We start from the raw sequence: 141,118 nt of genomic DNA on the forward strand, positions 1-141,118 counted from the left end.
GGACTTGCCGATCAGAAGGTCGGCAGTTCGAATCCCCACGATGGGGTGAACTCCCATTGCTCGGTCCCTGCTCCTGCCCACCTAGCAGTTCAAAAGCACGTCAAAGTGCAAGTAGATAAATAGGTACCGCTCTGACGGGAAGGTAAATGGCGTTTCCGTGCACTGCTCTGGTTCTCCAGAAGCGCCTTAGTCATGCTGGCCACATGACCCGGAAGCTGTACGCCGGCTCCCTCGGCCAATAAAGTGAGATGAGCGCTGCAACCCCAGAGTCGGCCATGACTGGACCTAACGGTCAGGGGTCCCTTTACCTTTAATAGAGGGTTAGGCAAATTCATGGAGAAGAGAGCTATCCATGGCCATAAGCCAAGGAAGCAGCAAGGCTTCTGAATACCAGCTGCTGCAGATCACAGGAGGGGAGAGGGCTCTTGTGCACAGATCCTGCTTGCAGTTGCTGCTATCCCACGGGCCACTGTGAGAACAAGATGCTGTTCTTATGGAGGAGAGGAAATGAGCAACAGAGACACCTGCCGTATCTTTTTCCCCCCACGCTGGGAGTTTGGACACACTCCAGCTAAAAACATCTAATGATTTCTGTTTGTTTTCACTTCACAGGTGCCATTCCTGCTACTCCTCTGTCCTAATTGCCAAGGTCTCAAGGAGGGGGGTGGTGTTGGCAGCTTCAGATCAAACCATGCTCTGCCCTCACCTTCACCCTCACTTTGGCACTTCGTTCCTGGATGAAAGCGCTTAATTGTTCAACCTGCAGCAATACGTTTTCCTCCAAAGAAGAAAAATAATCACTCGGACGTCTTCTACATCAAAAAGGTAACCAAGGCATCTTAATTTGCTTGCGTTTCTTTGAAAGAGGGTTTGGGAAACTCAACAACTGACTGGGGTTGGGAACTGTCTAATTACTAGTAACTAGTGAAATTTGAAGACTGGGATTCTAGGCAGGAGCTGATTTTAGGCACAGATCCTGCAGGGTAAACAACCCAGTAACAACCCAGTGGAAAAGGCGTTGACGCTTACACAGTTAAATAAAAAAGCAGACTTCTGACTGTAAAGAAAACAAATCCCTTGTCTTATTAACGTACAAAACTTAATAGGATCATTAAATTATATTTGAGTGTACGGTGTAGAACTTATACATGTTATCTAGAAAATGGAATTCATGGAAATTAATACAAAATAAAATATTTGAAAGTAAGGCACCTTAAAAGGTAAAGGGACCCCTGACCATTAGGTCCAGTCGTGACTTACTCTGGGGTTCCAGCACTCATCTCGCTTTATTGGCCAAGGGAGCTGGCGTACAGCTTCCGGGTCATGTGGCCAGCATGGCTAAGCTGCTTCTGGCGAACCAGAGCAGCACACAAAAACGCCGTTTACCTTCCCACCGGAGCAGTACCTATTTATCTACTTGCACTTTGACATGCTTTCGAACTGCTAGGTTGGCAGGAGCAGGGACCGAGCAACGGGAGCTCACCCCGTCGCGGGGATTTGAACCGCCAACCTTCTGATCGGCAAGTCCTAGGCTCTGTGGTTTAACCCACAGTGTCACCCACGTCCCTCTAAGGCACCTTACACATGATTACATTCAAAGGCGATTTGGCATTTCTTCATGACATAGACTAGCAAAACCATCATTTTCAAGACACAAGCTTAGCAGATCTGGAACTAACCTGATGATCTGATAAAATCGAGAGTCTTTACTTGGACTTTGTTATTTTAACTCACGTGCAACTACTCATTCTACATGCCTATTTTTATAGTTGTTTTTTTCACCTTTTGAATTTCATCTGTTATAACTGTCCTCTCTGTTTGGGACTGAACCAGGGATCTTCTGCTCTGCCACTAAGCTACAAACCTTTCCCTAAAGGCAGAATTTAGTGCGGTGGCTGAAGCTCAAACGACAACATGATGCTCAGGCAATTGCCTTGCCCTCTGCAACATCCTTTTTTGTGTTTCCACTCCTAGGGATGGTGCCGTAAGGTTTCAGACCATCTTCCATTGCCATCTTGTGGCCAATAGGAATTAAAATAGGTGTTTGGGTGTTGTTTTGTTTAAAAAGAAGTACAGTGGTACCTTGGTTCTCAAACACCTTGGTACTCAAACAACTTGGAACCAAATCATTGCAAACCCGGAAGTAAGTGTTCCGGTTTGCGAACGTCCTTCAGAAACTGAATGAGCTCCGTTTTGAGTGGTACGCTTCTGTTTTGAGTGGTACGCTGAGGTCTGTCTGTTTTTGCTATTTATTTTACGTTTTTATTTTGGGGGCTCTTTTTGTTTTTGTTTTTGTGACTGTGTGGAACCCAGTTCACCTACTGATGCAATGATTGTGTGACTGCAGTACATTGTTTATTGCGTTCATTTTATGGATCGATGGTCTCGTTAGATAGTAAAATTCATGTTGAATCGCTGTTTTAGGGGGTTGTTTTTAAAAGTCTGGAACAGATTAATCCATTTTGCATTACTTTCTACGGGAAAGCACGCCTTGGTTTTGGAACACTTTAGTTTTGGAACGGACTTCCAGAATGGATTAAGTTTGAGAACCAAGGTACCACTGTATTCATTCCTTTTTGTAAATGGCTTTGGTATTTACCTTTAAGGTCAAGTGGTATATAAACTTTATAAACCTAATTACAGTGGTACCTCGGGTTACAGACGCTTCAGGTTACAGACTCCGCTAACCCAGAAGTAGTACCTCAGGTTAAGAACTTTGCTTCAGGATGAGGACAGAAATTGCGCGGCGGCAACAGGAGGCCCCATTAGCTAAAGTGGTACCTCAGGTTAAGAAAAGTTTCAGGTTAAGAACGGACCTCCGGAATGAATTAAGTACTTAACCTGAGGTAGAAGATAAAGGTAAAGGTCCAGTCGTGGCCGACTCATAGCGCTCATCTTGCTTTATTGGCTGAGGGAGCCGGCATACAGCTTCTGGGTCATGTGGCCAGCATGACTAAGCCGCTTCTGGCGAACCAGAGCAGCGCACGGAAACGCCGTTTACCTTCCCGCCGGAGTGGTACCTATTTATCTACTTGCACTTTGACGTGCTTTCGAACTGCTAGGTTGGCAGGAGCAGGGAGCGAGCAACGGGAGCTCACTCCGTCACGGGGATTCGAACCGCCGACCTTCTGATCGGCAAGTCTTAGGCTCTGTGGTTTAACCCACAGCGCCACCCGCGTCCCTCTTAACCCGAAGTACCACTGTAATAAAAATGGATATGCTTGGGGGGGGGGTCGGGGAGAGGAGATGCCTGGCCGAAACACCAAGCTTGCAGGTTGTCTGGTTAAAGAAATCTCTCTACTCTTAGCATTTGGAGCTGAATGTTGGCAGAAGCTGAACGGAAGCAGAATCCCTATTGGAGGAAAGCACTTGACCCTGGCTACAATCAGGAAAATAAGAGACCTAATATTTATTATTGGAAATACACGTGTGATAGGAAAGATTCTAGATCTGTCTGGCTAAGGTGGAGGTGCGATAAGCATATGTTTGGTCTTGCAACTCAGACAAAGTGTGCTCCCATTATGTATGGCATCATGGAGGAGGAAGGGAAGGAGGAAGGAGGTGAGAACACTGTGATTGTCGGTGTAACAACGAAGGCTTATCCACACTTACATTTCCTCTGCTCCTTCCAGGTATGGTCTGTGCTTTATAGCTCTGTGAGCGCTCTTTTTTTGCCCCAGAACATTCCCCTAAAAACCCGCTCTTTGGTGCTAATTCAGAGCAAATGTCACTCTGCAGAAAACCCAAACTGACGTTTGTGTAAGTTTAACCTGGTCACCCTTTACAATACAGTGGTACCTCAGGTTAAGCACTTAATTGGTTCCGGAGGTCCGTTCTTAACCTGAAACTGTTCTTAACCTGAAGCACCACTTTAGCTAATGGGGCCTCCTGCTGCTGCCGCGCCGCCGGAGCACGATTTCTGTTCTCATCCTGAAGCAAAGTTCTTAACCTGAAGCACTATTTCTGGGTTGGTGGAGTCTGTAACCTGAAGCGTGTGTAACCTGAAGCGTATGTAACCCGAGGTACCACTGTACAATGTCCCAGAAAGCCTTTGCAACTCAATGAAGCATCAGCTCTCTCCCAAACCAGTGCTGTGCCTCACCTGGGCAAGCACAGCTCCACTGTCGGGATGAGGACTCTGTGGGATGGTGGAAGTTGCGATATAGGCTTTCATGTGCATCTTGTCTCATCCCAACAGTAGCGATTTTGTAGGCTTTCCAGGAGAAGGAGGAAGATCAATGGCGCTTGAGAAAAAAGATCTGTACGGTAAATATAACTTCTTTGTTATGGCTATAAAGGACCCCTGACCATTAGGTCCAGTCATGGCCGACTCTGGGGTTGTGGCGCTCATCTCGCTTTATTGGCCGAGGGAGTCGGCGTACAGCTTCCGGGTCATGTGGCCAGCATGACTAAGCCACTTCTGGCGAATCAGAGCAGCGCACGGAAACGCCGTTTACCTTCCCGCTGGAGCGGTACCTATTTATCTACTTGCATTTTGACGTGCTTTCGAACTGCTAGGTTGGCAAGAACAGGGACCGAGCAACGGGAGCTCACCCTGTTGTGGGGATTCAAACCACCGACCTTCTGATTAGCAAGTCCTAGGCTCTGTGGTTTAACCCACAGCGCCACCTGCATCCCTTTGCTATGGCTATATATTAGGTGTGGGGAACGTTTGGCCCTCCAGATGTTGTTGGACTACAACTACCAACAGCCTCAGCAAGCATGGCCAGTCGCGAGGAACGATGGGAGTTGTATATCATAGTAGCAGAGAAAGCAGTTTTCACGAGAGCCTGTCCATACTTCTTGAGATGTTCTGGGAACAAGGCTTGCATGGTAAAAATTAGATGCACTGTACATTTAATGCCAAGGCCAGCCCTAATGTTAGACAGTGAGAGGGCCATCTCGGGCTTCGGATATTCCTGGGTCAGTGTGGTGTAGTGGTTAAGAGCGGTAGATTCGTAATCTGGGGAACCGGGTTCGCGTCTCCGCTCCTCCACATGCAGCTGCTGGGTGACCTTGGGCTAGTCACGCTTCTCTGAAGTCTCTCAGCCTCACTCACCTCACAGAGTGTTTGTTGTGGGGAAGGAAGGGAAAGGAGAATGTTAGCCGCTTTGAGACTCCTTCGGGTAGGGATAAAGCGGGATATCAAATCCAAACTCTTCTGGGTGGGTGGAGGGAAGAGAAAACACATCCCTGCATACTATTATGTTTGCTCTACATCCACTAGGTTAGCCTGTTGTCCTCAGGTATGGTAAAGGATTCTGTCCCATCACCACTGTTTGGTTTTTGCAAGTGGAATGGGGTTTCTGTATGTGGCATGTGGGTGGGTACATTTTATCCATCACCTGAAGCAGCCCTGTTTGTGTCACCATTATAGTTCCCGAAATGAACCTACAGTTAACGTCCCGGTGAATGAATACTGTAGATAGGTCTGAGAACAGATCAAAATCCACGTCTTCCATGTTTCTTCCTAGACTACCCTTGGGATGAATGCAATGAGAAATCGATAGAAATAGACTTGACGCAGTTTGAGGAACTCGATGCCTATGCACAGAAGGTATGCTGTCTCTTATTGTGATATATTTACAAGTGGAGTAATAGTCCTGCCTATTAGGGTTTTTTTAAACGTGGATTTGGATTCTAAGAGTACCTTCAAGTGTGCTCTCCTGAGAAGCGGCAACTTCTTATGTCCACATTGAAGGTCATAATGGGAAGCATCATGAGTCACAAGACTCTGTTTTGCACATGATTAACACAACAGAGGGACTGTTCATGTAGGTTGAAGACTAATAATAATAATAATAATAATAATAATAATAATAATAATATAAATGTATTATTTATATTCCGCCCACCTGGCTGGGTTTCCCCAGCCACTCTGCGTGGCTTCCAACAAAAGATTAAAAATACATTAAAACATCAGTCATTAAAAACCAGGGAACCAGGCACAGGGCCTTCTCGGTGGTGGCGCCTGCCCTTTGGAACACCCTCCCATCAGATGTCAAGGAAATAAGCAACTATCTGACTTTTAGAAGACATCTGAAGGCAACCTTGTTTTAATGTTTGATGTTTTATTTTTTAATTATTATTGTTCATATTCTGTTGGGAGCTGCCCAGAATGGCTGGGGAAACCCAGCCAGATGGATGGGGTATAAATTTATTATTATTATTATTATTATTATTATTATTACTACTACTACTACTACTATTATTAATAATAATAATCCAGGAGTACCCCCAACTATTACCTGGCTCCTTCAGGGGAAGTGCAACCACATCCAGAACCGGAAACCTGTCAATTTCTAGAACATGAGAACCACCCACCAAGATACTCCATTGCCCCAGGATTCAAACACAGTTTATTGTCCCCCATCCAGTCCACCACTGCATCCCGACACTGACCCATTCTAACTGCTACCAAATCTATTTACCTTTTGTGAAACAGGTGAATGTCAAGGATAGCGTGGAAAACCTGGTGAGCGTCTTGCTCCAAAAAGCCCACAGTGACCTGGAGAAAGTCCGAGCCATTTGGATGTGGATTTGCCATCATATAGGTGATTTGTCACACAATAAACTTTTGTTATTTCATTAATGGGGAAAAGATATATGTTCATTGAATTGATTGATCGCTCGCATCTTCTGAACGTTTGTAACCCACACGTGACTCTTGCAGACCCTCGTTCACTATGCATTTCATGCTTTGGGGTGATATTTCATAAATGTGTTTATTTCTCCAGAATATGATATGGAAGCCTTCTATGACGAAGCCAAGAGGACTTCAGAGGCAGCAGATGTCCTGCAGTCAGGAAAAGGAATTTGTACAGGATATTGTGGACTCTTTGAAGAAATGTGCAGGTGACTTTTCTCAGCCCCAGTTATCGGGTCAAGCAGTGGTTTCGTGGCAGGGATGATGGGAGCCACAGGTTCCCCAACCCTCCTCAATGGTTTGAATGTTCCTGAAGCAAATTTGCATATATAGGGTTGTGTTGAATTAAGCTTTGAGCAGATCCACTGAAATCAATGGACTGTTTCTTGGGGAGAGGGGGCGGGCAGGTGTGATGGACACCCTGGTCCTGAATGGGATAACTGGACCAGGTGCAAAGGACCGCCATGCTTATATAGCAGGCATGCAGAACCTTTGGCCCTCCAGACATCGCTCAGCTGCAACTCCCATCAGGCCAAGCAAGCTTAGCCAATGGCCAGAAATGATGGGAGTTGTACTTCAGCAACATCTGGATGGCCAAAGATTTCCTACATCTGTAATGTGAAACAAAACAAAATAAATAAAATAAAATAATTCCTTCCAGTAGCACCTTAGAGACCAACTAAGTTAGCTATTGGTATGAGCTTTCGTGTGCATGCACACTTCTTCAGATACCACACAAAAGTTCATACCAATAACTGACTTAAAGGTAAAGGTAAAGGGACCCCTGACCATTTGGTCCAGTTGTGACTGACTCTGGGGTTGCGGCACTCATCTCGCTTTATTGGCCGAGGGAGCTGGCGTACAGCTTCCGGGTCATGTGGCCAGCAGGACTAAGCTGCTTCTGGCGAACCACAGCAGCGCATGGAAACACCGTTTACCTTCCCGCTGGAGTGGTACCTATTTATCTACTTGCACTTTGACATGCTTTCGAACTGCTAGGTTGGCAGGAGCAGGGACCGAGCAACGGGAGCTCACCCCGTTGGGGGGATTCGAACCGCCGACCTTCTGATCAGCAAGTCCTAGGCTCTGTGCTTTAACCCACAGCGCCACCCGCGTCCCTAATAACTAACTTAGTTGGTCTCTAGGGTGCTACTGGAAGGAATTTTTTAATTTAATTTAATTTGTTTTGTTTGTTTCGACTACAGCAGACCAACACGTCTACCTACCTGTAACTTGTAATATGAAAGAAAGAAATGAGGCAGGCTGTTGCCACAGTCGGGTCTGTTAGCACTACTGAGCCATGGCTTTTCTGAAAAGTAAAGTAGTGGTCCCAGGTGACACTCAAAATAATTCTATTTTCTCCATCAAAATCCCACAATGCACATCCCTAACGAGGCAGACCGGACAGGACAAGAACAAGTGTGAAATGCAATGAGCTGGGAAGGCTGTTGTTTAGCTTCTGAAAAGAGCAATGTGAAGGAGGATCTTGTTCAAAAAGAAAATTGGCGAAAGCAGCCACGGTCACTTGATCACAATGGTGTTCCTCAATACCTTTCTTCCCTTCTCAGTATTGCAGGGATACAGTGCAAGACGTTGTCAGGCTACTGCATAGGGTATGGATACAAAGCAGAACAGCTCATTGAGGAATATAACCGTCATGTCTGGAGCACTGTTCATCTTGATGGAAGGTGGCACCTTTTGGACAGTACGTGGGGAAGTGGCTGCGTGGATGACAAGGGCAACTTCACTTTCAGGTATGTTGTTAGGCAGAAAGTCCAGCGATAGTGTGGGACACAACGAAGACATAGCTTAATTCTGTTGCTTCTAGAGAACTTTCCCCAGCCCCCTTGGACTACATCTCAGAGCTGGTGATTTGACAGCCACAGGGCTGACTATTATATTCCGGTGCAGCTAGAATTAAGCCATTGGCATGGTGTGTCACGGTGGCAGGGAGATTATGTAAACTCCTCCAACCATCCATTTATCCTCTTGAGTGGTTCTAGAGTGTTACATTTACCCTGGTGATCCTGGAAGCTGGATTGTTGCTTGTCAACCTAGTGCTGTGCTGGACTACAACTCCCACTGACCCTAGCTGGGTTTGATGGGATTTAGAGTTCGGCAACATCTAGAGCCTGTGGGTCGCCAGATGTTGTTGGACTGCAACTCCCATCATCCCTGAGTTCTGGCCTTGCTAGCTAGGGGTGATGGAAGTTGTAGTTCAACAACATCTGGGGACCCACAGGTTGAGAAAGGCTGATCTAGAGGGAATCAGATCAAGGAAGGGTCATACAGACCTTTAACTGTGGCTAATTTTAGCCATGGTTTGTTTAAACAAGCTAGCTAGATAAACGATAGTTCGAAGATGGCTTGTCAAACCATAGTTAACATAAAGCTGTGTTTGTCGGATTTGGGTGAGACAACAAACTTTGGTTAATCTAAACCAGGAGGTTGTTTCCAAACCCTTTGCAGGTGGGCAGGAATGGAGGGGGACGGGAAGAGTGTGAGCCTGAGGCCCGCTATGGCTCATTCTCAACATCAGTGGCGTAGCGTGGGGGGTGCCGGGGTGCCGGCCGCACCGGGCGCAACATCTGGGGGGGGGCGCGAGTCCAGAGGGAAGGGACAAGTTCCTTCCTCCGCCAGGCTCCCGCCGCCACCGCCAGCCTTGCGCCCTAGCGCGCGCCCCCCGCCGCCGCTGCGGCTGCGCTCCACTCACTGCTCGCAGGAGGAGCAGCCGCTGCAGCAGCGCCGCCGCCGCCACCGACGCCTGGCCGGGCATGGGCAGCCTCCGCACCCCGCCGCCGCCGCCGCCATCCCCTCGGCCCAGCCACAGGCGGCGGCTGCTTCTGCCGACTGGAAGGGAGGAGAGCTCTGAGGGGCCTTGACGCACCCTGCCCTCCCCAAAACCCTCCGAGACGAAGCCGGTGGGCGGGCGAGGGTCTCCCGGCGGAAGGGGGCGCTGCTGGCTCCGGCTCTCAGCGCAAGTCTCAGCCGCGGGGGGGGGGGCGAGGATGGAGCGCGGCTGGAAGCCCCTGGACCCGGCCGGGAGGAGGAGAGGCGCTCGCCAAGCCCGGATCTGGAGCGCCTCGGAGCGTGGGCTCCACCTACAGCCCAAGGAGAGGAGGGGGCGGGGAGGCGCCCGAGGGGAGGGGGCTTCGGCTGCCTTGGCCCGCGGGGGCTCCGCAAATAATAAATTTAATAAATTCCTGCTGAGCCTTTGGGGGGGGTCCTTGGCTCCTTCGCTCGCCCCCAGCCCCAGTGGCATAGCGTGGGGGGGTGCAGGGGGGGCCGGCCGCACCGGCCGCAACATCTGGGGGGGTGCGCTCGCACTTGAGTGCTAAAATCCACGGGTTAGGGGGCGCAAATTACTTGCCTTGCCCCGGGTGCTGACAACCCATGCTACGCCACTGCTCAACATGCTAAATTATAGTTCTACTTGCAATCTGAATTGGGTGTGTAAATATTCCACACTCATTCTTCAACAGCTTTGCCTGCTTCACCCTGGTTCTGATTTCAGAAACGTTATGAAAGACTGCATGATTCCGTGGTCTTCTTTTGCAGATACAGTGAGTTTTACTTCCTTACCCATCCTGCTCTGTTTATTGAGGATCACTTCCCAGACGACCCCAGGTGGCAGCTTCTGAAACAGACATTAAGGCTGGAGATGGACGGATGTGACGGCTAAAATATGCCTGAGTTTTATTCTGTAGGACTGACTGACTGGAAGAGACAATTGCGCTTATGAGACACCCACACACCCGCACAATTTATATACCGTATTTTTCACCCTATAAGACGCACCAGACCACAAGACGCACCTAGTTTTTGGAGGAGGAAAACAAGAAAAAAAATATTCTGAATCTCAGAAGCCAGAACAGCAAGAGAGATCGCTGCACAGTGAAAGCAGCAATCCCTCTTGCTGTTCTGGCTTCTGGGATAGCTGCGCAGCCTGCATTCGCTCCATAAGACGCACACAAATTTCCCCTTACTTTTTAGGAGGGAAAAATTGAGTCTTATAGAGCAAAAAATACGGTAATTGCGCTCTCTCTCTCTCTCTCTCTCTCTATATATATATCACCTCTATTTCTTTATTAGTAACCTTGATGTCAAACCAAAGTGACCTTAGCAGCCGCTTGCCAACTAGAACAGAATAATTACATTAGTGAACATGTTTTTATGTTGCTTAGAGAGGTCTAAGAAGCAATCAAGATGGCTTGCGGCAATTCACATTCACCGCTAATGTGGACTTTTGCTACTTGAATATGTGGAAACTTTGAGCCTGTGCAGGTGGTGGGTGTCCCCATATATGTGAAGAGGACAGTATTGAGGACAAACTTTGTTTTGGGACAACATTCTAAGATCCTGTGTGATAGATAGTCTCTCGGAAAAGATTAAAGATAAGCAAAAACAGGAATTCATTGGTAACTGGGAACCTCTAAGAGTTACTTTAAAAAATAAGTGTTGCAATCTGAATTTGGTAGCAGTCTTTGAATAAGCTCTGTAAATAAAGGTTAAATGGGTTAAAATAGATATATATACATAGATGCATATTAATATTTTATTATGATTTTGATGATAAATTTAGGTAATAGGTTTATTAGAGTGAAAAGATTTTGAGAAGGACGGGAAGTCAAATTTATGAAGATATATGCTTCTTCGTTGGAATTTTTATTTTGATGAGTTTGATTTACAGGCTATAAAATGTCTTTGATGTACGGATGTAACTACAGTTAAGAAAGCATCATCAACATCATCATATTTTAAAAAAAGATCCTGTGTGATAGAGCTTTATTTTTCATTCCATGTGTCGTATTAAGGCCCATTTTTGGAGAAGGAATTTGGGGAGAAGGAGGCAATTTGAAGGAGAAGGCCCATGGGAAGGGAAGACCAATTTGGAGAAGGATCGCACTGTGAAGCAATCCAGGGAAGACTTAAACAGCAGAAATCCTTCGCTAGGGCATCACCGTTCCCGATTTTTGCTTGTTATATTGTAAGGATCCTTAGCCCAGTTCTTTTGTGTGAGTTCACCCCCTGCCCCTAGTGTGTTTCGTGTGGATTGAGCAAAGTAGGGGAATTCTATCCCCCCTTTTCAGGGTTTCTCCCCACAAGGAAGAAAACATCCTAAGTTGTGTAACATTTGGTTAGGAAATAAAGATTTGAACTTTTGTTTTTTGTCTGCTTCTTATCCTGGTGTCCTGAAATCCACTTTGGGTACGGAAAATAGTATGCTGGCTCATTTGGGTCGCTTAGAAAAAACAGTGTTTGCGAAACAAAGCAGCGACTGGGTCCAGGATCCTTCTGGTTACTGGTAACTGGCAAGTTTTGTGGGCTGGGGTCCTAGGAAAGTTAGCTGGTAGAAGCTCGTTCTAGGAGGTAATCTTGCAGGAGGAGGTCACAGAATAACCATTCAGTGTACTTCTCTGCTTAATGAGTTCAGGGTGAGCAAGCGAATTGTTGGGGGCTAATAACTTGTAGGTTATTTGCAAAGCAACAGTGGGCCCTGAAGTATAGGTGGGTTCCCGTGAGGCAAGACACAGCGATAACAGCAAGAACCTTTACTGAACTAACAGAACTGGACAACAGGGTCAAAGCGACTGCTTATAGACATTTCTGAAGGCCTGGGCCACTCCCACTCCCAACGTGATTGGCTGTCTAAACTTCCAAGCTGCGAATCATGACTCAGAGTTTAAGGGCCAATGTCAGAAACCCAAATCATGAAATGTTCTGTGATTGGATATCATGTATCGAATCAGAACACAGGAGCTCGGAATCCTTAGTCCAGACTCAAGCTCAGGCAAACACAGACCACTGAATACATAACAGGCCCCATGGCATTTTCAAGAGACTGGCTGACTATTGATTTTATTAAGTTGTGGGTGGACATAGCAGTCGACACAGAGCTGAACTGCAAACAGCTCAGCCGGCCTGCTTTTATAGGCAGCCGGCTGTCAACATCGTAACAACAGCAACCCAGGGTTTCCTGCCTAAATTAACTTACGTGGACCTGAGTGAAAACTATATACACAATACCCCTGGTGGCCAGGGTGAGAACTTATCAGAGAATACATAACAGATTTGTAACCACAAAACTCAACAACTGTCCCACTTGCTGGAATTGAGCTGAGGGATCCCCTTGTACCCTTGGAGATATTTTGAAAAGCAAAGACACGTAGGATTTTGCCTTGATAAGAAAAGAAACAAAAATCAATGAGGGGGGGGGATTTGTTCTGGGGCTCAGCCCCTGCACTTCCTCCTACTGCTAGCACTCAGTCATGTGCTAAGTACAAAGATCATGCCCCTTTTCGACTTCCAAAGGAAGGAAAAACCCTGCATTCAAAGGGGTAAAGACACAGGACAACAATGGTATGGGGAGGATTTCATGCGGACGCCAATATATTACAGTCAGACCTCAGCTCCCGAATGCCTCTCTTTGAAGAAGAAGAAGAAGAGTTTGGATTTGATATCCCACTTTATCACTACCCTAAGGAGTCTCAAAGCGGCTAACATTCTCCTTTCCCTTCCTCCCCCACAACAAACACTCTGTGAGGTGAGTGGGGCTGAGAGACTTCAGAGAAGTGTGACTAGCCCAAGGTCACCCAGCAGCTGCAGGTGGAGGAGCGGAGACGCGAACCTGGTTCCCCAGATTACGAGACTACCGCTCTTAACCACTACACCACGCTGGCTCTCTTTGGAATGTTTCGGTTCCCGGACGTCGAAAACCCAGCACATTTCAAAACTATTGTGAGGCAAAGTAAGAGTCCATTAGTTCCTGAGGTGAAATTTTGGGGTGGGGAATGTCTGACTTCTGAGCACATCTTGCCCCCTCCACAAGTCTTCCCCCATTTGATCCATGAGGCCATTCTCACATGCAGGTAAGGGGTGAGGCGTGACTGATAGGACAGTCTTTCCAAAGCTGCTTTGCACAGCCCTCCGAGCATGGGGCTAGTTGTCAGGATCCTCTGAAGAAATGCAGAAACCAGGGACCCATTGCTAAGCAGGATGGCCACGCCCTTCGTATCAACGCAGAACATCCCGTTCAGTTGGGCTGAGCCATGGCACTCCTGGCAGAGAGCCTTTGGCGAGCCGAAACTCAGTACTAAGTAGAATTGCCCATCCCTTCAGGAGAGGGGGCGATCCTTCTGAGCACTAAAAAAGGAGGGAGAAGTTTCTTCCCTTCCCTGTGAAGCCCAAGCTTGCTGAGTTCTTAAAGAGAGAGGTGGGGGCTCCCAAAGGCTTCCCCTCTTCCTGTTAAGCCTGATCTCACTGCAGTCCTAAATAAACGGGGGAGACTCTCCAAGACCATAGCTGTCAACTTTTCCCTTTTCATGCGAGGAATCCTATTCGGAATAAGGGAATTTCCCTTAAAAAAGGGGGAAAGTTGACAGCTATGTTCAAGACTGTAGTGATATTAGGCTTTATAGTCCTCTTTCCCTCCTCACTTTTAAGCCTGGTGTCTCTTAGTTGGTAGTGAAAGGGATTTTGACAAGGGCAGCCCTGCCAAATGAGCGATCCAGTGATATTTTACGGAGCAGGCTAGCAGGCGGGGCCCATTACTTACATCATAGGAGCCTACACAATGCAAAACACTGTTGCTGTATGTAGGTTTTCTTTTATTTGTTTTTTATCTTATATTTTGGAAATGTACATCCAGTTTTTTCCCTTTAATTTTTTTTTGGGGCCCCAAGAGAGTGGGGCCCTAAGCTATAGCTTGTTTACCATATTTTTCACTCTATAAGATGCACCAGACCACAAGACGCACCTAGTTTTTGGAGGAGGAAAACAAGAAAAAAAATATTCTGAATCTCAGAAGTCAGAACAGCGCAGTGAAAGCAGCAATCCCTCTTGCTGTTCTGGCTTCTGGGATAGCTGCGCAGCCTGCATTCGCTCCATAAGACGCACACACATTTCCCTTTACTTTTTAGGAGGGAAAAAATGAGTCTTATAGAGCAAAAAATACAGTAGTTTATACGTAAATCTGGCACTGCTCCCGCCCCTTATAACACTAGGTTGAAGGAAGACAGAAGATAGTACTTTTCATGGAGCACATTGTTAAACTATGGAACATGTTCCCACAAGAGGCAGCGAAGGCCTCGAAACTTTGATGGCTTTAAAAGAGCATTAGGCAGGTCCTTGGAGGAAAGGGCTATCGATGGCTACTAGCAGCTGGAGGCAGAAATGCTTCAGTTGCTGGAAACCACAAGAGGGGAGGGGAACTGAGCAATGGGGACACCTTCTGTATCTGCACTTCCCCACGCAGGGAACTTTGACGCACTCCAGCGCTGGTTTGCTAAAACATGTTATGCTCTCCCTTTTGTTTTGACTTCATGGATGCTCTTCCAGCTCTTCTTATCCTAATGCCAAGGTCTCCAAGCAAGGGTTTGATAAACCCAGATCAAGCCACGCTCTTCCCTCACCCCTCCAGCTGGGCATTTCATTCCTGGCTCAAAGCAGGAGAGCCTCGCGAGAATTAGTCTCTACGGCAGCAGAACTTTTTCTCCAAAGCAGAAGAAAATAATCTCCTGGACGTCTCCGCTGAGCACCTGTGCCAAAAAAAGGTAACCAAAGCATCTTAATTTGCTTGCGTTTCTTAGAAAGAGGTTTATAGGAACTGTCTCATGAGTAACTGGTGAAGTTTTGCCGGCTGGAATTCTAGGAGAGTTTGCAGTCAAGATCTCATTCCATGAACTTTGCAGGTCAGAGTAACAATTTAGCACACTTCTCCGTTTCATGAGGTCAGTGTGAGGCTGCAAGTGGAAATGTTGTGGGCTAGTAACTTGTGGGCTTATTTGCTAAGTTACAGTAAGTTGCTAAGTTTGCTAAGTTACAGTGGCTTTAAACACAATATGCAAGAATTCTCCCAGTTGCTCAATTGAGCTGTGAGGAGGTTTTGTACCCCCCGAGGTCTCTCCAAAAGAAAAGACGTGTGTGGTTGCGTTGCTCTTTTATAAGAAAAAGAAACAAATTTTTTAAAAGAAAGAATATTTTGTTAATTATTGTCCCAAGTACGATGTGGGAATTTTGTTCTTGTGCCCTTCTTGCACTGGAACTCAGCCCTGTGCCAAGCACAAAGAAGCTTTTCCATTATGTCCATTTTGGACTTCCCACAGATAGAAAAACCCGGTATTTAAAGGGTGGAGGTCCAGGACAACACTGGGATGGGGAGGATATCATGTGGATGCCACTTTAGGCTGCAATCAGCGAAAGCAGAGAAAGCTATTTTAGGCTGCAACCCTAACCCCACTTGCCTGGGAGTAAGCAAAACCGAATTCAATGGGACTTATTTCTAAATAGACATAGTTAGGATTGCATCCTTAGAAGGTAGTCTCAACCTACATAGGGGGGGCTGTTCTCCATAGTAAAACTGTTGCGATTCCATTTAGTGGAACCGGATTTAGAGTGGTGCCAGTAGTTCCCCTGCATATGTATATATATGGACGCAGGTGGCGCTGTGGTCTAAACCACTGAGCCTCTTGGGCTTGCCGATTGGAAGGTTAGCAGTTTGAATCACCACAATGGAGTGAGCTCCCGTTGCTCTGTCCCAGCTCCTGCCAGCCTAGCAGTTCAAAAGCACACCAGTGCAAGAAGATAAACAGGTACCGCTGCGGTGGGGACGTAAACGGCATTTCTGTGCGCTCTGGCTTCCACCACAGTGTTCCATTTCACCAGAAGTGGTTTAGTCCTGCTGGCCACATGACCTGGAAAGCTGTCTTTGGACAAACGCCAGCTCCCTCTGCCTGAAATTGACATGAGCACCGCAACCCCAGAGTCGCCTTTGACTGGACTTAACCATCCAGGGTTCCTTTACCTTTACCTTTACAGTGGTACCTCGGGTTACATATGCTTCAGGTTACAGACTCCACTAACCCAGAAATAGTACCTCGGGTTAAGAACTTTGCTTCAGGATGAGAACAGAAATCGTGCTCCGGCGGCACGGCAGCAGCAGGAGGCCCCATTAGCTAAAGTGGTGCTTCAGGTTAAGAACAGTTTCAGGTTAACAACAGACCTCCAGAACGAATTAAGTACTTAACCTGAGGTACCACTGTATATATAAGTTGGTTGCTGATGGTTTAGTCACTGAATCACTTAGTAATTCTTTGAAGGAGACAAGATGCCAAACCACAATTCCCATGATTCACCAAGAAAGGATGGGGAACCTGAGGCCCCCCAGGAGTTGCTGGCCTGCATCTCCCATCATCCGACACCATTGGCTCCATTAAAAGGTAAAGGTAAAGGGACCCCTGGCCATTAGGTCCAGTCGTGGCCGACTGTGGGGTTGCGGCGCTCATCTCGCTTTATTGGCCAAGGGAGCCAGCATACAGCTTCTGGGTCATGTGGCCAGCATGACTAAGGCGCTTCTGGCAAACCAGAGCAGCGCACGGAAACACCGTTTACCTTCCGGTACCTATTTATCTACTTGCACTTTAACGTGCTTTTGAACTGCTAGGTTGGCAGGAGCAGGGACCGAACAACGGGAGCTCACCCCATCGCAGGGATTTGAACCGCCAACCTTCTGATCGGCAAGTCTTAGGCTCTGTGGTTTAACCCACAGCGCCACCCATGTCCCTCATATTGGCTCCATTAGCTGGGGCTGAATGGGGGTTGTGGATCTGGCTGCCTCTGAGAAGCCACAGGTTCTGTTGTTACATTTAAGGGCAGCTATGAAAGTCAGGCTGACATAAGGGCAACAGATTGGGGATGGGTTCTCTGGGGCGGTGCAGAGCTGTTTCCCACCAGTCCCAGCCAGCATGGCCGGTGATCAGGGACGATGGGAGTTGCAATATATGCTTTAATGCACATCTCGTCTCATCCCAACACAAACATTTTGTAGGCTTTCAAGATGGGAGGAGCACAAGCATCAATGCTGCCTCGGGAAGAAGATCTGTATGGTAAAGAGAAGTTCTTTCTTATACTTATGTACGGCTATTGATCTGGATCCTCTGTGTCAGCTGCAGGGAACCTTTGGCCCTCCAGATGTTGTTGGATGACAACACCTGTTAGTCCCAGCAAGCATGGCCAGGGATTATGGGAGTTGTAGTTCCCCAGCATCTGGCAGGCCAAAGATCTCCTACACCTGCTGTGTATATTAAAAGTACTTCTCTTAGTACTTAGCAGTGCTGCGTATCTTGTTGTTGTTGTTTAGTCGTGACCGACTCTTCATGACCCCATGGACCAGAGCACGCCAGGCACTCCTGTCTTCCACTGCCTCCCGCAGTTTGGTCAAACTCATGCTGGTAGCTTCGAGAACACTGTCCAACCATCTCGTCCTCTGTCGTCCCCTTCTCCTTGTGCCCTCCATCTTTCCCAGCATCAGGGTCTTTTCCAGGGAGTCTTCTCTCCTCATGAGGTGGCCAAAGTATTGGAGCCTCAGCTTCAGGATCTGTCCTTCCAGTGAGCACTCAGGGCTGAGTTCCTTCAGAATGGAGAGGTTTGATCTTCTTTCAGTCCAGGGGACTCTCAAGAGTCTCCTCCAGCACCATAATTCAAAAGCGCCAATTCTTTGGCGATCAGCCTTCTTGATGGTCCAGCTCTCACTTCCATACATCACTACTGGGCTGCGTATCTTAGGAAATCATTTTATGAGCACGTCACTCAAGCACCCGGTGGCGTAGCTAGCTGTTCAGGTGCCCAAGCCACCACGTCACTCCCAGGAGAGATGCGTGGCTCGGGCGCACTGCAGGCCCGGCGGGAAGTGCTGCTCCCTGCGGTGTGGCGCCCAGTGCCCCCCCCCAGCTACACCTCTGCACCCACCTCTTGAGATATCCCGGGAACAAGGCTTGAATGGTAAAAATTAAGTGCGCTCAGTGTTATTTTTCTAGACAAAGAGGTGCCAGAACTCACCACGAACGCTTCGCTTGTTCTTTTACAATGGCACCTACCCTGAGCAGTGGCGTAGCGTGGGTTGTCAGCACCCGGGGCAAGGCAAGTAATTTGCGCCCCCTAACCCGTGGATTTTAGCACTCGAGTGCGAGCACACCCCCCCCAGATGTTGCGGCCGGTGCGGCCGGCCCCCCCTGCACCCCCCCACGCTACGCCACTGGGGCTGGGGGCGAGCGAAGGAGCCAAGGACCCCCCCCAAAGGCTCAGCAGGAATTTATTAAATTTATTATTTGCGGAGCCCCCGCGGGCCGAGGCAGCCGAAGCCCCCTCCCCTTGGGCGCCTCCCCGCCCCCTCCTCTCCTTGGGCTGTAAGTGGAGCCCGCGCTCCTAGGCGCTCCAGATCCGGGCTTGGTGAGCGCCTCTCCTCCTCCCGGCCGGGTCCGGGGGCTTCCAGCCGCGCTCCGTCCTCGCCCCCCCCCCGCAGCTGAGACTTGCGCTGAGAGCCGGAGCCAGCGGCGCCCCCTTCCGCCAGGAGACCCTCGCCCGCCCGCCGGCTTCGTCTCGGAGGGTTTTGGGGAGGGCAGGGCGCGTCGAGGCCCCTCGGAGCTCTCCTCCCTTCCAGTCGGCAGAAGCAGCCGCCGCCTGTGGATGGGCCGAGGGGATGGCGGCGGCGGGGTGTGAGCAGTGAGTGGAGCGCAGCCGCAGCGGCGGCGGGGGGCGCGCACTAGGGCGCAAAGCTGGCGGTGGCGGCGGGAGCCCGGCGGAGGAAGGAACTTGTCCCTTCCCTCTGGACTCACGCCCCCCCCCAGATGTTGCGCCCGGTGCGGCTGGCACCCCTGGCACCCCCAACGCTACGCCACTGACCCTGAGAGGTGGCGGAACTCAGTTACAGTGAGTTCTGGCTGGGGGAATAGCTGCACTATATTTTTCCCCTCTAAGGCTGGAGCTACTGTTAGGCCAAGTGAGGTGGCTCAGATGCTCCAGGGGGGCAGGCGGCAGTGAAGTGTCAGAGAACAGATTGTTGCATCCTATGCAGTCTGCCCTTCACCCTCAAAGTAAGCCTGTTCTACTCAGGTGTGCTGGAGAAAATCTGTCCCATCACCTGTGTTTGGGTTTCTGTAAGTGGAACGGGGCTTCAGAATGTGGCATGTGGGTGGGTGGGTACATTTTCTCCCTCACCTCAAGCAGCCCTGTTTGTGTTACTGTTATGCTACTATTATAGTTCCTGAAATGAGCTTGCAGTTGACGTTCTGTTGAATGCATATTGCAGATGGATGCAGTGAAATTTGAAGCCGGGGGTCAAGGGGTGCCAGGCATTCCGACCAAAGCCAGATGTTTGGTGCGAAGAGGGCTTCTCTAAGGAGGTACCAGCTGTTCCAGTGGGAAGTGCAAACCATGCCATACAGCTTGTGTACTGTACTCAAAATGGTCTTGCAAGATCAGATCAAAATTCTACCTTTTAAATAGAGCAACGTTGGTCACAGCTGAAGTGCCTCTACTCCCTGCTGTTGTATTTCACTTGGGGAGAAACAGAAAAGGCTCCCTATCTCTATTCCCTGTTGGTTCCCTGTATTCCAACCCTTTAAATCACATTATAGGTCATCCTTTGCTCCCCCTCCCTTTCCCCACTGTTTCTAGAATGACTTTTCCATTTTTGTTCCTAGATTATCCATGGGATAAATCCAATGAGAAATCAATACAAATAGACTTGGCAAAGTTTAAGGAACTGGATGCCTATGCACAGAAGGTATGCTGTCTCTTATTGCGATATAGGCAGCGAGGAATTTGCTAGGGTGCTGAGGTTTTTATGTGCTTTTGGAATTTGAGAGTGTCCTCTCCTGATAGGAGGCAATTACTTCTGTTCAGATGGAAGGTCCGAACTGGGAACATCATGAGTCACAAGACCCTGCTCCTGTTTTTCAGAAAGCTAACACAGTGGAGCACCTATTCACATGGGCTGCACACACCATGCATTTAAAGAACACCAACTCCCCAAAAGAACTATGGGAGCTGTAGTTTTCCCCTCACAGAGCTACAAATCCTAGAACCCTTAACAAACTACAGGATTCTCTTTCTCTCTCTCTCTCTGTGTGTGAATTAAATGCATGTATATACATCCATAGGGACGTGGGTGGCGCTGTGGGTTAAACCACAGACCCTAAGGCTTGCTGATCAGAAGGTCTGCGGTTCGAATCCCCGCGACGGGGTGAGCTCCCATTGCTCGGTTCCAGCTCCTGCCAACCTAGCAGTTTGAAAGCACGTCAAAGTGCAAGTAGATAAATAGGTACCGCTCTGGCGGGAAGGTAAACGGCGTTTCTGTGCGCTGCTCTGGTTCGCCAGAAGCGGCTTAGTCATGCTGGCCACATGACCCGGAAGCTGTACACCAGCTCCCTCGGCCAATAAAGCAAGATGAGCGCCGCAACCCCAGAGTCTGCCACGACTGGACCTAATGGTCCAGTACCCCCTCCTCCATATTAACTGCTTCCATTTACCTTCTGTGAAACAGGTGGATTTCAGGAATAGTGTGAAAAGCCAGGTGAGAGTCTTGCTCAAAAAAGCCCACAGTGACCTGGAGAAAGTGCGAGCCATTTGGATTTGGATCTGCTATCATATAGGTAGGTGGGACTGCCAACTTCCTGCATACTTGAGTCCCCTTGCCTTTGACAACTTCCGGTATTAAAAGACCAGCCTTTGTCACTGCCCTGCGCCCATGAATCCAGCTCTGTAGCAGAGTTCTTTAGCAGACACCCAGTCCAGTGATTGCCGGCCAAGGAAGATGGACACATAGGGTCATATCAAACCAAGTTATATTCAGAGTAGACCGGCTGAAATCAATGGATGTAAGTAACTCATGGACATTAAATTCAGTGGGTCTATGGCTTATTTGCAGGTGACTTGGGCCTTTTCACCATTTCATAGCCAGTCACGTCAGTTCCATTTGCACAAAGGATTCTGGATTGTAACCTGTGTGGATCAGTGATTTGGTGTTTGGCTCTCGCAGAGCTTGTTTGGGATTTCTCTTCAGCCATGAAACTCAGAAGGGATCAGGAGGTGCTCACTGATAACAGAAATCACTGGGTTAAAGCTGGCTGAAAGTCCAGAGGTAGCATTATTATCAATTTATGATGGGGTGGAAGGTTCGCAGGCTATGAAGGACTTGCTCACAAATTTATTGACAGCTGAACGAATTATGATAGCTAGGAAGTGGAAGGGGCAAGCAGAATATAAAATGAGAAAATGGTATAAAGAGGTGTGGGATAAAGCTATTAATGATAAATTAACATGTGCCATTAAGGTAAGACGGGGAATATGCAGGAGAAATGATTTTGAGGAGATATGGAGGGTGTTTGTAGAATTTGTACTGTTAAAACGGAAAGGGGTCAAACCATCGCAAGAGGTGTTGAAATTTTGGGAGGTTGGATAGATACAATGGAATGGTCTTGGTGGTGGGATGCACATTTTTATTCTTATTTATTTATTCTTATTATTTTGTCAAAATAAAATAAAGGTCACAGCACGGGGTAGGGGGAGAGGAGGCTCTTGTCCAGGCCCCTGTCTCCAGACTCCTAACCCTTGCACCAGTGTGCATTTTTATCTGGCAACAAGACCCTGGATCTACACAAAGCACCTCTCTGGCAGATTTACGAGTTCTTCCAGACTTTCTCTTTTGAGGTGTGATTCAATCACATACAGGCAAATTCATGTTGTGCAATTAAAAGTTCATTTGGAGCTCTTGCAAGACAAGCCACCCCCCCCATCAGATTTTGGCAAAAAGGAAAGCGATTGAGAAACACGCCGGAAAGTGTTGCCACCCCACAAGCAAATCAGAATGGGTGCTCATTGTCTTTATTTCTACAGAATATGATGTGGAAGGCTGCTATAACTTGGACAAGCTGTGTTTTAAGCCAGCTGATATCCTTCACTCAGGAAAGGCTATTTGCGGTGGATATGCTCGACTCTTTCAAGCAATGTGCAGGTAACATCTACAGTGATACCTCGGGTTACATACGCTTCAGGTTACACACTCCGCTAACCCATAAATAGTGCTTCAGGTTAAGAACTTAGCTTCAGGATAAGAACAGAAATTGGGCTCTGGCAGCACGGCGGCAGCAGGAGGCCCCATTAGCTAAAGTGGTGCTTCAGGTTAAGAACAGTTTCAGGTTAAGAACGGACCTCCGGAACGAATTAAGTACTTAACCCGAGGTACCACTGTATTGGCTCCAGCCATTATGGCAAGTGGTTGTTACTTGGCTGTAGTTATAGGGGATCTGGAGAGCCACAGGTTCTCCACCCTTTGCCCTAGGCAGCTATCTCCATACTTAGGCGTGATCAACTCGCACATGACAGCAGTCGGAAATAAGTAAATCAATAGATTCTAAGCAGGAAATGGCGGGAGAGAACTGGAGAGTCCTCATTGCTCACGAGGAGAACCTCCCCAGAACCCAAAGAGGACTTTAGTGGGAGCAGAGGAAGCCCCAAAGAGAATGGAGGCACAGTGGGGCTTTGTTTAGGCTGCTCAGCTTCCCCACCTAGTAGCTGACACACATCACAGCATGGCAGCAGCTGCTGCTGCTTTTCCACAGGTCCTCCAGCCAGCTCCAGAGCTTCAACACTAGTTGAAAAGAGTGTTGTGTGGAGAGAGAGCAGGAAAAAATGAGTGTTTTTTAGAGTGTGCTCCCTACTTACACAGGGACGCGGGTGGCGCTGTGGTCTAAACCACTGAGCCTCTTGGGCTTGCCGATCAGAAGGTCGGCAGTTCGAATCCCCACGATGGGTTGAGCTCCTGTTGCTCATTCCCAGCTCCTGCCAACCTAGCAGTTCGAAAGCATGCCCAAAAGTGCAAGTAGATAAATAGGTACCGCTGCAGTGGGAAGGTAAACAGTGTTTCCGTACGCTGCTCCGGTTTTGGTGTTCTGTTGCGCCAGAATCGGTTTAGTCATGCTGGCCACATGACCCGGAAAAACTGTCTGTCGACAAATGCCGGCTCCCTTGGCCTGTAAAGTGAGATGAGTGCCGCAACCCCAGAGTCGTCTGCGACTGGACTTAACTTTTAGGGGTTCCTTTACCTTTACCTTTACCTTTACCTTTACCTTTACCTTACTTACACAATTTTTGCTTATGCGCATGGGGTTCCGGAACATGACCCACCACGTAACTGGGAGAATGCCCACACTGTGAATGATCCTGAAGCAAACTTGCATATATAGGGTTGCATTGAATTGAATAGATCCATTGGAATCAGTAGACTTAAAAACTACTTGAATTTAATGGGTCTCTTCCCTGTGTGACTTAGTTTCTCATCCACACTTACCTTTGCTCTGTGCTTTATAGGCACAGATCCTGGCTTTCCAGGTCCGTGTCCAAATGTTGTTGTTGTTGTTTCATCCCAGGAAACCTTGTGTTTTCCTGCCAAATTGGAGCAAATGACAATCTGTGGAGAACCTGATTGCTGTTTTCTCTGATCCAGCAAAATGAAGGACGGCTACTCCAGCCTATCAAAGCAGTGAAAGCAATTACTTGTCCTCTTGATAGCAACGGTGTTCCTGAATACCTTCCTTCCCCTCTCAGTATTGCAGGGATACAGTGCGAGTATTTGAGAGGCAGCTGCAGCGTAACGGGGAAGAGCAACCATGCCTGGAATGCTGTCCGCATTGGTGGAAGGTGGCATCTCCTAGACTGCACCTGGGGAAGTGGCACTGTGGATGCTGCTTTTAGCAAGTTCACTTTCAGGTACGTTGTTAGGCAGTAGAAAGACCAGGCAGAACGTGGGACACACTGAGGGTATAGCAGAAGAAGAGGAGTTTGGATTTGATATCCCGCTTTATCACTACCCTAAGGAGTCTCAAAGCAGCTAACATTCTCCTTTCCCTTCCTCCCCCACAACAAACACTCTGTGAGGTGAGTGAGGCTGAGAGACTTCAGAGAAGTGTGACTGGCCCAAGGTCACCCAGCAGCTGCATGTGGAGGAGCGGGGAAGCAAACCCGGTTCGCCAGATTACGAGTCCGCCGCTCTTAACCACTACACCACACTGGCTCTCACAGTTAACTTCATTTGTTTTTAGGTGGTTTTGTTTTGCTTCGACCACTTGTCAGAGTTTGCGATTTGATGGCCATGGGGCTGATTAATGTAAGCAAGTGCATTAAGAATGAGGCAGCTAGACTGGTGACTGGGAGCGGCTGCCAAGACCATATAACACCGGTCCTGAAAGACCTACATTGGTTCCCAGTACATTTCCAAGCACAATTCAAAGTGTTGGTGCTGACCTCTAAAGCCCTAAACGGCCTCGGCCCAGTATACCTGGAGTGTCTCCAACCCCATCCTTCAGCCTGAGGTCCAGCTCTGAGGGCCTTCTGGCAGTTCCCTCACTGTGAGAAGTAAGGTTACAGGGAACCAGGCAGAGGGCCTTCTCGGTAGTGGCGCCTATCCTGTGGAACACCCTCCCATCAGATGTCAAGGAAATACAACAACTATCTGACTTTTAGAAGACCTCTGAAGGCAGCCCTATTTAGGGAAGTTTTTAATGTTTGAAGTTTTATTCTGTTTTTAATGTTCTGTTGGAAGCTGTGCAGAGTGGCTGTGGAGGCCGGTCCAGATGGGCGGGGTATAAGTAATTTACTATTAACTATTATTATTATTATTATTATTATTAAGCCATGGGCATGGAGTGTCCTGATGGCAGGGATAGACACCATCTATCTATCCTCTTTGAACAGTTCTGGAGTGTTATGCTTATTCTGGGCTACATGTGTAAAATCTGGGGATTCTGGAGGCTGGATTGTTGCAACCCAGCAGCTTCCTCAACCAGGTGCCCACCAGCTGTTCTGGACCACCACTCAGTTTGCCTGTCTGGCCCTGGTGCTGATTTAGGCATTATTCTGAAATACTGCACTATTGCACCTTCTCCTTTTGCAGTTACGATGAGTTTTACTTCCTCACCCACCCCGCTCTGTTTATTGAGAAGCACTTCCCTGAAGACCCCAAGTGGCAGCTTCTGAAACAGACGGTGACACTGGAGGAATTTGAAGATCAGCAGGATCCTGACTTAAATACAGAAGGACTGACCGTTGCTGTCATAAGACTACCAACCACTGAAAATGGGTAAAGTCAATTAGAAGCATCTGTCTTGTTCCCTTTGATTATCACAGTTACATTCACAATCAGCCTCATGTATTTCAAAGGGGAAATGACACATAGCACAAGCTTTTACTGCAGTGAACTGGAGGCCCATTCAGAGGTCCTAGACTACAACTTATCCAGAATGCGGCAACTAGACTGGTGACTGGGAGCGGCTGCCAAGACCACATAACTCTGGTCTTGAAAGACCTATGTTGGCTCCCAGTATATTTCCAAGCACAATTCAAAGTGTTGGTGCTGACCTTTAAAGCCCTAAACGGCCCCGGTCCAGTATACCTGAAGGAGCATCTCCACCTCCATCGTTCTGCCCGGACACTGAGGTCCAGCGCCGAGGGCCTTCTGGTGGTTCCCTCACTGCGAGAAACAGTTACAGGGAACCAGGCAGAGGGCCTTCTAGGTAGTGGCGCCTGCCCTGTGGAATGTCCTGTCAAGGAAATAAACAACTATCTGACATTTAGAAGACATCTGAAGGCAGCCCTGTTTAGAGAAGTTTTTTAATGACTGATGTTTTAATGTATTTTTAATCTCCTGTTGATAGCCGCCCAGAGTGGCTGAGGAGAGCTGGCTGGATGTGCAGGGTATAAGTAATAAATTATTATTATTATTATTATTATTATTATTATTATTATTATTATTATTAATCTCCCATCATCCCTGACTATCATGGGACATAAGAATTCAGCAGCATCTGGAGGAAATCAGATTGGCAAAGGCTGGTTTAGCACACCACCCCAGACTCTCAATGGTGGTTAACGTTATGAAGTTATAGAGTTATTATAGAGTTGGAAGGGACCACAAGTTTCATTTAGCCCAACCCCCAGCAATGCAGGATTATTATTTTTGCCCCGTGTGAGGCTCAAACCCACGACCCTGAGATTAAGAGTTTAAACAAGCTAGCTGGATGAGCCATGGTTTAAAGATGGCTTACCAAACCACGCAACCATGGTTAACAGTAAGCATTGTTCATCAGATTTGGGTGAGGCAACGAGCTGTGGTTAAGCCTAACCAGGATGTAGATTCCAAACCCTTCACCGCTTGTGTAGAGGGAGGAGGTGGGGAATGTGTGAGCCCAAGGCTTGTGTTGGCTCATTCCCAGCATGCTAAACCATGGTTTCACTTGACATCTGAACTGGGTCTGTAAGTATTCCATGCTCAACCTTAGAAACCTTGGTTTGCCCCTATTGCTGATTTAGATAGTGTTGCTAAATACAGTGGTACCTCGGGTTAAGTACGGTACTTAATTCGTTCCGGAGGTTCATTCTTAACCTGAAACTGTTCTTAACCTGAAGCACCACTTCAGCTAATGGGGCCTCCTGCTGCTGCCGTGCCGCCGGAGCACGATTTCTGTTCTCATCCTGAGGCAAAGTTCTTAACCCGAGGTACTATTTCTGGGTTAGCGGAGTCTGTAACCTGAAGCGTCTGTAACCTGAGGTACCACTGTACTAAATACTATTGACCTTTCTTTTTCAGGTACTATGTGGTTTACTTCCTCAACCATCCTGTTCTGATTATTAGAACTTCCCAGAGGATCCCAAATGGCAACTTCTGAAGCAGACATCTGCACCTCCAGCAGCTTGAATGTAATCCAAATTGAATGTTATTTGATATCGTTCAAGGATAGTCACTTGTCTCTGGCATCACTGCTAAACTGACCACAGTTTTGATGCATAGGGTTTTTAGCTTGACACAAAGTTCTAAAAAGTGAAAATATATGTATAATACATATGACATGATACTTGTTTCTATGAGCTCTGAAGCATATGCTAAAATTGATTGCAGTATCTATTTACAAATTTACAGTATAACAAAGAAATTGGGGAGGTGTTCCAGGATTTCTTTATAAAGGCCATATCAAAAAATGAGTAAAGTGGGAAACCCTAGATTGATTTTGAAAAGCAGAGAATGAAAGGGTACAATTAATGTTTAGGCATAAACTTGTTCATATAAAAATGTGTTAAAATACCCCCCCCCCCCAAAATCATTCAATTTCCAGACTTTCAGAACTTAAATCCTTTACAGTACAGCAACACAAATCATTAGCATTTTATCCACCATATTCTTGAGACACCCTAATGTGGTCCTATCCATTTACTTAAAGTAGTAGCAGGTTTTTTTTATATAGCAAACAGTAAATAAAAAGAGTACAATCTATAAATTGGTGCAGACTTTTGGGGCTTGCCTTTGATTTCCCAGTGTGTTTATAAATGCAATAAAGTTTCACTGTTCTCCGGCAAATGTGTCCTTGTGTTTTGTTCCTCTTGCTCAATTCAGTTGTTTAATATGTGGCAATCTAATAAAATTACAGCCGTACCTTGGATCCTGAACACCTTGCAAGTCGAACGTTTTGGCTTCAAACCTGGAAGTGAGTGTTCCGGTTTGTGAACGTTCTATGGAACCTGAACGTCCACCTGCAGCCAATCGGAAGCCGCGCCTTGGTTCCCAAACGTTTTGGAAGTTGAACGGACTTCTGGAATGGATTCTGTTCGACTTCCGAGGTACGACTGTACCTACAGCATGATCACATCTTACATGCAGAGGCATATCTAGGGGTTATCTATATAGAGGTGAAGGGGTTTATGTCCTGGAAACTGCTGCTACTTAGGGGTCTGTTATGTACTGAGTTGAATAGGGTCCAGAATGCAGCAGTCTGATTGGTCCACAGGAGCCACCCAATCCAGCTCCAGGGGAAGTGAATTCACAACCTGATTGGCCTACAGGAGAATCCCGGAATTAGCCAATCACGTGGGGCCCATTGTGTAAATAATGTATATAAAGCAGACATTCTGGGGGAACTTCCATTCCTCCTCACCACTATGAGCTGAATAAAGAGCATGAAATCCACTCTCGACTCCGAGTATATTTCAGGGTCCAAAACCGATACATTTTTACTTAGCTTTAACATGTTGTTACAACTGTTATTTTATAGCACAGAGCAACAGGGACAGAAAGAAGCATGAGAGAAGCGATGACTGGCTTCACGGTTTTCCCCACATCACGGTTTTTCCCACAGCACGCACACACATTGTGATGTATCACCATGATTAATATTATGACACTGTTTCCACGATGTGGACTTCAAACTTATTTCCCCAGCCCCAAATGTATTGATACATTGCCCAGCCTTAAAGTACGGTATGTGCGTGTGCTCTATGCAAAAATCACCATGCGTGAAAAACCGTGAAGGCAGCTAGTGTCTCTACATAGCTCCATCCTGATTTCAGACATGGTGATATATTGGTACATTGCTGGTGATCTATCACGATTTTGAAAACCAGGTAACATCCAGCCCTCCTCTCAACCCTTGTTATTCTTTGAAAATAATTTGTCTAAGTTTGCTTAAGTAAGTGGCTTAAAAGTGTAAGTTGGATTAAGAAAAGAGGAGAAATGATTCCCTACAACAGGTAACTTATCAGTTTTCATGAAAGGTGTCAACTTTGGGAGAAAGCAGTATTATTCGTGATGGTTAAAAGGTAAAGGGACCCCTGACCGTTAGGTCCAGTTGTGGCCGACTCTGGGGTTGTGGTGCTCATCTCGCTTTATTGGCCGAGGGAGCCGGCGTACAGCTTCCGGGTCATGTGGCCAGCATGACTAAGCCACTTCTGGCGAACCAGAGCAGCGCATGGAAACGCCATTTACGTTCCCGCCGGAGCGGTACCTATTTATCTACTTGCACTTGATGTGCTTTTGAACTGCTAGGTTGGCAGGAGCAGGGACCGAGCAACGGGAGCTCACCCCGTCGCGGGGATTCGAACCACTGACCTGCTGATCGGCAAGCCCTAGGCTCTGTGGTTTAAACCACAGTGCCACCCGCATCCCATTTGTGATGGTTAAGAAATGTTTTAATGGCGAACTTAAGTGCAGAGACCTTACTATTACACTGTTATTTTCATAGGCACATTTCAGAAGTATTGTGTGCTGTTCCCTACAGTAAGGCAAAAGACCCATGTCATGATAGTGGAGTCCTCAGGTCCCATCCTCCATTGAAATGTAGACTGCTATCACCTGCTGATTTATGGAACAACAGGAATGTAGCTTCCAGGGTCTTTCCGTGATCAAGACATATCTCAGTACTCTGTTTCTCTCCTGAACATCCCCCACCTCAGTATAAGAGGGAGGGGGGAAACTATCTGGTAGCCTCAGTAGCCCAAGTAGTTTAAAGCACTGGACTTAGAATAAGAATCATACAACTCTATATATAATTTTTTAAACTGAATTTTCTCTTTTACAATTTAGAATGTTCATTTAAGCAACCTTAAAATGTCAAAAACCTCCCTTCTTTTCTTTCCATGGTTCATTTTGCATAACATAAATCCCTGCATATTTTATATAAACCAAACCATTCAGTATTCCATTATTACATCCATCAAAACTTATTTACACTGCTGAATTGATCTCAACATTTTCAAGTGTACACAATTTCCCCCCATAAACATTTTCCAATCTTCTTTAAACGTATGATCTTCTTGTTCTCTTATTCTCTGTGTTAGGTCCACAAGCTGTGCATATTCCATCAGTTTAAGTTGCCATTCTTCTTTAGCTGGGCCTCACTCATTTTCCATTTTGGGGCAAACGAAACACGGGCCACCGTAGTGGCATACATAAATAACCTTTTTTGACACCTGGGAATTTCCATCTGAATTACCCCCAACAAAAAGGACTCTGGGTTGTTGTTTTTTTGGAAAAGTACTTTTAAACATTTTTTTCAATTCATTATAAATCATCTCCCAATACTCTTTTACCCTTTTACAGGTCCACCGCATATGGAGAAACATTTCTTCAAGAATCATACAACTCTAGAGTTGGAAGGGACCACAAGGATCAACTAATCGAACCCCCTGCAATGCAGGAATCTTTTGCCCAACGTGGGGCTCGAACCCAGAACCCTCAGGTTAAGAGTCTCATGCTCTACTATCGTACCATTGTTTATGGTAGCACATTTTGTTTAAGATGGCTAAAGTGCAGCACTAAAGCTCCTGTAACTCCAGTGCAAAGGTGTATTTCTAAAAGATAAGTCAAATCAGAATTTCAGGAATGTTTGACTCACAGCACAAATATACACAGAAAATAATAAAGTTTAAAATTAGCTAAGGTTAGCGCACTATTAGAACAGTAAAAAAGTGAATAAGTTAGATTATAAGTGGAAATATTTTTGTCTAATAATGATATTGGAAAGCTGTTACATCCAGATACAAGGAGACTCAGAAGGGAGGAAGTCAATTAATATGTATATAAGGTTGGATTTTTTAAAAATTAAGTTTGTTTTTATTGTTTATTCATTTATTGTTTTCTTCTTTGATGTACCTTTTTGTCTTTGTTTTTGTTTGTTATTCTGTTATGTGATATTTGCTACAATTGTGGAAAATCTAATAAAAAAATTATTATTTTTTTAAAAAGGTTAGTGCACTATTTCTCGCAACCCTCAAGTGTTTGGTTTAACAATTCAGTTCTGAAAAGCAGGCAGCACCAGAAGCAGGAGAGAAAGGGTAAAACAACCTATAGGATAAAACTTGTGATATACCCCTTCTGCACCAGGAGAGCCCAAGTCCATTCTCCCACCACTGTGAAGGCAAGAAAACTGGGATCTTCCAAAACTAATCAGCAGAAAGGAAGCCATGACAGGCCCAGCTGCAAGATGTTACTAATTAGCAATTGGCAGGTGTCCTTGAGCCTCTGGTACAAACCTCAAGATAAGGAACTGTAAATCCCCAGGCAGCTGGCAGTTAATACATGAGACAAATTCTCAGAAGCTCTGATACTTCCCAGAAACCTCATCTACCTACGGACCTAAGTTGGCCTTCACCCGCCCCCTGCCAAAGACCCCACAAGGAAACGGTCCAAATTCAAACAGAACCATCCAAATTGATAAGTAACATATTGCAGGATTTTACAAAATCCTGGCAACCTTCAGAGGTGAATTTTTGTATCTCTAGATCAGGGACCCACCCCAGGGTTCCCCGTTCGGTCTGTGAGGCTGTTTTGGACAAGCCATAGCCATCCACCCTCCATTTGGGTGTAGGTAAAGGCTCCTGCCAACCTAGCAGTTCGAAAGCACGTCAAAGTGCAAGTAGATAAATAGGTACCGCTCCAGCGGGAAGGTAAATGGCATTTCCGTGCGCTGCTCTGGTTCGCCAGAAGCGGCTTAGTCATGCTGGCCACATGACCCGGAAGCTGTACGCCGGCTCCCTCGGCCAATAAAGCGAGATGAGCGCCGCAACCCCAGAGTCGGTCACAACCGGACCTAATGGTCAGGGGTCCCTTTACCTTTGAGGGTGGGACTTGGCGCTGTGGGTTAAACCACAGAGCCTAGGACTTGCCAAACAGAAGGCTGGTGGTTTGAATCCCCACGACGGGGTGAGCTCCAGGTCATGTGGCCAGCATGACTAAGCTGCTTCTGGCGAACCAGAGCAGCACACGGAAACACCGTTTACCTTCCCGCCGGAGCAGTACCTATTTATCTACTTGCACTTTGACGTGCTTTCGAACTGCTAGGTTGGCAGGAGCAGGGACCGAGCAACGGGAGCTCACCCCGTCGCGGGGATTCGAACCGCCGACCTTCTGATCGGCAAGTCCTAGGCTCTGTGGTTTAACCCACAGCGCCACTCGCGTCCCTTGGAGGCCTAGCAGAGAAATATAAATTCTGCCCTTTTCTAAACCATACCAAGGTTGAGTAACCTAAAAAAAAGTATGTAACTACTAATAGTTACACATAGTTAACGTAAGTTTCATTGTTCCAAGCTCATCTGATTTTGTTCCTAACAGAATATTCCCTTTGTCAGCTCACCAAATGAGAAAGGTGAACTATGAATACAGTTAAAGGTCATTAAACTATTCTCTGTTTACTTGGGGAGGGCTTTAGCTGAATTTTTTTTGGGGGGGGCAGGGAAGGATAGAGTAATTCCAAGTCATTTTCCACGTCACAGTCCTGATTGTTTTACTGGAGTGTAAAATGCCATTTTGAAAAGCTGTAGCCAGATAATGAAACTTTGAGATATTAGAGTTTAAAAAAATATATAGAACATGTTAACTATGTATGAAAAATGAGTCTGTCGGTTGACTTTTTCATGCAATTACCCTATAATCTATCTGGAAGAGGAGGAGAAAAACTTTGACATCTGAACCTCTGCACATTCCAATGCTGTTTTGCCAAAACATGTTTTGCTTTCATTTTTGTTTTGTCCTGCTGGGTGCTTTTCCCATCGCTCTTATCATCGTGCCAAAGTCTCCCTTATCTAAATATGTGCAGGAAGGGCGAAGCAGCTTCTGCGAAAGAGAAGCAGATGTCGCTTTCCGTCATTAATCTTGATCCATCAAGGATCCATCAAGGATGTTTATGAGACATACTGTGTCTGCTCGCCCAGGATAGCTATGTGGGCCTCGCAGGGGCCAGATTAAACGTATTATATATATATTTCACTGCTGATGGAGGGTGGCACTCTGCACATGCTCAGGCACTCACTTGTTTACTATGAATTGAACATGAGAGCTAAGTGGAAGCTCCACGCATGGTACCTCTAAACACCAGGCACAAAAGGTAATGTGTGGGATAGATGCCAGACCTCTGAGCCTCTGCTCACAAAAGTCGAGAGGCAGACCACTAGGGACCGTTGGATAGAAAACGCTGAGCTAGTCTGATGCAGCAAGGCAGTTCCCTTGTTTACACATTCCAGGGCTGAACCTTGCAGTCAAAACAGTTTGGAAATAAACCCCAAGGAGGAGGGTGTATGCAAACTCGCCATTTTTGGTGCACGTATGGGAAGCGTAAGGGAGACGTGTTCACCAGTTACAGTGGGACCTCGGGTTAAGTACTTAATTCGTTCCGGAGGTCCTTACTTAACCTGAAACTGTTCTTAACCTGAAGCACCACTTTAGCTAATGGGGCCTCCTGCTGCTGCCGTGCTGCTGGAGCCCAATTTCTGTTCTTATCCTAAAGCAAAGTTCTTAACCTGAAGCACTATTTCTGGGTTAGCGAAGTCTGTAACCTGAAGCGTATGTAACCCGAGGTACCACTGTACAGTTAAATTTTTCTCCTTTCCAGTCTTCCATTGCCCCACATCTGTCTCTTCGCCTCCATCCAGAATCGGACTGGATCAGAGAGCAAAAACCTGTCAGGGCTAACATTGTGTTTTCTATGGTGGCCTAACCAGATGCCTCTGGGAAATCGACAAGCACAGACATGAAGGCACTATTCTCTCTGTCCTTGTAACTCAGGGCAGTCCTAGCCTGTATACAGGGGCGGATTTACGTTTGATGAGGCCCTAAGCTACTGAAGGTAATGGGGCCCTTTATATGTCCAGCTGTCCTTTGTCAACAAACTGTTGCTGTTTTTTGTGTTGAATATATGCTATATGGTAATTTATGGACCTAATACATGGGTAGGCAAACTAAGGCCCGGGGGCCAGATCCAGCCCAATCGCCTTCTAAATCTGGCCCATGGACGGTCCGGGAATCAGCGTGTTTTTACATGAGTAGAATGTGTGCTTTTATTTAAAATGGATCTCTGGGTTATTTGTGGTACCTGCCTGGTGTTTTTACAAGAGTAGAATGTGTGCTTTTATTTAAAATGCATCTCTGGGTTATTTGTGGGGCATAGGAATTCGTTCATTCCCCCCAAAAAATATAGTCCGGCCCCCCACAAGGTCTGAGGGACAGTGGACCGGCCCCCTGCTGGAAAAGGTTGCTGACCCCTGACCTAATAGGTCCATAAAAGGTAAAGGTAAAGGTACCCCTGACTGTTAGGTCCAGTCACGGACGACTCTGGGGTTGCAGCGCTCATCTCACTTTACTGGCCAAGGGAGCCGGCGTACATCTTCCGGGTCATGTGGCCAGCATGACTAAGCCGCTTCTGGCGAACCAGAGCAGTGCACAGAAACGCCGTTTACCTTCCCACCAGAGCGGTACCTATTTATCTACTTGCACTTTGACATGCTTTTGAACTGCTAGGTGGACAGGAGCAGGGACTGAGCAACGGGAGCTCACCCCGTCGTGGGGATTCAAACTGCCGACCTTCTGATCGGCAAGCCCTAGGCTCTGTGGTTTAGACTACAGCGCCACCCGCGTCCCTACACAACACAAAACACTGTTGCTGGATGTAGGTTTTATTTTATTGGTTTTTTATCTTATATCTTGGAAATGTACATCCAGGTTTTTTTTCCTTCAAGTTTTTTTTTGGGCCCCAATAGAGTGGGGTCCTAAACTATAGCTTGTTTAGCTTATATGTAAATACAGCACTGCTTGTATACTAGGGGCTGCCTGCACTGCTCACTCTGCTAAGCCTAGACTAACCAATCCAATAGCAGTCCAACCCCTCCGACAATCCAATATTGTGTCCTACATTTCTAAACCAAAGAATTGATGCTTTTGAATTATGGTGCTGGAGGAGACTCTTGAGAGTCCATGGACTGCAAGAAGATCAAACCTCTCCATTCTGAAGGAAATCAGCCCTGAGTGCTCACTGGAAGGACAGATCCTGAAGCTGAGGCTCCAATACTTTAGCCTCCTAATGAGAAGACTCCCTGGAGAAGACCCTGATGTTGGAAAAGATGGAGGGCACAAGGAGAAGGGGGCGACAGAGAACGAGATGGTTGGACAGTGTTCTCGAAGCTACGAACATGAGTTTGACAAAGCTGTGGGAGGCAGTGGAAGACAGGAGTGCCTGGCGTGCTCTGGTCCATGGGGTCACGAAGAGTCGGGCATGACTAAACGACTAAACAACAACAACATTTCTAAGCAATGAAAACTTCTGGAGCAGCAATTCAGGGAGATGGGGTACCAGGGCTAGGGGGGCTTGTAAACATATGGTTGATCTGTCTGGACGGAGATTAGGTACTCAACCCACAAACCTCTCTTTTCATTCTTTGCTTGAATTCCCAGAAACCCGGAATTCCCCTGTCATTTTCTAAACCGAAAGCACAAGCATTTCCTCCACCCTCTACAAATAATGTAATAGCTTAAGACATCATTTACCTCGAAAGAAACAGACAGAAACAGGGAATCCTGCAGCAATACCCAATTTTCAAAGCTGAACAATCATCACCTGGACGTCCTCACTGAGCCTTGACGCCAAAAGGTAAGGAAAGCATCCTGATTTGTTTGGGTCTCTTACAAAAACAGCATTTGTGAAATGAAACAACTGACTTTGCGAATGAGATATCTACTTAATGGTGACTGGCAAATTTTGCAGACTGGCATTCTAGGACAGTTGCCTTGGAGGAAACTTCTCTGTCACAAAATGACAGTACACTTCTCTACTTAATGAGGTCAAGGCGAACAAGTGAAATGTTGAGGGCTAGTAACTTGTGGGCTTATTTGCAAAGCTACGGTAGGCCCTTCAGTATTTTCAGGATGGTGGCTAAGTTCTGATTTGTAACCAGAAATTCCTAGAGGTCTTTCCTAAAGCAAAGACACATAGAATTGTGCTGTTCCTCTGTAAGAAAAATAAATAATAACCTTTTGTTATCGTTTTATCTGTCTCCCAGATATGATGGGGGAATCTTATTCTGGGGCTCAGCCCTCATACATGTTTCTTGTACTATGTGCAAAGGGGTTTCTCGATCATGCCCATTTTGGACTTTCTGAGGACTGAAAAACCCTGAATTTAAAGGGCAAAAGGTTCAGGAGAACAATGGGGTGGGAAATATATCTCATCTGAAGGCCCATATATTCATGGGAAGACAGGGTGATGCAAATCTACTCTAGACTGCAAATTCTGCTGTTGTGCAGGCAAGTCCTAAGTTCATAGTGTGGACACAGCCAGCCTCCAAAGCTGCTTTAGGCTGCAATTCTAAACCCACTTGCCTGAGAGTAAGCCCCACCAAATTCAACTAGACTTACAGTTGTACCTTGGTAGTCGAATGGCTTGGCTCCCAAACAAATCAGCTCCCGAACGCCGCAAAGCAGGAAGTGAGTGTTCCAGTTTGCAAACGTTTTTCGGAAGGCGAATATCTGACGTGGCTTCCGCTTGAGTGCAGGAAGCTCCTGCAGCCAATCGGAAGCTGCGCCTTGGTTTTCGAATGGTTTTGGGAGGCGAACGGACTCCCGGAATGGATTAAGTTTGAGAACCAAGGTACCACTGTATTGAAAACATAATATCACTATTCAATTATAAGAAAATGAAATGAAGTGGAATTATGAATGGTATATAACTTATACTTTTAGAAGATATCTGAAGGCAGCCCTGTTTAGGGAAGTTTTTAATGTTTGATGCTTTATTGTATTTTGTTGGAAGCCTCCCAGAGTGGCTGGGGCAACCCAGGCAGATGGGCGGGGTATAAGTAATAAATTATTATTATCATTATTATTATCATTATTAAGAAAATACTATAGGAATTAATACCAAAAAATACAACATCCCATTCCCTGCAAAAAGAAGGATTCCCTAAAAAAAAAACCTGAGCACACCTCTTATATCAATCAGCAATAGGAACAGGAGATGGACCTTTCCATTAATTATACTGTTCATGTGGGCAGTTCCACATAAAACATATATGAATTGCTGGAATCTCCCTGGCAGGGGAGGAAATGTGCAATTGGGACTGCAGGGAACTTTGACACACCGCCCTGCTGTTTTGCCCAAACTTGTTCTGCTTTCACTTTTGTTTTGGAGCCGTAAGTGCTGTTCCTTTTACTCTTATCATAATGCCAAGGTCTCCACCGAAAACAGCAATTGCGTGCACGAAAGTTGAAGCAACTTCAATGGAACGTGGCATTGTGTCATCGGTCCTGATCCATCAAGCGTGCTCTATTGCGTGCACGTAACATACCAGAACTGCTGGGTGCGATGGCTATCAGGGCTCCAAGTAAAAGCAGTGATTATTTATTTCACCACTGAGGGAGGGTGGCACTCTGCACATGCTCAGGCACCCACTCGTTTATTATGGCTTGAAGATGAGAGGTAAGTGGAACAGCCAGGCACAAAGGCAGCATACCTCTAACATAAGAACAAAGAAAAAGCCTGCAGGATCAGGCCAATGGCCCAACTATTCAAGCATCCTGTTTTCACAGTAGCTGAGCAGATGTGTGTGGAAAACCAGTAAGCAGGATTTGAGCACAAGAGCACTTGCCCTTTCTGTGGTTTTCAACCAGGAACCAAATGCAAAACATGGGATAGATGTCAGTACTTCCACCTCTCTGATCATGTGACACTCTTCCTTAAATCCCTACACTGGAAAGAAATTCCCACAGGGGGGAGAAAGCTATTGTTGTTCTCTAACATTTGCTGGTAGCTTGAACATCAAAGCCAGAGTTGCCACCCGATTGATGCGTGTTAAGGTCACTCTTTTAAAACAGCAAATACGGTGGTACCTCGGGTTACAGACGCTTCAGGTTTCAGACTCCGCTAACCCAGAAATAGTACCTCAGGTTAAGAACTTTGCTTCAGGATAAGAACAGAAATTGTGCTCCTGCGGTGCAGCGGCAGCAGGAGGCCTCCATTAGCTAAAGTGGTGCTTCAGGTTAAGAACAATTTCAGGTTAAGAACAGACCTCCAGAACGAAGTAAGTTCTTAACCCAAGGTACCACTGTAAGTACTAACTAGGAGGACAAACTTTCAGCCCCCCGCTTGAATATTCCAACCGGCCAGTCCTTCTCTCCTGCCTGCTTTACAGACTCAAGTGGGTTAGTCATTTGTGTCAGAAAGGAATTGCTAAGTACAGTCGTACCTTGGAATCCTTTCCGGAAGTCTGTTCGACTTCCAAAACGCCCGGAAACCAAGATGTGGCTTCCGTTTGGCTGCAGGAAACTTCTGTAGCCAATCGGAAGCTGCAGAAGCCACACCTGATGTTCAGCAATGATGTTCTGATGTTCAGAATGTTCGCAAACTGGAACACTCACTTCCATGTTTGCAGCGTTCAGGAGCCGAAATGGATGAGTGCCAAGGCGTTCGGCTTCCAAGGTAAGATTGTACAGTGGCACCTCAGGTTAAGTACTTCATTCGTTCCGGAGGTCCATTCTTAACCTGAAACTGTTCTTAACCTGAAGCACCACTTTAGCTAATGGGGCTTCCTGCTGCCGCCGCGCCGCCGGAGCACGATTTCTGTTCTCATCCTGAAGCAAAGTTCTTAACCTGAAGCACTATTTCTGGGTTAGCGGAGTCTGTAACCTGAAGCGTATGTAACCCGAGGTACAGTTCTTTGAAGGTGGCTCGGAATCTCCAACAGAGGCATTTAGCACCCCTGACATATTACAATTCCCACCATTCACTAAGATGAGGATGGGGAACCTGTCACCCTCCACAGGTTATTGGACTGCAACTCCCATCATCCCTTTGCCAAGTTTGCTGGGCCTGACAGGAGTCCAGCAACCTCTGAAGGGCCCCAGGTTCCCCACCACTGCTATAAGGGCAGCTATGGCAGTCACACTGACATAAAAATAAAATATCAGGGATGGTCTATCTGTGGCCAAACAGATGGTGTTGTCGTCCCATCAGTCTCTGCCATTAGCATGGCTAATGGTCAGGGATGGTGGGCGTTGCAATATATGTTTTAATGTACATATTGTCTCATCCCAAGAATAACCATTTTGTAGCCTTTCAAGATGAAAGGAGAACAAGGATCAACTCTGAAACAATCTGATGGGAAATCGGTAGTGATGGACTTGATTCAGTTTAAGGAACTGGATGCCCATGCGTTGAAGGTATGCTATCTCTTATTGTGATATATACAGTGTGGAATTATAGTCCTGTAAGGAATTTGCTTAGGGACGCAGGTGGCGCTGTGGGTTAAACCACAGAGCCTAGGACTTGCCAATCAGAAGGTCGCCGGTTCGAATCCCCGCGACGGGGTGAGCTCCCGTTGCTTGGTCCCTGCTCCTGCCAACCTAGCAGTTCAAAAGCACGTCAAAGTGCAAGTAGATAAATAGGTACCGCTCCGGCGGGAAGGTAAACGGCATTTCCGTGCGCTGCTCTGGTTTGCCAGAAGCGGCTTAGTCATGCTGGCCACATGACCAGGAAGCTGTACGCCGGCTCCCTCGGCCAATAAAGCGAGATGAGTGCTGCAACCCCAGAGTCGGCCACGACTAGTGCTAATGGTCGGGGTCCCTTTACCTTTACCTAAAGAATCTGCTAGAATGCTGAGGGTTTTTTCATGTGGATTTGGAATTTGATAGTACAGTGGTACGCTGGTTCTTGAACGTAATCCGTTCCGGAAGTCCATTCGACTTCCGAAACGTTCGAAAACCAAGGCGCGGCTTCCAATTGGTGCAGGCGCCCTGGAAACAATAGTCGACAGCCACATCGGACATTCGGCTTCTGAAGAAAGTTTGCAAACCAAAGCATTTAACTTCTGGGTTTGCGGCGTTTGGGTTCTGATTTGTTCGTCAACTGAGCCATTCGAGAACCAAGGTTCCACTATACCTTCCAGTGTGCTCTCCTGATAGGAGGCAATGGGGAATATTGTGAGTCACAAAAGAACATGCTCTTGTCTTCCACATGTTCTAACACAATAGAGCACCTGTTTTCAGGTGTACACCTGTGTACCCAGGAAAAAGGAAAGCTTAAGCATCTTTCAGAATACTTATTACCCAGGGGCAAGTTTGGGTCAAATTTAAGACATTAATTGATCAATCAGCTAAAACGCATACATTTGATTGACCAGCTGTGCGGTTTTACTCACTGAGTAGCCCCACTGAGTTCAGCAAGACTGACCCTCTTGTAAGTGCCTGTAAAAACGCACCCCACATTTTCTTTAAACAAGTGTCAGGCTTAGACAGAAAAAAGGAACTGGGTACTTATTCATGTCAACAGCTCCTGAATCTATTTTCCTTTTGTGAAACAGGTGAATTTCAAGGATAGTGTGGAAAACCTGGTGAGTGTCTTGCACGAGAAAGCCCACAGTGACCTGGAGAAAGTGCGAGCCATTTGGATGTGGATTTGCCATCATATTGGTAGGTGGGAGTGCCACCTTTTGCATGTTGGGGTCCCCTTGTCTCTAAACAGCTCCCAGAATTTAAAGATCAGCCTGTATCACAGTTGGGGCCGGATTTAGGTTTGATGAGGCCCTAAGCTACTGAAGGTAATGGTGCCCTTTATATGTCCAGCTGTCCTTTGTCAACAACAAATTGTTGCTGCTTTTTGTGTTGAATATATGCTATATGGCAATTTATGGACCTAAGAGGTATCTAAAGCCATTTGCACATAACAAAATATGTAATTTATCAAAGTAATTGTTGAACTGAAATACAATTAAGAAGAAGTATATTAATAGTGAAATACAATTAAGAAGAAGTATATTAATAGTGAAATAATTATTCAGCTCTAACTTAAAATGATTTTTTATTCATAACAAACTTAATAATGCAAACACATTGGCATTTGGCAATAACGAAAGCTCCTTTAGAAACACAATTTACAAAGACTCATAATCTATATGCTTGCTAGAACTTGCTATATAACTTGCTATAACTGGAAATAATAATAGGTGTAAATATATTATACAAACTACTAATAATTATAAACAGCAGAATGTAGGCACCCTATATATAGAAATGAACAAACCAGTGATATTTTAGGGAGCAGGCTAGCAGACGGGGCCCATGACTTACATCATAGGAGCCTACACAACACAAAACACTGTGGCTGTATGTAGGTTTTATTTTATTTGTTTTTTATCTTATAATTTGGAAATATACATCCAATTGTGTTTTTCCTTTAATTTTTTTTGGGACCCCCAAGAGAGTGGGGTGCTAAGCTATACAGTGGTACCTCAGGTTAAAGACGCTTCATGTTACAGACGCTTCAGGTTACAGACTCCGCTAACCCAGAAATAGTACCTCGGGTTAAGAACTTTGCTTCAGGATTAGAACAGAAATCGTCTGCCGCCGGTGGCGCGGCGGCAGCAGCGGGAGGTTAAGAACAGTTTCAGGTTAAGAACAGACCTCCAGAATGAATTAAGTTCTAAGTGGTAACCTGAGGTACCACTGTAGCTTGTTTACAGTATTTTTCGTCCCATAGGATGCTCCGTCCCATAGGACGCACCTAGTTTTTTTGGGGGGAAATAAAGGAAATTCCCCCCCTTTATTTCCCCCCCCAAACCAGGTCGCTGCACCTCCCCGCTGTCCCCTGAGCTTGTGGGGCTGGCCAATGTCTGCCCGAAGCGCGGGGCGCTCTGCTTCAGGGCGCCCGCGCGCTGGGCAGCAGGCTGCTATCCGCAGCCTGGGGAGCCCTGCGGGAACTCCCGCCGGCTCCCCAGGCTTGCTGATAGCTTCCTGAAGCCTGGAGAGCTTCAGCAAAAGCCTGTATTTGCCCCATAGGACGCACACAGATTTCCCCTTCATTTTTGGAGGGGAAAAAGTGCGTCCTATAGGGCGAAAAATACGGTAGCTTATACATAAATCCAGCACTGATCACAGCCCTGCCCCCATGAATCCAGATCTCTAACAGAGTTCTCTAGCAGATATCCAGTAACACATTGGGCTTTGATGGCCAACCAAGGAAGATGCATCCAGACTTTCACTTGTCCTGCTGCTTTCCCGCAGGAAAACCCAATTTTTACTGCTGAATCGGGTTTTCTGCGCATTGATGTTTGCTCTGATTCAGTGTTAAAGCGTGGGCTTTCCCAGGGAAAATGGCGGGGGAAACAGAAAACCATTTGGAGCCATGCTTCATAGGTATGGGATAGGACAAGCAGAAGTGTGGAATGGAATACAGTGATACCTCGGGTTAAGTACTTAATTTGTTCTGGAGGTCCGTTCTTAACCTGAAACTGTTCTTAACCTGAAGCACCACTTTAGCTAATGGGGCCTCCTGCTGCTGCCGCGCCACCAGAGCCCGATTTCTGTTCTTATCCTGAAGCAAAGTTCTTAACCTGAAGCAATATTTCTGGGTTAGCGGAGTGTGTAACCTGAAGCGTATGTAACCTGAAGCGTATGTAACCTGAGGTACCACTGTAGCCTTTTGTGTGAGGCTGTTGCAGCCCCTCATTCACTGAGCATTGCAGACTCAAGGGCGACATTTCACAAGTGTCTTTATTTCTCCAGAATATGATGTGGAAGGCTACCGTAACATGGATAAGGCGATTTATAAGCCAGCCAATGTCCTTCAGTCAGGAAAGGCTATTTGTAGTGGGTATGCTCGACTCTTTGAAGAAATGTGCAGGTAAATCCTATTACCTCAGCCATCATGGGAAGCAGTTTTTACTTGGCAAGGATGATGGGAGATCTTAGAGGCTTCCTCAAACTCAGCCCTCCAGATGTTTTGAGACTACAGTTCCCATCATCCCTGATCACTGGTCCTGCTAGCTAGGGATCATGGGAGTTGTAGGCCAAAAACATCTGGAGGGTCGAGACTTGAGGAAGCCTGATCTAGAGAACCATAGGTCCCCATCCCCGCTATTTTATACTGTGAATGCTGTTGAAGTAAAAATGCATATGTACAGTTGTATCAAGTTGGAGTAGATTCATTGAATTCAATGGAGAATGACAATCTTGATTTGAATGGGTATCTTCCACATATGACTTAGTGGGATAATAATACTAATGCTAATAATACTAATAAATACTAAAACTAATAATTTCAGTCAAAAAAAGTAGTGAAAGCAACCACAATCCCTTGATTTCTTCTTCTTCGGCGATCGCTTGTAACTGAGTAAGATTGTCTTCCATAAACACGGTTTTAACAATGAGACCATAAGTGACTGTGGAGGCCAGTTCTGGATCCACACGTCCTTCCACAGTGGGGACATTGGTTCCCGGGCGGGAGTTGATCACAGTGTGGGTTTGCCAAGCGTGCCTTCCTCTTAGCACGTTTCTCCCTTGCGTCCTGAGTTCGAGTGTCTTCAAAGTCCATGACACCTTTGGTAAAGGCTGTTCTCCAATTGGAGCGCTCGCAGGCCAGTGTTTCCCAGTTGTCGGTGTTTATACTACATTTTTTTAGATTTGCCTTGAGAGAGTCTTCAAACCTCTTTTGTTGACCACCGGCATTACGCTTTCAAACTATGACAACTATGGGGTTCCTGAATGTCTTTCTTTATCCCTCAGAGTTGCAGGGATACAATGCAAATATTTGGTAGGCAGCTGCAGAAATGACGACTTTAAAGGGAAGAGCCGCCATGCCTGGAATGCTGTTTATCTTGATGGAAAGTGGCATCTTCTAGACTGCACATGGGCAAGCGGTTATGTGGATGACTCCTATAGCAAGTTCACGTTCAGGTATGTTGTTAGACAACAGAAGGCGCAGCCAAGAGTGTGGGACACAAGTATAGTTTGCTTCCTTTGCTTTCAGAGGTTGGATTTATTTTAACGGGTTTTAATTGACATGCTGGATCTGTAATTGAATGTGTAAGGGCTTTTAGTCAAACACAATAAATGACTGATTGATGAACAACGGTAGGGCATGTGTGAAGCTGACGCTTGCTATGTCTCATTCTCAGCATGCTAAACTATGATTTTGCTTGACTGGCCCTAGAATTATTCCAGCTTCATCCTTAGATAGCTTTGCCTTTTTGACCCTGATGCTGATTTAGGAAATGTTTTTAAATATGGCACTATTCCACCTTCTCCTTTTGCAGCTATAAGGAGTTTTATTTCCTCACCAGTCCTGCTCTGTTTAGGAAGAATCACGTCCCTGATGAGGATGAGTGGCAGCTGCTGAAGCAGAAATTGACACCTGAAGCAGCTTGAATATAATACACCTAGTATGTAATTTGATGTCCTTCAAAAATAATCACTTCTCTCTAATGTATCGATTCATGATTACTCAATTTGTGTTAGTAGCAGAAAGATTGCTGAACTCACTCTCTGGTTATCCCAGGCTTCCTCAACCTCGGCCCTCCAGATGTTTTTGGCCTACAACTCCCATGATCCCTAGCTAGCAGGACCAGTGATCAGGGATGCTGGGAATTGTCGTCTCAAAACATCTGGAGGGCCGAGGTTGAGGAAGGCTGGGTTATCCTTTATGATAGATTTTTATTTTTAAGTTGGCTATGTATTTTCTTTTCCCCCTGCTTCGGCAAATCATAGTATGTTCTCTTTGTATGAAGTTGGTGTGATCTATATGCTAAAGTAATAGTTTTGTAATGTCGCTGATTTCTGCAGTTATTGCTATACCATCTAATTGTAATCGTGAATGATGCTTTTCAAATAAAGTTTCTCAAGCCAAAAGCGAGAATGTCACATTTAAATGTATATTGTATTTTTTAAACATAGTTTTAGTAAGTTGGCAACCCTAATAAAGCAGACGCACGAGGGCCAACTTGTGTTTTTGGCAATCTAGTAAGGTAAAGTCAGGAAGTAATTATGGCAGTCCTAAAAAGAGGTTTAAATGACACATGACAACACATTTATGCTAGGTAAGTTGCACATTGTGGTGTTATGTTGTTCAAAAGAAATACTGCATGTAAAACAAATTTCAAGTAGCATCTCATCACATTTCTAAGAACCTCAAAGAAGAGAATAAAGTTAAAACATATGGCTTTTTCTTTTCATTTGTTGTGTGTGTGTGTGTTTTTACAAGCATAATATGCTAAACTCTCATGAGCTTTATTGTCATAAGCTCATCTGATTTTGTTCCTCACATTACTCACATGCAGGGCACCAAACCCAGAAATAGCCCTAAAATGTCATATAGACGTCACAAAAAGTAGTGAAAAAGGCTTACATGCAGTCTGCTGACCTGCACTGAGGTCCGGAACTAAACCCTTACGCAAAACGAGGATTGCCTGTACCATACTCTGGACTTCTAAGCCAGTGGTTCCCAAATTTCCTGGGGCTGCTGCCCACTTGGTTCCATAGACTCATCCTCAGTGCTTCCTACAGTCCCACTTTATAAAAAGCATTACAGTGGAACTTCGGTGTTGAATACTTTGGAAGCTGAACACTTCAGAACCTGAATGCTGACAATTCGGAAGCGAATGCTTCTGTTTTTGAACGTGCCTTGGAAGTTGAACGGAAGTCCATTTTTTTAAAAAAATGGCAACCAGCAATTGATCCTCGGTTATCAAACGTTTCGGAAGTCGAACAGTCTTCCAGAATGGATTCTGTTCGACAACCGAGGTTCCACTGTACAGTCGAATCCTCAGAATTCAAATGGAGTCCGTTCCAGAAGTCCATTCGACTTCTGAAACGTTCGGAAACCAAAGAGCGGCTTCTGACTGGCCTCAGGAAGCTCCTGCAGCCAATCAGAAGCCATGGAAGCCCCACTGGAGGTTCGGCTTCCAAAAGAACGTTTGACTTCCAAGGTGTTCAGAAGCAGAGGTATGACGGTATTCAGAATAGTGGTTTGCATGACCGACTAAGGAAGATAACAACGCAATAAAATTCAAAACAGCAACAATCAATTGCGCATTTATTCAAAATCCAGTTAAAACTATTTACCGTAGTTCAATTAATTCAGTAAAATCGATGAACTTGATGAAGTGATACCAGCTTTTCAAATTCTGATAGTTATACTCCCAGTGCCCCTGCTGTTCTCTTGCCTCCTAGCAACCTCTGGTTAATCCCACAGCCTGTGCCCACTCTGGGAACCACTGTTCTAAGCAGTGAAAAATTATGGGGCGACAATACAGAAAAAACGTGCATGGGTAGAGCCAGTGCTTTTTTTAAAAAAAATATTGAAATACTGTCCCTCAATGAGGCCAAACGTAGATTCACAAAATGTTTAGGGGTATGTGTATGCCCCTCGTGTCCCCCCAGAAAAAAAGCACTGGGTAGGACAATACGCAGGCCACATCTGGGTGATCTATCCTCCTGACTGAATTCAAGCCATGTTCCTCCCTCCCTCCTCCCCTTTGGGACTTTATTCCTTGATTACACAAATACAGAGTTCCCCGTTACTCTCCAAATTCACACTGCTATGCCGTCGTGATGGTGACACACCTTGGCTGTATAAATGTCTTTTCCCTAAGCAACCTCTATAAATAATATGATTGCTTGCATTTGCATTGTTAGAGAGAGACAAAGTTCAGCCTTTCTCCAACAAGGAAATGAAACAACTTACCTGTTTCTCCAAGGTGCACCGAGAAACAAACAGTCTTTCTTGCAGGAGTAACTTTTTCTCCAAGGGAGAAGAATCATTACCTGGACGTCCCTGCTGAGCATCTATGCCGAAAAGGTAACCAGAGCGTCTTGATTTGTTTGGGCCTCTTATAAAAGCAGGGTTTGTGAAATGAAGCAACGGACTGGTCCATGGAGTGTCTATTTACCAGGAACTGGTAAGCCTGGCAGACCGGAATCCTAGGAGAGTTAGCAAGCAGAAGCTCATTCCAGGCCCAGCCCCTGGAGGGAACTTTTCAGGTCACAGAATAACAGTTCAGTGAATTCTCCAGAGTGTTTCTCTCCAGTTTTATACAAATGAACAGTGAGGGATGGATGGGAATGGCAAGAGAAGCAGGTAAGGGCAGTGGTGAGTTTATGCTCTCGGGCCCTTTTGGCAGGCCCTATTCATTCACCTCAATAAACCTGACTATGTCTGAAAAAACAATGGATTTAAAAGCTGAATTAATATATCACATAGGTTATCTTTTTTCCTATTACAGTACTTTCTGCTTCTACTGAAAGAAATACAGATAGATGATAGATAGATAGATATAGATAGATGATGAGAGAGAGAGAGAGAGAGCTTTTTTGTGTGGGGGGGTACGCATACCCCTAAACATTTTGTGAATCTAAGTTTCGCCTCATTGAGGAGCAGTATTTAAATATGAGTAAGAAAATGAGAGTACCCTTAAACATTTTTAAAGAAAAAAAGCACTGAATAGCTAGCTAGCTAGATAGATGATAGATGATAGATAGATAGATGATAGATAGAGATAGATAGATGATAGATAGATAGAAAACAAGGACATGGGTACCTAAAGGAGGTCAGTGTGAACAAGTGAAATGTTGAGGACCAGTAACTTGTGGCAGAGGCAGTTCTAGGGCAGCGCAGCCAGTTCTGCCACACTGGGCATCAGGCCAAGGGGGACACTGCAAGGTGTTGCAACTATGATGTAGTGAATTGAGCGGAGCGGAAGGTGAGGCAGGAAGCTGCTGGATTTTGACCTTGCACAGAGCGCCACTGAAATTTGAAAGATCAAAGTTCCCTCCCACCTCACTTGTGGGCTGATTTGCAAAGCTACAATAGGCCCCACTGCATTTTCAGGACAGTGGCCTTTTTTTTTTTACCTTATACCCACAATAATCAATAATTATTGTTCCGGTTGCTAGAACTGAGCTGAGGGGGTCTCCTTGTACCTCTTTCCTAAAGCAAAGATGTGAAGGATCTCTCTCCATGTGAACCTACCCGGACCCTGAAATAAACATCAGAGGCCCTTCTTTGTGTGCCATGAGATGGCCAAAAGGTGGCAACACAAGACTGGGCCTTATCTGCAGTGGCTCCCTGTTTGTGGAATGCTTGGCTGGCACCTGCATCATACCCCTTTAGGCACCAGGCAAAAACATCCCTCTTCAACCAGGCATTTGGCTGATTAATACCTTATACCCCCTTTAAATGTGTTTGTGGGAGGGGGTGGGGTGCTTGGTTTGCGGGTGTTTTTTGTTCTTGTTTTTATCATGTATTTTGTTTTGTTTTTTGTATCGTATTTTTATGTTGTGAACTGCCCTGAGATCTATGGATGAAGGGTGGTACACAAATTTAATAATAATAATAATAATAATAATAATAATAATAATAATAATAATAATGCAGTACCTTTATAAGGTACTGCATTATTATGGGGAGACGTGGGTGGCGCTGTGGTCGAAACCACTGAGCCTCTTGGGCTTGCCGATCAGATGGCCGGCGGTTCGAATCCCTGCGACGGGGTGAGCTCGGTCCCTGCTCCTGCCAACCCAACCGTTTGAAAGCACGTCAAAGTGCAAGTAGATAAATAGGTATCGCTCCGGTGGGAAGGTAAACGGCGTTTCCGTGCGCTGCTCTGGTTCGCCAGAAGCGGCTTAGTCATGCTGGCCACACGACTCAGAAGCTGCCTGTGGACAAATGCCAGCTCCCTCGGCCTATAGAGTGAGATGAATGCCGCAACCACAGAGTCGGCCACGACTGGACCTAATGGTCAGGGGTCCCTTTACCTTGCCTTACCCTTATAAGAAAAATAAACAATAAGTTTTGGTTTTGGTTCTGTGTGTCTCCTGAAATGATGGGGAAACTCTCTTATCAGGCTCATCCCCTCCCCCATGTGTTCCGGGTGCCAATCTTGCCGCCTGACAGGGCTCACTCATTGCAGGTCTGCCTTTCCTAGGGAACGAAGCAGAACTAGAGGAGTCTTTCTGGCTTGAGGCTGGCCAGCAGCAGACCAGACAGGGTGGGAATTGTGAGTCATATCTGCTTTGCATAGGGAGGGGGTCCCCAAAGTGACCCAGTCTCCCCGCATGGAGAAAGCTTGCACACGCTAGGGAAAAGGTTCTGTGTGCTATCTGTTGTGGTAATGATCAGCCTGCAGGACATTGTGTTTGCATGTGAGCCCTGGCCAGCAGTGAAGTGTAGGTGGGTTCCCACGAGGCAAGAGATAGCGGTAACAGCAAGAACCTTTATTGAACTGCATAACTGGGAAACAGAGGCAAAGCAACTACTTATATACATTTCCGAAGGCTTGTGCCACTCCCATTCCCAACGTGATTGGCTGTCTACATTTCCAAACTGCGAATCATGACTCTAGAGTTCAAGGGCCAATGGCAGAGGCCCAAATCCTGAAGTGTTCTGTGATTGGACAACATGTATTGAATCAGGAGCTCAGAATCCTTAGTCCAGACTCAAACTCAAGAAAGCACAGACCACTGAATACATAACAAGCAGGCTGAGGCGAAATGGGAGAAACCAGGCATAGGGCCCCTTAGCTGCATGGGGCAATACCTCTGTGAGTACCAGGCATACTTATAAACCAGCTCAATGCAAGATTTGGAAGGCAGAATGTAACTACAGCATCCCTGGCAAATTGTGATTCAGTTTCTGCTTAGCTTCCCAAGTCCATCTGTTCCACTGTCAAACAGCTACAGTGGTACCTTAGTTCTCAAACTTAATCCATTCCGGAAGCCCGTTCCAAAACCAAAGCATTCCAAAACCAAGGCATGCTTTCCCATAGAAAGTAATGCAAAATGGATTAATCTGTTCCAGACTTTTAAAAACAACCCCTAAAACAGCAATTTAACATGAATTTTACTATATAACGAGACCACTGATCCATAAATGAAAGTAATAATCAATGCACTGTACTATACAATAAATAAGACAGTATTGTAGATGATAAAAATTTAATTTCATTTTTTTCTTACCTGCACTGATGATAGTCATTGTTTGGATGGGGGGCTTTTATCCATTTCCACAGTCACACAAGCAATCAATCAGTAGCTGAACTAGGTTCCACACAGTCACAAAAACAAATTAACCGAAAAAGCCTCAAAAACAAAAACACAAAATAAATAGCAAAAACAAAAGTGCCAAATTTAATCTGTTCCGGAAGCCCGTTTGACTTTCGAAATGTTCAAAAACCAAGGCACAGCTTCTGATTGGTGCAGGCGCCCCGGAAACAATAGCTGACAACTGCATCAGATGTTCGGCTTCCGAAAAACGTTTGAAAACTAGAACACTTACTTCCAGGTTTTTGGCATTTGAGAACCAAGGCATTTGAGGACCAAGGTACCACTGTATTACCATTAGGACACTTCTCCTGAGGCTTAGCCAAACCCTGTTTCCCTGCCATTTCCACTCATAACATATTTTTGGCATGATATCTGCATGGCAGCCCTTCAAATGTCATTTGAAGAGAACAACCATGTCTATCTGACCGTCTGTATTCCACCTGTCTAATATCTGTATTCCGCCAGTCTAATATCATGAGGTATGCAGTGCCAGGATGTCAACTGTCAATTTGTAAATATTTGGATAAAGAAATAGATTTCACTGCTATTTCTTTCAGCTGAACAACCAAGGAAAGAATGGCCTTTCATGATGGTTTATCTCGCACTCAGCAGATACTGCTGGCAATCTTCTGCTTCCCACTGCTACCCTTCTATCTCTGCTACTTGTGTAAGTAGGAAGTGTAACTTGAGCGTTAATAACCCACATGCATGGGAGAAAGTCTTACACATCTTACTCCATACCTCAGTAAACTCAGTGAGAATTACTTCTGAATGTGTAGAGTTGCACAACAAAACAGGTCCTGCTCTGAGGAAGTTGCTGTCTAAAGGGCAGCCAAGAGGAAATGGAGATTTAATTCCAGAATTCTGCCTTTAGTTCTATGAGCCCACTCACCTGTGAGTAAAATGCATAATAGCTGGTGACTGGTTTTAACATTTTATATGGTCTTCATTGTATGGTTTTATGTGTAATTGTTGTAAACACTCTGATAATTTTTACGAATAGTGGTGCATACATATATTTCTATATGTATTCTGTATTCCTCCAAATACTCCCTTTATTCCCAGCCTGCTCCACTTGCCTTTCCCCAATTCCTTTTCCTTCCCTTCTGCCCATCACCAGAGTACTAAAATTCCCACATTGTTTTCTCAGAACTTGTCTCTGCCTTGGAAAACAGCCAATGAAAACAGAGTGATGATGTTCTTACAACCTTATCATTTAGCAAGATAATATATATTTGTGATAATATATATATATCCTGTGACCTGGGAGATTGATGGGTGTGGGTGTGGCTGGAATGTGGTTTGTTGGTTGTTGTTGTTGTTTTGCTTTTGTTGTTTTTAAGGGATGGCATCCAATTTCGTTGCACTTGTGCAATGTTGCACGTGTGTAATGACAATAAAGAATCTATCTATCTATTTGTTATAGGCTTAAATGTCTGTCTATATATTTATATAATTCGTGCTTAGGTTGTGTGTTGGTTTCCAGGCTTGCAACATACCTTTTGCCTCAGAATCATCACTCCTTGTAAAACCGCTGCCAAATTATGCAAGAATACCCAATAATCCAAAGCAAGGGACTTTTGCTGCTTCTATGCCAGTATTTTGTTCTGGAATTGCTGCCTTTCATTCACTCCCATCCAGATAACATCATTTCCAACCCTCCTCTAGGAGGGAATTAGGACAGAAGGAGAAGGTAGACCTGAAGAAGAGAGCTATTGACCGTCAGGCATGTTTCCTATGCTTCCTTTTGTAATAATGATATTTCTGTAGGCTTTGCTGCGAGTGAAGAGGATAAAGGGCAGCCTGACTCCCTTGGTGAGTAAATATCAAAATCCTATTCCGTTTATTTCTTGTCATACTTTGGATCAGTGTAAACACTGCTGCTGGGAGAACCACTTGCATCCTTGGGCCTTCATTTCTATTCACCGATTGTTAACCAAATTTGATGTAAGATGTTCATAGACTAACATGGGTAACAGCCTGCGGTCTAACTTGTACAGTGGTACCTCGGTTTTGAATTATGCTTTGGAATTATGCTTTGGAATTATGGTGCTGGAGGAGACTCTTGAGAGTCCCATGGACTGCAAGAAGATCAAACCTATCCATTCTTCAGGAAACCAGCCCTGAGTGCTCACTGGAAGGACAGATCCTGAAGCTGAGGCTCCAATACTTTGGCCACCTCATGAGAAGAGAAGACTCCCTGGAAAAGACCCTGATGTCGGGAAAGATGGAGGGCACAAGGAGAAGGGGACGACAGAGGACGAGATGGTTGGACAGTGTTCTTGAAGCTACCAACATGAGTTTGACCAAACTGCGGGAGGCAGTGGAAGACAGGAGTGCCTGGCGTGCTCTGGTCCATGGGGCCACAAAGAGTCGGCCATGACTAAACGACTAAACAACAACAGCAACCTCAGTTTTTGAACGTAATCCGTTCCGGAAGACCGTTTGAGTTCTGAAATGTTCGAAAACCCAAAACTCAACAGTCGACAGCTAGACCTCAGGATCTTGCACCCAGCGGAAGCTGCGTGGCGTGTTCAACTTCCGAGGCATGTTCAAAAACTGAAGCATTTACGTCTGGGTTTACGGCATTTGTAAACTGAAATGTTCGTCAACGGAGACGTTCGAAAACTGAGGTACCACTGTATAAGGTTCTATCCAACAGTTGCAGCTGAGAGGGTGGAATATTGTAGCTGAAAGTAAAAGTGGAAGACACACCTCTGAGGTCTCAGACTCTGTTTGAACCAGTTTTTACTCAATTATCTCTGAAGAGTAAGGGAGTGATCTCAGCCTATCTGGTCCCACAGCCTTGCAGCTGAAGACCTCCACCAAAGCCTCCCTTACCTGGATTGCATGGCAGCAGCTGCAAAGCAGGTTCCAGCGAGATCTCACTAGATCTTGCCAGAAGCTGCCGCCGCTACAGCTTCTCCACCAGTGGTGGAGGTGGCAGAATGGGTAGACCCCTAGGGGCATACCACCTTTGGGGGTTCAGTCATAAGTTATTCCCAAATTCAGGTGTCATTTCTGTCAGGAGTGATCTCAGCCTACCTTGGGACCCTGGCAGAGACACATGCCCGGCTGGCATGTTCTCTCCCTCCTGGTTGATCGTTCGGGAGCTTCATAAGCTTTCTTCAACCCGAACATCACAGCGACCGATGCCAACAGACACCGGCACCTTTAGGGATCCGCAGAGTTTGCGCAATTGCGTAACAGACCTCAGCAACTCAGCATTTTGGCTAATCTACTTTATTTACATATAAACACACACGGAGCACTGCAACATGGCTCCCTCTCTCTCTAGGATCAGACAGCAAAGAGAGAGAACAAAGGACAACAGTCCCACTTCACGGAACACAGTAACACAAACATCCTGTCTCCGTCACTTCCCACTCTGTGGAGTCAAAACATACACCGTCACGTGAAAGACAAAAATCCCATGACTGCAATCATGGAGCAGGAATTCTAACAATTTCCCCAATAAAAGCTTCCCTTTTCCCAAAGCCCGCTGCCCCTGCCCCCCTGCACACATGTGAGAGATACGGACATAATACAAGCCAGAGCAGTAATGATGAATTGTATTTTTCCAACAGATCAAGTAGAAGAAGGGACGGTGCAACAATCAAACAGACAGCGCAGATTAGCTGGTGAGAGAAATGTGTCAATTTAGTTGGCCAGTTTTGCCCCGTGATGCCACAGTTCCTTGTTATGTCTGTGCATGTGTAATGGCCTAGTCCTGCTGGAGAGTTTTTCTCCTCGTGCACTGCGTCAGGAAGATTTTGGGCATCACAATGCAGGAGAGTCAACAAGAAAGATGTGCTCTCCCAAACCCACATTCCCAGCACTCCTGTCTCAGCAACGTCTATGCTGCCTTGGTCATGTCCACAACCAGGGATGCGGGTGGCGCTGTGGTCTAAACCACTGAGCCTCTTGGGTTTGCTGATCAGAAGGTCGGTGGTTTGAATCCCTGTGACAGGGTGAGTTCCCGTTGCTCTGTTCCAGCTCCTGCCAACCTAGCAGTCAGTGCAAGTAGATAAATATGTACCACTGCGGTGGGCAGGTAAACAGCGTTTCCATGTGCTCTGGCTTCCATCATGGTCTCTTGTTGAGCCAGAAACAGTTTAGTCCTGCTGGCCACATGACCCAGAAAGCTATCTGTGGACAAACGCTGGCTCCCTCGGCCTGAAGTGAGATGTGCACTCCAGCCCGATAGTCACCTTTGACTGGACTTAACTGTCCAGGGGTCCTTTACTTTTACCATGTCCACACAATGGAAGCTGGCAGGATCCCCAGGAATATACAGTGGTACCTTGGGTTAAGTACTTAATTCATTCCGGAGGTCCGTACTTAACCTGAAACTGTTCTTAACCTGAAGCGCCACTTTAGCTAATGGGGTCTCCTGCTGCTGCCGCGCTGCCGGAGCACGATTTCTGTTCTCATTCTGAAGCAAAGTACTTAACCTGAAGCACTATTTCTGGGTTAGCGGAGTGTGTAACCTGAAGCGTATTAACCTGAAGCGTATTAACCTGAAGCGTATGTAACCCAAGGTACCAGTGTACTGTATGGGAAGCTGGTTTAAGGCACCAGGCAGACCAAGTCTACGTTACAAAGATGTCTGCAAACCTGACATAAAGGCTGGCAACATCAGCCCTGCTGCGTGGAAAGACCTTGCATGCAAACACATACAGTGGTACCTCAGGTTAAGTACTTAATTCATTCCAGAGGTCCGTTCTTAACCTGAAGCACCACTTTAGCTAATGGGGCCTCCCGCTGCCGTGCCGGCGGAGCACGATTTCTGTTCTTATCCTGAAGCAAAGTACTTAACCTGAGGTACTATTTCTGAGTTAGCGGAGTCTGTAACCTGAAGCGTACGTAACCTGAGGTACCACTGTAGTTTAATTAACCAACTAAACTATAAGCAGTGGGCAGGTGACTTGCATGTGGTTTTCTCAATTTCCCTCAGAGGAAATAAGAGGTAGTGAAAGAAGAATATGGACTATGATTGGGCTCACACCCTTACCAGGAAGGGTCCAGTATGCACTGTTGGGAGTTAAGAATAATAGAAGGTCATGCAGCCTCCCTAGGCCACTCCCCTTCCATGTCCAGTGGGGATGTTTGCAGACAGGTGTTGTTGGGCATCCAGTATTCATCAGTTCTGGCTAGCATGGCCAATGGTCAGAGATTATAGGAGTTGCAGTGCAACATCTGGAGGGCTGCAGGTTCCCCATCCTGGACTCAGTGGGATAAACATATGAAATGATCTCCCCCAAAATAACCTCCGCAGACTTAAGTGCTGCGGCTTGTGAGGTACTCTCAGCTAACATATGGACATGGGCTTGGCTGCATGCTTCAGGTATGGTATTGATCATGGCGGGTCATGTTTCCAACAGCTCGAGCCGAAGAAGGAACGGGTCAAGAAATAAACGAGAATCCCAGAATCACAGGTGAGAGTGGTTTGCTGTTTAACCATCAACTGTAAAGCCTTCTTTTGGGGGCAGATTGTCTACCGTGACTCCATGTTGTAGCTGTGTGTGTCTGATGACCTGAGAGCCTTTCCCTCAGATCCAGGGCAGGTTGGGAAGACCAATGACGCTGAAGCCAAGCAGGTTTGGGTCGAGTCAGGCCTGAACGGGAGGCTTCCTGGGAATTCCCTACGTATGCTGCCTCGAGTTCCGGGAGGAATGAAAGGTGTGCATTTGGCACATGCGTGTACTAAATAAATAAATAATGGGCCCCCTGTCACTTGTTGAGATCTTATGGGGAGGTAGAAGCAACTACGTGTGTTCAGTAAACCTGAAGGAGCATCTTCCACCATAGGTGTCAACGTTTCCCTTTTTTTAAAAGGGAAATTCCCTTATTCCGAATAGGATTTCTCGCAAGAAAAGGGAAAAGTTGACAGCTATGTCTTCCACCCCCATCGTTCAGCCCGGACCCTGAGGTCCAACTCCAAGGGCCTTCTGGTGGTTCCCTCACTGCGAGAAGTGAGGTTACAGGGAACCAGGCAGAGGGCCTTCTTGGTGGTAGCGCCTGCCCTGTGGAACGCCCTCCCTTCAAATGTCAAGGAAATAAACAACTATCTGACTTACAGTGGTACCCTGGGTTAAGAACTTAATTCGTTCCGGAGGTCCATTCTTAACCTGAAACGGTTCTTAACCTGAGGTACCACTTTAGCTAATGGGGCCTCCTGCTGCCACCACACAATTTCTGTTCTCATCCTGAGGTAAAGTTCTTAACCTGAGGTACTATTTCTGGGTTAGCGGAGTCTGTAACCTGAAGCGTTTTTTTTTTTAAAAAAAAATTTTATTGGTTTTTTCCACACATAATACAAGACAATACAACACAATACAAGACATACAAACATGTAAACACGTATAATTTCTTGACCTTTCATTTCTTAAGCCTTCTTTCAGCGACTTCCCCATACCTCCCCTTTCTGCATCCCTGTTATCAATCTTTTCAGCATCCCCTAATTTCAATATAATACTTTCTTTAGGTCTTATTTCTCATATCCAATTGCTAATCGCTGCAATTCTATTTTGCGTTACCCAAAACATTTTAGCATTCATTAATTTTACAACAGTTCTTAAGATAGATTTTAAACTTCTTCCAATCTTCTTCCACCGTCTCTTTCCCTTGGTCACGGATTCTGCCGGTCATCTCAGCCAGTCCCATATAGTCTATTACCTTAGTCTGCCATTCTTCCAGTGTGGGTAGTTCTTGTGTCTTCCAATACTTCGCTAATAGTACTCTTGCTAGTACTACTGTAACCTGAAGCGTTTGTAACCTGAAGCGTATGTAACCCGAGGTACCACTGTATAAAGGTAAAGGGACCCCTGACTGTTAGGTCCAGTTGCAGACGACTCTGGGGTTGGCCGATAGAAGACATCTGAAGGCAGCCCTGTTTAGGGAAGTTTTTAGTGTTTGATGTTTTGTCGTGTTTTTAATATTCTGTTGGGAACTGGGCAGAGTGCCTGGGGAAACCGAGCCAGATGGGCAGGGCATAAATAATAAATTATTATTATTATTACTACTTGCCCTGAATGGAGACCTTCAGAGAACAACCTAAAACTTAATGTTCTTTGCTTGTCACCATCAAACTACTCCTCTCACTGTGTCCATCTCACAACAGCCCTATGAAGTAGGTTCCTACGGTTCTCGTTTTATAAAAGGGGTTGGAAGGGCACCAGCATTCACCCAGCCAGGCCAGTCATCAGGGCCGTGGTGGAGGTAAGATTTCAGTCTGCAAATCCAGCCCTATTAACCCCAGGGCTGCACGTAACTTTCAGATTTTCTAGATATTTGGATCTGCTTTAGGCTCAGAGCATTTGATGATATCCTTGTGGGTTCCTTTTCGGGTATACAGTGGTACCTCGGGTTACATACGCTTCAGGTTACATACGCTTCAGGTTACAAACTCTGCTAACCCAGAAATGGTACCTTGGGTTAAGAATTTTACCTCAGGATGAGAACAGAAATCGCGTGGCAGAAGCAGGAGGCCCCATTAGCTAAAGTGGTGCTTCAGGTTAAGAACAGTTTCAGGTTAAGTACTTCACCCAAGGTACCACTGTATGCCACTTTGAATGTCTTTATTTATTTATACCATATTTACTCGAATGTAATGTGCACCTTTTTTTGGCCAAACTATGTTGCGAAAATCAGGGTGCACATTATATTTGATGGCGCATTAGATTTGCGTAAATGCGGTAATGAAACAAACAGTGTGTAAATTTTATGATATAAGTTATGCAACATATGCTTTTTAAAAAAAAGAATTTCAGTCTCTGAGATGCTCTCTTTGTTCTTTAAACAGGCCAGGCAGCTGAAACGCACAATGAGGATCATCTGCCGGGTGTTACCTATGAGCCTAAACAAAGTATGTGAGCCGGTGAATGTTGATAACATTAACTGCAAAGGCTGTAAGAGTGATCTGGCTAAGGAAATCTTGCTAAGGAGCTTGGTTTGAAAGAAAAGCCCAATTGTAGTAACAACAACAACAAATATACTATTTTTCAAATATAATATTTTTGAAATATACTTGGAGTTGAGAGTGGATTTCATGCTCTTTATTCAGCTCATAGTGGTGAGGAGGAATGAAAGTTTCCCCGAAGTATCTGCTTTATATACTTTATTTACACAATGGGCTGCACGTGATTGGCTAATTCCGGAATTCTCCTATAGGCCAATCAGGTTGTGGATTCACTTCCATCTGGAGCTGGATTCGGTGGCTCCTGCAGACCAATCATACTGCTGCATTGTTCTAGGACCAATCAGACTGCTGCATTCTGAATCCTGTTGTTCTAGGACCAATCGGACTGTTGCATTTTGGATCCTATTGTTCTAGGACCAATCAGACTGCTGCATTTTGGAGCCTATTCAACTCAGTACACAACACCTTTTTAAAGGGTGTGCATGGAATATTTTCAGCTTCTGATTTTTCAGTATTCTCTGGCACCATCATTTCCTGACTGTTGGTTCTTCAGGGCTACTTTTCTGCAATCTGGATTTATTTTGCTTATGTCACCTTTGATATGTGATTTGGAGCCTTCACAAGGGCTTCCTAATCCGAAACCCAAGAGGGTTAACATGTTGCCTCTTAAAAATGAATATTCGATTATTTCAAAACCCATAAGAAAGAGCAAACCACTTCATCCCGTAGAAAGCAGGTTTTCCACCCCATCCCCCTTAAAAGCAGCAAGAGGGACATTTAATTTTTCCTGCCGCTTTTGTATGTTTTTACTATATAGTTGACTTGATGTCTCTGTTTGCAAGTTCTCGTTGTTTGTTTTTCTCCAGATCAAATCACTGTGGAAATACATCCTAGACATAGCACATCACGGAGCAAAAAGAAGTTTTCCTTCAGAAAAGGTAGGTCCGTTTCTATGTTACAATGCATAAGAAAACAGATTATTATTATTATTATTTTATGGGAAATGTTTCAGCTTCCTCCTACCTGAGCTGCTTTAATGTGAATTAAAGGATGCTGTAGTGAGTGTGGCAGATCAAAGAACACTGAGGATGACATATTCGTAAGTGCTGCATATTCTGTAACCTTCTGGAAGCAAGAAGTGACCTGTACTTTTTAGACATGCACAGGAATGCTAAACAGGTTTGGCTAGAGCTATGAGCTTAACCAAGAGACTTGTTCGCAGCCTCCCTGTCCTTAGAATCTCATTTTAAAGATATAAAACCACAGGCAGGCAGAGGACCCAAAGATGGACATCCAAAATACCCCCCCCCCATATTCCTAAAGAGCTGAGAAACGTATTCATGTATGCAACTGTCGCTGCAAGAAGCTTAATAGCTAAATGGTGGAAGGCAGATAAAATACCAACTAAAATGGAGGGCAGGTGAAAGTACTTGAATATGTAGAATTGGGAAAGATGGCAGGAAAAATTAGGAACAAGACAAACCAACAGTTTAACAAAAAATGGGATTTATTGAGATTATATTTAACAGAACATTGTTCTCATACGAAATCTTCGACATGCTTTGATTAACTTCTGCAATTTAATATGCTACAAAGATCATGGATAATTTGTGTTAAAGAGTATAGAAATATGCAGTCAACAAGGAAATGAAGGACCCATACTAAGGACGATGGAAGTCTGAACATATGGAAGAATTTTATTTTATATGTAACATTTTCTTTGTATTTGATGGGATCTGTTATTGTTGTTCTCTATGTGGTGAAGGGACTTAATATTGAAAAATCAATAGAGATTAAATTGCAAAATAACCCCCAATCCTATAATGTATTATTCCACCTTGTGTTCCTGTGGATTTATTTATTTTTTGTAACTCATTCTTTGTGTGCATGTGTGCTCCTGGTGTTGCAGGAATCCAGGTATTTCCCGAGTGGATGGGGAAGGACAATGAAGGTAAGGGCTCCAAATGGAACTTAGGTTCACATGTGGTGGGGGTGTAAATATGTACAATTTTTTTTTTTTTTTTGCAAAGGGTGTTTAAGGAGATAACAGAAATCATTGGGTTAAAGCTGGCCGAAAGTCCAGAGCTAGCATTATTATCAATTTATGATGGGGTGGAAGATTTGCAGGCTATGAAGTACTCACTCACAAATTTATTGACGAATTATTATAGCTAGGAAGTGGAAGGGGCAAGCAGAATATAAAATGCAAGAAAGGTATAAAGAGGTGTGGGGTACAGCTGTTAATGACAGGTAAGACGGGGAATATGCAGGAGAAATGATTATGAGGAGATATGGAAGGTGTTTGTAGAAGTTGTACTGTTAAAATGGAAAGGGGTCAAACCATCGCAAGAGGTGTTGAAATTTTGGGAGGTTGGATAGTTACAATGGAATGGTCTTGGTGGTGGGGTGCACAATTTTATTATTTATTTATGATTATTTCTTTGTCAAAATAAAATAAAATAAATAATAATAATAATAGCAGCTATTTTATATCGAGGGTTGTTCACATTTCTGTTTGCCGCCTGCCACTTTCCCTGGGAAACCCATTTTTTACCACTGAATTGGAGCAAACATCAACAGGCTTTTCTACAGATTGATGTTTGCTTTGATTCAGCACTAAAGAGCAGGTTTTCCTGGGGAAAGTGATAGGGCAAACAGAAAAATGCTCAGAGCCATGCCTCAAAAGCAATGGAAAAGTGGGAGACCGCTCAGACCCATGCTTTACAGCCATGGGACAAGTGGAAATGCAAATGAGCCCTCAGCCAGATCATTGGTTCATCTAGACCAGGTATTGTTGGTACTGACCAGCAAACAGCCTCCCGGCTTTTCAGGTGGGAGACATTCATAGTCCTTCCAGGAGATGTTTGAGTTTGAACCAGGGCCTTTCTGCTTGCAAAGCAGATGCTCCAGCAGTGAGCTATGGCCCACTCCCTAAAGAGCAGTGATTGTACTGAATCAAAGGGGTGGAGCGAGTCCCCTTTGAAGAAAGGGGGCTGTGTTTTCCCTCCATCTCCCTTAACACTAGAACTCATGAGCATCCAAACTGGAAGACTGCCTTCCCCCATTTTGACTGGGTTTGGTGGGAGTTAGTAACCTAGCAGCCTCTAGGGGGCAGCAGCTTCTGCATCATTGCTTTAAGGCAGGGGTCAGCAACCAGCCTGCGGAGGTCGTTTGACTGGCCCCCAAGCCGCCCCCGAAATGAGTTGCCTGCTTGCGCACTGCGCTAACCCGACACAGCGCGGTGCGGGGCCTCGCTTCCGTGGCGCCAGAAATCGCGTCTGTGCAGACGCAGATGCTGGAAATTGTGTCTGCGCATGCACAGATGCTGAAAATCACAGGCGTACGCTCTCACATAGGCACGATATACAGCCCACGAAGGGATCTTGGCAGGACCGATCCAGCCCAGGCAAGATAAACCTTGCTGACCCCTGCTTTATGGGCAGCTATGAAAATTACACTGACAACGGGTGGCGCTGTGGGTTAAACCACAGAGCCTAGGACTGGCCAATCAGAAGGTCGGCGGTTTGAATCCCTGCAACAGGGTGAGCTCCTGTTGCTCGGTCCCTGCTCCTGCCAACCTAGCAGTTCGAAAGCATGTCAAGTGCAAGTAGATAAATAGGTACCTCTCCGGCGGGAAGGTAAACGGCGTTTCTGTGCACTGCTCTGGTTCTTCAGAAGCGGCTTAGTCATGCTGGCCACATGACCCGGAAGCTGTATGCCGGCTCCCTCGGCCAGTAAAGCGAAATGAGCGCTGCAACCCCAGAGTCAGCCATGAGTGGACCTAATGGTCAGGGGTCCCTTTACCTTTACCTAAGAGCAATATATCGTGGTATCTGTGGCTGTATGCATGTTGTTGGGCTCCCATTGTTTCCCGGCCAGCATGACTAATAGCCAGGAATGATGAATGTTGCAAAATACGTTTTAATGTACATATTGTCTCATCCCAGCAATAACCATTTTGCAGGGTTTCAGGATGATGGAGAAAAGGGATCAAGGCCGTCTAAGGGACAAGTTCTGTATGGTAAATATAAGTTGTTTTTATTTATATATATAAATTTTATTTTTGCATTTTCTAGTTTACATAAACAAATGAATTAAATACATAAACATATCATCCATTTTGACTTCCCTCCCACCCCCCTTGTGGATCTTAATGCAATGATTTCTCCCTCTTATTTATTTCATAACTCTATTTTTATAAATCCTTTCTCAATCCATAGTTCGAATTTTTACACAAGTTTTCTCTCAATCCTACTAATATATGTACCATAATTGTTCATATATGTACCATAATTGTTATAATTCAAATAAATTATAAACCTTCCCCGTTCTTTATTAAAGACCTCCTCTTCCTGATTTCTAATTCTTCCTGTAAGAATTTCCTCTTCCTGTAAGAATGGTTTCTCTTCAGATCGCATAAATCTTTTGCCTTTTATAAGTTGTTTGTTATATTTGCCTGCTGGCCTGGATCCTGTATACAGTGGTTCCTCAGGTTACGAACTTAATTCGTTCCGGAAGTCCGTTCTTAACCCAAAGCGTTTTTAACCCGAGGCTCGCATTCCCTACATAGGCCTCCTGCGGCCCCGGAAGCAGATTGTGTTCGTATCCGGGGGCAAAGTTCGCAACCCGGAACACCTACTTCCGGGTTTGTGGAGTTCATAACCAGAAGTGTTCATAAGCAGGACTGTTCGTAACCCGAGGTACCACTGTATTTGGTGTGGGGAGTCTTTAGCTCGCCAGGTGTTGTTAGACTACAATTCCCATCAGCCCCAAAAAGGGTGGCCAGTGGCCATGGAATGATGGTAGTTGTAGTTCAGCAGCTTCTGGAGGGCCAAAGTTCCCCTACACTTCTTATATATCTTAGCTGAGCCCATCCACAACCACTTGAGGTCTTCTAGGAACAAGGTTTGCATGGGAAATATTAACCGCACTGTACCTTGGCCACCAAGGCCGACCCTACCATTAGACAGAGCAAGGTGCCGCCTCAGGCATCAGATGCTTGGGAATGGGAAGAATGAGTGAGATGTCATTGGGCATCTCTGTACATGCTAATGCAGCCTGCCCTGCATCCTCTAAGTTAGCCTGCTCTCCTCAGGTACGGTGGAGCATTCTGTCTCATCACCAGTGTTTGGTTCCTGCAAGCAGAATGGGGTTTCTATTATATGTGGCATGTGGGCGGGTGGGTACATTTTGTCCATTACTTCATGCAGTCCTGTTTGTGTCACTGTTACGCTACCTGCTAGGGTTAAAAGACAGAGGTTTTGGTGTGAAGGGAGATTCTTTGAGGAGGTAACAAGTGTTCCAGTGTGAGGTGCGCACCATGCCACTCCCATCACAAGATTTGTCTGCTTTGGCCCAAGAAAAGCCATGCTCTAAAAATGTATCGCAAGAACTGATCAACAACTGGTCCAGCACTGTTGGAGTGTCCCTCTTTCTCCATGGCTGTTTAAGCAGAGCAATATTGTAACAGGGTAGGTGAAGCCCCTCTACTCCCTGCTACTGGATTTCATTTGAGGAGCAGCACAGTTGGCTCCCTGTTTATTTGCCGTGGGGATGCAGATGCAGCGTGGGGGCACATCCCCACCTCAGCATCAGACACGCCACAGCGTGTCTAGCCGCCATGCCCACTCTCTGACCTTTGCCTCCCTCGCAGAAAGTTTGCTTAAGTTCCACTTGGCTGGATGGTTGGCGAATGTAGCAGACTTTCGAGTATCAGGGGAACATTTGGGGGGAAACACCTGTCTGACACGTGAATCGCTAACACTAGAAATGTGCCTTGCTGGAAATACGTTAAGTTCAGGATTGTTTTGCTACTCTTTCCAATGGTTGACTTCTGCTAATAAAAGGAGCCTCGGCAGAGCTAGCCGGCAGCTTGCTTGGAGCATGCTTGCATGCTTGCTCCTGCACAGCTCACGTGCATTTACTTGTTTTTTTTTGCTCTATAAGACTCACTTTTCCCCTCCTAAAAAGTAAGGGGAAATGTGTGTGCGTCTTATGGAGTGAATGCAGGCTGCGCAGCTATCCCAGAAGCCAGAACAGCAAGAGGGATTGCTGCTTTCACTGCGCAGCGGATCCCTCTTGCTGTTCTGGCTTCTGAGATTCAGAATATTTTTTTTTCTTGTTTTCCTCCTCCAAAAACTAGGTGTGTCTTGTGGTCTGGTGCGTCTTATAGAGCGAAAAATATGGTAGCTCCCATGCCGTCCTCCGTTATTTCAACAATTTGCCCTTTCCTGTTCACTGTAGTCCAACCCTATTAATCACATTTTAGGTCCTTCTCCTTTTCGCCCCCTTCTGTTTTTCTACTGGACTTCCTCTGTTTAAGGAATCATCAGCATAATTTATTATTTGTACCCCGCCCATCTGGCTAAGTTTCCCCAGCCACTCTGGGCGGCTTCCAACAAAGATTAAAAATACATTAAAATTTCACACATTAAAAACTTCCCTGAACAGGGCTGCCTTCAGATGTCTTCTAAATGTCAGGTAGTTGTCTATCTCTTTGACATCTGATGGGAGGGCGTACCACAGGGCGGGTGCCACTACCGAAAAGGCCCTCTGCCTAGTTCCCTGTAACTTTGCTTTTCGCAGTGAGGGAACCGCTAGAAGGCCCTTGGCGCTGGACCTCAGTGTCCGGGCAGAACGATGGGGGTGGAGACGCTCCTTCAGGTATACTGGGCCAAGGCCATTTAGGGCTTTAAAGGTCAGCACCAACACTTTGAATTGTGCTCGGAAATGTACTGGGAGCCAGTGTAGGTCTTTCAGTGTTATGTGGACCAGTGTTATGTGGTCTTGGTGGCCGCTCCCAGTCACTATTCTAGCTGCCGCATTCTGGATTAGTTGTAGTTTCCGGGTCACCTTCAAAGGTAGCCCCACATAGAGCGCATTGCAGTAGTCCAAGCGAGAGATAACTAGAGCATGCACCACTCTGGCGAGACAGTCCGCGGGCAGGTAGAGTCTCAGCCTGCGTACCAGATGGTGCTGATAAACAGCTGCCCTGGACACAGAATTGACCTGTTCCTCCATGGACAGCTGTGAGTCCAAAATGACTCCCAGGCTGCACACCTGGTTCTTCAGGGGCACAGTTACCCCATTCAGGACCAGGGAGTCCTCCACACCAGCCCACCCCCTTTTCTCCAAGAACAGTACTTCTGTCTTGTCAGGATTCAACCTCAATCCATTAGCCGCCATCCATCCTCCAACTGCCTCCAAGCACTCACACAGGACATTCACCGCCTTCACTGGTTCTGATTTGAAAGAGAGGTAGAGCTTTTCCATGTTTGTTCCTAGATTACCCGTGGGATAAATCCAGTCTGAAAACAATACCAATCGACTTGACACAGTTTAAGGAACTGGATGCCTATGCATCAAAGGTATGCAATCTCTTTTACGGGGTGGAATAATAGTCCTGTATGGAATTTGCTGGGATGCAGAGATCCTTTTCCATGTGGATTTGGAATCTGAGAGTGCCTTCACATGTGCTCTCCTGATAGGAGGAAACCCTCCGTTCCCAATGGGAAACATCGCAAGACCCAGCTCCTGTTTTCCACATGATGGACAGACACAACAGAGCGCCTATTTATGTAGCCTTCATGCGCACCATAGGTAAAGGACCCCTGGATGGTTAAGTCTAGTCAAAGGTGACTATGGGGATGTGGGTGGCACTGTGGTCTAAACCACTGAGCCTCTTGGGCTTACCCATCAGAAGGTTGGTGGTTCAAATCACTGCGACAGGGTGAGCTCCCGTTGCTCTGTCCCAGCTTGTGCCAACCTAGCAGTTCGAAAGCATACCAGTGCAAGTAGATAAACAGGTACTGCTGGGGCGGGAAGGTAAACAACGTTTCTGCTGGCCACATGACCTGGAAAGCTGTCTGTGAACAAATGCTGGCTCCCTCTGCCTGAAAGCGAGATGAGCGCTGCAACCCCACAGTCACCTTTGACAGGACATAACCGTCCAGGGGTCCTTTACCTTTTACCTTTTATACGCACCATATAAATACATCAAAGTATCCTGGAAACTATCATAACCCCACAGAGCTGCAATTCCCAGAACCTGTAACAAACCACTGTTCCTAGGATTCTTTTTTGGGGCGGAGAGATGTGCTTTAAAAGTTTCATACTTAGCTATTTTGGGATGGCATTACCTTGGCTGCTCCTTTGCTATTAAAATTCAAGAGATAAATCAAAAGTCAAATAAGATTAGAGTCAACAACCACAGTTTAGCAGCCATTCCCTCTCCTCAGAGAACTCTGGCTAGCAATCGTTAACAAGCAATTATCAGTGCCGACGTGAGGAATCTCTGACGGAACTCATAACAATTAAACTGGTGTACAATCAATATGTATTGGTGATGGTGGCACAGCAGTCCGCCCCAGATTTCACACTTCTGCCCGGTGACAACAGTAGGGCTGACTCTGAATCCTCAGCCCCTCGACATTCCTGCTCTCAGCAGGGCTGTCTTAAGCATACGCGGTGCCGGGGTGCAAAGATCTGCCTGGTGGTCCCCCATGGTTGCCCAGTCCCAGGAGCACAGGAGGGCGGAGCCGGCCGGCTGCCTCAGCATCTCACTGGCTCGGTCGCCCCCAAACTCATCGCGCAGAGCCCCCCGCAGCAGAAGAGCCCACCGCAGTGCTCTGACCAATGGGTGGGCTCTTCCCCGGACTCAACTCTTGGGCCCCTGACTCTCGGCCTGGTGCCCCTGAGAGCCCAGCACCCGGGTGCCCCACACCCCTAGTGCCTGTGAGTAAGATGGCCTTGGCTCTCAGAATGCCCTGCTGGCTGTAGTTTCGCCCACCCACAGGTGGGACAGGTTGCTCTGTACTGGTGGATGGAGGCTGGCATCTCTCTCCAGTAGAAGTCAGCACTTCTGCCAAATCCAAGACCACCACCCATTGCCCGGCACAAAGGGGATTTGAATTTCAGTGAAAGATTGTGGGAATGGCATGCCCGTGTGCCCTGAAAAAGATTATGCATGCTTCTCCCTTCAGAACAATTCTTAATGTGCAGTTCTGTGCAGTTTTACTCAGAAGTAAGCTCCACTGAGTTCAAAAAGACCGACACCCGCTCGGAAAATTCATCAGCATTCTCATGCAAATTCCTCCTAATGTACTGAATTTTGCAAAGCGTTTCCCCTAATACAATGTGTTCTTATGAACATATTACCTTGCATGCATATTTATTACACGTACATACGTTTTTGCAGACATTCCTATCTGGAGAGCTGTACTGCAACATCCAGAACAGGGCAGATTTTGAAAGATTGCTCTGTTTCAGTTTGTTTGTCATTTCGGAAAGCACAAATTAAATAGGATGACCTTGAAATGTATAAAAAGAAACGAAAAAAGACTGACACCCTTGTCAGTGCATGTAGGATTGCATCCTAGGCTTTATTTAAACAGGTGGTTGCCTTAGATAGAAAAATGGAACTGGGTACCCCTTTCCCATATCAAAAGCTACTGAATCTATTCCCTTTTGTGAAACAGGTAAATGTCAGGAATAGCGTGGCAAACCTGGTGAGCGTCTTGCTCCAAAAAGCCCACAGTGACCTGGAGAAAGTCCGAGCCATTTGGATGTGGATTTGCCGCCACATAGGTAGGTGGCGGTGATAGCTTTTTGTATGCTTGTGTCCCTTTGCTTCTGACAACATCACAACGGACAGGCATTCCACAGGTAAAGCTTTCCCCTAGCCCTGCATCTCCATCCATACTGGGGGAGATTTTCCTTTGGAAGTGCTGCCTGCCATGCAGCTGATAGATGTGTGGATGCCCCACAGGAGGGAGAAAACTCTGAAACAGGATGGGGAAGCTGTGGCCATATTGTTGGACTACAACTCCCATCATTCCTGAGCACTGGTCATGCTGGCATGCTGTGAGAGGAGCTGGAAGGCTTTGTGCTACTGGTTGTTGCTTTTTATTGAACTGACTGCAGAGTCAGTTGAGGTACAGTCAAAGCACATTCTTTTCCTCAAAGAAGTCTGGGCACTGTGGTGTGTTGAGTGTTGCTGGGAATTGTAACTGTGAGGCGTATTCTACAGTGTCCAGAATTATTTGAGGGAAAGAATGTGCCTTGAATGTGCGTTAAAGGTGGGGTGGCATGTAACAATAGGTAAACAGGTAAAGGTAAAGGACCCCTGGACAGTTAAGTCCAGTCAAAGGCGACTATGGGGTTGTGGTGCTCATCTTGCTTTCAGGCCGAGGGAGCTGGCGTTTGTCCACAGACAGCTTTCCAGGTCATGTGGCCAGCAGGACTAAACCACTTCTGGTGCAACGGAACACTGTGACGGAAACCAGAGTGCATGGAAACACTATTTACCTTCCTGCCGCAGCAGTACCTATTTATCTACTTGCACTGGCATGCTTTCGAACTGCTAGGTTGGCAGGAGTTGGGACAGAGCGATGGGAGCTCTCCCCATTGCGGGGATTTGAACCGCCGACGTTCCAATCGGCAAGCCCAGGAGGCTCAGTGGTTTAAACCACAGCGCCACCCATGTCCCATGTAACAATATTTTCATTTAATTGATCAATCACTCTGATCTTCTGCTCAAAGTTTGCATTCCGAGTGAAACTGTTGCAGTCCCTTATTCACTGTGCATTTCATGCTTTGGGGTGGTATTTCACAAATGTCTTTTTTTCTCCAGAATACGATGTGGAAGGCTACCATAACCTTGACAAGGTGTCTTGTGAGGCAGCTGATGTCCTTCGGTCAGGAAAAGGCATTTGCGCTGGATATTCTGGACTCTTTGAAGAAATGTGCAGGTAATTCCTATTGGCCCCAGTCTCCATGACAAACGGTTGTTACTTGGCAAGGATGATGGGAGGTATGGTGAGCCACGGGTTCCCTAACCCAGCACCAAACTATGAATGCTCCTGAAGCAAATTTTGATATATAGGCTTGCATTGTATTTGAGGTAGGTCCATTGAAATCAATTCATGAGTAACTTGTTTTCAGTGGTATTCAGCCCATATTCTCTTAGTTTGCATTTTATATTCTAATGCACCATTATGGAAAGAAGGACCAAAACACAGGTCTGCTGAAAATCTTGTACACACCCTATTATGTATTCAGTGCTCTGTATTTGCCTGAGCTTGAGTCTGGACTAAGGATTCTGGCCCCTGTGTTCTGATTCGATACATGATATCCAATCACAGAACATTTCAGGATTTGGGCCTCTGCCATGGTGGCCCTGTGTTCTAAACCAATGAGCCTAGGGCTTGCCAACCGGAAGGTCAACGGTTCGAATCCCTGTGACTGGGTGAGCTCCCATTGCTCGGTCCCGGCTCCTGCCAACCTAGCAGTTTGAAAGCACATCAAAGTGCAAGTAGATAAATAGGTACCACTCCAGTGGGAAGGTAAATGGCGTTTCCGTGCGCTGCTCTGGTTTCACCAGAAGTGGCTTAGTCATGCCGGCCACATGACCTGGAAAAACTGTCTGCAGACAAACGTCGGCTCCCTCGGCCAGTAAAGCAAGATGAGCGCCACAACCCCAGAGTTGTTCACGACAGGACTTAACTGTCAGGGGTCCTTTACCTTTTTACATTGGCATTTAAACTCTGACTTATGATTTGCAGCTTGGAAGTTTAGACAGCCAATCACGTTGGGAGTGGGAGTGGCCCAGGCCTTCAGAAATGTACATAAGCAGTTGCTTTGCCCCTGTTGTCCAGTTCTGTTAATTCAATAAAGGTTCTTGCTGTTATCACTGTGTCTTGCCTCGTGGGAACCCGCCTACGCTTCACACCCTCCCTAACAAGCATCCTTCACCCAGTGTGGTGCAGTGGTTAAGAGCGGTAGTCTCGTAATCTGGGGAACCGGGTTCGCATCTCCGCTCCTCCACATGCAGCTGCTGGGTGACCTTGGGCCAGTCACACTTCTTTGAAGTCTCTCAGCCCCACTCACCTCACAGAGTGTTTGTTGTGGGGGAGGAAGGGAAAGGAGAATGTGAGCCGCTTTGAGACTCCTTAAAGGGAGTGAAAGGCGGGATATCAAATCCAAAACTCTCACTGCCTGCATGTATTAAAGCCCCTCTGCTACCTTAAAAGCTTAAGCTAAATTTCTCTGTCCGTCTGTCTTCAGAATGTAAGCTGAGATTCTCAGGCTGCCAGATTTTGCTTCTGACGACAGCTTCTATGTCAATGCATGAAATGCAATCTGAAATGCATTGGGCTTGAAATAATGTTGTTTGGCTTCTCCCTGAAAACAGAACAAAAATTATGCATGACAATTCCAGCCCAAAAGAGCAGTGAAATGGCATTCCTGAGTACCTTTCTTTCTCCTCAGTATTGCAGGGATACAGTGCAAGACGTTGTCAGGGTACGCCAAAGGGGCTGGGTACAAACCAGGAAAAGTCTTTAAGGGAGCGAGTAATCATGCTTGGAATGTTGTCCATCTGGATGGAAGCTGGCACCTTTTGGACAGTACGTGGGGAAGTGGCTACGTGGATGATGGCAAGAACAGCTTCACTTTCAGGTATGCTGTTAGGCAAAAGAAAGCCTGAAGACAGTGTGGGACTCAGTGAAGGTATAGTTTACTTCTGGTGCTTTTAGAAGGCTTTTTATTTTGTCTGTTTGTGATTTGATGGCTACAGGGCTGACCATTTGCAATGAGAACCAAGCCGATGGTGATGGGGAAAATTATGGAAACCACCAACCATTCATTTATCTCCTTGAGTGCTTCTAGAGCATTATGCTTATCCTGGGGCTGATGGAAGCTAGGTTGTTGCAACACAACAGCCTCCGTCAGCCCAGTGCCCTCCAGCTGTTTTGGACTACAATTCCCATCATCCTTCATGCTAGCTGGGGTTGATGGGGCATAGAGTTCAGCAACATCTGGAAGGAATCAGATTGGGGAAGGCTGGTTTAGCACAGTGTGCAGAGCCTCAGCTGTGCCCAATGTTAACGAAAGCTAGTTGAAACAAACTAACTGGATAAGCCATGGCTTGTCAAACAAACCGCTGTTAACATTAAGCATGGATTTGGGTGAGACAAACTGATTAATCTGAACCAGGATCTAGTTTCTTCACAGCAGTGCGGAGGAGAGTGTGAATGTGAGGCTGGCTTTGGCTCATTTTTGACATGCTAAACCTGACATCAGAACTGCGTCATGGGCAAAGCTGGGGGGGGAGGCAGGGGGAGCAGCTGCACCCCCATCAAGTAAATAAATCATAATACTTAACTAGCTGACCGGTTGCATCGCAGATAGCTCAATTCTGCCCCCCCTAATCTAAATCCTGGCTATACACACAAACTGGGCCGATATTATTCCACACTAAGCTTTAGGTAACTTTCCCAGTTTGACTCTGGTGATGACTGAGACAATTTTATGAAATGCTGCACAATTCTGCCTTCCCCTTTTGCAGGTACAATGAGTTTTACTTCCTTACCCATCCTGCTCTGTTTATTAATGATCACTTCCCAGAAGACCACAGCTGGCAGCTTCTGAAACGGACATTATCACTGCAGCAGTTTGAACGCGATGTGTGGTATAAGCCTGCGTTTTATTCAGTGGGACTGATAGGCACCTCCACGGCAACATCAGTCATCGAAACAGGTAAAGTCAATCAGAAGCATCCGTCTTGTTGTTTTTGGCAGTTACGCTGACAATCCGTCTCATGTTTTTTCAAAGGCGAACTGCCCCGTGACATGAGTCGCTACTGCATTATTATGAATCAGGGATGAGGGAACCTGTGGATCGGAGAACCTCCAGAAGTCGCTGGACTACAACTCCCATCATCCCTGACGATTGGTCGTGCTAACAGGGGCCGATGGGAGCTGGAGTCTCACAACAGCTGGAGGGCCACGTAGGTTCCTCACGCTACAATTGTGAGGCAGCTGGATTGTGTCTGGTCTATCTGGACAATCCCCATGCATTACATATTGATATATATTTCAGCAGAGCCTAGGACCCTCATACCTATGGGACCGCCTCTCCCGGTATGCCCCATGGAGAGCCTCAAGGTCCATAAACAGCAACACCCAAGTGGTCCCGGGCCCTAAGGAAGTTAGATTAGCTTCAACCAGAGCCAGGGCCTTTTCAACTCTGGCTCCGGCCTGGTGGAATGCTCTGTCTCATGAGACCAGGGCCCTGCGGGATCTGATTTCTTTCCGCAGGGCCTGTAAGACAGAGTTGTTCCGCCTGGCCTTTGGCTTGGAGCCAATTTGATTCCCTCCCCCTCTTTCTTTTTTCTTTCTCCCCCTGTGATGAGGCTGCATTTTAATATTTTAATGTTTCAATATTTTAATGTTGTATTTTAATCTTGTTTTTAAGTTGTATTCATTCAACTTGTTTTTATTATTGCTTGTTTGCCGCCCTGAGCCCGGCCTTGGCTGGGGAGGGCGGGGTATAAATAAAAATTATTATTATTATTATACTCTGGTAAAACCTACTGAATGACGGAATAAATAAACATAAACCAGTACAACAAACTCTCGCGCAACAGAACTTTCCCCTCCTCTCCCCTGCAGTCCTCATGAGTGTTTCTCTTTTAAACAAGTATTAACAACAATTGGAAACTCTTCACTTTTCTTTCACAGAAAACGGCAAGGCAACTGTTTCCATTGAGAGTCGATCTCCGACGCTCTTCCTTTGCAACCTCAATGGGGCAAAAGAGCAGTGCTTCATGACCCTGCAGAGGAACGGGATGACCGTGGAAGTGTATCCTCAGGAGGTGGGGACTCATAACTTGGACATCTTCGCCAAACCTTCCAAGAGCAAGGGGGAGGACTACAGCCATGTTCTAAACTACTCCCTGGTGTGCCGATCTGTGGACAAGAGCTTCCGCTTGCCCAAAACGCTCATCCAGCCTGTGGGGCCCAGCTGGCAATCGGAGGAGAAGGGGATCCTGGAGGCTTTGCCCGATAGCCCCATCATACACACCGACGACGGCCGCTGTGTTGTCACTTTCACTCGGACGAGTGACCTGGACTTCTTTGCCACCCTGGACTCGGATACCAGCCGCACGCCAGAGGACGTACGGAGGCGTCACATCTGGATGACTCGCTGGGGCACTAAGGTTGAGTTGAAGGTACATCTCCCTCACGCAGGGGACTTTGCTCTTCACATCTGGGCAAAGAAAGCATCTGACCCGGGAAGCAGTCACTGCGCCCTCAGCTACCTCATCTCCTGCCCAAATAAGAAGGTGACTTGGCCGGTTTTCCCACAAAGCTACACGAACTGGGAGGATGCCTTTGAGCTGGTGGCACCTCTCGCCGGGGTCCTGCCGGCCAACCGTGATGTAACGTTCAAGCTCAAGCTGCCTAGTGCAGATGAGGTGTCTGTCGAATGCGGAAAGTCTCGCCCGCTGAGGCTGAGTGAAGACGGTTTCTGGGAGGGAACCTGCAGCACCTCAGGTGGCTCCACAGTGACAGTAAGAATGGCAAAAGGTGGCAGTAATACCTTCTGGTCCCTGTTGGAGTACAAAGTGGAAAGTCACTAGCTAGGAGACAGACGCAGAGGGAGAGTTGTGAACCACAGATCGCTCCATCTACTGTTGTGGCAGGGAAGCTCCACAAGGCCTCCTCCTCCCTCAACTGACATTTTGGGGCTGCCTCAGTGGGGGTGATAGGAAGCAGGGCTCATTTCATCAGCTTCACTGGAAGTCCACGTCTTTCAAAGAACCTCCTGCCCCTGAACTGTGGCAGATGGTTGTAATGTATTCAGTGGTCTGTGTTTGCCTGAGCTAAGGATTTTGAGCTCCTGTGTTCTGATTTGATACATGATGTCCAGTCACAGAACATTTCAGGATTTGGGCCTCTGCCATTGGCCCTTGAACTCTGAGTTGTGATTCGCAGCTTGGAAGTTTAAACTGCCAATCACAGGAATGGGAGTGGCCCAGGCTTTCAGGAATGTATATAAGCGGTTGCTTTGCCCATTTCCCAGTTATGTAGTTCAATAAAGTTTCTTGCTGTTATCACTGTGTCTTGCCTCGTGGAACCCACCTACATTTCAATGGTCATTATGGGAACAACTGTTTACAAATTGGCACCAAAGTTTTGATTTTTATATTCCCTCACTGTCCATTTTCCCTTGGGGTTTTTTTATTTTTTAAAAAAGATTGTAAGCCTGTGTGTAGTGACTGTCTTGTTTTGATTGTATGTAATCTGTTCTGGGAGTCTTTTTATTATTATTGAAGAGCAGGGTACAAGTAGCTTGAGTCCAGTCAGGAAAGAAGGCCAGGGTATAAATAAATACCATAAATAAGAAAGAAATGTGTGCCAGTGTGGTGTAGTGGTTAAGAGTGGTGGACTCGTAATCCGGTGAACCGGGTTCGCTTCCCTGCTCCTCCACATGCAGCTGCTGGGTGACCTTGGACTAGTCACACTTCTCTGAAGCCTCTCAGCCTCACTCACCTCACAGAGTGTTTGTTGTGGGGGAGGAAGGGAAAGGAGAATGTTAGCCGCTTTGAGACTCCTTCGGGTAGTGATAAAGTGGGATATCAAATCCAAACTCTTCTTCAAATGTTCTAAATAAATAATAAATAAGTTTGGCCACATTAACAAGTTCTAGCCTCACTTGATGGGAAGGAAATAGCAGCAAATTTATTAATGGCAGCTTTTATTGAGGGGGTGCTTATCAGATCTGCAGATGACACCAAACTGGGATGGGGAGTCAATGCCGCAGAAGACAGAATGAGGATTCAAGATGACCTTAACAGATTGGAGACCTGGGCCCAAAATAACAAGGTGAATTTTAGTAGGGACAAATGTAAGGGTCTACACTTAGGCAGGAAGAGTCAGATGCACAAATATAAGATGGGGAAAACTTGGATTGCCATGTGAAAAGGATCTCGGGGTCTTAGTAGACCACAAGCTTAACATGAGTCAACAGTGTGATGCAGTGACAAAAAAACCCACAAAAACCCTAATGCTGTTCAAAAGAAGTATAGTGTCTAGATCAATGGAAGTAATAGTTCCATGTGGAGTTCTCAGTCCAGTTCTGGGTGCCACAATTTAAGAAGGATATTGACACATTGGAACGTGTACAGAGAAGGGTGACCAAGATGATCGAGGGTCTGGGAAACCAAGCCTTATTGGAGCTGGGTATGTTTAACCTGGAAAAGAGGAGACTGACAAAAATCTAAAGGGCTGTCACCTGGAGGATGAAGCAAACATTCTCTCCTGCTCTGGAGGGTAGGACACAAATCAATGGCTTCAAGTTACAATAAAGGAGATTTCAACTAAACATAGGAAGAACTTCTGCCAATAAGAGCTGTTCAACAGCGGAACAGACTCAGAAGGTGGTGGATTCTCCTTCCTTGAAGGTTATTAAGCAGATGTTGGGGGCCACAGGTGAGAGCTGAGTGCAGGGTGGGGACCAAAGGTGGACAGACTACCCCAGAAGGAACATGACCTGTCTGAGATACTGCCCCATGGTTTTAGTTACATATATGTAGATTGAGTATAAGATGGAAGAGTTCACCTCATTAACACTCCCACAGGTCTTGTTCTCCCATTGAGTTTCAAGGGGGATCCCCAAAGCTACAGCTTTGGAACTGTCCCAGAGGGGAAGTCCAGCCTCTGTGTTTTGCCCGCTCCAGATGAGACTGGCCCAAGTCTATTGTTCTCTTACACTCACTGATGACATCACCTCCAGCCAGGGGAGGGGGAGGGAAGGCTGGTCCCCTTAGCATCTGCAGCAAGTAGTCACCTGTGCTTTTTAGACCTGCTCAGAAATGCTTCACAGCCATGAGCTTGACCAAGAAACTTGCTAGCTGCCTCCCTTTCTTTGGAATGTCACCTTAGAGATATAAAACCACAGGCATGGAAAGGACCCGAATATGACATCCAGGCTACCCCCACCCCCTGGTCCTATGACTTTGTGTTCCTATGGATTCTTCAGTAACTCGTTCTCTGTGTGTGTACGTTCCTGGCGCTGCAGGACTCCAGATATTTCCCCACCGGATGAGGCAGGACAATGAAGGTAAGGCTTCCGTATGGCTATACATTTGGGATAGGCACAGCGGTTGTAGATGAGCCCAAGGCACAATTTTGGACTAAAGCGTTGCGGGCAAACGACAACAGCATAGGAGGCTGCCTTATACAGTGGTACCTTAGGTTAAGAACTTAATTCGTTCTGGAGGTCCGTTCTTAACCTGAAACTGTTCTTAACCTGAGGTACCACTTTAGTTAATGGGGCCTCCTGCTGCCGCCGCCACGCAATTTCTTTTCTCATCCTGAGGTAAAGTTCTTAACCTGAAGTACTACTTCTGGGTTAGTGGAGTCTGTAACCTGAAGCGGCTGTAACCTGAAGCGGCTGTAACCCGAGGTACCATTGTACTGGGATGGAGACTCAGTCTACGACATGATTGATGCTCAGTCCGCTGCTCCCCCCCGCAACTGCCCCAATTTCTCTTTTTATATCTAAAGTTTGGGGATGTTTTAATGTTTGATGTTTAATATTCTGTTGAGAGCTGCCCAGAGTGGTGGGGAAACCCAGCCAGACGGGCGGGGTATAAATATTAAATCATTATTATTATTAAAGGAGCCATAAAAGACCGACAATATTCATCACACCACCCCTCCTCTGCCCCCACTTCTTCCCCAACCTTATACTGAATACAACACTAATGTCTCATATCAAATGTAATCTGTAGAAAAGAATTTACAACCTGAAAAAAGCGACAATGCACGTACTTTTGTAAACCAAGAAAATCTTAATAAAAAATATTTTTTTAAAAAAAGAGAAGACCAGCAGTCTAAAGACCAGCACCAGGATGAGAGAAAGCGGAGCTTTCAGTTTAGTTGTTGAATTTCCAGCAGCCCCAGCAAGCATGGCCCATGGTCAGAGATGATGGGAGTTGCAATATATGTTTTTAATGTACATATTGACACCTGCCACCCCAATCTCCATGAGTGGTGCAATATTTTAGGGGTTGCAGGGATGGTCACCCGGGTCTGTGTTTTCTTTGGGGACAATGAGCCCCAACAAAGACTGGTGTCTTTATGATATATGGTTTATTTGCACCTATATACAACTTGCACCTAAATGGAGGGATTATGGAGCATTCACATCCTATCAGGATTGGATTCAAAGGGCAGCAAAAATCCCTCCTCTGCCTCTCTTTGTTTCAGCCTGTCGTCCCCAGCTCACTTGGACTTCTGCCCCTCATTCTGCTTCTCTCTGTGAACCTCCTCGCAGCCTACGACATTCAAAGCTATAACCCTAAACCTTCCCTTTGCCTCTGCCCACTAACACTCAGTCCCCTTGGCCTGGCACTCTTGCCCTATAATGGTTTCCTAGTTGGGCCATTGCTGGCCTTTGTCCTCTGCTAATGGCCTGTTATGTACTGAGTTGAATAGGATCCAAAATGCAGCAGTCTGATTGGTCCTAGAACAATAGGATCCAAAATGCAGCAGTCTGATTGGTCCTAGAACAATAGGATTCATAAAGCAGCAGTATGATTGGTCCTACAACAATGCAGCAGTATGATTGGTCTGCAGGAGCCGCCCAATCCAGCTCCAGGTGGAAGGGAATCCACAACCTGATTGGCCTACAGGTTGTTGTTGTTTAGTCATTTAGTCATGTCCGACTCTTCGTGACCCCCTGGACCAGAGCACGCCAGGCACTCCTGTCTTCCACTGCCTCCCACAGTTTGGTCAGACTCATGTTCGTAGCTTTGGACGCCTTCTAACCTGAGGGGCTCATCTTCCAGCGTCATAACTTTTATACGCCTGTTGCCTTTGTCCATGGAGTTTTCTTGGCAGGGATACTGGAGTGGCTTGCCGGTTCCTGCTCTAGGTGGATCACGTTTGGTCAAAACTCTCCACTATGACCTGTCCGTCTTAGGTGGCCCTGCACGGCATAGCTCATAGCTTCTCTGAGTTATTCAAGCCCCTTCGCCATGGCAAGGCAGTGATCCATGAAGGAGTGGCCTACAGGTGAATCCCGGAATTAGCCAATCACATGGGGCCCTTTGTGTAAATAATGTATATAAAGCAGATATGTTGGGGGGACTTTCATTCCTCCTCACCACTATGAGCTGAATAAAGAGCATGAAATCCACTCTCGACTCCGAGTATATTTCATGGCCCATCCAGCAAGCTCTGCACAGAGGTGGCTTGGCTTACTAGCCTAAATCCAGGTGGGTTCCATGTTTGGTAAAGTTTAATCAAACCTTGATTAATTCTAACTTTTAATAAAGCATAACACATTTAGGGGGATCTAGCTCCCCCCCAACTCTTAACGATATTGTCTCACCCCAACAACACCAATTTCATAGGTTATCAGGATGACGGAGAACAAGGATCAACGCTGCCTCAGAGACAAGATCTGTATGGTAAATGCAAATTATTTGTTATATATGACTACGGACCTGTATCTCAACCATAGGGAACCTTTGGCCCTCCAGATGTTGTTGGATGACAACTCCCATCCGGCCCTGCAAGCATGGCTGGTGGCAAAGGATGATGGGAATTGTAGTTCAGCAGCATCTGGTGGGCCAAACATCCCCACACCTCCTGTGTATCATAGTAGAGAAAGCATGTGCCCATGTGCGCACCCACCATACACATGTCATGAGATATTCTGGGAACATGGCTTGCATGGTAAATATTAGCTGCACTGCACCATTGCCTCCAGGACTGGCCCTATATTTAGGCAGAGTGGGAGGGGGGCATGTCTGGCACCAGATGCTCATCAGGAGAAGGGGGGCAGGCAGTGACGGATCAGAGGGCAGATCTCTGCATGCTATGCAGCCTGCTTTGCACCTTCTCTGTTGGCCTGTGTGGGAATGTTGTCGATGGTAGGAGAGGATATATTGATTACCGTACTTTTTTGTCTATAAGAAGCCCCCATGTACTAAAGGTAAAGGGACCCCTGACCATTAGGTCCAGTCGTGACCGACTCTGGGGTTGCGGTGCTCATCTCGCTTTATTGGCCGAGGGAGCCGGCGTACAGCTTCTGGGTCATGTGGCCAGCATGACTAAGCTGGTGAACCAGAGCAGCGCACAGAAACCCCGTTTACCTTCCCTCCGGAGCGGTACCTATTTCTCTACTTGCACTTTGACATGCTTTCGAACTGCTAGGTTGGCAGGAGCAGGGACTGAGCAACGGGAGCTCACCCCGTCACGGGGATTTGAACCGCCGACCTTCTGATTGGCAAGTTCTAGGCTCTGTGGTTTAACCCACAGCACCACCCGCGTCCCCATGTATTAGACGCCCCCTATTTTGGGGGACTCAAATTTAAGAAAATGGGGGGAGATGGCATAGAGTTGTTGAGATTTTTTTAGGGGGGGGTTGCCGAAAATCGCTCACCCACACCACAAAATCCACCTCCTGCCTGTCCCATCGCTGGCAGAAGCTGCCAATTGCCCGCCCAACTGCCAGAGCGTCAGCCAATCAACACCACCCATTGAAACAGCAACCAATAACACACACAGTAGCTGCTGACAGCCGCAGCAGCAACCAATCAAACGCCCACCCTATGCACTACCCAAGTGTAAGATGGCCCCAAATTTTTAGCATGATTTTTAAAGAAAAAAACAGTCTTATACAAGGAAAAGTACGGTAAATATTGTCCTTCCTCACGCTAGTGAGCTGATCACAGAGTACATTCCTCTGTGTATTTCAGGAAGCTAGTTGGTAGATTCGTTCAAATTTCTTGAGTTAAGCAATCCAGTCTGGCTTGTCCAGATCAGGTTATTCCTGGTGAATTGCCCTTTATTCCCTCTTAAAACAATAAGGACACAACAGTCTTCTTTAAAAGTAATGATAAGAAGTTTACTTACATTCAGTTCACAGTATGATCCTGAAGGCAGGCTTTAGCTTGTAGTTACAGAAGAGAGTGTGAGTCCATCCCATATGGGGACTGAGCCCATGTGCGGCTGGCTGAGAGCCAGCAGACAGCAAAAGCACCAAGAGAACAGCATCAAGAGAAGAAATGGCAAAAAGAGAGCAACAAGAGAGTCAACAGAAGTGTCTGCCAGGGTCAAGCCCATCTACCTGGTCACATGCAGGGGGAGGAAGCTCCAGACCAGGTGTGACAGGAAGTCCTCCTGGCTGGAGTAACATCCCCCTGTGTGTCCACTCTGGGCAAACAGGAAATGTTGTACTTGACTGCTACAGTGATGTAACATCCCACAGTCTGCTCTCCTCAGGTGTGGTGTCCCATCACCTGTGTTTAGCTTCTGTAAATGGAATGAGATGGGCGGTGTATAAATAAATATATATATGGGGGGAGCATGTGGGTGGGTTGGCCAGTACACTTTGTCCATCATCTGAACCAGCCCGTGTGCAAAACCGGAGGCTTCAGTGTAAAGTGGACTTCCCTAAGGAGGTACCAACTGTTCCAGTGGGAGGTGCATGTGATGTTAACATATGAGAGTGCTGGAGGTGAAATAGTTAAACAAGTTACCCAATCAGAACCCAGGGGGGTGGAGTCAGAGGGACTATAAAACCAGCTCTGGGAGGGGCGAAAGGGATTTCGTTGGGAGTTGGGTGGTTGGTTGGAGTGGGAGTGAATTGGGATAGAGTCTGTGGGTAGGTTGAGTTAGGGTAGCGAAATAAGCTGAGTCAGGAACAGTTAGGGGCTAGGAAGACAAGTAAATATCTGAGAGGTGGTTTAGTGAGTGAGAGCAGGTAGTGGAAGTTATAGGTCTGGATAGGCACCCCATGAATGTAATTGACCGATACCATTTATGAAACCACACGCTTGTTAAACTGCAATAAATAAACAGAAGTTTATGTTCCAATTTAACCCTGCCTGGACTCAGTATTGTACCAGGTAGGGCCTGGGTGGTGGCAGCGAGAAATAAAGTGGTGGCACAGGGATCAATGGACGGTGAAACGTCCGGGGGCCCTGTGTGATCGCCACAGTGCAAAGCTTGCTATTCCGTTCACAATATTTGTCAACTACGGTCCAAGAAATAGAATCGTCTAAAATTGTCTTGTGTGAAGGCAGATCAAAATCTGCTCCAGCACTGTCTCACTGGTTCTCTTTCTCTATGGCCATGTTAGCAGAGAAACACTGGTAAATGTGTAGGTGCAGTACCTCCACTCCGGGTTTTACTTGGGGAGTAGAAAATGCCCAATATCTGTGGCCTTTTTAATTTGCTGCAGTTCGGCCATTTCAATCCATTGTAAGTCCTCCTCCATTTCTCTTCTTGCCTTATTCTGCTGGACTTGCGCTGGTTCTAGAATGACTTTTCCATGTTTGTTCCCAGATTACCCATGGGATAAATCCAGCCTGAAGTCAATACCAATGGACTTGACGCAGTTTAAGGAACTGGATGACCATGCATCAACGGTATACTGTCTCTTACGGCGATATGATCCACACGGAATAATAGTCCTGTAAAGAATCTTCTAGGATGCTGAGAGTTTTTTTAAAATGTGGATTTGGAATTGGACCCTAAGGATCTGTTCCAACTCTACAATTCTATGATTCTGTGACAGTACCTTCAAGTGTCCTCTCCTTATAGGAGGCAACTTCTTCTGTCCACATGGAAGTTCACGGTGGGAAACATTATGCTTCAAAATCCACCCCAAGCCTTACACAAAGGGGATTTGGATCACAGCTGAAGATTGTGGAAATAGCATGCCTGTGTAAAGAAAAAAGAAAGGCTAAGCATGCTTCATCCTTCAGAACAATTTTACTTGGGGATAAAATTTGATAGATTGATCAACTAGGATGCATACACTTACTCAGCTAACTGTGTATTCCTGAGCAGTTTTACGCAGAAGTAAGCTCCATTGAGTTCAGTAAGACTCTTTTTAGTGCATGTAGGATGGCAGGCACCCTAAATTTTCTTTAGACAGCAGAAAGGAACTGGGTACCGCTCCTCTATGTTAACTTCTACCGATCTAAAGTATTTACCTTTCGTGAAACAGGTGAATGTCAAGAACAACGTGAAAAAACTGGTGAATGTGTTGCTCCAAAAAGCCCACAGTGACCTGGAGAAAGTCCGAGCCATTTGGATGTGGACGTGCCATCATATAGGTAGGTGGGGGTGTGACCTTTCTGCGTGTGAAGCCGGAAGTGATTGGTGTTATAGCAAAGCTCCTTTATATAGCACTGGATTAAAGCAGAGCCTTTGAAGGTGATTAACTGTTGTTTTGTGAATGAAATAAGATACCCCTAATTGAATTGATTTGTTATTCGGATCTTCTGCTAAAAGTTTCTGAAGTAAGTGAGGTTGCTGCAGTCCTTTATTCGTTGTGCATTGCAGACTTTGAGGTGACTGTCCATAAATGTCTTTATTCCTCCAGAATACGATGTGGAAGGATACCATAACAAGGTGCCTTCTGAGGCAACTGATGCCCTTCAGTCGGGAAAAAGCGCTTGTGGGGGCTATGCTGGCCTTTTTGAAGAAATGTGCAGGTAATTCCTATTGGGCCCCAGAGAGCTGGAGAGCCACACGTCCCCCACACCTGCTCTATACAGGCGACTTTCAACATATCATTATGGAGACAAACTTGAGTCCCGCTACAGTCACTGGAAATCCTGCTTGGCCCCTCCCCACCATGCTTCCTTCAAGAAACACTTCTTGTACCTTTTAAAGCCCTTCTGTGCTGCCTTGAAAGCTTGTACTAGATTCCAGTCTCTCTCTTCAGCATGCAAGCTGAGATTCTCAGGCTGTCTGATTAATAATAATAATAATAATAATAATAATAATAATAATAATACCCCGCCCATCAATATTTATACCCCGCCCATCTGGATGGGTTTCCCCAGCCACTCTGGGCAGCTTCCAACACAATATTAAAATACAATAGTCTATTAAACATTAAAAGCTTCCCTGAACAGGGCTGCCTTCAGATGTTTTCCTAAAGGCTGGTAGTTGTTGTTCTCTTTGACATCTGATGGGAGGGTGTTCCACAGGGCGGGTGCCACAACCAAGAAGGCCATCTGCCTGGTTCCCTGTAACTTGGCTTCTTGCAGTGAGGGAACCGCCAGAAGGCCCTCGGCACTGGACCTCAGTGTCCAGGTAGAATGATGGGGGTGGACATGCTCCTTCAGGTATACTGGACCGAGGCTGTTTAGGGCTTTAAAGGTCAGCACCAACACTTTGAATTGTGCTTGGAAACGTACTGGGAGCCAGTGTAGGTCTTTCAAAACCGGTGTTATGTGGTCTTGGCGGCCGCCCCCAGTCACCAGTCTAGCTCCCGCATTCTGGATTAGTTGTAGTTTCCGGGTCACATTCAAAGGTAGCCTCACATAGAGTGCATTGCAGTAGTCCAAGCGGGAGATAACTAGAGCATGTACCACTCTGGCGAGACAGTCTGCGGGCAGGTAGGGTCTCAGCCTGCGTACCAGATGGAGCTGATAAACAGCTGCCCTGGACACTGAATTGACCTGTGCCTCCATGGACAGCTGTGAGTCCAGAATGACTCCCTGGCTGCGCACCTGGTCCTTCAGGGGCACAGTTACCCCATTCAGGACCAGGGAGTGCTCCACACCTGCCCACCTCCTGTCCCCTCAAAACAATTGGCTCCTAACTAAAATTTTTGTCCCAGTGCAACATACAAAACTGTCATGCAGGGCTGGGGGATCTTGGGCCTTCCAGATGTTGTTCAGCTACATCTCCCATCAGCCTTAGCAAGCTTGGCCAGCCACCAGGAATGATGGGAGTTGTAGTTCATCAACATCTGGAGGACCAAAGATTCCCCAGACCTGTAATATGCAGTTAAATGAAGCAGCCTGGCATTTCTTCAGAGTAAAGTAGTGGTCCACAGGTGGCATTTAGCATACTTCTGTTTCCTCCCTCAAAATCCCAAATTGCACATCCGTAAGGGGCAAGATTGGACAATATAGGAAAAAGTCTGAAATGCTGGATGTAGTTTGGCTTCACCCTGAAAACAGAGCAAAATGAAGGATGCCCATTCTAATCCAAAAAAGCATTGATTACAACCACAGTGCCTTGTTCACAATGGTGTTCCTGAATCCCTTTCTTCCCCCCTCAGTCTTGCAGGGATACAATGCAAGCAGTTGTCTGGCTTTGCCAAAGGGTTCCAATACAAACCAGGAAAAGTATTTGAGGGGAAGACTAATCATGTCTGGAATGCTGTTTTTCTTGAAGGAAGGTGGCATCTTTTAGACAACACGTGGGGCAGCGGCTGTGTGGATGACTCTTGTAGCAAGTTCACTTTCAGGTATGTTGTTAGGCAACAGAAAGCCCACTCAGAGTGTGGGATACAACGAGGGTTTAGTGAACTTCCTTTGTTTTCAGATTTTTGTTTGGTTTGCTTGGACCACAAGTCAGAATCGGTGATTTGATAGCCACAGGGCATCAGCATGGAGTGTTGTGGTAGTGGTGGGACAATTAATAGGTTCTAGAGCAGCAGTTCTCAACCTGTGGGTCCCCAGATGTTGTTGGACTACAACTCCCATCATCCCTGAGCTCTGGCCTTGCTAGCTAGGGGTGATGGGAGTTGTAGTTCAACAACATCTGGGGACCCACAGGTTGAGAAAGGCTGTTCTAAAGTATTATGCTTATCCTACATGTGTAGGATTTGGGGATCCTGGGTCATTGCAACACAGCAGCCTTTCTCTACCAGGTGCCCTCCAGTAGTATTAGACTACCACTCCCATTGTCACTAACTATTGGGTCTCCGGCTTCAGGGATACAGCTTCCTCCCACCCACCCCCGCCCTTTTGCAAAACAAAGCGGAAGGAGTCTCTTACCAGATTTTTAATGATCGTAACCAGAGAACAAAGAATCCATTTCTAGGAATGAAGGTGCTCCCTATTAAGGGTTCCACCCACTTTCTCTCAGTCACCCACTTCACTTCTGCATCTTGCAACCACTGTGCTTTCCGTGCTGCCACCTCATCTGCTCCCCTTGACCTTGGGCTGAGTGGATGGACGCTTTCCAACAAAATGGAGTCTGTTCACGCTCTCTCCCCCGGTTCTTCTCCTCCTAGCTGTTCACCACCCAGTTCTTCCCAACTTCGGTCTTCTGAACTATGTCCCTCTGCAAACCACTGTTCCAAATCTATACTGCTCCACTGCTCCTGGGAAGATTCAGGATCCCGAGCAGAAACAGGGGGCAGGGGAGGCTGCCCCCATTCCTCTCAGTGCAGCCCTCCTCAGCACGGTCCCTGACATAGGGCCATATTGGCTGTGGTTGATGAGTCATGAGTTCAGTCAAACCTGGAGGGAATCAGATTGGGGAAGGCTGGATGAGTGGGTCATCCAGTTCCTAAACTGTGGCTAGTGTTAACTATGGACATGCTTGTCAAATAAAGCATTGTGGTCATTAAGAAGAGGTAGAAGAAGAAGAGTTTGGATTTGATATCCTGTTTTATCACTACCCTAAGGAGTCTCAAAGCGGCTAACACTCTCCTTTCCCTTCCTCCCCCACAACAAACACTCTGTGAGGTGAGTGGGGCTGAGAGACTTCAGAGAAGTGTGACTGGCCCAAGGTCACCCTGCAGCTGCATGTGGAGGAGCGGGGAAGCGAACCCGATTCACCAGATTACAAGTCCACTGCTCTTAACCACTACGCCACACTGGCACAGATTTGGGTGAGAAAACAGGCTGTGGTTAATCTAAACAAGAATCTGGTTTCCAAACTGTTCACATGTGTGGCTGTGGGGGAGGGAGGCTTGCTATGTTTCATACCCAACATGCTAAGCTATGGTTTCACTTGACATCTGAACAAGGCCTAGAAGGATTCCACGCTCATTTTTAGATAGCTTTCTCTGTTTGACCCTGGTGCTGAGATTTCACGAAAGACTGCACAATTGCGCTTCCTCCTTCTGCAGGTACAATGAGTTTTACTTCCTTACCCATCCTGCTCTGTTTATTAACGATCACTTCCCAGAAGACCACAGCTGGCAGCTTCTGAAACGGACATTATCAATGCAGCAGTTTGAACGTAATGTGTGGTATAAGCCTGCCTTTTATTCAGTAGGACTGACAGGCACATCCACGGCAACGTCAGTCATCGAAACAGGTAAAGTTAATGAGAAGCATCTGTCTTATTGCTTTTGGCTGTCACACTTACACTGACAACGAGTCTCATGTCTTTTTAAGATGCTACTGCACTGTAAAGTAGGAATGGGGAACCTGAGTTTGCTAGACTACAACCCCCATCGTCCCTGACGATTGGTTATGCTAGGTTCCTCACCCCTAATCAAGCAGAACCAGAATTCAGTGGGTCTTCCAAGATGTGAAGGAGGCTCAGGAAATCTGTTATCTTTCTTGGAATTGTTAGGTACAGATGATTATGAGGCAGCTGGATTGTCCTTGCTCTATTTTGATTATCCCTGTTCATTATATTACTCCTGGCAAACAAGGCCATTCTGTGGCCTTCATGGAGTTGTGAGGTTAATTAAAACTAACAATCAAGATGAAGTAAAGCCTGAGGAGAGAAACAACCTACAGGTGGTTAGTTGCTGAAGGACGAGTCAGTGAGGAAAGAACAGAGTGCCTGTTTCCCATCTACCAATCTATTAACCATCATTAATTTCAATGGATGGGACAAAGGTGGTGCTGTGGGTTAAACCACAGAGCCTAGGCCTTGCTGATCAGAAGGTTGGAGGTTCGAATCCCCGTGATGGGGTGAGCTCCCATTGCTTGGTCCCTGCTCCTGCCAACCTAGCAGTTCGAAAGCACGCTAAAGTGCAAGTAGATAAATAGGTACCGCTCCGGCGGGAAGGTAAACAGCGTTTCCATGCGCTGCTCTGGTTTGCCAGAAGGGGCTTAGTCATGCTGGCCACATGACCCGGAAGCTGTACGCCGGCTCCCTCGGCCAATAAAGCGAGATGAGCACCACAACCCCAGAGTCGGCCACGACTGGACCTAATGTTCAGGGGTCCCTTTACCTTTACCTTTAATTTCAATCTTATATATGGGTGTAACCCTATTTCTCACGGCAAGGTGGCAGAAAATCCATAGGGGAAAACCCATTCATGGGGATTTAAAATAAAAATATTAACAAGTACAGAAAAACCATTACTTTTTGCCCCTTCCAACTTTTTTTACTGAATTCCTGCTGCATACAAAAACATGTCGACATCAAAAAACCTTTGCTTTTCTTTCACAGAAAACGGCAAGGCAACTGTTTCCATTGAGAGTCATTCTCCAACCCTCTTCCTTTGCAAGCTCAACGGGGCAAACGAACACTGCTTCATGACCCTGCAGAGGAACGGGATGACCCTGGAAGTGTATCCTCAGGAGGTGGGGACTCATAGCTTGGACATCTTCGCCAAACCTTCCAGGAGCAAGGAGGAGAACTACAGCCACGTGGTGGAATACTCCCTGGTGTGCCCATCTGTGGACAAAAACTTTTGCTTGCCCAAACCGCTCATCCAGCCTGTGGGGCCCAGCTGGCAATCGGAGGAGAAGGGGATCCTGGGAGCCTCGCCCGCCAGTCCGATTGTCCACACTGATGACGGACGCTGCGTTGTCACCTTCACTCGAAGCAGAGACCTGGATTTCTTTGCCACCCTGGACTCTGAGGCCAGCAGCACGTCGGAGGACTTGCGGAGGCGTCACATCTGGACCACTCGCCAAGATGCCCATGTTGAGTTGAAGATACAGCTCCCTCACGCAGGGACCTTTGCTCTTCACATCTGGGCAAAGAAAGCATCCGATCCGGGAAACAGTCACTGCGCCCTCAGCTACCTCCTCTCCTGCCCAAACAAGAGTGTGTTGTGGCCGGTTTTCCCACAGAGTTATACCAACTGGGAGGATGCTTTTGAGCTGGTGGCACCAGTTGCCGGGGTCTTGCCGGCCAACCGCGATGTGACATTTAAGCTCAAGCTTCCTGGCGTAGATGAGGTGTCTGTCGAATGTGGAAATTCTCGCCAACTGACTCTTAGCGAAGACGGTTTCTGGGAGGGAACCTGCAACACCTTGTGTGGCCCCAGGGTGACAGTGATGATATCAAAAAATGGCAGCCACTTTTTCTGGGCCCTGCTGGACTACAAAGTGGAAAGTCACTAGCTAGGAGGAGCAAATTAAACTATGTAAAAAGATCTACACTTACCGGAAGAGAGGGAAACAGTAATCCATCATTAACCACAGCTTGTGTGTTAACCAGGTATAACTGGGAGAAATATTAGCAGTCGGATACTGAAGTATCTGATATTACGGGACTATGGGAAGGCAGACCTCTTAATAGTTGTTTTCTTTAAAGATGGAGTTTATTGTTATTGGTGTAACCAAAAGCAAGAAAATGCGGAACCACGTACATTTTGAGAATGCTGTAAAATGGATTCATCTATATACACATACCTGATGGCAAGCTTGTAACTTTGGCTGGTTGCTATCCCTTAAAAAAAGTTCAACACCTCTTTTTCTAAGAAAAAAGGGCCTGGTTCCATCATAATTTAAACATAAAATATAGAGGGGGAAATGAGCAAGTAAATGGACCACATTCTGAACCAGGACTTCCTGCTCTTGTTGAATGGACCACTGCAAAGCGTAATCTAAGGTGCTTATATGATGTGTGCCTATATAATGCCTTCACCATTAATATAAAAACATGCTTCCTGTAACTTAAGGTTTCCCATAGTGGTGGTGGTGGACTTACATATTTAACATTACAGTGGACAGCATGACAAGTCCACTCTGTCACGAGGCCTTATTGGAACAGAGTACAGAAACACTCCCCTCAAACACCAGTCATCTGACATGTGGACTCGGACGTTGCACTTCCACAGCTAAACGCAACAGCAGCTACTTTGGAGCATTAGCCATACAGGTGCATTTACCTGTGCTTCATTTGAAACTGTAAAACCTGATCTCAAAAAAAGACCTGCTAGTTCATAGAATCATTTGTAACCAGGGACCCCTGGTGGCAAAAGAAAGTGAAACCACTCAACTCATTTCACTTGCCTTCAGTTCCGACGTAGGAAATGACACAGAATAATAGAATTGCAGAGTTCGAAGGGACCCTGCGGGTCATCTAGCATTGCAGGAATCTCAACTAAAGCAACCCTCATGGGGCCATCATGGGATTTATGGGGGGGGTGCAGGCTTTATGTTAGTGGGTGCAGAACCTCAGCTTTTGTATTGATTTACTTGATTTAGAGGGGGGCAGCTGCTCCCTTACCCCCTTTTGGTTCGGGTCCTAGCCTCCTGAGCAGCAGAAAACAAGCTTGCTCCATCATCCACGTGACAGAAATCTGAAGATGGCTATCGTATCTCCTCTCAGTCTCCTCTTTTCCAAGATAAACATACGCAGCACCTTCAACCATTTGTTGCAAGACTTGGTTTCCAGACCTTTGATCTTATTCATTGCCCTCCTCTGGGCACACTCCAGCTTGTTGACATCCTTCTTAAATTGTGGAGCCCAGAATTGGAGGGGTCCGTATTCCAGGGCTGCTCTGACCAAGGCAGAATAGTGCTATCACTTTCCTCAGTCTGGACACTAGGCTTCTGTTGATACAGCCTAGACTAGCGATAGCTTTTTGTGGTTGGCGGTGGGTGTCAACAGGGCCAGATTTAGGTTTGATGAAGCCCTGAGCTACTGAAGGTAATGGGGCCCTTTATATGTCCAGCTGCCCTTTGTCAACAACAAATTGTCGCTATTTTTTGTGTTGAATATATGCTATATGGTAATTTATGGACCTGATAGTTATCTAAAGCCTTTTGCACATATTGCCATGCACCCAGTCCATGCAGAATGTAGGCACCCTATACAGTGGTACCTCGGGATGCGAACGGGATCCATTCCGGAGCCCCGTTCGCATCCCGAACAGAATGCAAGACGCGACAGCACGCCTGCGCATTCACGGGTCACGTTTTGCCACTTCTGTGCATGTGCATGATGTCATTTTTGACCGTCTGCGCATGCACGAGTGGCGAAACCCAGAAGTAATGCGCTCCGTTACTTCCGGGTCACCGCGGAGCGCAACCCGAAAGCGCTCAACCTGAAGCGTATTTATCCCGAGGTATGACTGTATATAGAAATGAGCAAACCAGTGATATTTTAGGGAGCAGGCTAGCAGTCGGGGCCCATGACTTACATCCTAGGAGCCTACACAACACAAAACACTGTTGCTATATGTAGGTTTTATTTTATTTGTTTTTCATCTTATATTTTGGAAATGTACATCCAGTTTTTTATCCTTGAAACAAGAAGCTTGTTTAGCAAATCAAATCAAATATCTTTAATACGGTCAATGACAAGCAAGCAATTTATAAAATAAAATATGACATTATAAGTAATATTGTGCTACAGGTAACAGTGGAAATATGGCCAAATCACAGAATTGGTGCTTATGTTTATGACCAGGTTTCGACTTTTAAGGTTTTAAGGATTCAATTCAAATGTCACTACTGTTTATTATCGTTCCTTCGATGTTTGCAATTTGAACTCCGTTGCTGACATCATTGCTCGTCTTATTCTTGTTGCAATGTAACAGTACTTTGCCACCGGCCTGTTGATTTCGGGCTCTTTGTCAGCTAAGAGGTGTCTGATATAGATGTCGTCAGTACTACGAGGTATTTTCCTCAGAATCGGCTCGATCGGCTCTTTTCTTGAGTCTCGATATAATGGGCAATATAAGATGACATGCCCGATGGTTTCAATTTCGTTGCTGTTACAGGGACATAATCTTTGTTCGATCGGTATTGAAATATACTCAGAGTCGCAAAGTGATTTCATGCTCTTTATTCAGCTCATAGTGGTGAGGAGGAATGAATGAATGTCCCCTCAAAGTATCTGCTTTATATACATTATTTACACAATGGGCTGCACATGATTGGCTAATTCCGGAATTCTACTGTAAGCCAATCAGGTTGTGGATTCACTTCTATCTGGGGCATGATTGGGTGGTTCCTGCCAACCAATCATAGTGCTGCATTGTTCTAGGACCAATCAGACTGCTGCATTCTGAATCCTATTGTTCTAGGACCAATCAGACTGCTGCCTTTTGGATCCCATTCAACTCAGTACATAACAGGTATTTTGTTGTATCTTCCCTCTAGAAGAGCTGAAGGGAGAGCGTTAAAGCGGGCCCTGGAAAATGCCCATCGGTGTTTAGCGTTGTGTAGAACTTTGAGATAGTTTGCTAGATGGGGCCTTTGGGAATTGAATAGGAGTTTATGAGTTATCGGAAGTTGATTAAAGTCATTTTGGGCTTCAATGTCCCTGAGTCTTTCTTTGATTATATTCTTGGCCCTTCCCCTTTCTAAACTTAATAAATACTCTGGGGAGAGACCATATGTGGCCAATTTTCTGAGAGTGCCCTTCAACCAACTAGATTGGAATTTGTCAAGAAGCATCAGGGAAAGTAGTCCAACCGGCGAGTTGTTAAGTCTTAGCCAAGTGCATAGGGTTCTTATCCATACTTTGGTTTTGATGCTGTATAAGCCTGCTTCCAGTCGTAGGGCAGCATTTGGGACGCATTTAGGTGTTTGCAGGAGTGATCTAAGGAAACCTGATTGTATCTTTTCATATGGATCTAGATTGGAGAGGGAGATGAGTGGTGCGCCGTATAGTATTTGTGCTGTTGGTTTTGCAACAAGAAGCTTGTTTAGCTTCTACGTATGAATATGCCCTTCCGAGGAACACCTCGTACAGCGCTGCTGAAGCGATCGCGACTTCGCCCTGCAGGCAGAATCCTACCCATCCCTGACTGCGGTGCTTGCTTGCTTTTTTTAACAGCCCACCCCTCCACCATCCCTGCTGCCTCCTGCCGGTGGCACCCTTCCCAGCTGTGGCTCCGGCCAGCCTCTTCCTGTTTCCCTCGCCAAAGGATGCGACGTCGGCACCGCCACCCGGGAGGCATTGCGCTGCTCGGCCGGCAGCTGGCGAGGGGGACCCAGGCATCGTGGCGGCGCTGCTTGCCGCCTTCCTCCTAAGCCGCTTCTTGTTGGGCTGCTTCCCTCCTTCTCCGCTTTGCCTCAACGTGGAGCGCCGCGGGAGCAGCTGCCAGGCGGAGCCCAGTCGCTCCTTTGCCCGGAGCGCTCTGGTGTGCCGTCCGAGCCAGCAGCCATGGCCGCCGCTGCAGCCGGGATCCTGACCGGGACCGTCTGAGTGGGTTGATCTCCCGGGGGAGCTTGGGGGAAAAACAGCGATGGGGAGCGAGAGATTGACGGGCACGCAGCCAGGACTGAAGGGAGGGGTCAGGAAAGGACCCAAAAAAACGCGCCCCCAAACTTGTGTTTCCAGCTGGTTTTGGACTACATTTCCCATCATCCCTGAACAAGTGGTTCTGCTAGCTAGGGATGATGGGAGTTGTGGTCCAAAACCAGCTGGAGAGCCCAGCTTGGGAAACCCTGTTCTAGAGCCAAGGGGGTCCCTTCTGATGTTGCTGAACTACAACTCCCATCATCCCTTGCCACTGGCTGTGCTGGCTAAGGGGAACTGGGGTCCAACGGCGCCAGTGGTTCCCCATCCTCCTTGTGTAAGTGGGGCAGCCTGCTCTCAAACTGAGCTGGCGGTTTCACTCTGGGTGCAGCAGTTCTTCCCTGTAATCTAGGGTTTCTCAAAGTTTTTGAACTTCTTCCCAGCTTTTAACCTCGTTCTCCTTCCTGGTCATCATCAACCACAGATTAATTTTCACAAAAGACACAGTGAAGATTCCCTCTGCTGCTGCCCCCAAGTTGTGTGTGAGCAGAACCTGGGATTTGCATGTCATGTTATTGCTTATTTGTACGTAGCAGCCTTGCCCAATGGCCTCCAAGCAGGGTTGCAAAAATATCAGAATGAGAAACAGACACGGTAATAAAACGAAGCCACACAAGAATACAAGTGGATGGAAATATCTGGCGACAGCATCTCCCCCCCCCCCCCCGCCCCACCCCGCACTCCAAATTGCAGCCTTCTCTCTGTTGCTTTACTGACTGGGAAGGAAGCTATGATATTCACCTGGATCCCTTTTCTCTGAGCATGGGTGGAATTAGTGGCTAAATCCCACTAGGACTTGTGAATGTGGCCTCAGTGGATAATAATAATATAATAATAATTTACTATTTATACCCCGCCCATCTGGATGGGTTTCCCCAGCCCCTCTGGGCGGCTTCCAACAGAATATTAAAATACAATAGTCTATTAAACATTAAAAGCTTCCCTAAACAGGGCTGCCTCCAGATGTCTTCTAAAAGTCTGGTAGTTGTTTTTCTCTTTGACATCTGGTGGGAGGGCGTTCCACAGGGCAGGTGCCACTACCGAGAAGGGCCTCTGCCTGGTTCCCTGTAACTTGGCTTCTTGCAGTGAAGGAATTGCCAGAAGGCCCTCGGCACTGGACCTCAGTGTCCAGGCAGAACGATGGGGGTGGAGACGCTCCTTCAGGTATATTGGACCGAGGCCGTTTAGGGCTTTAAAGGTCGGCACCAACACTTTGAATTGTGCTCGGAAACATACTGGGAGCCAATGTAGGTCTTCCAAGACCAGTGTTATGTGGTCTCAGCGGCCGCCCCCAGTCACCAGTCTAGCTGCTGCATTCTGGATTAGTTGTAGTTTCTGGGTCATCTTCAAAGGTAGCCCCACGTAGAGCGCATTGCCGTAGTCCAAGCAGGAGATAACTAGAGCATGCACTACTCTGGTGAGACAGTCTGCAGGCAGGTAAGGTCTCAGTCTGCGTTCCAGATGGAGCTGGTAGACAGCTGCCTTCAGGTATACTGGACTGAGGCCATTTAGTGCTTTAAAGGTCAGCACCAGCGTTTTGAATTGTGCTCGGAAACATACTGGGAGCCAATGTAGGTCTTTCAAGACTGGTGTTATGTGGTCTTGGCGGTTGTGAATGAGTTGCATGTGGGAGCCAGTGTGAGAGTGGAGCCAGAAGCTCCAGTGAGAAAATGCACCAGCAACACGGATGCTTCTGATCTCTCCTTCAGGTTGAACTGCAGGAGCGCCTGGTTTCTCTAATGCAGCAGAGGGAAGTGGCAAAAGCGGATGAGAAGAAAATCAAGGAGCTGCTGGCAAGTCTCCAGAGCCACCTGCCTTCCCTTTCCCCCACCCAGCCTCTTGCTGTTAGAACATTTATTTTTATTTATTTTATTTGTCCAATTTGTGTACCACCCTTCTTTTTGGGGGAAATGATTTTTATTTGATTTTACAAATTCATTCACATTCAAAATCACAAATAATAAAAATTACACAAGATTCTTCCGAATCTCAAGACTTGCCCCCCTTCCCTCCATGGGCTCTTCAGTTAACTTTTTCAACTGCATACAGTGGTACCTCGGGTTACATACGCTTCAGGTTACATACTCCACTAACCCAGAAATAGTGCTTCAGGTTAAGAACTTTGCTTCAGGATGAGAACAGAAATCGTGCTCCGGCGGCACGGTGGCAGCAGGAGGCTCCATTAGCTAAAGTGGTGCTTCAGGTTAAGAACAGTTTCAGGTTAAGTACGGACCTCCAGAACGAATTAAGTACTTAACCCAAGGTACCACTGTACTATAAATCCTCGTAGTTTTCAGTCCTCCATTGTATCCAAAGTCTGTGCAACATTACAAGAGTTATTTAAGTGTTTACAGTGGTCTGCCAAATATAGTATAAATTTCTCCCATTCTTTGTTAAAGTTTTGATCCTCCTGGTTTCTGATTTTCCCAGTCATTTTTGCCATCTCTGCATAATCCAATAGTTTAGCCTGCCAGTCCACTCTGGTAGGGACCTTTTCGTCTTTCCAACCTTGAGCAAGCGGCATCCTTGCAGCTCAATTTGTATACCGCCCTTCATCCAGAGTTCTCAGGGTGGTTCTCATCATCATCACCATCATCATAGATACAGTCATACCTCAGGTTACAGATGCTTCAGGTTGCATTTTTTCAGGCTATGGACCGCTGAAACCTGGAAGTACCGGAACAGGTTACTTTTGGGTTTCGGCGGTTGCGCATGTACAGAAGCACTAAATCACGCTTTGCACGTACGCAGAAGCGCTGAATTGCAACCCACGCGTGCGCAGACACACCGCTGCGTGTTGCGAACATGCATCCCACATGGATCACGTTTGCAACCCGAGCGTCCACTGTATATAAAATAAAAGGTGCCTTTTCTCCCCGTTTTTAAACTTCCACTTGCAAGCTCCTTGTGGCAGAGACTTCTTTCATTCCCTTCAGGGCACTATACCCTTGTGAGGCCCCCCCCTGCCAACTCCAGAAGTCGTTGTGCTATGACCCCTCATCAGCCCCAGGCCACTACAGCTCTCCTTTGCTGCCCCCAAGCTGGTTTTCACTGGAGAGGGTAGTGCTTGTGGAATTTCCTCATTGGTTGGGCCTGGGTTGGTTGACCAATCAAAACATGCCCTGGGAGGAGTCTGGGCAAAGCTTGCAGATCCCATCCATCCTTGGCATGGGAAGAGGTCTGCTGCATCAGACCTAAGGCCCATCTCGTCCAGCATCGTGTTTTTACAGTGGCCTGAAGCAGGACCCAATTGCAACAGCCCTCTACCTACTTGTGATTCCAGCAACTGGTACTCAGGGACATGCTACTTTCAATGCTGAATATCATTGTAGCTATCATGGCTAGTGACCACTGGTAGGTTCATCCTCCAGGAATTTGCCTATCCCCCCTAAAACTCATTTAAGTTGATAGCCGTCACTATAAAGGTAAAGGTACCCCTGACCATTAGGTCCAGTCGTGACTGACTCTGGGGTTGCGGCGCTCATCTCGCTTTACTGGCCAAGGGAGCCGGCGTACAGCTTCCGGGTCATGTGGCCAGCATGACTAAGCCGCTTCTAGCGAACCAGAGCAGCGCACGGAAACACCGTTTACCTTCCCACAGGAGTGGTACCTATTTATCTACTTGCACTTTGTGCTTTCGAACTGCTAGGTGGGCAGGAGCAGGGACCGAGCAATGGGAACTCACCCCATCGACCTTCTGATCGGCAAGCCCTAGGCTCTGTGGTTTAACCCACAGCGCCACCCACGTCCCAGCCGTCACTATACCTGGTTGCAAATCCCGTAGTTTAATTGATGTGCTGTGTGGCAAAGTCCTTTTGTTTGCCCTGAATCTTCCAACATTCAGCTTTGTTGGCTTTCCCATAGTTCTAAGTATGAGAGGAAGAGAGACACACACACGTCTTCCTATCCAAATTCTCTACGCTGTGCATAATTTTCTGCCCCCACTGATTGACCTTTTCTCTCTTCGAGTTCTAGCATTAGGAGAGAAGAGGAAAAACCTTTTCTCTATCCCTTTTCTGTGTGCCATCCATAACTTTATAAGCTTCCATCACGCCTTGCTTTTTCTCCAAACTAAAAAGTCTCAAACTTTCACAGCCATTCCTCATAGGAGAGTCACTCTATCCCCCTTGATGATTTGGGTGGCTCTTTTCTGAACCTCTTCCACCTCTATAGTATCCTTTGTGAGGTGAGGCAACCAGAACTGGACACGGTATTCCAACTGAGGGGGCAAAATAGATGATACGGAGAATAATAATAATAATAATAATAATAATAATAATAATAATAATAATATTTTATTTATACCCCGCCCTCCCCAGCTCAGGGCGGCTAACACCAGTAAAATTACAATAAAAGCATACTAGGGGAAGAAGAAAAAACCCAATTTAAAATACGGGTTAAAATACAATTTAAAACGCAGCCTCATTTTAATAGTAGCCCATAGATCAAAACCGTAAGGGGAGGGAAACATAAGGGTCAGACTGAGTCCAAACCAAAGGCCAGGTGTCTTGCAGGCCCTGCGGAAAGATGTCAAGTCTCGCAGGGCCCTAGTCTCTTGTGACAGAGTGTTCCAGCAAGTTGGGGCCAGTACTGAAAAGGCCCTGGCCCTAGCTGAGACCAATCTAACCACCTTACGACTTGGGACCTCCAAAGTGTTGTCATTTGTGGACCTTAAGGTCTGTGGGGCATACCAGGAGATGCTTTAGTTTCAATTCCTTTCCTAATGACCCCTACTGTGGAATTCACCTTTTCCACAGCTGCTGGATGCTGAGTTGTCCTCAAATTGATGTTTTTCTCCCTTTCTTGGTGTCCCCGCTTTGTTCCCTTCTTTGGATTGTAGAAACGGATCGAAGCAGAGAAGCAGAAAATCATCCAGGAATGGCAGCAGCTCCGTGAGTTTCTGAAGGAGCAGGAGCAGCTTCTGCTGAGTTGGCTGGAGATGCTGGACAGGAAGATTGCACAGAAAAGGGAGAAGAGCCTCTCCAAGCTCTGCCTGGAGATTACCCTGCTTGAGGATTTGCTTGGCGGAAAGGGAGCGGAGAAAGAGGAGCCAAATCGTCTCCGGCAGGTGAGGCTGGGCTGTTGAACCTTGGCAAGAGTCTCTCTTGATTCTGCTCTGCCTGGGGAGGCCTTTTTGAAAGCGTGAGTGGGATGATTCTCTCAAATTTGAGTGTTTTAAGGCCATGACAGCTTAGGCCTCAAATATCTGAAAGGCCTTTCTTACCGGCCCTCTTGGGTGCTAAGATCAACAGAATACTCTTGGCGCTTCAGCCATACCTCAAGAGTACCGGGGAAAAACAGAGCAGCCTGTTTTCTCATGCGAGAGCATGGCAGCCATTTTGGGTTCCATGATCTTGTGTGATTTCGCATCAAGATCTTGCCCGGAAAGAAAGCACTCCCCCTCCTTGAAAAAGTGTGTTGTGGGGTGCTGTGCTAGCATGGCCACGAAATCACACATATTTTGAGTTCCATGAGTCATGTGACTCACATGAGAGCATAGGTGGGAAGACATGTGTCCTGGTTTTGGGACTCAAAATGTCAGGTTGAGGTTCAGGTGGATATCGGCGCAGGAGAGGGTCTTCTTAGTGGTGGCCCCTAAACTGTGAAACTCCCTTTATACAGAGGGGTGCCTGGCACCTTCATTATACAGCTTTCATCATACACGGAAGACACACCTCTTTACTCTGGCCTCCAATGCCTGATGCTCTTCGCTGCTGCCGAATTTTACCAGATCTTGTTGTTTTTTCCTGAAGCGAGTCTGCCATAACACTTTATCTGAGGCTCAAGGTCAATCCCACGGCCGGAGTTTGTTTTGCTGTGGAAAATTCCCTTGGCCAGTTTAAAGTGGAAAATTCCCTGGCCAGTTGTAACAATTTCAAAGTTCCTCTAGGGGGACACAGTAACAGTCAATACTTGTTGCATTAAAATAACTTTTCCAAGTCCCCCATTTAACAAAATAAGCAACAGTTTCAATTTCAGTTAATTTACAGTTCCTTAAAGTCCGGAGAAACCAGTCAGAATCAAAGTATCTCTCTTGCAGAGTTAGCTGTCAAGAAGTTACATTGTCCATAAACAGCACGATTCACAGTACGGCAATCTTATTGTCCATTGACAGCCCGTTCCCAGGCATTAGGGCTGCTTCAGAAGCACAGGGAACAGGTGAGTCTCTTTCCCTTTGTGGCTTGGCCGGGATAGATCCTGCGACGAAAACTGGGACTGCAGGGTTGTCTGGGAGTGAGATTACGCCTCGTCTTCTCTTCCTCTTCTTCCTTCCCCCAGTATGGAAGATGGCGCGTCACCAAAAGCGGAACTCGACTTAGAGGAGCTCGAACAGAGAGTCAACTGTTTCTCTGAGAAAAAGGACACCCTGCAGGAAGTGATGTTGCAGTTCAAAGGTGGTCAAAGGTGGTCAAAGGTGGTCAAAGGTCCCGCTCCCTTCCCTGCCCTGCCTCCCTCAGTTTTTGAACGTGTAGCGAAATTCTTTTAGGTTCGGGTCGATTTCATTATTAGATATATGGGGGAATAGATCCATAAAAGGACGTGGAAAGTAAGTAACATGCAGTGCTGTAGGAACCAATTTTGTCATGTTCTAGTTTGGTGCCGAAACTTACAGGGCCAAGCTTCTGGCCCAAAGATGGGCACTTCTCTATGGTCCATAGCCTCCCTCCCAGTGCTGCCAGACTGGCAATGTGCTGTGGGAGGTGTCTGGCTTTTCAGGCTCAGGTGGCCGTGAGGGTCCAGGCTCTGGCCCTGGTGGTCTGGGAGATCTCCACCTTTGCAGGTCGACTTTGACAGGGGCATAGGACCTCCCACCTATTGGTCACCCGGTGGCAAAAGTTGGCGCGCAGGAGTGCAGGGAGATAAAGGTCTGACCCACTGGGCCGCAAATGTTCCTTACCCATGCTGTAGTTGCCCCCTGCCCCAGGCAGGGGGCTCGGCTAGATGAGCTCCAGGTTACCTTTCCACCTCAGGGTGCTATTACGAGGAAATTTTGCGTTGTCTCTGTAACCCAGAAGGAGAGTGGTGCCCTGCTGATGAGTGATAGCAGCTTCCTAAAGCAACCCAATCAGTTTACTGGCGAGCTACACCCATTCTCTGCACTCTCGCAGCCTCAGTTTTCCCATCTGTAAACTGGGAATAAGGTGGCCTATTTCACAAGAGGCTTTTGTGAGGGTCAGACAGTTACATTCCCAAATATTTTGGGCCGGGTGGACCGTTGATACATCCTTGCTAATTCTTGGGAGTATAAAATATTCTCTTCCTTGCTTTGTTTCTCCCTACCCAGAGACTTTACGGATGGAGCTGGAGGGTGACACAGGTACGTCTCGGAGTGCCTGATGGAGAGAGAGACTAAAACAAGACTGGTCAAAAGGAGGAGCAATAGGCACACCTGGGCCTCCAGGACAGGTCCATCAGCCACATATTGTGGCTGCTCCAGAGCTTGACCATCACTGCCACCTGGTTTTTGCATTACAGGGCAGGTAGCAGGAAATGATGGTTTATTGATGGTTTATAGGAACTCCAATATACCCATTTGTGTACCAGTGACTAGATTCCAAATTGCACATCTGATGGATAAGAAAATCCTGTGTGCATAGCCCACGAAGCTTCTGCTTTTACTTCTCTGACTGTATCTTTCAGAAAGCATGAAACCCTTTTTTTCCAGGGTCTTCTGGTCTTGGATCAGGTACCTGAACACCATAGCATCGAACAGTGGACTTCCAAGGAACCCAGGAAGAGACCATTGAGCAGAGGCCCAGAGGAACACAAGGAAGGTGAATTGGACTTAGCTATATGTTTCTCTCACTCTGGTAATTACCTCTTGGGTCCCACTTTTGTAATGTTTGCCTTTTGTCCCAGTAGGGAACGGGATGAAAAGTGAGGACGAGATCAAGGTCTTTCAGTGGAAGGACCAGACACAAAGGGAGCAGAATATGACTGCGCCAGGCGAATGCCACAAGGTTGTTCTGAAGAATCTCTTTTTTTAAAAAAAATAGTTTTGTTAGCATATCATTTTCAACGATTATTAAACATACTTTTATATCTTATACAATTTTTTTGACTTCCATCAATCACATCTGAAAATTTTCTAATCTTTTTCACTTAATTTACATTTCTTACTTCCACTATTGCATTTAAATATCATAGCTAATATCACCAGCGTGGTGTAGTGGTTAAGAGCGGTGGACTCGTAATCTGGTGAACCGTGTTCGCGTCTCCGCTCCTCCACATGCAGCTGCTGGGTGACCTTGGGCCAGTCACACTTCTTTGAAGTCTCTCAGCCTCGCTCACCTCACAGAGTGTTTGTTGTGGGGAAGGAAGGGAAAGGAGATTGTTAGCCGCTTGGAGACTCCTTCGGGTAGTGATAAAGTGGGATATCAAGTCCAAACTCCTCCTCCTCCTCCTCCTCTTCCTCTTCTTTCTCTTCTTTGCAATATTTCATATATTCCTCCTTACAAAACTTCTTATAGTCCTACTAGAGTAATTTGTTGATTACAGTTGCTCTTCAAATAATTCATATATTTCTTCCAATCTTCTGTGAATCTCTGGTCCCGCAGGTTTCAAATCCTTCCTGTCATCTCGTTCTGAAGAATCTCAAAAGGGAAGAGCCAATTGCAACCGAGTACACGTTTGAGAATAACGTGCCAGGATTCCAAGGCCACCCAAGCCGCCGGGAAACCGGAGGACCCCAAGCCCTGCTGGAGAAGAAGCCCCACGAATGCCCGGCCTGCGAGAAAAACTTCCGCCGGTTTTCCACCCTGGTTACCCACCAGCGCATCCACACTGGGGAGAGGCCTTACCAGTGCCGCCAGTGCGGCAAGAGCTTCAGCCAGAGCTCCAACCATTTCCGGCACGAGAAAATCCACACGGGCGAGAGGCTCCACAGCTGCCCCGAGTGCGGGAAGTGCTTCTGCTTCGCCTCGGACGTTGCCAAACACCAGAAAGTCCACCGGGCAGGGAGGTCCCTGATGTGCTCCGTGTGTGGGAGAGGTTTCAGGGGCTGCACGACCCTCGCCCGGCACCAGCGCACTCACTCGAGTGCCAGGCCTTACGAGTGCCCCGATTGCAGCAAAGGCTTCTGGTTTAATTGCTTCCTCCTGGCTCACCGGAGGACGCACACAGGAGAGAAGCCGCATAGGTGTGCTTCGTGTGGGAAAAGCTTCAGCTCGCGCTAGGCCCTCTATGCTCACCGCCGGGGCCATACCGACGAGAAGCCCTTTAAGTGTCCGGACTGCGGGAAGGGCTTTGGCCAGAATTTGACCCTGAAGACGCACCAGAGAGTTCATACGAATGAGAAGCCCTACCGGTGCTCAGACTGTGGGAAAGGCTTCGGACAGCACTCCACCCTTCTGAAACATTGGATAATCCACACCGGGTATAAGCCTTACCTGTGTGGCGAATGCGAAAAGATCTTCAATCGCAGTTCCGCCCTTTTGGCCCACAAAAGGATCCACACAGGGGAGAAGCCGTTTGCATGTCCTGACTGTGGGAAAAGCTTCACTCAAAACGGGCATCTGATTCGACACCGGACGGTCCATGCCAAAGATGTGGGAGCCCGCTAAACTAAGGCTGCGCAGAGACCAGAAATGAATCCAGTTCTCGCTAAGGGCTGAAGATGCTTGATCTGGATGGCTGGTCCAGCAGCTGTAGTAATAATAATAATAATAATAATAATAATAATAATAATAATAATAATAATTCTTTTATTATTTGTACCCCAGCCATCTGACTGTGTTGTCCCAGCCGCACTAGGCAGCTTCCAACAAGTATATAGTGGTACCTCGGGTTAAGTACTTAATTCGTTCCAGAGGTCCGTTCTTAACCTGAAACTGTTCTTAACCTGAAGCACCACTTTAGCTAATGGGGCCTCGCACCGCCGGAGCACGATTTCTGTTCTCATCCTGAAGCAAAGTTCTTAACCCGAAGTACTATTTCTGGGTTAGCGGAGTCTGTAATCTGAAGCGTATGTAACCTGAAGCGTATGTAACCCGAGGTACCACTGTAAAAGCATAATAAAACATCAAACATTGACAACTTCCCTTCACAGGGCTGCCTTCAGAGGGTTCCACAGGGTGGGTGCCACTAGTGAGAAGGACCTCTGCCTGTACAAGCACTGAGGGTAGCCTGAATGGTTAGAGCGTAGCGCTGATAACACCAAGGTTGCAGGTTCAATTCCCATTTGGGACAGCTGCATTGCAGAGGGTTGAAATAGAGGGCCCCTTCCAGCTCGATGATTCTACAACTCCTGCTCTTGGAGGTACATGGGGACAGCTTAAGCTGAAAAACTATTTTTGTTTGGACTGCGTGGGGGCATTTAAAAAAATAATAATTGGGAGGAGTGGCTTGGTAGGTTTGCAAGCTGCTGGGAACTGGTGCCTCTGCAGAGTGGGTGATAGGAAGAGGGAAACACCCCCCCAATATACACACTAATTGTGGATACTAGTGCCTGTGAGGCTGGAGCTGAACAGTAGGTGGCGCCAGAGCCAGTGTCCAGCAGAGCCAACGACTTGTGTCCTCCCTGCTGATTTCTTCAAGGGGGAAACAGGCTCAGGAGGAGGGAGCTGACAGGCAGTTCTACCACCTGGGCTAGCTATCAGGAAGGCAAGCAGAGCTGGAGAAATCAAAACTGTTGTTGGCAGAGCAGTCTGATCGCATATGAGCGGCAGCGCCATACAAAAGTGTTTGCCTTGCTGTCTGCATAAGACTCTTGTCTGCTTCTCCCAATAACGTTTTGAAAAATAATAATGGTTAGTCCATACAGTGGTACCTCGGGTTAAGAACTTAATTCGTTCTGGAGGTCCGTTCTTAACCTGAAACTGTACTTAACCTGAAGCACCACTTTAGCTAATAGGGCCTGCTGCGCCGCCGCCACACAATTTCTGTTCTCATCCTGGGGCAAAGTTCGTAACCCGAGGTACTATTTCTGGGTTAGCAGAGTCTGTAACCTGAAGCGTCTGTAACCCGAGGTACCACTGTGCAGGGATGGAGGAATCTGGTTGTGTTTAGAATAATCTTCTGCGTAATATAAAAAATACAAAGTGAGACTTTAAGGAAATCCAAAGGGAAAATATGAAGAACAGAGGATCTGATGAATGGATTATTAAAAACGCATGAGGCAAACGGTGGAAGTCTTTTAAAAAAAACACAACACTTTATTTAAGGTAGATAAGGACAAGATGAAATTATACAATTGAATATAAATATAGATGGGAAACGGCTATGTATAGTGAATACTTATCTACTTTTAAATTTTTTCACCTATGATCTTTTTCTTTTACCTCTTTCTTTTTTCTTTCTTCTTTTTTCTGATACCTTATCTTTCATTTCACTCCTTTATTGTGAATAGCATTTTACAGAGATATAAATAACTGTAAATTTGAAAAGAGACAAAGTATTCTCTAATTTTTTTCCTTGGTTATATGTATTTTCTTTTTCTTTTGTATTTTCTTTTGTTGTAAATATGTATGTTTTCTAATTTGTACTTAATAAAAATTTGAAAAACAAAAACAAAAACCTGAAGCGTCTGTAATCCGAGGTACCACTGTATTTGGATCTGTGTTCCTTTTGCCCCGGGCCTCTTGCATCAACCTCAAGGTGTCTCTGCACATGCATGCGTGGGCTTCTTCCCTCTCTCTTGTCTGTGATGCTCCCCAGAGAGAGGATGCACAGAGAGGCAGGCGCACAAAGAATCTCAGCAGCTCCAAAAAAGCTCTGCCGTAAAGGTGGTATATAACGGAAAGGTGGTATATACCGCAAATCTCTTAAGAGAACACATTTCAAAAGCCACCTCCTGGCTGCTTTCTGTTCACACTGAAAACTGGAGGCGCATTTACCTCTTGCGTCTATATTGGTCGGTAGAGCATGTGACTCTTAATCTCAAGGTTGTGGGTTCAAACCCCACGTAGGGCAAAAATGTTTCTGCGTTTCAGAGGGTTGGACTAGATGACCCCCAGGGTCCCTTCTAGAATTCTACGATTCTAACTCTCATTTCATGTCTGGAGCATGACACGTTGCTGATTCGGCTTGCAGAGCTACAATTCCCAGAGTGGGAATACAAGAAAGAATGATCTTGGGATTTCTGGATTTTAAGATTGAAAAAATACGGGTTTATAGAAGAAATAATAATAGTAGTAGTAGTAGAAGAAGAAGAATGGTTGGACCTTAAGGAATGACTATCATGTAGCTGCAGGACAGAGAGTCTGAATTCCTTTTATTTTACCTTCTTTTTCTTTGTTTGTTTTTCTTTCTTTTCCTTTCCTCTCACTTTATCTTCTGGTTTCTCCTTTCCTTCCCTTTCTTCTGACTTTGTTCTCTTTTAGACATAGTAGCTATTTTATCTCAGTATATTATAAAAAAGATACTTTGTAATGGGTATGTATTTTTGGTATATCTTTGAATAAGTATCAATTTATTTAATTTTTAAAGCAAGCTTGCATGCCTGGGAAAGGGATGTAGCTCAGATAGCGAGCATTTGCTCTGCATGCAGAAGTTCTCAGATTCCATTTTGGATTCAACCATATTCTCTTCCATCAACCAAAGTTAATCCAAATAGTGGAAGCATCACAGCTTATTGTCTCTGCCAAGAGATTCCTGCATTGTTGGTGAATGCTGGGCATTTCTCCTTTGTTATGCACCAATTTGCGGTTTTGGGGCTCATTTCCATTTCGAGCCTGTTTTTTAGGCAAGCAGGAAGGATCCTCAACAGACAAATCAATAGGGCAAAAGGCTCCTGGAGGGTAGGAAGTTTGAAACCCAAGAGAAAAAACAACAATTGCTGTTCTGTTCTAGCCAGATTGTGCTGATTAAATTATTTAAATAATAATAATATCCTAACTATGTAAGGGGTGTGATAGGATGCAAAGGAAAGAAGAGCTCCTGTGTTGTTGTTTAGTTGTTTAGTCGTGTCCGACTCTTCGTGACCCCATGGACCAGAGCACGCCAGGCACTCCTGTCTTCCACTGCCTCCCGCAGTTTGGTCAAATTCACGCTGGTAGCTTTGAGAACACTGTCCAACCATCTCGTCCTCTGTCGTCCCCTTCTCCTTGTGCCCTCCATCTTTCCCAACATCAGGGTCTTTTCCAGGGAGTCTTCTCTTCTCATGAGGTGGCCAAAGTATTGGAGCCTTAGCGTCAGGATCTGTCCTTCCAGTGAGCACTCAGGGCTGATTTCCTCAACAATGGATAGGTTTGATCTTCTTGCAGTCCATGGGACTCTCAAGAGTCTCCTCCAGCACCAGAATTCAAAAGCATCCATTCTTCAGCGATCAGCCCTCTTTATGGTCCAGCTCTCACTTCCATACATCACTACTGGGAAAACCATAGCTTTAACTATACGGGCCTTTGTTGGCAAGGTGATGTCTCTGCTTTTTAAGATGCTGTCAAGTTTTTTCATTGCTTTTCTCCCAAGAAGCAGGCATCTTTTAATTTCGTGGCTGCTGTCACCATCTGCAGTGATCCTGGAGCCCAAGAAAGTAAAATCTCTCACTGCCTCCATTTCTTCCCCTTCTATTTGCCAGGAGGTGATGGGACCAGTGGTCATCACCAGCTCCTGTACCTTTTAACAATTGCGGAGAAGAGTGACTTTTTACCTCTGCAACTTTCTCTGCTCTCCCTGACAGGCTACAGCGGCTGCCATATCTACACAGATATAGCTGTGCTGTCTGTCAACCTTTGCATCTGGCCACTTGTGAGATCAGGGTTCAAATCCCCCACTCAGCCATGATGCTCGCTAGTTGCACCCTGGGCCAGTCACTCACTCTCAGCCCAACCCATCTCACAGGGTTGTTGTGAGGATAAAACAAAGTAGGGGGTGAACGATGTACACCGGCTTGGAGGGGAAAGGTAAGATATAAATGCAAACAATCAGAGTTGCCATCTCTCCAGCATTGTGCTGTCCTAGTGAGTCGGGACAGACTTGACTGTGTCACCAGGAAGATTGATATTTTTTAAAAAATGCAAACTGGCCCAACAACTTATCGTCAGAACCAATTAACAGGTTCTATTATTTCTGGATTCAAGTGCACTTCCATCAGATGCATGAGGAAGCTCATCTGATGCCTCCGTCTGAAATCCAAGGAGGCAAACACTAGCCAAGGCAAACTTAAAGGTAAAGGGACCCCTGACCATTAGGTCCTGTCGCGGACGACTCGGGGGTTGCGGCGCTCATCTCGCTTTATTGGCCAAGGGAGCCAGCGTACAGCTTCGGGGTCATGTGGCCAGCATGACTACGCCGCTTCTGGCGAACCAGGGCAGCGCACGGAAACGCCGTTTACCTTCTCGCTGCAGTGGTACCTATTTATCTACTTGCACTTTGACGTGCTTTCGAACTGCTAGGTTGGCAGGAGCAGGGACTGAGCAACGGGAGCTCACCCCGTCGTGGGGATTCAAACTGCCGACCACCTGATCGGCAAGCCCTAGGCTCTGTGGTTTAACCCACAGCGCCACCCGCGTCCCTTAATGCAAACTTATGCCACAGCAAACTGGGTCATCTTCCAGGTGCCACAAGGCTAGTTGGCTACCTCTTCCAAACACAACAGAAACCTATAATACGATGACTTGCAATGGCATGTGCAGCCATTGATGAAAAGTGCTCATCAGTGATGAACCGTCACACATGAACACCTGCGTTTGCATGTTTTCAGGGGTCTGGAAACCCAGCCTGATGAGGAATGGTTGAGGGAGTTGGGTACGTTTAGCCTGGAAAAGAGGAGATATGATAGCCATCTTCAAATATCTCAGGGTCTGTCAGGTGGAGCATGCTTGTTTTCTCCTGTCCCAGAAGGTAGGACTCAAACCAATGGCGTCAAGTTACAAGAAAGGCGATTCAGACTAAACATCAGGAAGTACTTTTTGAGCGCTGTTCGACATTGACAGACACCTTGGCAGGTGGCCAACTCTCCTTCATTAGAAACTTTTAAGCAGAGGATGGATGGCCATCTGTCATGGATGCTCTAGTGGAGATTCCTGCATTACAGGGGGTAATAATAATAATAATAATAATAATAATAATATTAAGGTAAAGGTAAAGGTACCCCTGCCCGTACGGGCCAGTCTTGCCAGACTCTAGGGTTGTGCGCTCATCTCACTCTATAGGCCGGGAGCCAGCGCTGTCCACAGACACTTCCGGGTCACGTGGCCAGCGTGACAAGCTGCATCTGGCGAGCCAGCGCAGCACACGGAACGCCGTTTACCTTCCCGCTGGTAAGCGGTCCCTATTTATCTACTTGCACCTGAAGGTGCTTTCGAACTGCTAGGTTGGCAGGCGCTGGGACTGAGCAACGGGAGCGCACCCTGCCACACGGATTCGAACCTCTGACCTTTCGATCAGCAAGTCCTAGGTGCTGAGGCTTTAACCCACAGCGCCACCCGCGTCCCTAATAATAATATTAATACTTTATTATTTATACCCCTTCCATCTGCCTGGGTTTCCCCAGGCACTCTGGGTGGCTTTCAACAGAATATTAAAATACAATAATCTATTAAACATTAAAAGCTTCCCTAAACAGGGCTGCCTTCAGATGTATGGTAGTTGTTTTTCTCTTTGACATCTGGTGGGAGGGCCTTCCACAGGGCGGGTGCCACTACCGAGAAGGCCCTCTGCCTGGTTCCCTGTAACTTGGCTTCTCGCAGTGAGGGAACTCCCAGAAGGCCCTCGTCGCTGGACCTCAGGATCCAGGAAGAACAATGTGGGTTGGACTGGATGACCCTTGGGGTCCCTTCCGACTGAACAATACTGTGATTCTGTGTTATTTCCTACATTGGACTTGAAGGCAAGTGGTGGTTTCTTTTGCCACCAGAGGTCTCTGCTGACCCCTGAGGCAGGGGCTGCCGCTTCTACAGCCGGCTTCCCCCCGTTGTGGGGCAGAGCTTTTAAAGAACTATAGATGCCTCTGACCCCTATTGCGGTCAGGCGTCTCGCTGTTGCTCTTTCTCCTGGTTCCAGCTGGATTTCGATCTTCTTTCTAAACAGAGGAAGATTTGCTCTCTGCAAACAGAGGAAGATTTACCTGCTGCGATGGGAGCCAGCAGAAGTTAAAGGTGCGGGGAAAGGACTCTCCTGTCGCCTGCAGTTCCCAGGTAAAACGAATCCGGGAGATACATGGCCGGGGTGGCTGCGAAAGAGAGGCGGGAGAGGGGGAATCTTCGGATCGGACCGCGGGCAGCAACGGGGTAGGGAGGTAGTAGCGAGCAGTGGTTATTGTTTTGTTGTTTTGGTTTTAACGATTCGTTTCTGCTCTGACCTGAAGCGCCCCGGGATCTTCCCAGGAAGGACGGCACAAAAATCAAATCAATAAATGAAAAGCGGTTTTGCAAAGGACAAACCAAAGACTGCCCTGAGCGTCTCTGCTGCCTTCCTCATTCTCCCAGGGTGCTGCCAACTATTATGGGATAAGCCATTCATTGCAAAATAATAATAATAATCATCATCATCATCATCATCATCATCATCATCATCATCATCAGCGGGGGTTCCACTGATCCATCGTAGGAGAGGGGCTACCTAAAAACAGACCCCTTAATCTCCATCCCCGGTCCAATTGAGTTAACTTTCCTCCACGTGGGTTTCTGTTTGTTTGCTTTAAAGGATTTTGTTGCGTTCGCCTCTTGCCCTAGGTAAGCTTCGGTAGAGGCCTTGATTTCTAACGTGGGAACTCTTGTGGGGCTGCGCTGCGGCGTGGCTCTCCTCCGGCGGGACTTTGCACGTGCTCAGAGGCACTCCTGTGATAGTCCAAGCAGAGAACCTTAGTTCGAAATAATATTAAAAAAATTATTGCTTGTACTTGGTTGTGGTGTGAGAAGGAGAACTGTTCCACGGCGCTCCTTGTGAACGGTGTGGCTGAGGTTTGTTAGTTTTTAATTCCTATTTTTCTGCATGTGTTTTGCATGAAGTATACAAGCAAAATGCAGGTTCCTGCCTCAAGCAGATTTGGCGGCAGAGAGTGCGGGGTGGGGGAGAGAAGAAGAGAGACAATAAAATAATAAAAAAGCGAGAGAACGTAACAGCGACTCGGTGCAGGTTAAGCGAATACTGTGCAGAATTTTGCTAGGATGTTGTACAATAGTCAGCCAGTTTTTAGGCTCTCCAAATTCCTAGCGGGCCTGATGTTAAGCAAAAGGAGTGCAGAAGCTCGAATGATGTTGTAACCACAAGACTATGATCTAGTCATGAGCTTAACATGGAGTGTACCAGGAGATAGTGATCGTAACTGGGTGAAGATTACTAGGTGTTCTGCAGGCTTCAGGTTGCACCTAGGAAAAGGGGGGGGGAGAGAGTAATTGTTGGTCCCTTTTTGAAAATAAATCATCCAGCAGTTACCCAGTTTTCGTGTCCCACTTTCCCTTCAAGTAACTCAATGGGCAGATGTTGAGAGCCAGATTAGTGTCATGGTTCCAGTGCTAGACTAGGATCCTGGAGACCAGAGTTCAGATCCCACTCTGACTTTTGAGTTAGCCACTGACACATATGTTAGTCTACCTCACAGGGTTATTGTGATGATAAAATGGAGTGGGGTTTATTGCATTTATGGTATATAAATGCAATAAATTGATCTGGGATAGCTCAGTTGGTAAAGCAGGAGACTCTTAATCTCAGGGCTGTGGGTTCGTTGGGCAAAAGAGTCTTGCATTGCAGGGGGTTGGACTAGATGACCCTCGTGGTCCCTTCCAAAGCCACACTTCTAGGATATGAATGAAATAAATATCTGCGTGACCACAGGTTCCTCATCCTTGGGTTAAGAAATAAGTGAAGGTCATGGGGCCCGTTATATGTCCAGCTGTCCTTTGTCAACAACAAATTGTGGCTTGCCGATCAGAAGGTCGGCGGTTCGAAACCCCGCGACAGGGTGAGCTCCCGTTGCTCAGTCCCTGCTCCCACCAACCTAGCAGTTCGAAAGCACGTCAAAGTGCAAGTAGATAAATAGGTACTGCTCTGGCGGGAAGGTAAAGGGTGTTTCTGTGCGCTGCTCTGGTTTTGCCAGGAGCGGCTTAGTCATGCTGGCCACATGACCCAGAAAAACAGGCTGCGGACAAATGTTGGCTCCCTTGGCCAGTAAAGTGAGATGAGCGCCCCGACCCCAGAGTCATCTGCAACTGGACCTAGTGGTCAGGGGTCCCTTTACCCTATATATAGAAATGAACAAACCAGTGATATTTTAGGGAGCAGGCTAGCAGGCGGGGCCCATTACTTACATCATAGGAGCCTACACAACACAAACACTGTTGCTGTATGTAGGTTTTATTTTATTTGTTTTTCATCTTATATTTTGGAAATGTACACCCAGTTTTCCCCCTTTAATTCTTTTTGGGGGCCCCAAGAGAGTGGGGCCCTAAGCCATAGCTTGTTTAGCTTATACGTAAATCCGGCACTGGCTGTACCACATTCTGGAATTTTATGCCAGCTTATTTTATGCTGTTCTGGCTGGTCCTACTTTCCTAGCTGTGGATTTTGGATTTCCCTCCCTTTTCCCTTGTGAACCAACCAGCACATCTTATTTCGCTTTCTATTTATACACCTGGAAGGCTTTGTTTCTGGAGGTGGGATGGAGGCTAAGGGTTTCCAAAGGGATGCTTGAGGGAGGCTGGGAACTCCTTTTGAAGGAGAAAGATAGCCTCTCTGACAAAACTGCTCTCCTCCAGGGGCTTCAAATGTAGATTCGTTCCCTTAGAGAGAGGGAGGGGGTGGCGGCAGTGTAGCAGCAGTCCCTTGTGCCTTTTCAGGAAGTTAAAATATCCACTCTGTTCCATATTAAGACCCTCAGCCCTGCTTCAGGACTACGCAGAGACTAGCTGCTTTTGAAGAGAATTGCCAAAGCAGAGTCCAATAACCATTGACAGGCTGGGATGGGGATGAGCCATGGCTGTTCAGAGTGGTGTGACAGGGCTTTAAATTTGTGGTGGAGATGGAGTCCTTGTAGGTTGGAATTGCCCATGGAACAGAACACTGCTGCACTCAGGTTGAAAGCATATCTCGAGGGCATCTCAGGCATGTAGTGCGAGCAAGTTCTATCTCTTAAGATCTAGATGAGGCATAATTTCTTTATCATACACACATACTGCTCTGGGCCCTAAGACCCCTTGGTTCCTCCTGGCTATAGTTCAGGGGTCAACAACCTTTTTCAGCGGTGGGCCAGTCCACCATCCCTCAGACCATGTGGGGGCGGACGGCGGACTATATTTTGAAAAAGAAAATGAACGAATTCCTATGCCCCACAAATAACCCAGAGATGCATTTTAAATAAAAGAACACGTTCTGCTCGTGTAAAAACATCAGGCAGGCCCCACAAATAACCCAGAGGTGCATTTTAAATAAAAGAACACGTTCTGCTCGTGTAAAAACATCAGGCAGGCCCCACAAATAACCCAGAGGTGCATTTTAAATAAAAGAACACGTTCTGCTCGTGTAAAAACATCAAGCAGGCCCCACAAATAACCCAGAGGTGCATTTTAAATAAAAGTACACAATCTACTCATGCAAAAACACGCTGATTCCCGGACCATCCGCGGGCCGATTGAGAAGGCAATTGGGCCGCCCGGGCCTTAGTTTGCCTACCCCTGCTATAGTTCATGCTGGAATCCCTCTTGCATTGCATGGCACTCGTTTTGTTTCTTTAATGTATTTTTATTAATATTTTCTTGATTTACAAAGGTTTGTGCAATGTCTCTCTCTCGTAGTTTTCTTTCCACGTAACACATTTTTTTTACAAATTGGTTTCATTTGTTGAGACATTAGGAAGAATAGGGGGAAAGACGTGGAGGGGGGGAAAGATGAGTGGGGGTGGGGTCGGGTGGTGATGTTTCTATTTTACTTAATATAGGTGGGGTTTTGTGTCAGCGTTGCTTATGTGGGTTCTCTGCTGTTCACTTGTGTTCCTTTGGTGGTGAGAGAGGTTGGGGTTGGCCTACGGTGCATGGCACTCTTTAGCCTACTTAAGGCTATCATTGGCTACTACAGCTATTTGCTGTCACCACTGTCCAAAGTATGCCTCTGAATGTCAGTTTCTGGGAACTACAAGTGGAGAGTGCAGCTTTCGCACTCAGGTCCTGCTCGTGGGCTTCCCAGAGGCATGCGTTGCTGGCCACTGCGAGAGCAAGATACTGGACCTTCATCCTGACCCAGCAGGGCTCTTCTTGCATTCTTATTTGAAAGTGAAGCAGGAGAGGGTTTTCTGTTTGTTTCAGACCCAGCAGGGTATCCTGGATGCTGACCAGGGAAGCTTCTACAGAAAAGCCATGCAGGAGAGCTACGGCACCATCTTCATGGGTGAGATTATTTCCCCCTGTTCTTTCCAGTTATAAGGTGGGGTTTTGGGGGGGGTTGTTTTTAAGTATTGCAGACTTAAACGGAGCTGGACTTTGTTTCATTGTTGTGTAAAAGTTTCCTATGAAAGCCATGGAGGTTGCATGTGAGAGAGGCAGAACTAAGGACTCGCCGGGCACTTCTGCATCATGGATGTACAGGCAAGCCCATGCATGTTTACTTGGAAGTAAGTCCTCTTGTGTTCAATGGGACTTACTGCAAAGTAGCTGTGCAAAGGACTGCAGCCTTAAACTGGCTAATAATAGTTATTATTTCATATTTGGGAGTGGAATGTATTACATATGGGTTGGGAAACACTTCAAAGGAGAAGAGGGGGAAATGTCTCTTCAAATATTTCAATTGTTTTATTAATGTAAGCTGCCTTGATAGTTTTTTTTATATTAGAAGGCAACATATACATTTATCCAATCCTAGTTTTTCTAAAAATCAGCTAAAAGAATGAGATCTGCCTAGTTAATCAGGGCTACCTTTTTAATCCATTCAAATATTTCTAACCTTTTAAATCCAGTCAATCAACTATAGGAAAACCAGTCACATGTACAGTGCATCCCTTTCATATTTACTCAGAAGCAATGCCCTCCTCTGTGTTCAGTAAGGCTTATTACATAAGGAGTGCAGCCTTAGATGAATGATCTATTTAAATATTTCTACATAAGAATGTTGTTGTTGTTTAGTCATGTCCAACTCTTCATGACCCCATGGACCAGAGCACGCCAGGCACTCCTGTCTGCCACTGCCTCCCACAGTTTGGTCAAACTCATGCTGGTAGCTTCGAGAACACTGTCCAACCATCTCGTCCTCTGTTGTCCCCTTCTCCTTGTGCCCTCCATCTTTCCCAACATCAGGGTCTTTTTCAGGGAGTCTTCTCTTCTCATGAGGTGGCCAAAGTATTGGAGGCTTGACAACCATATGTCAGGAGTGCTCTGATGGTGTTTCCTGCTTGGCAGGGGGTTGGACTCGATGGCCCTTGTGGTCTCTTCCAACTCTATGATTCTATGAGCCTCAGCTTCAGGATCTGTCCTTCCAGTGAGCACTCAGGGCTGATTTCCTTCAGAATGGAGAGGGAGAGGTTTGATCTTCTTGCAGCCCATGGGACTCTCAAGAGTCTCCTCCAGCACCAGAATTCAAAAGCATCAATTCTTCGGCGATCGGCCTTCTTTATGGTCTCTCACTTCCATACATCACTACTGGGAAAACCATGGCTTTAACTATACAATACTCCAAAAGGGGGAGAAACAGACTTTGTTATTTAGATTATAAATTCCATGCATGTGTCTTAACAAGCATAATCTAAAAAGAGGCATTGTCCCTTCCTCCTTTTCACAGGATGGGGTGCTTCCAGTTAGATGGTGCTTGTCACCTGTAGTTTTCACAAGTTTTCTGTTTTTAAAACTTTACTGCAGAGTGATTGCTTGAACAACAACCTCCCCCACAGAGAACTCTTGCTGGCTGGGGAGTCTGCTTCCAGGCTTTCTTTTTCACTTTCTTGAAAAAGCAAGCGGGGAAATGAATCCACAACTCATCTGCTTCTTTCTTTCTTTCTTTCTTTCTTTCTTTCTTTCTTTCTTTCTTTCTCTCTCTCTCTCTCTCTCTCTCTCTCTCTCTCTCTCTCTCCTCTTCCTTTCCAAGCCTCTGGACTGTTTGCCTATCTGGAACAAGGGCAGAACACTTGGGCCCCAGATTTCCAGAGCTACCGCCGTGATGCAGATGAAGAGATGATTAAACAATTGCCGGAACAATTGCCAGAGGCAGCAACTTGGTGCAATTCTTACCGGAGTCCTGTGAGCATCCATAGTTCAGATCTATCTGGTCCAGGTAAGGATTGTACTTGGCATCTTCAAGCTTAAGCCTAAAATCACCTTCTGAGCCCCAAATCAGAGGTGGCTAAGTTATCATGTTCCAGATGTCATTGGACTACAGCTCCTATCAGCCTCGGCCAGCGTGTCAGTGATGGAATTTGTAGCCCAACAACCTCTGAAGGGCATCAGGAACTCCTCAAGAAGGACATGAAGGCCACAGATCCTTCCCTCAGCTGCAGAAACTGGTATTCTGAATACCACAACACACACGTAACTGGCTGTAAAGTAACATAACATTATATATAATAAAACTGTAATCGTCATATCAAAAAATTGCAAAGCACAGTTCCTGGTGACAATAACATATCATATTACTATTAACCTTCTATATGTTATTATTGTCGTAAAGTCCAAGGATAGTCAAGTCCAAAGATTGTCAAGTCCAACGATTACAATGTACAGTTCCTGTTGGCAATGCCATTTCATACTGATATCTTCCTTTTGCATCGTCCTATGTCTTAAAAGTTTAACAAACAAACTTGCCTTCTGCCTACTCCTATGTCTTGAGAGTGTAACAAACAGAACTACAGTGGTACCTCAGGTTAAGTACTTAATTCGTTCCAGAGGCCTGTTCTTAACCTGAAACTGTTCTTAACCTGAAGCACCACTTTAGCTAATGGGGCCTCCTGCTGCTGCCGCGCCACCGCAGCACAATTTCTGTTCTCATCCTGAAGCAAAGTTGTTGACCCGAGTACTATTTCTGGGTTAGCGGAATCTGTAACCTGAAGCGTATGTAACCTGAGGTACCACTGTACTTAGTAACAATAAGGCAGCTGATGATAGACCAGTTCTCAGGATACACCCTTGTTTCGCCCATTGGGCTTCTTCAGCGACAAGGTTTCCAGGAGATTTTTCAGTAGGTTTTTTTCAACCAAAATAGTCCACAGGAACACAGAAGTTGCCAGTCAGAGACGTTCCGTATCAATGATCATTGAAACTAAGCTATATAGGAGCAATCCCTGCAATGGGGCAGGTGCAGGCAATTAGAATTAAATATTCTTAAAGAGACCTAATTGCAATGATACCCAACCGATGGAAATCTAGTATGTTAAGTATTCCACATCTTCATTTATATACACTATTACAACTTTATCAAAATTATTCAGTGAGGCTTAATCATCAAAGGATCCCATCTAGCAAATGGTCATTGCGGTCTCCACTTCCTAATGTTGATCATAAAAGTATAAATTAATCTTAGGAGACTGTAACATCATTAATTACCTAAACACCTGTGTGTTACAAGAAAGGATACCTTCTTTGCAGTAATTCAGACAACACAGGAGTCCAGCTCTGTGGGCCTTCTGGCAGTTCCCTCACTGCGAGGTTACAGGGAACCAGGCAGAGGGCCTTCTCGGTAGTGGTGCCCGCCCTGTGGAACACCCTCGCACCAGATGTCAAGGAAATAAGCAACTGACCTTTAGAAGACATCTGAAGGCAGCCCTGTATAGGGAAGTTTTTAATGTTTGATGTTTTACTGTGCTTAATGTCTATAATTTGTTGGAAGCCACCCAAAGTGGCTGGGGCAACCCAGTCAGATGGCCTGAATAATAATAATAATAATACAGTGGTACCTCAGGTTAAGTACTTAATTCGTTCCGGAGATCCGTACTTAACCTGAAACTGTTCTTAACCTGAAGCCCCACTTTAGCTAATGGGGCCTCCTGCTGCTGCTGCGTCACCAGAGCATGATTTCTGTTCTCATCCTGAAGCAAAGTTCTTAACCTGAAGCACTATTTCTGGGTTAGCGGAGTCTGTAACCTGAAGCGTATGTAACCTGAAGCATATGTAACCTGAGGTACCACTGTAATAATAATAATAATAATAATAATAATAATAATAATAATATAATAAAAATAATGAAATTATTATTATTTCCCCACCTCCCCCCTGCAACACACATTTTATTTTCATTTTTCATAGGATGTTCCGACCTCCTTTTGGTAGCCTCTCCCAAGCCTTCTCAGGGATTTTTCTTTTCCTTTCCTTTGCAGATGATGACCCGATGAGCGAGGAAGAAGATGAAAACGTGAAGAGGGAAGAAGGTCCCAGAGTCACAAAACCACGGGCATCTCTGTTGGGGAAACCCAATGCTGGCTCCATGGGGGAAGAAACCCGGGAGAATGGGAACAATCACTTGCAGGGACAGACGGCCAGTAACAATCCTGCCGACGAAAAAGACAGAGGCCTTGTTGGTAACGGAAACATCCAGCAAAGCATAGATGCAGAAGGGAGCCAGAACGTATGCTTCAAGTGTGGGAAAAAATATGGCAGGAAGTCAACTCTCAAGAGACACCTAAAACTCCACAACAGTACGAGACCCTATATATGTCCCACCTGTGGCAAAGGTTTCACTGAGAAATATCAGCTCGTTGCCCACACACAAACACATACGAAAAAGTGTCGTTTGAGAAGGGAACCCTACGAATGCCCTGAGTGTGGAGAGGACTTCTTTACGAAAGCCTCTTTCAACGAGCATCGGGCGAGCCACACCAATGAGCCAACCTATTCGTGCCCTGACTGTGGGAAAAGCTACGAGGCAGAGAGTCGCCTTGTTCGCCATGTGGCGAAGGCCCACTCGGGTGCGACTCTCTTTGAATGCCCCGGTTGCGGGAAAGGCTTTACGAAAGAGAAAGATCTCGCTCGGCATCGAGCGATGATCCACACCGAAGGAAGCTGCTACCGGTGCCATGACCATGGGACAAGCGTCGGAGAGGAATCTCCTCTAATCAAACGGGGAGAGCTCCCCGCAATGGAACATCCTTGCAGATGCTCAGAATGCAAGGAAGGTTTGAGTGACGACGCCGGTCATTGGAGAACGCATGAAAAGGGGAACCCTCATAAATACCTTCCCCATGAAATCCACTTTGGAAAGAGGCCGCCCCACCCCACAAACAGGGAAAGTGATGCAGACGAATATAGCCACGAATGCCCCGTGTGTGGGCGATGTTTCAAGAATGAGAGATGCTTTGCTAATCACTGGAGGGTGCATGCGAGAGAGCAGCAGCGCGGACAGGCAGGTGCGTTCAGGGAAGAAACCCGACTCACTAGAAATCAGAAAACCCAAGCGGATTTTGAATCCGATGCGTGCTTTGACTGCGGAAAGCCCCTCTGCGCCGACTTGACGCTGCCTGTGCAGCCCAAAATGGAAATGGAAGATAATCTCTATAAATGCCCCGACTCTGGGGAAATCTTCAGAGACAGCCGACGTTTTGCTAACCATCAGAGAAGAGGACATCGGGAAGACCTTGAGGCAAGAGCGCTGGCGGCTGACCAGCTGGAAACCCCCCAGAAGAAAGGATCCTATAGTTGCTCACGTTGCGAGAGAGTCTACACGACCCACTACAACCTCAGGAGACATCAGAGAATCCACTCGGAATGCAGACCTGCCAAAAGTTCCAGCCGTGAGGAAGGTTTTTCCTGCGCATGGTCCTTCCCGGACAATCAGAAAGGCTGTGTCAAAGGAGAAAGTGGTCTGCACAAATGCTCTTGCTGTGCGAAAGGGTTCGGCGCTAAAAGTGTCCTCCATGGATGCTTGCCACCCACTGTAAAAGCCAAGCCTTACAAATGTCCCATTTGTGGGAAAGCTTTTGCGTACAGATACACTCTCGCTGATCATCAGGAAACCCATGAGGATGAGCAACCCTATCTGCATATATGCTCGTTCTGCAGCCAAGCATTCCGAACCTGGAGCTGCCTCAATAGACATCAGCAGCTGCACATGGGGGAGAAGCGCTACCAATGCGCCGTTTGCGGGAAAGCCTTCGCCTACAGAGACGCCCTCGCTCGCCATCGGGAGATACACACGCAAGGGCTGCTCCACAAGTGCACTTTCTGCCCGAAAACCTTCCCAACCAGTAATTCTCTGAGTAGACACAGGCTCATCCACTTGAAAACAAGGTCCTACCAGTGCTCTATCTGCCAGAAAGCCTTCGGGACAAAATATTCCCTCCATAGGCACCAGGACACGCATGCCAATGGAAGTCCAGGCAAACTGACCGGTGGCGGGGAAGGTCCTGGCGTAGCTGAAGAGGAAGCTAGCACGACAGAAGAAAATTCCAATGGCTCGCCTGATGATTCAATGATCTCTGGGCACGAGGACATCTACAAGGAGAAGGAGAGATTCGAGAGTGTGGGCAGCGTTGCCTGGGACAGCCGCTTGGAGGAAAATTCTGCCAAAGGGTTAGAAGAACATAAGAACACATTCGGAGATGGCTCAGTGCTTCCTGAATACCAAGCTAGACATGCCGACAAAAGTGTCAACCCAGGGTGTGAAAATTCAATAAACTCTAAGCACCAGGGAGTCCACACTGAAGGAAATTCATCTGGGCTGATGGGCAGCTCAGACCTTACTGGACAAGAAGAACCTGTTACTGGTGACCGAACCGTTTCCAGGGATGGCTCCATGCTTGCTTACAATCCAACGAGCAATACAGAAGGACATTTCAGCCTGTGGACCGACAATTCGGCCTACTCTGGACTGTTTCAGGGAGCCCCTCTAGGAGATAATTCTCCCGAGAGTTCTGGGAGTGTGAGGACCTACGGCTCATTGCTGGCTGAAGAGCAGAGCACCCACTTAGAGGAACACCCTGTTAATGGGTTAGATGGTCAGGATCCCATTGGGGTTAACTCAACTCACTTGAGTCATGAGGGAGTTGTCACGGGCAAAGAAGGACATACATGCCTTAACTGTGGGAAATCCTACGAGGAGAAATATTCCCTCACTAGACATCAGGTAACCGACACCTCGGCGAGACCTTATCAATGTCAAACCTGTGAGGAGATCTTCCAGGACCCCCAAATGCTAGCAAGGCACCAGCTCATGCATACAGATTTCAAGCCTAATCAGTGCCACGAATGTGGGAAATGCTTCAGAACAAGGTCCTGCATTGACAGGCATCTGAAGACCCACAGAGAGAGGCCCTACTGCTGTGTTTTTTGTGGCAAGAGGGTCACAACAGGCCTAAATCTTCGGTATCACCTAAGGCTTCACACAGGAGAGAGGCCGTATAAGTGTACAGAGTGCGACAAAGATTACCCGAACCCGTGGTCCCTCAAAAAGCATTTGAAGACCCATTTGAAAACAAGCTCCTCCTAGAGCTAGACCAGCTAGATCAGGTTTCTCAACACAGGGTTGCCATATTTCCAAAAAGTAAAATTCCTGACGCCCGCAAAGTTGCTCAGCTTTTTTTTAGGAAGGCCCCAAAATTGTTGAGCTTCTTTGTGGGACCCCCTCCCCCCATAAAATAGTGGTTTTAACCTTTTGGAACTGTTTCCGCTGCTTTTTCCATCGCGTTGCCACACACCCGTGTTTTCCCTGACATTATGCCAATTTGGCAATATCCCCCCTCCAATGCCATTTTGGCACCCAAAAACCAGGACGTATCGGTGATTTTCCTGACGGGTGGCAAACCTACTTAATATGTTTTCCCAAGACGTAATGAAATGGGACGATCCTTAATATGGTCTGCTGTTGTGGGTCTGTTTTACCTAAGATCATTGGTGCTGAAACATGCCTGTGTCTTCAGGTAACCCAGAATCTCTATACTGTATAAGGAATGGTCATAATCTACCTCATAATCAACTTTACTTTGTGCAGTTTCAAAGTACCTTTTCTCAGGGAATGAACCTTTTGTGCTGCTGGTGATACGTAGATATTTTGGTTGCTTTGAATTACTGGACCTGACTGGGGAAACACGGGTAGTACTTGATGGAGGAAGGAAGTGGTAACCAAGAGGCCAGTCTACTCTCTCAGAAGAAGAGGTGTGGGGAGAAACAACTGTTTCTGTTTTAAAACATCCACTCCCTAGTCAGAAAACAAGAGCTGCAGAATATTGTTCAGTTGGGCATGGCTTAGTTTGATGTTGAACTGGTCTGAATTCTAACACCCTGGTCTGAGCCAGTGTAGCACAATGGTTAGAGCAGGGTTCCCCAAACTTGGGTCTCCAGCTGGTTTTGGACTACAATTCCCATCGTTTAGAATGATACCACATAGGGAAATGTTCCCAGATACCAAGATGAGGGATTCTATGGAATGCAGACAGAGAGAATTGATAAGAATAATAATCTGTTGTGACCTTGACGGAAGCATACAATAGACGAGCCATCTTGTGTTTTGGCTCGTTTCTCCCTCTCCCTCTCTCTCTCTCTCTCTCTCTCTCTCTCTCTCTCTCTCTCTCTCCCCTCCCTCTTCTTTTCTTTCTTTTTCTCCTTCTTTCTTTTTTCTTTCCCATAATGGCTCACGTTTTATGCCATGTATTTTGATATTTTTTGTAGTTTTGTATCCCTTTCTATCATTATTAAGGATTTCTCTTTTGTAATTTTGTAAATTTACCTGTATTTGTTTAAAGCAAAATAAAAAAAAATCATTAAAAAAATTCCCATCATCCCTAACCACAGGTCCTGCTAGCTAGGGATGATGGGAGTTGTAGTCCCAAAACATCTGGAGACCAAAGTTTGGGCAGACCTGAAGGACCAGGGTTCAAGTCCCCATTTGGCCCCTGGGTGACCCTCAGCCAGTCATTGCTTCTCAGCCTAATCTTCCTTACAGGGTTATTGTGGGGATTAACAGAGGAGCAAGGGAACCATGTCTGTCACCTTTGAGGGGGGAGTGGTATATAAATGCAATAAATGAATAAAAGTAATAATTCAAAGTCCCTCTTTCATCTTCTGGAATATGAAGGTTTTTACTAGGATATTTTTTAAAAGGAGAGGCATAGCAACTGAACTGTTTGGCAATTTATGAATCTTGTGAAAAGGCAAAATATTCTGTGTATTCTTAGGCACACTGGATTTTGAATGTCTTTTATTCTGATGCACACTGCATGTTAGGCATACTCACCATAGAAATCAAAGTTTAATCACCACCTTGCTATGCTACTGTTGCTGATGTTTTGGTGGTCTTTCCTTTCTCCATCAGATATATCTCAGGTTACTGTCCTAGCATGGGACTGGCAGCGAAAATATATGTGTACAGACATATTCCATAGCAAGGGCTCTGTCAGGGAAGTTCTTTGTACATCTCTCTCCCTGCTCCTGGTTGTACCGTAAGGTGTGAACTCAGAAAAACTGGGAAAACACCAGGACTAAGTACTGAAATATGGTACTGAAGCCTTAGATTAGCAGTACCCGGAGGTCCAGCGGTCCGCCAACCCCGTGGCCAGAGGGGAAAAACAATTCCAGAGACTTCTTGGTCAGAGAAAAGAGATTTATTGAGATCTGCGCAGAGGCAGCCAGTGGAGTCCTCTCCAAAGACTGGCTACGCCCAATTTCACATTTGCAAACTTTCTTATACCTTGAAAACACCCTTCCCTCCCCAAGCTTCCCCAAAACCTTCTCCAATCAGCTGGCAAGTTTTAGCTTACTTCCTTATATGGCATATGGCTATCTAAACGCCCCTTCTTCCCTTGTTCGTGTGTTCTTCTCTTGCGTTACTGCATCAGAGAGCATGTGCAGAGAGTACTGCAGTTTCTACTTAGCTGAGAGAAAAAACAGGAAATGGGCTTCCCTGCTAGCCAGCAGAAAGAGGAAGCTGGCCTCTTCCCTGCCAGCCGCTGCTCGCTCTCTGCTAGCCGGCAGAAAGAGGAAGTAGCTCCCAGCTTGCAATTGCGGTTTTTTGCTAGCTGCTTAACCACAACTGCAGAAGTTAGCTTAGGTGCAGATAGTATTGAGATTAACCCTTTCAATTCCCTCCTCTTCTTTTGGGACAACCTATCTCCTAGGTTCGTCCTGGTCTCTCGGGTTTATAATCCTGGGGAAGAGCAATAAGGGCCATGATTCTTTTTGCATCACACCTTGTAAGCATTGCACGAAGCAGGATATACAGAAGCAAAAAAAAAAAGCAGAAGGATTAACAGCGGCCCTGCTAATAATACCACAATATGCCTGAGCCAACTGCCATGAGGCAGCCAGGAATATAACCAACCCCATAGATCACCTCCTGTAGTTTTCAGCGGGTTCCTGGCTATCATTGTTTCCATGTGATCAATGGTGGCTGAAATATTATCTGGGACATATCTATTTTATTGCTGAAGGGCCCACTGATACTCGTGCTCTATCAGCTGCCTTGCTTTTTGGGAGGTTGTGTCCCACCTCTCTGAGGAGGAGCCTATTATCTTAACCAATTTCCCCACCTGTCCTTGTGGATGCTTAATACTCTCATGATTTCTTCCCAACACACTGTATCCGAAAGGGGCTTCTCCCTCTACATATATTAACATATACCCACAGGAATATATATATCCACCCTTGCAGAGGCCTGACACACGGAGTGACCATATCAAAGAGTTCTGGCCCCAATATCAAAAGTCCTGGCGGTGCCTTAAAATTTGCTGGGGAAAAAAAGTCTCTACGTTGGGGACGCTGCCCGCGGGCGTCCCTCCCATCCACTTGTCCAGCCGTCTGGCGCTCTTCTGGAGATGGTTAGCTTCAGAGGATCATCAGGATTTGGTGTAACTGTCCAATCTAAAATAGCCTTCTTCACTTAAGTGTGGTGGACCCAAGGGGTGAGGTCAGGAACTTTAACAGCAGTGGGCCTGGGTCCACCTGTTAGAAAGAGAGAAAATCTCGGGAGAATTACTGCACATAATTATCAAACTGCACATTTTGACTAGCATGGGGGGTTATTGCAAAACTGAGTGGACAAAGGCTGGTCCATTGTCAGATCCTATTGACCTAGGTAGTCCATAGCGGGGAATGATCTCCCTAAGCAGGCACCTGGTTACTTCAAATGCCTTTTCAGTTCTGGTGGGCCAGGCTTCAACCCATCCTGTATACGTGCAGATCGCCACAAGCAGGTAGCGGTATAGTCCACAGCGGGGCAATTCAGTGAAATCCACAACAAGGTCTTCCATGGGTGCAGTTCCACTATGCTGAATCCCCGGGGGAGCCAAGGGTCCGGTTCTAGGATTATTCTTTTGACACAGCAGGCATTTCCTGGAGATCTGGGCTGCCAGTTGATAAAGGTGGGCTATATAGAAGCACTGCTTCAGCTGTCTGGTTGTGGCATCTGGTCCCATGTGGGTGGACTCATGGTATCTCTGAGTAATCTGCCGAGAAAGGGACTCTGGAATCCATATTCTGTCATCATGAGTAAGGTACCATCCTTCTTTGGACATGGTCAGCCCCTGGGCATCTGCAGTGTCCCTCTCCTTTTGGTGTATATTGGCTTATCAGCGGTGTTCAAGATCCTTCCAGGGACCAGTGCTCCAATAACTGACGCTGGGGCTGGTTCCCTGGCTGCTTCCTTGGCCACTCTGTCTGCTAGTCGGTTTCCTCTGGCCACTTCTCCTAGTCCAGTTTTGTGTCCATAACAATGGATAACTGCCACTGCCTTGGGCTCCCATACAGCATCCAGAAGGTTCAATAAGGCTTGTGGGTGGGCCACCTGGTTTCCTCTGGAGGTAAGCAAACCTCTTTCCTTCCATAAGGCTCCATGGGCATGTAAAGTCAGAAAGGCATACTTAGAGTATAAATGTTTATCTTCTGTCCCTTTGCCAAGCACAAGGCTCTGGTGAACGCTGTTATTTATGCCAGCTGGGCCGACGTTCCAGGTGGGAGTGGCTGCGCTTCGATCACTCGGTCTTCCAAGGCTACCACTGCATAGCCTGCTTTTCGCTGTCCAGCCTTAACAAAGCTGCTTCCATCCACAAACCATGAAGGCCAGTGGGGGTTTGCTTCATCTTTGAGGTCAGGCCTGCTAAAATATTCTTCAGTAGGGTGGCTACTGCCACAACTGCTCTCATGCACGGCGGTAAGCCTTGTTCTGTAGGCGTCAGGCGCTCAGATAGGTATGCCACTGGCTGTTGTCAGCTTCCCAATTTTTGGCACAAAACCCCTTTCGCCGTCCCTTGGTCCTCATCCACGAATAGAATAAAGGGTTTCTCAGGATTTGGGATGCCAAGCGCTGGGGCTTGCTGCAGTGCCCTCTTCAAATCCACGAAGGCTTGCTGTTGTTCTGTGCTTCAAACAAAGGGGTCTCTCTCAATTCCTCTGGTTGACTCATGTAGAGGCTTGGCAATGATGCTGTAATTAAATATCCATATCCTACAAAATCCTGCAGACCCCAGAAAGCCACAGAGTTCTCTGCAGTTCTTTGCCTCTGGTATCAGGATAATAGCCTGCTTCCTTTCTTCACTGGTAACAAAGGGGTCTTCCACTGTGATTGGCATTGCCTCAAGATCCTATGTTGGAGCAGTCGCTCTAGATGCACCCACACTCCTTCAGTCGCCCTTCGTGGGATAGGATACTTATTTACTGCAACAGGATTGACAAATGGCTTGGGCTTCACAATTATTGGTGGGATATTCTTTGCCATTCCTAGGGGGTTCACTTGTTCCAGAATACTGGCGGGGATGGGTCCCTCCTCTTCTTTTACCATCATGAGGCGCCAGTACTCCCTCAGGGGTGCCTCCACAACCAGTTCCCCAAGTGACATAGTGGACAATGTGGCTTCTCCCGATGGCTTAAAGGTAATTTGGGCTTGCAACTTTACCAACAAATCTCTTCCTAATAATAGAATAGGGCATTCTCTCTTCCAGTGCCCTTCCTGTCGGCAGATGGCGCACTGATTCCTCCCCAGACGGCTTCGCCCTCCTCCCCGGGCACTTCCTCTTTCCTGAGGGGTGGGTGTGGTAGCCTGTAATGCCGTCAACTTCCTTGTTTGATACTTCTCCTTTTTTTTTTTCCTCTGGGCTTCCTCATCTCTCTGATTGTAAGTGGTTTGAGCTAACTTCAACATCTATTCCAGCCCATGATCGATGCACCCCTCATGCTTTTGGATTTTTTCTTTTGGCGAATATCGGACGCTGCCTGAGCTACAAAGGCAGCCTTTATAATGGGGCGTTGGCAATATCATCTGGGTTCTCCTCAAAGGTAGGGTTCTAATTTCTCCAATTGCACACATCAGCACTTGAAAAAGGCACATGTTGGACTGTATAAGTGCATGGTGGTGCTTCCCCACCCTGTCCTGGGGGGCTGGTGGGTCATACACTCTGCGTAGAGGCATCATTGCAGTCCCACCCTTTTTCTGTGCCTTATGGGACTTATGGAGGGACACCCTGGTTGCTGCTAACAAATGGGAACTAACATCCACTTCTTTCACATAGGGTTGTACATACTGTTGCAATCTCAATTGTCTGATACTGTGTCCACATTTTTCCTTTCTTTGCTAACTCAATTAGTCCCTTCATAAACTCCTCATCATCCTCTTCCTCTTCGCTCTCTAATTCATCAACCTTGGAGGGTTCAGGCTGAGGGCCGGCTCCTCCCTGGTCCTGGGGCCCTGGGCCTGGGGGATTCGCTAGAGGGGCAGTTGGTGGAGCATAGGGTGGCGGCGGTTTAATGACTTCCCCCTCTTCTCCTTCCTCTCCTTCCGGCTCTGATATCACCGGGGGCTTTTCTGACTTCCCTGCCGGTTGGACTGCACAAATTGTATTTTGTGGGGCGTCGCCTCGGCAGGCTTTCAGCCACGGTGGATTCTTTTCTACATTGATTTTCCAGGTAGAAATATAAGGGATCTGGTCTGGGTGGACGTTCAAGATATTTTGATATAGTGGGTTGATTAGTTGCAAATTAAATCTGCCCTCCAAGGGCTAATTAGTTCCTTGGGTGGGCCAATCAACCTCACATCCTCTCTCTTCTCAATTTGAACCCAATCATCATGCTTCGTAGCTGCTTTCCAGTTGGTTAAAAAACATTTCAGAGGACTACGTTAGCTTGCCCCAGACCCCATTTTTCTTCAGATACTCCGCTCCTAACCGGGCTTAAGATCCTTTCACACACCAACCACTACAGGCTGTGACTTGGCGAACTCGCGTTGCTAAGAAATGCACAGCCCTGCAATCGCTCGGCCAAGGGGACGCTAAGCCCCGGCCCACACTTGACAATTCAGCCACTGGAGTATCTGACATGCAACACACAAAACACACCCCAATATAATTCCAACATGCAACACACAAAACACACCAAAATAATTTTCCCTCTGTTTCCCCTTTCCCTTTTCCCGTCTGGCGGGGCGGCACCTTATTGCCACGGCCAGTTCCTTTGTTCCTTTTCTGGCGGCACTCTACTGCTCACAGCCAGACCCTTTATCCCTTTTCTGGCGGCACTCTACTGCTCACAGCCAGAGGAAGCTGATCGGGCTTCCTACCACGCCCTTTCCCTTGGGCTTACCTGTTCCGCTGCGGACCCCTCCTTCGGCCGTCCTCTTTTCTCTCCCGACTGGGTGTCTCGGCTCAGGCACAGCGTGGCGATCTCCCCCTACAAACTGGCAGGGTGCGCGCTGGAGATTGCGAGCGCTGGTCCCGGTTGCTCACCCGGTCGAGTCTGGCCCCTCGGTCCACCTTTCGTGGGGTGGGGACCCATCCCGGACGAGCCCCCAAAATGAAGCCTTAGATTAGCAGTACCCGGAGGTCCAGCGGTCCGCCAACCCCGTGGCCAGAGGGGAAAAACAATTCCAGAGACTTCTTGGTCAGAGAAAAGAGATTTATTGAGATCTGCGCAGAGGCAGCCAGTGGAGTCCTCTCCAAAGACTGGCTACGCCCAATTTCACATTTGCAAACTTTCTTATACCTTGAAAACACCCTTCCCTCCCCAAGCTTCCCCAAAACCTTCTCCAATCAGCTGGCAAGTTTTAGCTTACTTCCTTATATGGCATATGGCTATCTAAACGCCCCTTCTTCCCTTGTTCGTGTGTTCTTCTCTTGCGTTACTGCATCAGAGAGCATGTGCAGAGAGTACTGCAGTTTCTACTTAGCTGAGAGAAAAAACAGGAAATGGGCTTCCCTGCTAGCCAGCAGAAAGAGGAAGCTGGCCTCTTCCCTGCCAGCCGCTGCTCGCTCTCTGCTAGCCGGCAGAAAGAGGAAGTAGCTCCCAGCTTGCAATTGCGGTTTTTTGCTAGCTGCTTAACCACAACTGCAGAAGTTAGCTTAGGTGCAGATAGTATTGAGATTAACCCTTTCAGTACAATATTAAAACCTACAGACTTCTACAATTTACAGTGACTGGAAAGCCCAAGATCGTTCAGGATAATTGTCCTACAAGATCCATCTTTTGCAGGAATCCCAATTTACTATTGTTTTTCACCTGGATATATATATATATATATATTGTCTGTGTGAGTGTGTTTTATAGGAGCAGCTGCTACTTACTTATCGCAGACACTCCTCTGGAGCCTAAAACTTTGAGTATGAATTATTTACACTGGGTTTTTTTCTTCATAAAAGCTTTTTTACTGGTATCTGTTTTCTGGATTTTATTTCGGGGTGGGTTGGGTCAAAAGACATGGCTGCTGGATGGCAGAAGAAGGAAATTATCTTGAGCGTAGGAAAGAAGAAGAAGAGTTTGGATTTGATATCCCGCTTTATCACTACCCGAAGGAGTCTCAAAGCGGCTAACAATCTCCTTTCCCTTCCTCCCCCACAACAAATACTCTGTGAGGTGAGTGGGGCTGAGAGACTTCAGAGAAGTGTGACTGGCCCAAGGTCACCCAGCAGCTGCATGTGGAGGAGCGGAGACACGAACCCGGTTCCCCAGATTACGAGACTACTGCTCTTAACCACTACACCACACTGGCTCTCAAATCAAATCAAAAGTGATTTGTCTGCCTAGTCAAAGACTGGGAGGGGGAAACAACAACAACAGATTTCCCCAGCCACCCTGGGCGGCTTCCAACAAAGATTAAAAATACATTAAAACATCAGTCATTAAAAACTTCCCTAAACATGGCTGCCTTCAGATGTCTTCTAAACGTCAGATAGTTGTGTATCTCTTTCACATCTGAAGGGAGGGCGTTCCACAGGGCGGGCACCACTACCAAGAAGGCCCTCTGCCTGGTTCCCTGTAACCTCACTTCTCGCAGCAAGGGAACCGCCAGAAGGCCCTTGGAGCTGGACCTCAGTGTCTGGGCTGAACGATGGGGGTGGATAGGCCGTTTAGGGCTTTAAAGGTCAACACCAACACTTTGAGTTGTGTTCAGAAATGTACTGGGAGCCAGTGTAGGTCTTTCAATACCGGTGTTACGTGGTTCGACGGCCGCTCCCAGTCACCAGTCTAGCTGCCACATTCTGGATTAGTTGTAGTTTCCAGGTCCTCTTCAAAGTTAGTCCCACGTAGAGCGCATTGCTAGTTCAAGCGGGAAATAACTAGAGCATGCACTACTCTGGCAAGACAGTCCGCGGGCAGGTAGGGTCTTAGCCTGTGTACCAGATGGAGCCGGTAGACAGCTGTCCTGGATGCAGAATTGAACTGCGCCTCCATGGACAGCTGTGAGTCCAAAATGACACCCTGGCTGCGCACCTGGTCCTTCAGGGGCGCAGTTCCCCCATTCAGGACCAGGGAGTCCTCCACACCAGCCCGCCCCGTGTCCCCCGAAAAGAGTACTTCAACCTCAATCTGTTAGCCACCATCCATCCTTCATATTATTCCTCATTTGTCTGTGACTTGTGTGTTTTGGTATGGAGGAACCCGCGGTCCTGTCAATAAAGTGGTTTAACCTAGAACCAGGTTTTCCATCTCACCTGCATTTTGGGAGCCAGGGAGGGTGCCAAACGTCTCAGATCACCTGCCTGCTTCCATCACTGGTTACCCAACAAGCATTTTCAAAGATCATCGAGGCTGGTTGGATTTCTTCTCCATGTTTTGTGTCCTGATTCTGTCTTCTGCAGAAACTTGTGAGTGCCCTTTGTGAGGGCAGAAGTGAGCCAGGGCCTCACAAGTAGCACCTGGCTTTCCGCACAAATTTCCAATAAAACTTCTCCCGCCCCAATCCTGCTTCCTCCCAATTCCTCTGTGGGAGGTTGTGCACCTAGCAGCATGACAGGATGCTAGAGCCATGAAGGTAATTTTCTCTTTACATATGTAAGCTTCAATGTACGCATTTGGGTATTCAGTCAAAAGTAGGCCATAATCAGTCTTCCTAAATTGCCACAGCTGCCATATTTCCTGGTAGGGCTTTAAAGAAGTGAATGGAAGATGGAATGAGCTGCTACCCAGTAGAAGCTTCTAGAACCCTGTCACCAAGCCCACACACTGTCTATGTTTAATTTTTTTTCATTTCAAAAAGTAGAAGTTGTATTGAACAACAGCTATTTATTTTTTCACATACACAACTGTTTACAATTATCACCTTCCTTAAAAATAAATTTAAGACCTTGTGTGAAAAGAATCTTCTTACAAATGAGTTTATCCAGGCTCCATAAAAGTCAAGCGCAACATAAAATTTAACATACTAAAGTCTTGAGCCAAAGGGTGGCATTTTAAGGCAAATATATCACTGCATAAACTGGCCTGTGGGGATTTGAACCCGGGTTTTTCAGCATTCACTTTCCACATTTCAGAGACCCCTTGGCCCAGTGGATCTCTGCTTCCTAGCTAGAGTAGGTTGAGGGCAAAGGTAGCTGTGTTGACCCATAAGGAAAACGTCATAATCCTCACAAAGTTCTGTGCAAGCCTTCAGGTTCTCCAGAACGCTTAGCATCAAGCTAAATGGTGAATAAAGAGAAAGAGTTCTGAGGAACTCAAAAGCTTCCACACTAACGCCAGAAAGCCAGAATTATGTATAGTCAAAACCCATTGGGTGCAATGGCTGATGGCATTGTCAAAGAGGTTTTCTCCAGACACCAGCCCACTTTTGAATTAAAACGTATTTTTGGCTGAGTGCATAAAGATGAATGTGCACAAGTTAAAACAGCATTCCGTTGCCCTACTGGGGATTTTGGAACTTCATCTCTCCAGGTGGTTGTGGTGGTTATCTCTTAATGAACCAGCAGGTTATCTCCTGTAAACCAGCAGGCAGATTTACTAAGGTCTGGACAGCTTTAGGTAAAGGTAAAGGGACCCCTGACCATTAGGTCCAGTCGTGACCGACTCTGGGGTTGAGGTGCTCATCTCGCTTTATTGGGCGAGGGAGCCGGCGTACAGCTTCCAGGTCATGTGGCCAGCATGACTAAGCCACTTCTGGCGAACCAGAGCAGCGCACGGAAACGCCATTTACCTTCCCGCCGGAGCGGTACCTATTTATTTACTTGCACTTTGACGTGCTTTCGAACTGCTAGGTTGGCAGGAGCTGGGACTGAGCAACGGGAGCTCACCCCGTCGCGGGGATTCGAACCGCCGACCTTCTGATCAGCAAGTCCTAGGCTCTGTGGTTTAACCCACAGCGCCACCCGCGTCCCTTTACTAAGGAGTTTATTCCATCAGCTTGGGCTGGTGGCCCAGGGATAATGTAACTACTGCTGTCTATGCTTTGGTAACCTCTAGGTGAGATTACTGCAATGTGTTCTACATAGGATTATGGTACCTCTGAAGATGGTTCAGAAACTCCAGTTGGTGCAGAATTTGGCCAAGCTGCTCACAGAGACCCGAGTCTTCCAAGTGCCTCTATTTCCCAGAGACAGTCCCGGATTTAAAGAAACAGTCCCAGTTTCTGACTTGACCCCAAAATATCCAACTTTTCCTTAGGACATCCCTATTTTCACTGGAGAAATGTTGGAGGAGGGTATGGCAGGCTGTCCCTATTTTCACTGGATAAATGTTGGAGAGTATGGAGTTTTCTGACCCCCCAAGCCACCTGAAGGCAGCCCTGTATAGGGAAGTTTTTAAATGCTTTGTTATGTTTTTATATATGTTGGAAGCTGCCCAGAGTGGCTGGGGCAACCCAATCAGGGGGAGGGGGATAATAAAAATAGAATAGGACATCCCTATTTTCATTGAAGAAATGATGGAGGGTATGCAAGCATGATATATTCAGGAATGAATGAAGCACCCTATATGTTCAAGAAAGCCTTTCTTCAGGAGCAGACTCTATACTGTATTTCTGGCTTTGTTCTTTTTATGGGGTGCAGGATAATTATTGACACCTCTATTTCCATCAGAGAAACGTTGGAGGGTATGCAGGGCAAGACTGCTTCAGCATATTGCACCGATCCTGACCCGACTGCACTGGCTGCCAATTAGTTTCCGGGCCCAATTCAAAGTGCTGCTTTTGTCCTATAAATAAAGCCTTGAACAGCTCAGGACAGCAATACCTCAACAACCACCTCTCTCCATATAAACCTATTCAGACTCTGAGATCATCCTCTGAGGCCCTTCTTTGTGTGCCTTCATGAGAGGTCCAGAAGGTCCATGGGTGTAGGGAGGGGGAAGCTGCCCCCCAAATCAAGTAAATAAATAAAGACAACTAACTCATCAACTGAGTCACAGAACGCTTGGTTCTGCCTCACCCATGAGTCAAATGCTCTCCCCAGTGGGATTTGTCCGGTGTCTTCAATATATACCTTTAGGTGCCAGAAACCACCCCAAAAAACCATTCCTCTTAATTGGGCCTTTGGCTGATTAACATCCAATGTCCTTTAAAATGTGTTTCTGGAAGCAGGGAGTTATCGGTTTGTGGGTTTCTTTGTTCTTGTTTTTATTATATATTTTGTGTTTTTATCTTGTATGTTGTGAACTGCCCTGAGATCTATGGATGAAGGGTGGTATACAAATCAACAACAACAGCAGCAACAACAACAACAATTTAAAATTCATTTCCCTTTTGAGGTAATGCAGTCAGGCCTTTAACAGAAAAGGGACACACTTCATTTAGGAGTAAAACAGGTCGTGTGAAAGTGGTTGTCCTCATTTGCACCTTGACATGCTTGCTGAAGTGGTCTGAAAATATTCAACAAAGTCCAGTGGAAATTACTCCCAAGTAAGTATAGGACCAGGGGCAGATCTATTATAAAACTAAAGAAGCTTAAGCTATAGGCCCTGAATCCCAGAGGGCCCCCAGATTGCTTAATTATTTTTCTTGGTCTAGGAAACACTATTTGAGTCGCGTGACTCAATTTGATTGCTTTTTTGTTGTATATATTTCAACAATCACAAAGTTTGAGAGTGAGGAGCTCATATGTTGCAATGGTGTGGCAATCTGTCGTGAAACAACCCCATTGAAGAAGTTACTACAAACCTCCTAGCTGGTTGCGAAGGGGCCCCCAGGATAGTCCAAATAATTTCAGGGCCCCCAAAATCTAGGTGCATCACTGTATACAACTGCACATTTGCTGACTAAAATATTTACTCAGAAGGAAGCCTTCTTGGGATTATTGAACAGAGCATGTTCTCAAGTAAGTGTGCCTAGGATTGAAATAAAGTAACTGTAAAGCGGGTGGCGCTGTGGGTTAAACCACAGAGCCTAGGACTTGCTGATCAGAAGGTCGGTGGTTCGAATCTCCCCGACGGGGTGAGCTCCCATTGCTCGCTCCCTGCTCCTGCCAACCTAGCAGTTTGAAAGCACGTCAAAGTGCAAGTAGATCAATAGATACTGCTCCGGTGGGAAGGTAAACGGCGTTTCCGTGCGCTGCTCTGGTTCGCCAGAAGCGGCTTAGTCATGCTGGCCACGTGACCTGGAAGCTGTACGCCGGCTCCCTCGGCCAATAAAGCGAGATGAGTGTCGCAATCCCAGAGTCAGTCACAACTGGACCTAATGGTCAGGGGTCCCTTAACAACTCTCAGCACCCCCAATAAACTACAGCTCTTATGACTTTTTTTGGGGGGGGAGCTTTTTTCCAAGTGGGAAGGTACTGCTTTAAATATACAGTGGTACCTCGGGTTAAGTACTTAATTCATTCTGGAGGTCCGTACTTAACCTGAAACTGTTCTTAACCTGAAGCACCACTTTAGCTAATGGGGCCTCCTGGTGCCGCCGCGCGATTTCTGTTCTTATCCTGAAGCAAAGTTCTTAACCTGAAGCACTATTTCTGAGTTAGAGGAGTCTGTAACTTGAAGTGTATGTAACCTGAAGCGTATGTAACCCGAGGTACCACTGTAATGCCAATGGGACCTTTATCTCTTGGGGGATGAGCACGCATATCAGAAAACATTGCACTCTGCAGGTGCCTAGAGGCACACTCCTCTGATAAAAGCTCTTCCTGCCTCCGGAGAGGGAGAGAGAGAAAAAAAACTGGTTTTTGTTATCAACTTCCAGGCGCCAGAGGGGATTGCCAGACAGGCAACAAACACACTTCCCTGCAACCTCAATATCCCTTTCTATCATTCCTTTTTTTTTTGCGTTTCCATTGTTCCATTGTTGTTCTCAGGTGCTTTGGGAAAGGGGAAGACACTCTGGGTTGAAAAGGAGAATGGGGAGAGAACGGAGGAGTGAAAAAAGTTGTCTGTAGGGGCGCCGTGGTCTTGGGGGCGAACTGCACCCGGTGTCTTTCAGCCTGCCGCAAGCAGCAGCTGAGAGCACAGGCGCAGTTCTCGGAAGGGAAAGATGGCAACCTCAGTTGGCCATTTGAGGGCGAGGGAGAGTTTTTTTTTGTCTCCTCCTTTCCCCGCCATCCTGGGACTGTTGGGTCAGACGCTCTTGCTTCCGGGACTTCGCTCTCCTGGGGAAGGAGGCATGGATGAAAGCAACTGCAGCTCTCCCGCAGCATCGCTGGGAATTTGGAGAAGATCTCCACCCGTCTTGGAAAGTGGATCCACTTCTCTTGGAGCCAGGGAGTCCCTGAGCTGAGTTTGGAGGCTCCAGGTAAGCAAACCAGGAAGGGGAGAGCCCGTGACTCTGATGGCGGGGGCCATAATGGGAACCAGAAGGAAACCGAAAGGGAGAAAGAGAAAGAGAAAGAGGAGACTCTCCAACTTCTCTGAGCAGCGGTTGGGTGGCCATCTGTCATGGATGCTTCAGCTGAGATTCCTGTGGGGTCCCTTCCAACTCCATGATTCTTTTTTAAAATATTTTTTATTAGGTTTTACAATTTTATATTCAGCCCAATCATCATAAACACAATAATAAAAATAAATAAATCCAAGTCTCCCCCACCCCCCTTGACTTGCCCCAACCTCCTCTTCTGATTCTTTAAAAGTTTGCTCCTTCTTCTTATTTTGTTTACCTTAATTTAGAAATCTTTCAACTAAATATTCTTCTGTTCTTATCCTTTTTATACCAAATCATTCCAAATTACATCTTGCAAAATTTTTTGGTAGTTTTCCCAATTATTGCTCTGTAATTTATACACTTCCCCCCTTAATTGTAAGTGTTTGCTCAAACCTTGCTAGTAAGTGTTTACTCAAACCCTACAAATCTATGATTCTAACTCTGCCCAGAACAATTAGTTCAATTTAGGAGGGCGTCCTTATGGGTGAAAGTCAGGAGGGTGAGTTTGAAGGGAGAGGGGGTGTGGAAAGAGAAGCATTTCGATTTGTAGCTAGTGCGCCTATATGCAGATTTTAACTGATGCTTTTTAGTTGGGTCTTGAGATGCAAAAAAGCACCTTCAAAGGACTTCGCTTGGGTATATTATTATTATTATTATTATTATTATTATTATTATTACAGGCACGCTGAACCATCAAGATTTTAGGGTATGGTGTTTGGAGGAGGGATAGAAATCTGACTTGCAGGGTCTCCTCACTTGGAACCATCAAGGGAGGAAAGCCTTTTCTGAAACTATCCTTCTTGCTTCTCCACAGGCTGCGGAGAAGAAAAGAATATTTTTTGACTCAGCCAGCTCTTGCTTGATTCGGGATCATCCCAAACTCCTGACAGAAGAAGAGAAATGGCGAAGATGGCTCAAGTAGGGGAGATTTGGGGGTTTCTGGTGGGGCGGGTGAAAGATGGGGGGAGAGAGAAAGCTTGGGGGTAGGGGCCAGGCCAAGAGCACATCAGGTGAAAATGGATTCAGGTGTTAAGGGGAAGAGCAGCACTGTATTGTAACTGAGGTACTAAAATGCTTCATGCCATGTTCCTTTAAGAAGGGCCAGTCTGATTTGCCATATTCTGAAGACAAGGGATTGATGCTGAGCAAACAATGCTTTTTCCTATGGCCACCTAATGAGTTCTTGGTTTGGTTATGGCTGCATTCTAAATCTAACCTGGCTTACTCCACCCTGTGCCATTTCATTCTCACAACAAGCCTGAAAAGTAGGCTGGGGTGACTCCCCATTACCACTCTGAAGGTTGGTTACATGTTCTGTACTTAACTGTCTTTTCCCCTAAATTGAGAGCGGTCTTCAGCTCTCAGTCCTCTCACATTAAGATCTACTCCTGTGCTCCCCCGCCCTCCCAAAAAAGATTTTTAAAATCTTGGTAGCATAATTCAGAAGGGGGAATGAGACATTTGTTGTTTGCTATTGTTATATATATAAAAAGAGGGAGTCAGAATCTTTGCTGATCTACTGCAGATCACTCAGATTTCCAGACCACCCTTGTTGTATTACACTTCTGCAGTTGAGAAACAGCGTTGCCTTTGGCAAAAGCCAGGGAGTTTTGTTAAAAGAAATGCTATACTGTATGCATCTTTACCTGAGCCAATAAAAATATATATGGTACAGTTTAAGAACAAGTGTGCCCTGCACTACTATTTCTTCTTCTTCTTCTTCTTCTTATATTATGTTATTTAATCTTGAAGTATTACCCTGGCATTATCTGTTTTTTTAAATATTTTAAGTTTTTTATACAAAATGAAGTGAAAAAGTAATATATGCATGTATGTGCATATATAAATATATATATATTTATGATTTTTATATGCGCTAATACATATATGATTATTAATAATCTACTGTGATCTGTATAAACTCATTTCACATATCAATATATTTATCCAGACAAAGTGTGCCTCAATAAGCAAGCCACTCATATGTTGTGAGTGCTGTCATGTCTTCAATCCATTGATTATTAAAGGGGAGCATATTTTTGTTCTTCCACTTTATCAATTGCCAGTCTTTGGGTTGTAGTTAGGGCGCACAGAATCCATTTTCATTGTTCAGTTGTCTACTTCCATATAATAGGTATATAATTCAAAATAATACTTTCCTCTGAATTTTTTTATAAATTTTCTGTACTGTCAAATTTATACAGTTCAACACTTTCTCCCAAAACTTAGTGAGAGCAGGACACTGTAAGAACATCTGTTTCAAAGAGGCATTATCCTTATCACATCTCCAACAAAGAGTTGCATTTGACTGTCCTTTTCTATGTAAATGTAATGGAGTCTAAATATTATTTTCTGTTGTATAAGTTTAAGATCCACCGATACCTTTGCTACCACAATTGCCCAAGAGCTTCATGGCCACATGAGGGTTTGAACCCATTTCCCCACCCACCCCGAACCTTGCCCTAACCACTACACAACACTGTCTCTCATGAGCTATCACTGCAGACTCTGAGTGAGGCTCTTTCTTTTTTTTCATTCCTGCTGTTCCAGGTACCTGAAGCCTTGGTAGAGGTGACCGTACATTCCAGCGAAGGGCCGTGTCTGCTTGCAGGCCGTCGCCAGAGAGCCTTGTGCAGGAACGCCATGCAGGAGAGCTGTAGCTCTATGGCCTCCCTCGGTAAGGATTCTTTAACAAATATATAAGTCACAAAATCAGTCCACTCCAGATTAAACAATGTCGGCACGAGTCACCGGCTCGTCTCTCAAATTGTTCAGGAGTTTCATGAGGTTGTTGAGCATTTTTCCTCTCGCCTGTAGGCAAAACCTGCAGTCGCTCAGCCGCAGAGTTTGTTGCTGGCAAGTGAAAGATCCCAGAATGAGTTCCTGCTGGCACAGGGCTGGCATCACAGGTTGGCAGCTGCTGAGGGGCCCCACCCCAGTGTCGGCATGCAGAGCGACGGGAGGCCAGCTGGCTAGCCCTGGCTGGGCTGTCTTCTTCCAGCTGTCCCATTTCAAAGACCATTGCCTCAGCTCCAACGTAAATCAGCGACCCGGGCTTCTGAGCCAGGGCACACTATCAGCAGATCAAACTGCGCACACAGAATAGGTGTGAGGCTTGTGGAAGCATACTACAACTACAGATTTATTAATCATAAATCAGGACAAAGAAACATGTCTCTCTCTCTCTCTTGTCATCTCAGAGAGAACAGGAAAAAGCAAAAGCTATACACAACGGAAGTTCCCAGCAAGCTGTGCTGGAATGTAAACAGACATCTTCCACACGTCTGCTCCTTAAGGTGGAATGGAAATGTCAACATCGACAAGAGTCCCCTAGCCCATGGAGGGAGTCTTGCCCAAGAGACTGCCAAAATCTGGAGCTGGCATTGCCCCAATGTATCCAGCGTTGGGGTTGGGAAAGACCTGAAATCCAATTTGAAACAGCCCTGCCCCAAATAAACAACACTCACCCAAGCGAAAACCCCACTCCCATTAAAACCATAGGTACCTGGCCAACACCCTTGTTCCGTATATACACAAAGTATCAAATGTGGTGGCAATAATAATAATAATACAACATGCATACGGCTTTGTGTTTCCAACTCAAGACCCATTGAAGAACATCTCATCCAGTTCAATCTTTGAAAAACAGCTTTGATTTTTTTTTCATATTCTCCAGTGTGCTACCCTTGCCGTTGTGGCGGCACGGGGTTGCCGTCCTGTGATTGGAGTTACGCTACTTGTTGAACAGTTCACTTATCCAGTCTGTATAACGTTTACTGCACGTGTAACTTAAGATAAAAAGGTAAAGGGACCCCTGACCATTAGGTCCAGTCGTGGCCGACTGGGGTTGCGGCGCTCATCTCGCTTTACTGGCCGAGGGAGCCGGCATACAGCTTCCGGGTCACGTGGCCAGCATGACTAAGCTGCTTCTGGCAAACCAGAGCAGCACACAGAAACGCCGTTTACCTTCCCGCCGGAGCAGTACCTATTGATCTACTTGCACTTTGACGTACTTTCAAACTGCAAGGTTGGCAGGAGCAGGGACAGAGCAGCGGGAGCTCACCTTGTCACAGGGATTTGAACCACCTACCTTCTGATCGGCAAGCCCTAGGCTCTGTGGTTTAACCCACAGCACTATCCGCATCCCTTGTTAAGATAGAGTTGTACATTTATCCACTCCATGTTTACAGTATCTCCAGGCTTTGTTTTGCACATGGCACCTTAGTATGTTTGTTGTTTGAATGGTTATAAGTCTATCTTTATTCTAGCTCTTATTCTAGTAAATTTGGTTTTATACTTATAAGCCAGTTTATGGTGTTGTTGTTTTGTTGTATTATTAAACACCCTTGTTCCACCATAAAAGGGATGTTCCTGCCGCCAGGGTTTGCAGGCTTTAAAGAGCTTCCCCAGCAGCTGATGCACACCTAGCTGGGGCTTCAGGTGTTTCCAGTGCTGTTTGCCTGCCCAGGGTCCTGGTCCCTGCCCTGCTTTCACAACTGTAAGCAGGTCCTGGTCTGGAGAGCCAGTATAGGCCACAGGTGCAGCAGGTGGAGGGGAGATGGAGGTCCCTCAGGAAGTGGCTGCAGTCAGGTCCATAGAGCTGCTGTCAGACTTCGTATTTTATTTGCCCTTCATCCAAGGTCCCCCTGCTCTCTCTCTCTCTCTCTCTCTCTCTTGTACTCTGCTCAACTCTGTCTTCCTCTTTGTGCCCACCTTAGGCACGTTCCCTGCCCAAGGCTCCGAACTGCTCAGCCGTCTGGATCGAGGGGAAGACGCTTGGGTCCCAGATCTCCAGAGCTCTGAGGAGAGTGCAGAGGAAGGCCCGGTGAAACCGACGCTGAAGCGATGGCCGAAGGCAGGGATGTGGTGGGATCTGTACAGAAGCCCGGTGAAATACACCAGTACATCAGAAAGCTCAGGTCAGGATTGTCTAGAGCAGGGGTAGGCAACCTAAGGCCCGGGGGCCGGATGCGGCCCAATCACCTTCTAATTTCGGCCCGCGGACGGTCCGGGAATCAGCGTGTTTTTACATGAGTAGAATGTGTCCTTTTATTTAAAATGCATCTCTGGGTTATTTGTGGGGCCTGCCTGGTGTTTTTACATGAGTGGAATGTGTGCTTTTATTTAAAATGCATCTCTGGGTTATTTGTGGGGCCTGCCTGGTGTTTTTACATGAGCAGAATGTGTCCTTTTATTTAAAAGGCATCTCTGGGTTATTTGTGGGGCATAGGAATTCATTCACCACCCCCCAATATAGTCCGGCCCACCAGATGGTCTGAGGGACGGTGGACTGGCCCACGGCTGAAAAAGGTTGCTGACCCCTGGTGTAGGGAAGCCCTTTGTTTAGACAGCTCCTACGGAACACCATAGAACCCCAGAACTGTCAATTTGGAAGGGGACCCCGAGGGTCATCCAGTCTGACCCCTGCAATGCAGGAATCTCAGCTAAAGCATCCATGGCAGACGGCCACCCGACGTCTGTTTAAAAACCTCCAAGGAAGGAGAGGCCACCACCATTTGGCCGTGCTCCAAATCCCACCATTTCTTCCTAAGGGGGCATGGATGGATTTTATTATTTCAACTTATTATCCAGCCTTCACTCGAAGGTTCCCGGGGCATGTTACAATCATTTAAGCACCATGTTGATGGAAACAGTTTAAAGCAATGTACAACCATGAAAATATGGCGAGTCCTAAAGAGGCACATCTCTTGCATCCAGTGCCGGATTTACGTATAAACTAAACAAGCTATAGCTTAGGGCCCCAGTCTCTTGGGCCCCCCAAAAAAAAATTAAAGGGAAAAACAACTGGATATACATTTCCAAAATATAAGATAAAAAACAAATAAAAGAAAACCTACATACAGCAACAGTGTTTTGTGTTGTGTAGGCTCCTATGATATAAGTAATGGGTCCCGCCTGCTAGCCTGCTCCCTAAAATATCACTGGTTTGCTCATTTCTATATATAGGGTAGGGACACGGGTGGCGCTGTGGGTAAAAGCCTCAGCGCCTAGGGCTTGCCGATCGAAAGGTTGGCGGTTCGAATCCCCGCGGCGGGGTGCACTCCCGCTGCTCAGTCCCAGCGCTTGCCAACCTAGCAGTTCGAAAGCACCCCCGGGTGCAAGTAGATAAATAGGGACCGCTTACTAGCGGGAAGGTAAATGGCGTTCCGTGTGCTGCGCTGGCTCGCCAGATGCAGCTTGTCACGCTGGCCACGTGACCCGGAAGTGTCTTCGGACAGCGCTGGCCCCCGGCCTATAGAGTGAGATGGGCGCACAACCCTAGAGTCTGTCAAGACTGGCCTGTACGGGCAGGGGTACCTTTACCTTTATATATAGGGTGCCTACATTCTGCATGGACTGGTTGCATGGCAACATGTACAAATGGTTTTAGATACCTATTAGGTCCATAAATGACCCTATAGCATATATTCAACACAAAAAACAGTGACAATTTGTTGTTGACAGCTGGACATATAAAGGGCCTCATTACCTTCAGTTGCTTAGGGCCGCATCAAACCTATATTCGGCCCTGGGTGGGAGGGGGCAGGACTTTGTCCTATCCACTTTCTCCCACAATGCATAATTTTTATAAACTTTTTCCAGATAGATTATGGTAATTCTTAGTCTATGTTCCTGTGTCCTTGTTTGTTTTTCAAGTATCCCACTTGCTCATTCTGTTAACATAAACATTACTGCTGGCACAGTGGGGCTTCCTCCCTTTCCTTGCCCTGCATGTGCTCCTCCCCAAATCTATTCTGGAGTGTTGGGGCGGGGGCCCGATACCCCTAGAACAGACATAGGGGACATGCGGGGAGGGGAAGTACCATTCTGCTAGCTGAAATCCTTGTGCCCTGTCTTAATATTACATTGAATACAACCCACTGGATCTGGCAGGGTACTGTTTTGGATAGCAAGTGAAAGTACTGTATTTTTCGCTCTATAAGACACACCAGACCACAAGTTTTTGGAGGAGGAAAACAAGAGAAAAAAATTGAATCTCAGAAGCCAGAACATTAAGAGGGATCGCTGCGCAGTCAAAGCAGCAATCCCTCTTGCTGTTCTGGCTTCTGGGATAGCTGCGCAGCCTGCATTCACTCCATAAGACGCACACACATTTCCCCTTACTTTTTAGGAGGGGAAAAGTGAGTCTTATAGAGCAAAAAATACGGTAATTCCTTTCTGTACAAACATGCACATATTCATTAATTAATTGCATTTATATACCACTTTTATCTTCCAAGGAGCTCAAGCTTGGTGTGCATGGTTCCCTTCCCCGTTTTATCCTCGCAATAACCCTGTGAGGATGGGTTAGGCTAAGAGAGGGTGACTGGCCCAAGCTCATCCAGCGAGTTTCCTGGCTGACTGGGGATTCGAACCCTGCTCTCCCAGGTCATAGCCCAACACTCTAACCATGATGCCACACTGCCATATGTTTCGCAACATACCCGTTTGTTCTCAGACATCTGCTGGATAAAAACTTCTTCTCCTCCCCAAGGAAGAAAGCAAAA

The 141,118-nt window shown here is 46.5% G+C and overlaps 6 protein-coding genes and 1 long non-coding RNA gene across 10 annotated transcripts; 6 read left to right on the forward strand and 1 right to left on the reverse strand.

Moving 5' to 3' along the window:
* Nucleotides 1-21,531: 21,531 nt before the first annotated feature.
* Nucleotides 21,532-27,813, forward strand: LOC128408590 (kyphoscoliosis peptidase-like). 2 transcript variants are annotated; one of them, XM_053378540.1, is made up of 5 exons: nt 21,532-21,755; nt 22,319-22,436; nt 24,029-24,190; nt 25,374-25,559; nt 27,066-27,813. In XM_053378540.1, exons 2-5 carry the CDS (start codon nt 22,429-22,431, stop codon nt 27,142-27,144), a joined length of 435 nt encoding a protein of 144 aa, XP_053234515.1. In that variant the 5' UTR covers nt 21,532-21,755; nt 22,319-22,428; the 3' UTR covers nt 27,145-27,813. The 2 variants fall into 2 exon arrangements, with proteins under 2 accessions (XP_053234515.1, XP_053234517.1); XM_053378542.1 differs by having other exon boundaries at nt 21,532-21,700.
* Nucleotides 27,814-35,543: 7,730 nt separating this feature from the next.
* LOC128408589 (kyphoscoliosis peptidase-like) lies at nt 35,544-44,456 on the forward strand. 2 transcript variants are annotated; one of them, XM_053378539.1, is made up of 6 exons: nt 35,544-35,661; nt 39,101-39,224; nt 40,364-40,472; nt 42,564-42,681; nt 43,563-43,733; nt 44,093-44,456. In XM_053378539.1, exons 2-6 carry the CDS (start codon nt 39,126-39,128, stop codon nt 44,202-44,204), a joined length of 609 nt encoding a protein of 202 aa, XP_053234514.1. In that variant the 5' UTR covers nt 35,544-35,661; nt 39,101-39,125; the 3' UTR covers nt 44,205-44,456. The 2 variants fall into 2 exon arrangements, with proteins under 2 accessions (XP_053234514.1, XP_053234513.1); XM_053378538.1 differs by having other exon boundaries at nt 39,117-39,224.
* A 2,055-nt stretch (nt 44,457-46,511) lies between these two features.
* Nucleotides 46,512-73,690, forward strand: LOC128408588 (kyphoscoliosis peptidase-like). The gene is made up of 15 exons (XM_053378537.1): nt 46,512-46,632; nt 50,432-50,541; nt 51,645-51,689; nt 53,462-53,515; nt 55,259-55,312; nt 57,679-57,741; nt 58,662-58,733; nt 59,705-59,746; nt 61,760-61,816; nt 65,080-65,162; nt 67,272-67,380; nt 68,426-68,543; nt 70,063-70,251; nt 71,141-71,331; nt 72,315-73,690. Exons 2-15 carry the CDS (start codon nt 50,451-50,453, stop codon nt 73,214-73,216), a joined length of 2,070 nt encoding a protein of 689 aa, XP_053234512.1. The 5' UTR covers nt 46,512-46,632; nt 50,432-50,450; the 3' UTR covers nt 73,217-73,690.
* A 627-nt stretch (nt 73,691-74,317) lies between these two features.
* LOC128408591 (uncharacterized) lies at nt 74,318-75,284 on the reverse strand. The gene is made up of 2 exons (XR_008329123.1): nt 75,199-75,284; nt 74,318-74,443 (listed from the first exon to the last, which is right to left on the reverse strand). It is a non-coding gene; the product is annotated as an uncharacterized LOC128408591 (long non-coding RNA).
* Nucleotides 75,285-75,414: 130 nt separating this feature from the next.
* On the forward strand, nt 75,415-87,824 carry LOC128408592 (kyphoscoliosis peptidase-like). The gene is made up of 8 exons (XM_053378543.1): nt 75,415-75,699; nt 77,999-78,055; nt 80,940-81,022; nt 81,607-81,715; nt 81,985-82,096; nt 83,680-83,868; nt 85,483-85,673; nt 86,766-87,824. The coding sequence occupies exons 1-8, from the start codon at nt 75,606-75,608 to the stop codon at nt 87,665-87,667; spliced, it is 1,737 nt and encodes a 578-aa protein (XP_053234518.1). The 5' UTR covers nt 75,415-75,605; the 3' UTR covers nt 87,668-87,824.
* A 7,315-nt stretch (nt 87,825-95,139) lies between these two features.
* On the forward strand, nt 95,140-99,140 carry LOC128408721 (E3 ubiquitin-protein ligase TRIM7-like). The gene is made up of 6 exons (XM_053378745.1): nt 95,140-95,156; nt 95,976-95,988; nt 96,643-96,870; nt 97,936-97,961; nt 98,082-98,197; nt 99,088-99,140. Exons 1-6 carry the CDS (start codon nt 95,140-95,142, stop codon nt 99,138-99,140), a joined length of 453 nt encoding a protein of 150 aa, XP_053234720.1.
* A 206-nt stretch (nt 99,141-99,346) lies between these two features.
* On the forward strand, nt 99,347-102,255 carry LOC128408949 (zinc finger protein 551-like). 2 transcript variants are annotated; one of them, XM_053379036.1, is made up of 3 exons: nt 99,347-99,577; nt 99,663-99,763; nt 100,361-102,255. In XM_053379036.1, the coding sequence occupies exons 2-3, from the start codon at nt 99,674-99,676 to the stop codon at nt 100,976-100,978; spliced, it is 708 nt and encodes a 235-aa protein (XP_053235011.1). In that variant the 5' UTR covers nt 99,347-99,577; nt 99,663-99,673; the 3' UTR covers nt 100,979-102,255. The 2 variants fall into 2 exon arrangements, with proteins under 2 accessions (XP_053235011.1, XP_053235010.1); XM_053379035.1 differs by having other exon boundaries at nt 99,348-99,577; nt 99,666-99,763.
* Nucleotides 102,256-141,118: the final 38,863 nt, after the last annotated feature.

This window comes from Podarcis raffonei, chromosome 2 (assembly GCF_027172205.1).
Source record: "Podarcis raffonei isolate rPodRaf1 chromosome 2, rPodRaf1.pri, whole genome shotgun sequence".
NCBI classification, from domain to species: Eukaryota; Metazoa; Chordata; class Lepidosauria; order Squamata; family Lacertidae; genus Podarcis; species Podarcis raffonei.

What these genes read in the sequence shown, in the direction of transcription:
- LOC128408949 (XM_053379036.1), top strand. Translation starts at nt 99,674, where the DNA reads ATGAAAAGTGAGGACGAGATCAAGGTCTTTCAGTGGAAGGACCAGACA. An exon ending in CGCCAGGCGAATGCCACAAG is followed by an intron (nt 99,764 to 100,360) that starts GTTGTTCTGAAG and finishes CTGGTCCCGCAG; the next exon opens with GTTTCAAATCCTTCCTGTCA.
- LOC128408589 (XM_053378539.1), top strand. Translation starts at nt 39,126, where the DNA reads ATGAAAGGAGAACAAGGATCAACTCTGAAACAATCTGATGGGAAATCG. An exon ending in CTCTTTGAAGAAATGTGCAG is followed by an intron (nt 42,682 to 43,562) that starts GTAAATCCTATT and finishes TTTATCCCTCAG; the next exon opens with AGTTGCAGGGATACAATGCA. An exon ending in TATAGCAAGTTCACGTTCAG is followed by an intron (nt 43,734 to 44,092) that starts GTATGTTGTTAG and finishes CTCCTTTTGCAG; the next exon opens with CTATAAGGAGTTTTATTTCC.
- LOC128408721 (XM_053378745.1), top strand. An exon ending in AGCCAAATCGTCTCCGGCAG is followed by an intron (nt 96,871 to 97,935) that starts GTGAGGCTGGGC and finishes CCCAGGCATTAG; the next exon opens with GGCTGCTTCAGAAGCACAGG. An exon ending in TTCAGAAGCACAGGGAACAG is followed by an intron (nt 97,962 to 98,081) that starts GTGAGTCTCTTT and finishes TCCTTCCCCCAG; the next exon opens with TATGGAAGATGGCGCGTCAC.
- LOC128408592 (XM_053378543.1), top strand. Translation starts at nt 75,606, where the DNA reads ATGGATTCTTCAGTAACTCGTTCTCTGTGTGTGTACGTTCCTGGCGCT. An exon ending in CTTTTTGAAGAAATGTGCAG is followed by an intron (nt 82,097 to 83,679) that starts GTAATTCCTATT and finishes TTCCCCCCTCAG; the next exon opens with TCTTGCAGGGATACAATGCA. An exon ending in TGTAGCAAGTTCACTTTCAG is followed by an intron (nt 83,869 to 85,482) that starts GTATGTTGTTAG and finishes CTCCTTCTGCAG; the next exon opens with GTACAATGAGTTTTACTTCC.
- LOC128408588 (XM_053378537.1), top strand. Translation starts at nt 50,451, where the DNA reads ATGGCCTTTCATGATGGTTTATCTCGCACTCAGCAGATACTGCTGGCA. An exon ending in AGGGCAGCCTGACTCCCTTG is followed by an intron (nt 51,690 to 53,461) that starts GTGAGTAAATAT and finishes TTTTTCCAACAG; the next exon opens with ATCAAGTAGAAGAAGGGACG. An exon ending in CAGACAGCGCAGATTAGCTG is followed by an intron (nt 53,516 to 55,258) that starts GTGAGAGAAATG and finishes TGTTTCCAACAG; the next exon opens with CTCGAGCCGAAGAAGGAACG.
- LOC128408590 (XM_053378540.1), top strand. An exon ending in TTTAGCAAGTTCACTTTCAG is followed by an intron (nt 24,191 to 25,373) that starts GTACGTTGTTAG and finishes CTCCTTTTGCAG; the next exon opens with TTACGATGAGTTTTACTTCC. An exon ending in CTACCAACCACTGAAAATGG is followed by an intron (nt 25,560 to 27,065) that starts GTAAAGTCAATT and finishes TTTCTTTTTCAG; the next exon opens with GTACTATGTGGTTTACTTCC.